This window comes from Cololabis saira, chromosome 18 (genome assembly GCF_033807715.1).
Source record: "Cololabis saira isolate AMF1-May2022 chromosome 18, fColSai1.1, whole genome shotgun sequence".
Lineage (NCBI taxonomy): Eukaryota > Metazoa > Chordata > Actinopteri > Beloniformes > Belonidae > Cololabis > Cololabis saira.
Genome location: NC_084604.1, coordinates 42,321,268 through 42,465,446, shown reverse-complemented (window position 1 = coordinate 42,465,446; position 144,179 = coordinate 42,321,268). Strand labels below are relative to the sequence as shown.

Below are 144,179 nucleotides of genomic sequence, written 5' to 3'. Positions count from 1 at the left end.
CCCTTTAATCCAACAGCTGTTGCCAAAATCACACCAGAGCAAGCTCAGACCTTTTTACAATATTTATTGCCTTAACAGTTCAAAGGGAAGTAGATGATAATCCCAGGGAACTTTATGCTAAAATAATGTTGACAGCAAAAGAGAATTGTGGTCTGGCACGAGATCAGATTGATGGATTTCCTCCAGGGTACATGCAAAATATATATTTGCTAATTGCCCTCAACAAAGGGTAGGGCTGGATAACGCAAAAAAAAGAATCTGAAATGTATGAAAATACTAATGCTTGCCAAAGTGTTTACAGCAGGTTGAGTACAAAGGGGAGGCGCAGCGGAACCAGCCCATTAATTAATTCACACCAATCAACAAAAGGGCCCCACGTCACACGTCTCAAACAAAGAAAATGAGAACTGCTGGTGAGCCCACATAATCTCTCTCCTGCATACGGTAACTTCATCATGTAAGTGCATGGAAATATGTCTATGAGCCAACTATAGTGTCTATAAGCCTGTTCTGAAAACATGTCTAACTAATCTTTAACTAGAGGTGTCAAGTAACAAAGTACAAATACCTCATTACCTTACTTAAGTAGAAATTTTGGTTATGTATACTTCACTGGAGTAATTATTTTTCAGACGGTTTTTTACTTTTTACTCCTTGCATTTTCACGCAATTATCTGTACTTTTTACTCCTTACATTTTAAAAACAGCCTTACTCTATTTCATATCGGCCCTTTAATAAAAACTATCCAGTTAAATTGCTCCATCCGGATAGAGTGAATTTGGTTGTGGTTGGATGAGAAGTATAAACATATTTGGTTTGTACGTGTCTGGTCTCTGAAACACATGTTAATGCTCAATAGTGCACATATATGGTTCTTTAATATATTTGCATTATACTAAGATGCATTCATTTCAATGGCTTTTAGCCTTAATGGTTTTTCCCCCCTTACATTACTTTCACTTTTATACTTTAAGTAGTTTTGAAACCAGTACTTTATACTTTTACTTGAAAAAAAAAATGTTTTGAGTTGATACTTCAACTTCTACAGTAGTATTTTTAAACTCTAATATCTATACTTCTACCTGAGTAATGAATGTGAATACTTTTGACACCTCTGTCTTTAACCCTACTCTTGTTTTCTTCACTGACGGCTCTGCTTATAAAAATGGAATACCATACGCAGGTTATACAATTTGTGATAATTCTTAATTGTTGAAAGCGCTGCCTTGCCCTCCTCCAGCTCCACCCAAGTAGATTAAACTATATACACTGATCAAAAGGTAAAACTGTTACAATCTATACAGATTCCAGATATGCTTTTGGTTGTGTACACAATTTTATATATTGTGGGCGAACCGAGGATTTTTATCATCCTCGGAGACACCCGTTAAACGTGGTAAATTGATTGGTGAACTGTTACAAGCCTGTCAACTACCTTCATCTATTGCTTTGTTAAATGTGAAGCCCACACCCAGTCCAAGGACCCTGTTTCACAAGGCAATGCTTCAGCTGACCATGCAGCAAAAGAAACTGCCAGATTTGGCTTACCTGTCCCTGTAAAGCTCTGCCCTTCTATACCCGCTAACGACCTGGTTTCTCCTAATGATGTAGCCCTCCTACAAGAGACTGCTGATGTGAAGGAGTACAGATTGTGGCTTTCCCATGGTTGTAAAAATGTAAATCATTTGTGGGTCAGCAACGACGGCCGCGTTGTGACACCCACATCCTTGTACCCGTGAATAGCTGATCACAGTTAGCAATCACAGATGAGCAAAGGGGGAATGTGTCAGATAGAGTTGAAAGACTGATAAGCTCCGAGATTTGCATCCTATAAAAATATTGCAAACATTATCAACACTTCCCCCCACCATGACTTTTTTGAAGCTCTGCCAATAGACTTTATTTGTAAACCAAAATGTGAGGGATATGAAAATGTTCTTGTATGAAAATGTTCTTGTATGAAAATGTTCTTGTATGTGTAGAGAATTTTAAACTGGACTTAAATGGACAATGTTGACACCCGTCAACACCCATTAGGAAGCACAAACTCAAGCAATTCAGTTCTATATATGAAGAAGATGGACCTCCATGCCATGGATGAATCCATGACATCATTTTATTCTGCTCTAACCTCTGCCGTTCAGTCAATGACAGAGAAAAAAAATATAAGCTGTCCAGTCTCTTCCTAGTGGCAAACCATGCCACACGGACACTTTGTGTCAGAGAAAACCTCGCTGGTCCAAGGCTCAACACGTCCTGCTCACCACCAACACTGGAGTCAAGTGTGAAGGGCGTCTAACCTGGTTCCACGCATCCCACTGCAAGAAAACAACACCTCCACCATGCACCGGAAACCAGCTGATTCCCTCTTCTTCCTGGGGGTCCTCGTCCTCACCACCGTCGGAGCCAGTGAAAGAAACAACACAGGCTCGGAAAGCCCAGAAGCAGATGCATTGTACATGCCAAAACACTCACATCTGTCACAGGATCAAGACAGATAACTTGTGCTGTGATCAAAACTGAATGTTGTATATTTATACCTGACCAAAATGCCACCATCCAAGAAATAACGGATCACTTGAAAGATATTGCTAAAACGTTACATACACCTGTCACAACTAGTTTGTTTGATTGGTTTAAAGAACAGTTAGGACACGTTGGCTACTTGATATTTGAATTTGCTTTGTTGGCTTGTTGTTATTTGGCTTCTGATCACATGTTTAAGGTTCACTTGCAAAATATGTATCACTACTCCACTGTAACTCAAAAAAATAAATAAATAAATTGTGATTTGATGAAGCATTCCAACAGCACGTGGCCCCTGCAGGGACGACGACGCCTTGCAGGTTGCCCCAGTCTTACCTCCTGCAGGGCTTTGAACTGGACTCAACACCTTTTAAGTAGCTTCAACTTCCTACCCCCATGCAGAAGACGACACCTTGGAAGTTGGTTCAAACAGACAACTGGACTCAACACCTTTGAGGTAGCTTCAACTTCCTATCCAGCTTCCTACCCCCCTGCAGAGACGACACCTTGGAAGTTGCCTCAAACAGACTTGGAACACTAGAACACCCTATGGGGTGATTTGGAACTTAGTGACAGTCATGCCAAATGCCCGATGGGGACATTTGGCCACAGATCACATCCAACTGTAAATTACTTTTCGTCTGTGACCTTTTGTCTCACACAAGTTCCGGCGTCTTGGATCCCTGCCGAGACAGGCACCGTGGAAGTGGATTTGACTTCCAGCCCCTGCCGAGACGAGGACCATATATGGACTTCCTGACTACTCAGGGGTGGTCCCAAAACTGAAAGTTCACACCTGACTATCTCCTGTCTTTGTTGATTGAACCTTTGTATAAAAACCCTGTGGCCAAATCAATCTGGGTCAGCACAGCGACCAAGACACTGCGTCTGTGTAGGTCTGCTCACCGCCGGCTGAATAAAATCTCTCATCCCACAGCGGATTCCTGAACTTGACTTTGTATTATTCCTCAACAACCTTCAGACTGGAACCAGAGAGAAGATCAGAAGAACCAGAGATTCTTCTTCTTTCTGCTCCTTTTCATTCAGAGTTTAGGAACGTTTGTGTTTATATTAAATTGTTGTTTTATTTTATCAATGATTGAAATAAAGAATAAATAAAAAAAATAAAAAATGATTATTGTTTTCACTGTTTCATGTTCCAAATAAAATTTCAATTAAATTAAAAAAAGAACGGAGATAGGAAGTAGAAACCTGAGGATGGAGGACGGAGGCCTGGACCGGATCATCTTATTGATTATTGATTATTATAGTTTTCCGTACCTGAGGACGGAGGACAGCAGCTCGTCCTCCCTCTGTATTGATTATTGATTATAGTTTTCTGTACCTGAGGACGGAGGAGAGCAGCCCGTCCTCCCTCTGTATTGATTATTGATTATAGTTTTACCTGAGGACGGAGGACAGCAGCTCGTCCTCCCTCTGTATTGATTATTGATAATAGTTTTACCTGAGGACAGAGGACAGCAGCCCGTCCTCCCTCTGTATTGATTATTGATTATAGTTTTACCTGAGGACGGAGGACAGCAGCTCGTCCTCCCTCTGTATTGATTATTGATTATACCTGAGGACGGAGGACAGCAGCTCGTCCTCCCTCTGTATTGATTATTGATAATAGTTTTACCTGAGGACGGAGGACAGCAGCTCGTCCTCCCTCTGTATTGATTATTGATTATACCTGAGGACGGAGGACAGCAGCTCGTCCTCCCTCTCGTTCTGGACCTGGATCATCTTGTCCTTCTGCTCCATCAGATTCCTGCCGTCGTCCAGACGTCTCTGCAGACGAGACACTCGTCTCTGCAGGTCCGAGACCCGGAGACACGTCTGCTCCTGCTGGGACATTAATCAATAAATAAACTGAATTTATTAAAGGAATTGCTGGAGAACAACAAGAACATGATGGAGACACGTCTGCTCCTACTGGGACATTTCAGAATTATTAAAGGAATTTTCAGGATTTATTAAAGGAATTTTCAGAATGTATTAAAGAAATGTTAAGAATTTATTAAAGGAATTTTCAGAATTAATTAAAGGAATTTTCAGAATGTATTAAATTAATTTTCTGAATGTATTAAAGGAATTTTCAGAATTTATTAAAGGAGTTTTCAGAATTTATTAAAGACATTTTCAGAATGTAATAAGGAATTTTCAGAATTAATTAAAGGAATTTTCAGAATGTATTAAAGGAATTTTCAGAATGTATTAAAGACATTTTCAGAATTTATTAAAGGAATTTTCAGAATTTATTAAAGAAATTTTCAGAATGTAAATTCTGAAAATTTTTCTCAACATATTGACTTTTTTCTCAACATGGATCGATCAGAGATCAATACTGCAGGACATGGATCGATCAGTGTTTCAGACGTTCACCTGCTTGTTTTCAGGTGTTTACCTGCTTGGTCTGGACCAATCGATCGATTGATCGTGTTCAGACCTGACCTGATCATGGATTGATTGATTGTGTTCAGACCTGACCTGATCATGGATCGATTGATCGTGTTCAGACCTGACCTGATCATGGATCAATCGTTTACCTGTTTGTTCTGGACGTCCACCTGGTCCAGCGTTGGAACCTGAGACAGGTATTTCTCCAGAGTTTCTATTCGCTGCTGCTTCTCTCTGTTCTGGTCGCTTTCTCTCTGGAACTTCTTCTTCAGGCTGGAGATGTAACGATCCCTCGTCTTTATCTGGAAAATAAAACACTAATTAATGAAGTCCAGTAGTTATAACGGTCCCTCGTCTTTATCTGGAAAATAAAATACAAAATAAAATAAAACACTAATTAATGAAGTCCAGGAGTTATAACGATCCCTCGTCTTTATCTGGAAAATAAAATAAAACACTAATTAATGAAGTCCAGTAGTTATAACCATCCCTCGTCTTTATCTGGGAAATAAAATACAAAATAAAATAAAACACTAATTAATGAAGTCCAGGAGTTATAACGATCCCTCGTCCTTATCTGGAAAATAAAATAAAACAGGAGTTATAACGATCCCTCGTTTTTATCTGGAAAACAACAACAAAACACTAACTAGAAAATTTCCTCGCAGAAATTTGGAGAATGCCACGGGGGCCTGCTGCCCAATTGTGTACATTGCTGCATTTTTCAGCAATAAAGGTGAAGGACTCAAAACTAAGTCCGATGACACCACACACAACTCTCTATGTCAAAACCATTCAAAAGTTATAGCATTTACTGATGGTTATTTGCTGTGTGTGTGTGTGTGTGTGTGTGTGTGTGTGTGTGTGTGTGTGTGTGTGTGTGTGTGTGTGTGTGTGTGTGTGTGCGTGCGTAAGGGGGGGTATTTAATATATATAATATATATATATATTATATATATATATTATATATAGATATATATATATATATATATATATATATATATATATATATATATATATATATATATATATATATATATATATATATATATATATATATATATATATATATATATATATATATATATATATATACCATGAACCGGTTCCCAGCAGGACTGGGGATCGGTTAAGGTCAAAAGGTCAGGGGTCAGATTTCTCCATTTTCCAGGTTAAAGTACATGAAGACTTTAGTGACTGAGTCATGTGACCAGTTCTGGCTGAATGACTCAGCAGCTGAGCTCTGGTTGCCCCGGCAACAAGAACCTCGACTTCAGAACCTTCCGGTTTGGCTGTGAGAAAAACCCCTGAAATAACTCTGATTTGTGATCAAACCGTAGCTCGTAGCAGAAAAACAAAGACATCGTGAGAGACACAGAACCCGTCAGATTCTGAAAATCTTAATCTTTTATTCAGATATTCCTTAAAATGAGTCAGTCATTTTATGAATCCCAACACCTATGTCTACATTCTGACCAAAAATGATTTGTCTAGCTTTTACTGTTTGGCCGTGAGCTCGAGTTACAAATAAAAATTCAGGTTATTTTTTTACTTTTTCTCCCACTCTAGCAACTGACACCCGCACTCTAGATTTGACAAAGAAGTGATTTCCAGTCCTCGCTTGAGTGCTCATATCTTGAGAAGTGTACATCTTAGGAAAAAACTGTTTGATGTTTTGGAGAGAAGAGGAGTTTTCCTCCGTTTTGAAGTTTGAATGACATTTCTACGTGCAGGTATGAGAGAGCTAGATGACTCGAAAAAAGGTGAATTTTTGCTTTTTAAAAAACATTTTCCATCCGCTTTGAATTGTTTTTTTTGGCCGGTTTTTTGGGAATAACTTTGGGAAAAATTGGAATTTCAACACCAAAAGTCATAGCACGCTATTCCCGATCAAGCCACACGTTTTGATATATGATTCGCCAGGGTCCTCCGAAATATGTAGGAGGAGTAGCGAACCGGAATTTGGCCGGAAAATGAAAAAAGAAAAATAAACGTGCAGGATAACAATAGTTCCTCTGGCTGTGCCAGAGGAACTATTGTTATCCTGCACTATTGTTAACCTGCACGCCTCCTCCATTGCTATGCCATAGCTATGGAGGAGGAGTGCCTCTTGGCGCAGCCGTGGCACTAATTAATGAAGTCCAGGAGTTATAGCAATCCCTCGTCTTTATCTGGAAACAAAATAAAACACTAATTTATGAAGTCCAGGAGTTCCATCACACAAACAAACTTAGAAACTCTTTGGGATATTCTCTCTCTGTCTCACCTTGTCCTCCAGCTTGCGGACGTCCTCGCTGTATTTCTGGTTGACCTGCTTGAAGAACTTGTTGAGCTGCAGAACCTCCAGTTCTGCCGTCGTTAACCTCCGACTGAGTTCACCAGAACCGGTTCTGAGGGGGTCCAGGTCCAGGTCCCTGTGGGTCTGCAGGACCTGCTGGGTTCTGAGGGGGTCCAGATCCAGGTCCCGGTGGGTCTGCAGGACCTGCTGGGTTCTGAGGGGGTCCAGGTCCAGGTGGGTCTGCAGGACCTGCTGGGTTCTGAGGGGGTCCAGGTCCAGGTCCCTGTGGGTCTGCAGGACCTGCTGGGTTCTGAGGGGGTCCAGGTCCAGGTCCAGGTGGGTCTGCAGGACCTGCTGGGTTCTGAGGGGGTCCAGGTCCAGGTCCCTGTGGGTCTGCAGGACCTGCTGGGTTCTGAGCTCGTTCTCTCTGATCCGGGCCTGGAGCTGCAGGATCTGCTGCTTCTGTCTGAAACACAAACACTAGCTACTTACAAACACGGCTCCATGTTAGCTTTAGTGGCTAATGTTAGCTTCAGAAGAGAAATGTACATGTGAAGACCAGAGAACTATTACCCCTAAAGACGTAGTTGTGTCAAAGACCTGATCACATTAATGAAGGTCTGGTTCAGTGGTCAGGTGGGTTTCCATCGGGGGGTCCAGGATACAACCTGATAGGCTACAACTGGACCAGGACCAGGATACAACCTGAGAGTCTACAACTGGACCAGGACCAGGATACAACCTGAGAGTCTAAAACTGGACCAGGACCTGCTCGCTCCGTCCAGACGTCTCCGTCCAGACGTCTCCATCCAGACGTCTCTGGCCAGACGTCTCTGGCCAGACGTCTCCGTCCAGACGTCTCCATCACACTGTTGGGTTTCACTATCCGCTCAGGGAACGGCCTTCATCAGTGTTGAGGATCATGATTGCCCGGGAGTTTCTTTCTAGGTGCCGGAGGTTTCGGGAGGAACGCAAGTGATTTCTGTCTTTCTATTTGCTCTGTGTGCTCGCCTGGTCACGAGACATATTCCCTAGACATATTCCCTAGACATATTCCCTAGACACATTCCCTAGACATTACCTAGACACATTCCCTAGACACATTCCCTAGACATATTCCCTAGGCATTACCTAGACACATTCCATAGACACATTCCTTAGACATATTCCTTAGACACATTCCCTAGACACATTCCCTAGACACATTCCCTAGACACATTCCCTAGACACATTCCCTAGACATTACCTAGACACATTCCCTAGACACATTCCCTAGACATATTCCCTAGACACATTCCCTAGACATATTCCCTAGACACATTCCCTAGACACATTCCCTAGACATATTCCCCAGACATATTCCCTAGACACATTCCCTAGACACATTCCCTAGACACATTCCCTAGACATATTCCCCAGACATATTCCCTAGACACATTCCCTAGACATATTCCCCAGACATATTCCCTAGACACATTCCCTAGACATATTCCCTAGACATTACCTAGACACATTCCCTAGACATATTCCCTAGACACATTCCATAGACACGTTACCTAGACACATTACCTAGACACATTCCCTAGACACGTTACCTAGACACGTTACCTAGACACATTACCTAGACACATTCCCTAGACATTACCTAGACACATTCCCTAGACATATTCCCTAGACATATTGCCCTAGACATTCCCTAGACACATTCCCTAGACACATTCCCTTGACACGTTACCTAGACACATTACCTAAACACATTCCCTAGACATATTCCCTAGACACGTTACCTAGACACGTTACCTAGAAACGTTACCTAGACACATTCCCTAGACACGTTACCTAGACACATTACCTAGACACATTCCCTAGACATATTCCCTAGACACGTTACCTAGACACGTTACCTAGAAACGTTACCTAGACACGTTCCCTAGACATATTCCCTAGACACATTCCCTAGACATATTCCCTAGACACGTTACCTAGACACATTACCTAGACACGTAACCTAGACACGTTACCTAAAGACACATTCCCTAGACATATTCCCTAGACATATTCCCTAGACACATTACCTAGACACATTCCCTAGACACATTCCCTAGACATATTCCCTAGACACATTCCCTAGACACATTACCTAGACACATTACCTAAACATATTCCCTAGACACATTCCCTAGACATATTCCCTAGACACATTCCCTAGACACATTCCCTAGACACATTCCCTAGACACATTCCCTAGACACGTTCCCTAGACACATTCCCTAGACACATTCCCTAGACATATTACCTAGACATATTCCCTAGACACATTACCTAGACACATTACCTAGACATATTCCCTAGACACATTCCCTAGACATATTCCCTAGACATTACCTAGACACATTCCCTAGACATATTCCCTAGACATTACCTAGACACATTCCCTAGACATATTCCCTAGACACATTCCATAGACACGTTACCTAGACACATTACCTAGACACATTCCCTAGACACGTTACCTAGACACGTTACCTAGACACATTACCTAGACACATTCCCTAGACATTACCTAGACACATTCCCTAGACATATTCCCTAGACATTACCTAGACACATTCCCTAGACATATTGCCCTAGACACATTCCCTAGACACATTACCTAGACACATTCCCTAGACACGTTACCTAGACACATTACCTAGACACATTCCCTAGACATATTCAATTCAATTTTATTTATATAGCGTCTAATACAACAGAGTTGTCTCTAGACGCTTTACAGAGACCCATACCCAGAACATGACCCCCGAGCAGATATTACATAAACAATGGCAGGTAAAAAACTCCCCTAGTGGGAGAAAAACCTTAAGCCAAACAGTGGCAAGGAAAAACTCCCCTTTAGGAGGGAAGAAACCTTGAGCAGGACCAGGCTCATCAGGGGGGACCCTCCTGCCGAGGGCCAGACTGGTGGGTCAGGGACGGCAACAGCACAGCAGGCAGGTGGAAGCAGCAACGGGATGACCGGGGGTGGGGACCGCAGGCCAGCACACAGCTCCCGAAGCTCCGGCCCAATCAGCAAGTCCCAGGTTGGGGTGCAGGGTCAGGAAAAGACTTGTGCTCCGTAATGCAAGCTACAAGCCACCCATGGCCACCTGCAGGACAAAAGAGAGAAAAGGGAGGAGAAGGGGGGGGCAGCAACGGGATGACCAGGGGTGGGGACCGCAGGCCAGCACACAGCTCCCGAAGCTCCGGCCCAATCAGCAAGTCCCAGGTTGGGGTGCAGGGTCAGGGAAAGACTTGTGCTCCGTAATGCAAGCTACAAGCCACCCACGACCACCTGCAGGTTCCGGTGTCCGGCAAAGGATGCTGCAACATGGACAAAAGAGAGAAAAGGGAGGAGAAGGGGGGGCCAGCACAAGAAACTACAGGAGCGACCCTGACACACTAAAGTTTACACTACCTAGAGATTTACCAACACCAGCTAGAGGTTTACTAAACACTAACTATAGGCTTTACTAAACAGAAAGGTTTTAAGTTTAGTTTTAAAGGTGGAGGTGGAGTCAGCCTCCTTAACCCAGATTGGAAGTTGGTTCCAAAGTAATGGTGCCTGATAGCAGAACGCCCGCCCTCCAAATCTACATTTAGATACTCTAGGAACTACGAGTAAACCTGCACTCTGAGAACGGAGAGCTCTGACAGGAACATAAGGCACTATCAGGTCTTGCAAATAATGCGGAGCTAAGCCGTTTTGGGCTTTATACGCAAGTAATAAAATTTTAAATTGGATTCTGAATTTTACGGGTAACCAATGGAGCGACGCTAACACTGGAGAGACGTGGTCTCTCCTGCTAATTCCTGTCAGTACTCGTGCTGCTGCATTTTGGATCAGCTGGAGCCTATTCAGCAAATTACTTGGACATCCTGCTAACAACACATTACAGTAATCTAGTCTAGAAGATACAAACGCATGAACTAGTTTTTCTGCATCACTCTGTGAGAGGATTTTCCTAATCTTTGCAATATTACGGAGATGGAAAAAGGCTATTTTACAAACCTGATTGACATATGGTTTAAACGACAAATCCTGATCGAAAATAACACCAAGATTTCTCACAGTTGCACTGGAAGCCATCGCAACACCATCTAATCCCTTCCTAAGATGCTCTGGACCAAGAATGATAACCTCTGTTTTATCTGAATTTAGAAGCAGGAAATTTCTGGACATCCAGTCCTTGATGTCCCTAAGACATGCCTGAAGTTTAACTAACGGTTCTGTTTCATCCGGCTTCATAGACAAATAGAGCTGCGTATCATCAGCATAACAATGAAAGTGTATGCCGTGATTCTGGATTATACTTCCCAACGGCTGCATGTATAAACTGAACAAGATTGGCCCTAGCACTGAACCCTGCGGAACACCATAACAGACCCTTGACTGTTCTGAAGAAACCTCATGTACATGAACAAACTGGAACCTGTCAGATAGATATGATTTAAACCAACATAGAGCTGTCCCTTTAATCCCAACAACATGCTCTAACCTGTGCAGTAAAATGCCATGATCTATAGTGTCAAAAGCAGCACTGAGGTCCAGTAGAACCAGTATGGACACTAATCCCTTATCTGAGGCCATAAGGAGGTCATTCGTGACTCGAACAAGTGCTGTCTCTGTGCTATGATGCATTCTGAACCCTGACTGAAAGACTTCAAACAGATCATTTCTATACAAATAGTCACATAACTGGCTTGAAACTGCCTTTTCCAGAATTTTAGACACAAATGGAAGGTTGGAAATTGGTCTATAATTAGCTAAGGTGTCTGGGTCAAGAGAAGGTTTTTTAAGTAAAGGTTTAATTACTGCGACTTTGAAAACCTGTGGTACATATCCTAAACTTAGGGATAGGTTAATTTGGTCCAGTATTGTCGTACCAATAAGAGAAAAAACATGTTTGAATAGACGAGTCGGGATGGGGTCTAACATACATGTGGTTGACTTAGCTCTATTAACGAGTGAAGTCAGCTCAGGGAGGTCTATAGGATCAAAACAGTCTAGAGACAAGTCAGAGCCTAGGGAAGTCGCTAAAGCTGAAGAAACACCTACAACCGGCTGGTTGATTTCTTCTCTAATTCTCGCGATTTTACTGTTGAAGAAGCCCATAAAGTCCTCACTACTGAGAGCTGCAGGAATGCACGGCTCAACAGAGTTGTGACTCTTTGTCAGCCTGGCTACAGTGCTGAACAGAAAACGTGGGTTACTTTTGTTATCCTCTATCAGCGTTGAATAATAAGCTGTTCTGGCTTTGCGAATGGCTTTTTTATATACTATTAGAATATCTTTCCATTCACGATGAGAGTCTACAGACCTACAAGAGTACCACTTCCTTTCCATTTTACGCACGTTTTGTTTCAACATGCGGATATCTGAATTATACCAGGGAGTTAAGCTCCTGTGGCTAGAAACCCTCCTTTTCAAAGGAGCAACTTCATCTAAAGCTGAATGCAACAAATCAGCAGTGTTACTAGCAAGGAAATCAACATCTGCAGAGGTAGAACCCAGGTCACTGGCCTCGACTACATCACTATTTCGCACTGTCGTAAGATAAGCAATGGCCTCCCTAAATTTAACAATAACTTCATCAGACAAACATCTGCTAAAATAATACCTCCTATTTTGCACTTCAACATCAACAAAATTAAATTCAAACGTTATTAAGTAATGGTCGGATAAAAGGGAGTTTACAGGTGACACCAACAGACCATCAGTTTCAACACCGTAGGTGAGAACGAGATCGAGAGTATGATTAAAACAGTGCGTCGGTTTATCCACTTTTTGTGAGATACCCATTGATTCTAGAAGAGAATCGAAGGCTAATTTAAGATTATCGCTTTCAACATCCATATGAATGTTAAAATCACCCACTATGATGAATTTATCTGTGCTGATCAATAATCCAGAAAGGAAATCTGAAAATTCAGACAAAAACTCCAGATACGCACCAGCAGGGGGCCGGTACACTACCACTAACACAACTGGCTTCTCTGATTTCCGGCTCGGAAATTTCAGACCAAGCATGAGGCTTTCAAATGTATTATAGTTGCACTTGGGTTCAATTTTTGTTTGGAGACCGGAGTTATAAATTGCTGCGACTCCTCCGCCTCGGCCCGTGCTTCTAGGAATGTGATGATTAAAGTAGCCGGGCGGAGTTGATTCATTCAAACTAACATACTCTTCCTCCTGTAACCATGTTTCTGTTAAGCAGAAAATATCACTCCTGCTCTCTGTAATTATATCATTTACTAACAGAGACTTAGAGCTTAATGATCGTATATTTAGTAGTCCGCATCTAATTTTTCGGTCTGTAATTGGTACCAAATGTGCATTGGTTTTAATTTTTACAAGGTTATCTTGGTTAACGCCTCTATAACGCTGCACCTGGTGAACTTTTGGAGGGCGGGGAACTGCAACCACTTCTATTTTGCTAGGCACCTGGCCAGAGTCGCCAATATCATGTAATCCTACAGTTTTAGAGTCGCTAATTACATAATGCAATCCTACAGTTTTGTTGGCAGGCGTTGGTCCTTGAGAAGCAACAGATGTGTCGCTGAGCCCTTTAAGACTACCCTTCCTCCGAACCGTCACCCAGCTGCCCTGCCTGGCCGGCTGCCGGGGAGCTGCAGGGGAGCGGTTACGCTCAGCTGCTACGGGCCGGTCCGCAGAGGATTCTATCGGACTATGGTCTAGTTGGCCAAACCGGACCTCTAACTGACTAAGCCTCGCCTCCAGCCCTGTTAAACTACAGCTCTGCATCCTGGCCTGGACCCTGCATTGTCAGGGGGAGTGTCTAATAACATTGGCCAGATTTCTAGACATAAGAGCTGCACCATCCCGGGTGGGATGAATGCCGTCCCTTCTAATCAGACCGGGCTTTCCCCAGAATGTCTCCCAGTTGTCAATAAAGTCCACGTCATTTTCTGAACACCACTGAGACAACCAGCGGCGGAGCGAGAGCATGCGACTAAACATGTCATCGCTGGTCAGATTGGGGAGGGGAGGGGGCCAGAAAAACCTACGGAGTCTGACATGGCTTTGGCGAAGTTACACACCGAGACAATATTCATTCTGGTTACTTCCGACTGGCGAAGACGGGAGTCATTAGCTCCGACATTGATGATAACTTTACCATATTTACGATTACCCTTTGCCAGTAGCTTCAAATTTGCTTCTATGTCGCCCGCTCTGGCCCCCGGGATGCACCTAACTAAGGTCTCTGGAGTCGGCTTCACATGTCTGACTATGGAGTCTCCAATCACCAGGGTCGGTTTCTCAACAGATGTGTCGCTAAGTGGGGAAAATCTGTTAGACACATGAAGCGGGTGGTGGTGTTCCGTGAGCCCTTTAAGACTAGTCTTCCTCCGAACCGTCACCCAGCTGCCCTGCCTGGCCGGCTGCTCGGGAGCTGCAGGGGAGCGGTTACGCTCAGCTGCTACGGGCCGGTCCGCCGCTAGCTTAGCCTGGTTAGCTGAGGAGGCTCTCGGACTATGGTTTAGTTGGCCGAACCGGACCTCTAACTGACTGAGCCTCGCCTCCAGCCCTGCAAATAAACTACACTTTAAGCACTTACCGTCTTCACTAAAGGAGGCAGAGGAATAACTAAACATTTCACACACTGAGCAGGAAAGAGGTGAAGCGGTGGGAGCCGGAGCGGCCATGCTAAGATGCTAACGGAGGCTAACGGACAGAAAAATGTATCGGTGATTGGTGACAGTGAAAGTTACGGAAGAGAAAATGAGCGAGTGTTGAAATAAAGACAGTAATGTACCAGATATAGTGCTATTTTACCAGAAAACAGTCTAAGTTTTAGATAAAAAGTCGGGAGAGATCTGAGCCTGCAACGCCGTGAAACGGCAGCAGCACAGACCGCAAACACCAGGAAGTGACGCGATGCGTGACGCAATACGTTACCCAATCAGCAAGCAGCAACAGCCTCCTGCATCCCGATATTCCCTAGACACGTTACCTAGACACGTTACCTAGAAACGTTACCTAGACACGTTCCCTAGACATATTCCCTAGACACATTCCCTAGACATATTCCCTAGACACGTTACCTAGACACATTACCTAGACACGTTACCTAGACACGTTACCTAAAGACATATTCCCTAGACACGTTACCTAGACACGTTACCTAAAGACACATTACCTAGACATATTCCCTAGACACATTTCCTAGACATATTCCCTAGACACATTCCCTAGACATATTCCCTAGACACATTACCTAGACACATTACCTAAACACATTCCCTAGACACATTCCCTAGACACATTCCCTAGACATATTCCCTAGACACATTCCCTAGACACATTACCTAGACACATTCCCTAGACACATTCCCTAGACACGTTCCCTAGACACATTCCCTAGACACATTCCCTAGACACGTTACCTAGACACATTCCCTAGACACATTCCCTAGACATATTACCTAGACACATTCCCTAGACATATTCCCTAGACACATTACCTAGACACATTCCCTAGACACATTCCCTAGACATATTACCTAGACATATTCCCTAGACATATTACCTAGACACATTCCCTAGACACGTTACCTAGACACATTCCCTAGACACGTTACCTAGACATATTACCTAGACACATTCCCTAGACACGTTACCTAGACACGTTACCTAGACACATTACCTAGACACATTCCCTAGACATATGCCCTAGACATTACCTAGACATATTCCCTAGACACATTCCCTAGACACGTTCCCTAGAGACGTTACCTAGACACATTACCTAGACATGTTACCTAGACACATTCCCTAGACACATTCCCTAGACACATTCCCTAGACACATTCCCTAGACACGTTACCTAGACACATTCCCTAGACACATTCCCTAGACATATTACCTAGACACATTCCCTAGACATATTACCTAGACACATTCCCTAGACATATTCCCTAGACACATTACCTAGACACATTCCCTAGACACATTCCCTAGACATATTACCTAGACATATTCCCTAGACATATTACCTAGACACATTCCCTAGACACGTTACCTAGACATATTCCCTAGACATATTCCCTAGGCACATTCCCTAGACACGTTACCTAGACATATTCCCTAGGCACATTCCCTAGGCACATTCCCTAGACACGTTACCTAGACATATTCCCTAGGCACATTCCCTAGACACGTTACCTACCCCCCGTACTCCTACCCGGACCCTCACGGATGGAAACCCATCTCTGTTCGTTAGCATGTGGGTGTTACCTGTTGATCTCCAGCTCTCGTTGTCTCAGCAGCCCTTCCTTCACCTTCACCAGAGCGCTGACAGGAAGTGACATCGATGCCTGGAACACCAATCAATTGATTTGATTAGTTGTTGTTCCAATCAAAACCAACAATAAACAATAAATAAACTGTCTGGTTCTACATGTTTGCTAGCGACAGCTTCTGCACCTGGTGATGCGCCGCGTCCTGTTGCCATGGAGACGGGTCGCTGACCTCCCAGCCGTCGGTCCTGGTCCCGCCGGGTCCCGGTGGACCCGGTGGACCCGCTGGACCCCCCTGGTCCGGTCTGGGCTGGTACTCCATCTGCTCCGTCAGCCACATCTGGGTCCGGACCGCCGGCTGGATGGGGGAGGTTCTGTCGGACCTCTGGACGGGTCTGGACCAGCCCGGACCAGAACCAGGACCCCCGGGGGCCAGCGGGGGTCTACCCTCGGATAGAGGACTGTAGGTCCAGTCCAGACCGGTCTGCCGGACCGGGGAGGAGTGAGCCGAGGACGGGCGGAGGTCCGGTTCCCCCCCGGTGGACCAGAACCCCGGACTGGACCCGGGGGACCGCTGCAGGAAGCAGGAGGTCCGGGTCCCGGAGGGGGTCAGGTCCAGGTACAGGTCCAGGTACAGGTCCAGGTCCGACCCCCCTCTCTTCCTGAACCCGGGCAGCAGACCCCGGTCCAGGGAGCCGGTGGCTCCGGCCCTGGGCTGGTACCTGGAGGTTCTGGCCGGGTTCCTGTCAGGACCGGAGGACAACCGGGTGAAGGACGAGCTCCTGCGGATGGGCTGGGGGTTCAGGTCCCTCAGGTCCCTCAGGTCCTGCAGGTCTGGGGGGGCAGGAGACCAGGCCGGGACCCGGGGGCAGGACCGGCTCCAGGGGGCCGAGGACGGGGTTCTGAGGCGGGTCCCGGGTGAAGAGGACGGGGTTGGCAGGACAGGGACGACGGGGACGCCGGGGACTCCGTCGTCGTCCGGACTGAAGCGGAGAGACGGCAGCGGCCGGAAACTCAGAGGAGTCGACGTGGAACCAGAGTCATCTGTAAAAATACAACAAATAATAATTAAAGCTGCAGCAGCGATGAACGGATGAACGATGAACGGATGAACGATGAACGGATGAACGGGCCCTCACACGTGCAATTTTCACCAATGAAGGTCAAGGACTCAATACTGAGTCCGACGACACCACCCATGAATCTTTATGTCAAACCATTCAAAAGTTATAGCAAAAAATAGGGACTATCAAATATGAACCAATCAGATGAAGGGTGGGCGCGCTTTTTCGCATCTAGCGTCGCCACGGTAACACTTTTGAAAGAGAAAAGTAATGTGCGTAGTCGCAGGATGGAGACGCACATTTTGATGTATAACACACCTGGGTGCACGTTACGGTTCGGGCTGAATTAACTGCCGAAGGAATGGCATAAATTGCGGCAAAATGACACAATTAATTCAAAATGGCCGACTTCCTGTTACACAGGTCAGCTGTTTAACATGTTGCTTAAAATCTAACCAGTTTAAAAGGTTTAAAAATTCTCTGGATACTGGGTCTGTGTCTATGTGCAGATTAAAATCACCAGTTATTAAGATCCTGTTGTAGGAGGTGTGAATAATTGATAAAAGTTCAGAGAATTGGCTGATAAAACAGGTTGAATACTCGGGGGGTCTGTAGACCGTTATGCATAGAATCGGGGGGTTGCTAAAAACAAAAGCATGGTATTCAAATGATGTGTAACTGTTAAAAGGAACTGCATTGGATGACATATACCCCTTTTCCACCAAGCTGGTTCCAGGGCTGGTGCTAGTGCTGGTGCTAGAGCCGGTTCGCGGTTGGTTCTAAGTAAGAACCGTGCTTTTACACAGCTGGTGCTACCCTGCAGCTGGCCAGAGAGCCACGTCATCACGTTACTGTATACGTCACCACCACTCCCCCTCGTTTTCATCCTGATCAGGAAGCTGAGAGCCAAAAGCTGTTTTATTTCAGCTGTAGCGCTGTTAATATGGCACTTTATTAAGTTTTAATATTTTTTTCAGGCTTAAAAGTAACCTTTAAGATCCCCAACCTGGGCTCAGTTTATCCAAATAACGCCTGTTAAGAAATTTGACTGGAGAGCCGCAGCCCCGGGGCACAGCAGCAGCTGTTACCATGGTAACAGCAGCAGCTGTTACCATGGTAACAGCAGCTCCTCAGCCGGCTCAACCTGTGCCGTCTTCCCGGGGGGGAAGACTGCAGCTCTGTGGAGAATTACGCTGGATGAAATGAATCATTTAGGAAGATAAATATTGGTTTAATAGATGAAATCTATCAGTTGTAGCTACGGCTGTTAAGAAATTACGGCGTGCGTCGCCGCGTACATCAACGCAGAGCCTACGGCGTAGGTTACGTAACCTACGCCGTAGGCTCTGCGTTGGTGTAACGCGGAACCAGAACCGCGGGCTGGGAGCAGGATGGGACGCGTCCCCGCGGGCCGGGAACCCGCCGATGCAGCGGCAGCCTCGCGTCCAAGCGTCCCAGGGCTGGAACGCTCCCCCGCGGGCTTGGACGAGGCTGCCGCTCCATCGGCGGCACGGAGCCCGCAGACGTTACTATTGATGGATTGTACCGTAGACCACTGCTGCTTCTGTTTTACATCCATTATTAAATAAATGGATGTAATAATAAAAGAGTCTGCTAACTTAACCGCCGTCTTCCACGCTCCGTTGTTTAAAAACGGCGCTCTTCCGTGTTTATTCTGCTTTGGTTGCTCAGTAACACCGTCCCCAGCCCCGCCCCCAGCCCCCGACGTAAACTGGTCCTTTGAGCTGGCCCAGCAGCTCAAAGGGGCTGGCGTAGCACCCGTTTTGAGAGCCAGGAGCCGGTGGTTAGGCTGTGTAAAACCAAAGAACTGGTGCTAAGTCTGGCTCTAGCCCAGAACCAGCCCTGGAACCAGCTTGGTGTAAAAGGGGTAATAGAGGTTCTTGTTATTGATGGCACCAGTTATTCTGGTGTCCAACAAAACATTCCCTTTTCGGGCAAAAACAAAAGAATTCCAAAAGTTATTTGTATGAAATAAATAACTTAAATATGCCTTTCAATATCTATAGTTTTTAACACATTCCATTTTTATTTTTCCATTTTTGTTGAACCTTCGTTGCTGTCGGAGCAGCAGGTTCCGATGCCGGTGTCTCCGCTGTCCGACACCGAGCTCAGTCTGCGCCGGTCCGACCTCTTGGACCCGGGGCCCGGGACAGTGCCGGTCCAGGTGGACCCGGGTCCAGGGACCCAGACCCTGGAACCAGAACTGGAACCTGTAAGAACCAAGAGAGAAACGGGTGAGAAAGAAAACCAGGACTGACACCAAACATCTTCAGGTCCAGTTATAGTACCAGTGTTACCAGTTAAAACCTGAACTGGGAACTGGAAAGATGCCACCAGAACTTCCTGCTAATAAAACATTACAGTAATCTAGCTTCTTCTTCCGGCTCTCAGTGAAGGCGGACGTTTCTCTGCTCCTCTCCCTCCCTATCTGCCCTGCTACTGCTTTTGTCCTGTCTCGTCTTCAGAGTCTCTCCTTTTCACTCCTCCCAAACTCTACAATCATGGAATTGATTAACTGGTCTCTCAGCACAATCAGAAGTCAGGGGGTAAGGGAGCCCTCCTGCCCCCATGGGACATTTATTGCCGGATACACAATGGATTCCTACAATATTGGAAACCTTTGTGTCTCAAGATTCTGTCCGTTGAGGACGTTGAAGATGCTTCATAATTGGATTTATGATAGCAGGATTTCTCTTGATCGGAGGAGGGGGATTGCTGGTCTACCGACAAACGCGTAAGTGGTCGACAGCTGTTCTGGCTCTTTCAGAGCTGCCGGACGTGGCTGAAGGATCAAGCAAGGTGATCAACGCTCAGACTTTAACGCTGGGGGAGCAAAGCCGTAAGCTGGATGTGATTCTTGAACAGAATCTCAGGCTGGCGGCGTCTTTGAGCTCATTGGTAAGATGGATAAGACCTTGGAGAAGTTGGAAGCTCGGCTTGGCGGGAATTGATCACAAATTCGTCTGATTGGAGTCGCCATTGATGAACCAGAGACTAAAAGGCAGACGGAAAATTACTGGGTCTGTCTGTTTGCAATATAATTGTTGATTCTATAATCTGACCTTGACAGGGCGGTTTGGCCGATCGCTCTGGTCACAATCTCCCTGGTGGAATGTAAACAAGGTGACTCTGCCCCCACTAGCCCTCCCCTCTCAGGAACACCTGTGGACCTGTTTCAGAACTGACCGAGCCGTCTGATAACATCAAGGACATTGGCTGAGAGCAGCTCTGAGTGAAGTTCACGGACTCATCACTACACACACACTTACTGATAACCACTTCCCTCAACTCAACACCTTCCTCTGCCCCCCCCTCTTATCAGCCCCCCCCAATGCAGTCTCCGGGTTTCGAGCGCCACGAAGTCGCGGCGATCACTTGGATGTGCTGTGTCGGGACCCCCCAACCCCCCCACCCCCACATGCAAGTCTTGTGAAGATGTTTGTTGCTTTGTGCTGCTGAGGTGTTTTTGCACCTTGACACTGTGTATTACACTCAGTGTGAAGATGTGCCCCCCCCCCCACCCATCCCAGTGTTACCCTTGGAAAAACAGACGCACAATACCATTGTGTCGCCGCCGGTGTATCCGAAGTCAAAAACAGTTTTCTAAACTGCCTTTTATAAACCTGATTCTGCTTCTGGTTCTGATTCTGATTCTGATCTGGTCCAGAAGTTACAAATGTGTAAAGGAGTTTTCCAGCATCAGTCTGGGAGAGGAAGTAAAAGGTTAGTTTCACCTCCATCCTTGATGTCCCTGAGACGTGTCTGAAGTTTAGCTAACGGTTCTGGTTCATCTTCACAGATAGAGCAGAGTATCATCAGCATAGCAACCAACACTGATGCTGGTTCTGGTTTAAACTGAACAAGACCCTAGAACTGAACCCTGCAGTAGAACCAGTAGAACCAGTATGGACCAGTAGAACCAGTATGGACCAGTAGAACCAGTATGGACCAGTAGAACCAGTATGGACCAGTAGAACCAGTATGGACCAGTAGAACCAGTATGGACCAATAGGACCAGTATGTGACTCTTTGTCAGCCTGGCTACAGTGCTGAACAGAAAACCTGGTTATTTTTATTTTCCTCTATCAACGATGAATAATAATCTGTTCTGGCTTTAGAATGTTTTTTTTTTTATAAACTATTAGACCAGTCTGGGTCCCTGTCCGGGTCCAGGTCCGTTTTAGATACTATTACTGTGGCTTTTTTATAAACTATCTTTCCGTTAGACAGGAGTCTACAGACTAAGACACTTCCTTCCTCTTCCTCTTCCTCTTCCTCTCATCCAGGAAACTCATCACTCACAGAGATCAGAGTAATAATAATAATAAATAAATAATAATAGAATGGATTGAATCATATCTGTTGAATCGATGTCAGTATGTCCGAGTACAGAATCATCAATCAGCTGCCCTCCATCTGTCTACAGGTGTCCCACAAGGATCTATCCTGGGCCCATTGCTATTTACATTATATATCAATGATCTTCCAAATGTATGCCCGGACACCAATATCCAAATGTATGCGGATGACACTGTAATTTATGTACATGGAAGAAGCATGACACAAGTTGCCGATGAACTTACAAACTCCATGGTTAATGTAACGGCATGGTTAAAGCAATGCTGTTTGCAACTAAATGTGTCTAAAACAGTATGTATGTTTTTCTCCAAGACAAACAGTTCTACTGTAGAGCCTGATGTCTTTGTTTCAGGGGAGAAGTTACAGGTCGTATCTGAATATAAGTACCTTGGAGTGCTGATTGATTCCAAACTTTCTTTCAAGGCTCAGGTGAAAAAGGTCTGTAACCGGGTCAAGTTCAATCTTTCAAATTCCAGGTTCATTGGAGATTACATGTCAACAGAGGCAGCTAAGATGTTTATGCATTCTATGGTCATTTCCCTTATCACTTACTGCTTAACAACCTGGTCGCAGGCTAGCACCAGGCTAGCACCAGGCTAGCACCAGGCTAGCACCAGGCTAGCACCAGGCTAGCACCAGGCTAGCACCAGGCTAGCACCAGGCTAGCACCAGGCTAGCACCACTACTCTAAAACCATTACAGTCTTTGTATAAACGAACACTCAAAATCCTTGATAAGAAACCAGTACATTTGCATCATTGCCCAATACTAAAAAAATATATAACTTGTTGAGTTGGGAAAATATGATTAAATATGTAGATGTTTGTCTTATGCACAAGATTATATACGGCCTGACTTCTCCTCCACTCAGACACTTTGTCAATATTAGAACAACTGCTGATCGGTTCACAAGAGCTGCAGCAAGAGGGGATTGTATTATTCCACTCAGAAAAAGTGCTTTCAGTCAGTCTGCATTCTCTGTTAAAGCTGCACACGAATGGAACTCCATCCCTGGAATTATCAGAGAACTGGACACATACAGTTTATTTAGAGCTCATTTAAAGAAATGGTTGATTATTACTCAGCTCTGTCAGCACTAAAACTTAATTTGCACCTTTCTTTATTTCTGTACTTTTGTACTTTTCTGTACTTTCTGTATCTTTTCTGTACTTTTTTGTATTCTTACATCTGTCCAGGGACTACAGATGAAAAATAGCCTCTTGGCTAACTCTGGCACATTTACAGCAATGTTTTTATTGATGTGCATTGTCCCTGTCAAATAAACCAATAAATAAATAAAAAATAAATAAAATAAATAAACCACTGTAGTATAATAATAATAATAATAATAATAATAATAATAATAATAATAATAATAATAATAATAATATAATAATATTGATGATAATAATAATAATAATAATAATAATAATAATAATAATAATAATAATAATAATACTATAATAATAATAATAATAATAATAATAATAATAATAATAATAATAATAATAATAATAATAATAATAACGATGCACCTTCCAATAACCACGTCTACCTCAAACTGAGAGTTGTCATTTGTCTATTTACTGAACAGTGAGCGAAAATAACCGAGTCAAATTCCAATATATAGAGGAGACCCTCCTCAAAGGAGCAACTGCATCGCACTATTAGACATGCGGGTGTTTCTACATGTATTATATATATATATATATATATATATATATACACACACACACATCTAAATGCGTGTTTTTCTACATGCAAATTTCTACATGCGGGTTTCAACACTCAGAGTTTTTCTCCTGCAGTTTCTGCAGCCTCTACGTCACTACCAGCTGATTATTCTCTGATCAACACAGATTTATCCACGGATCAATAAATAGCCTTACTGGTTTGAGGTCCAGGTCCTGGTCCTGGTCCAGGTTTAGGTCCGGATCCTGGTCCAGGTCCAGGTCCAGGTCCAGGTCCGTCCTTAAACCACATCCTTAAAAAACCTCCAGAGGACAAAGAGGAGGAAGAGGATGAAGATGATGAAGATGAAGAGGCTGATCCGACACAGGCTGTGACGTCACGGTTCCCAGACCCTCAGAACCAGATCTTAGTCCCGGTCCTGGTTCTGGTTCTGCAGGTCCCGGTCCAGGTCCCGGTTCTGCTCATGGATCCGAGACTGTTCACGTCAGCAGAGTCCGCAGCTCCCTAAGCCCCGCCCCCTCCTCCGGGGGGCGTATCCGCGGCCTCTCATTGGTCGGAACAAGCCCCGCCCCCAGACATGAAAGGCGGCTCCACTTCCGGGATTTACACGTGAGAGAAAACAGGAAAACAAGAGGAGGGACTTTATTTATTCATATATAACTCCTAAAAGTTGTTTATCTGGGGGAGGGGGGTAGAGAGAGGAAGAAGAGGAGGAGGAAGGTTGGTTTTGGGGGGTTTTGTTTTTTTTTTTTGTTTTTTTTTTTTGTTTTTTGGGGGTTTTTTAGGGGTTTTTTGGGGGGTTTTTATAGGGTTTTTTGGGGGGTGTTTTGGGGTTTTTTGGGGCGTTTTTGTTTTTTTTGGGGGGGTTTTTGGGTTTTTTTGGGTTTTTTTGGGGGGGGGTGTTGGGGTTTTTGGGGGTTTTGGGGTTTTTATAGGGTTTTTTGGGGGGGTTTGGGTTTTTTTCGTTTTTTTTTAGTTTTTTGGGGGGTGTTTTGGGGTTTTTTGGGGCGTTTTTGTTTTTTTGGGGGGGTTTTTGGGTTTTTTTGGGGGTTTTTTGGGGTTTTTTTTATAGGGGTTTTTTGGGGGGGGTTGGGGTTTTTTGTTTTTTTGGGGGTTTTTTTGGGTTTTTTTGGGGGTTTCTTGGGGGGTTTTGGGGTTTTTTGTTTTTTTTGTTTTTTTTGGGGGGGTTTCTTGGGGGGTTTTGGGGGTTTTTTTGGTTTCTTGGGGGGTTTTGGGTTTTTTTGGTGGGTTTTTGGGTTTTTTGGGGGTTTCTTGGGGGTGTTTGGGGTTTTTTGGGTTTCTTGGGGGGTTTTGGGGTTTTTTGGTGGGTTTTTGGTTTTTTTGGGGGTTTCTTGGGGGGTTTTGGGGTTTTTTGGTGGGTTTTTGGGTTTTTTTGGGGGGTTTTGGGGTTTTTTGTTTTTTTTGGGTTTCTTGGGGGGTTTTGGGGTTTTTTGGGTTTTTTGGGTTTCTTGGGGGGTTTTGGGGTTTTTTGTTTTTTTTTTTGGTTTCTTGGGGGTTTTGGGGTTTTTTGGTGGGTTTTTGGGTTTTTTTTGGGGTTTCTTGGGGGGTTTTGGGGTTTTTTGGGGTTTTTTTTTTTTTTTTTGGGGGGGGGGGTTGGGTTTTTTTGGGTTTCTTTGGGTTTTTGGGGTTTTTTTGGGGGGTGTTTTGGGGGGTTTTGTTTTTTTTTGGGGGTTTTTTGTTTTTTTGGGGGGGGTTTTGGGGTTTTTTGGGGGGGGTTGAGTTTTTTTGGGTTTCTTTGGGTTTTTGGGGTTTTTTTGGGGGGTGTTTTGGGGGGTTTTGTTTTTTTTGGGGGGTTTTTGTTTTTTTGGGGGGGGTTTTTGGGGTTTTTTGGGGGGGGTTGAGTTTTTTTGGGTTTCTTGGGGGTTTTTTGGGGTGTTTTGGGGTTTTTTGGGGGGGGTTGAGTTTTTTGGGCTCTTGGTTTCTCTCTCAGACGAGGCTGCTGAGACAGCTCAGCTGTTTAATGAGGAATCACTGCTGTCTTACATTATTAACTTTTAACTAGATAAACCTCCAAGTAACTAAAGGGAAATGCTGTTGTTTTTAATGCCATTCCAACAGGAACCTTGATGTTATTTAGAGTAAACCTATACTTTATTATTTTATTTACACGTGCCTTCACTTGGACGTGTTTCTATCCCCAGTTACATGAACTCTCTCCTCTTTACAACCTGAAATAAACAGGGAAATACCTGCTCTATTCCAAAGAGACATTACTGCTTATTGGAATCAATTTATTACAAATATTACTGGAAGAAAGTGTGGATATTCCCTCATAAATCTTTAATTATAAACAAGGTTAAGGAGATTTCCTTCAAAATTATCCATAACTTTTACCGGCCAGTTATTAAATGCAGAAATAGAAAATAAAAAACATGAATACAAACTGCTCATTTGTGACGTTTATCCAGAAACTGTTTTACATGTTTTGGTATTTGTTCTTACACTAAAACATTTTGGACAGACCTTGGTAGATTTATTAAGATTTTTCTTTGCTTTGGGAAAATGTTGTTTGGTTTCCTGTTTTGTCCCAGAGAAAAAGAAAAATGTAACTTTTTAATAAATCTATTTTTAATTTTGGCAAAAAATGTTATACATAAAAGTAAATTCATGAACAAAAAACCTTCTTTTGTTGAGTTTCAGAAGGAAATGGACATTTATTTTAAATCACGTATTGATTCTTCTAATCAAAAGGCTTTTAAGACTGTGAATATTTGCAGCCGCTACAGAGTTTTATATAATAAACTTCTGTTCTCGGTTCCACCTGGATACTTTTTTTAAAGTACATTTATAAAGAAGAAAACACATTTATACAAACTGCTAGTGGAGGAAATACAATATAAGAAAATAGAACATTTTGGGAGGAATCATGATCAAAAAACAAACTAAAAATAAGGTAGATAAATAAAATTAATAGCAAAAAAAAAACCAAACAGTAAGGCATTTTAAAGCAAATAGCATCGACATTTCAGAAAGAGACTTAAAATAAAAGATACTTTGATATATCGGTCAATAGTTTTTTTGCAGTTATTTGACTTCACATTTTTATAGGGACAAAAACACTTTTGAAATCATTTAAAAAAACATTGGAAAGAGGGTTTAATTTTCCTCCACTTACAACAGGGATCCACCTGGACACTGTTACCTGTTACTTTTTTTTATTTTTTTAAACTTTATTGAAAAGTCAGACGTCACAATTAGTGAAAACACATTCAGGTGTTCCCAAGGCAGGTAGTAATGTACATGTGCAGTTACAACAGTGATAATAAACAATGATTAAACACATGTAGTAGATATAACGGCATGACGTTATTAATAGAAAAGATTATAACAGCTGAGTGAATAATGACGAATAAAACAGCATTATAGTAATATATATATATATATATATATATAAAAATATATATATATATATATATTAGAAATCCAGAAAGAGTAACAAGGGAACAGGAAACTGACCCTAATGTGACATATTCTAAAAAGCTTTAACATAAAGTGCAACAGACTGAATAAAATAAATAATAAACAGACATAATGAAATAAAAGGAACTTATATAAATAAGTAATTAAATTACTGTTACCTGTTACCTGTACGCTGTGATTTTATACTGTGTATTGTGATCTTTGTCAATAAAGATTTATTTTAAAAAAGAGGAAGAGGAGGAGGAAGAGGAGGAAGAGGATGAGCTGTTTACGAAAGAAGAGCGCGCTGCAGAGACGGAGGAGTCTGAAACCTGCTGGTTCCAGGTGAGTCTCCGTATTTATCAACTAAAATCCCGTATTTATCAACTAAAGTTTCGTATTTATCAACTAAAGTCCTGTATTTATCATTAAAGTGTCACACGGAGCAGAAAAGGGACGCACTTTTGAATATCTTGCTCGTTTATATGAAACTTAAGGTAAACCTGTCCCAGTGCTGTTGCTAGGCGACCAATGAGCTGGCAGCTTATTACCACACGAGCATGACGTAGCAGTATCCGCTCTTCCCATTGGTCGAGGTAGAGAGGATACCGGAAGTAAACAAAGCAGCAGCGACTGCTGTTAATGCCGTTCATTGTCAAATTATAATGATTTATCTTTAAAAATGAACGACATCCCAACATTAGAAATCGCTAATATTATTTTTTTACATAGATACAATTGACAAACCAGTGTCTCTTGGTTAATGTCGTTATTTTACTGGATAAATATCATTTACACTGTTAGTGGAGACAAATAAAACATCTTTACAAGGTTTCTTAAATTATTTCAAACGTTTTTTTGTCTCTATTAAAAAAAATAACTGAAATAATTATATTATTATTGGCTGATATATCAAAATATTTTTCATTTTAATCTCTCAAATGCTATTTGGCTTAAAATAAATGCCTGACTGTTTTTGTTATTAATTTAACTTATGTTTACCTTATTGTTTGTGGTTATGTCTCTTACGTCCTTAAATATATTCTATTTTCTTATCTTGTATTTTATTTCCTCCACTAGCAGTTTGTATAAATGTGTGTTCTTGTTTATAAATTGTGTTCAATAATAATAATAATAATAATAATAATAATAATAATAATAATAATAATAATAATAAATGCCGTTAATGTCATGGTTTTTCTGCCTGATTGGATTTAAAAGATACATTTACAATAAAAAATAAGAGATCTAGTTACCAAATATTACCAGTAAAACAACTTCCTCTTAAAAAAGTCATTTTTGTTCATGTCATTGCAAATAAGAGCCGGTTTCTGGTTCCAGTTTAAATGAATTGACTAAAATAAATACAATTAAACAGTAAAACAGTTAATTCAGACCTAAAATAAATAACATTTCTGTTTCTACAGACTTTCTGTTTGCTCTTTCGTTATTGCAGTAAAAATGTTCTGCTTTCTTTCTGTAGTTTATATTAATTTATAAAGTTTTAAGTTCAGCAGGACGGGTTTAGCTGAGCCGTGGTCTCTCAGGTCGTCATGGCGATGAGCACGGAGCAGCAGGCTCTGATTGGCCGGATGTTTGAGTCGTACGTGACGGAGCATCACCATGACGACCTGCTGCAGCTCGCCCTGGAGGACGAGGAGAGAGAGGAGAACTCCCATCAGCCCCTGGTGGTGAACGCCATGACGCTGTTTGAGGCCAATATGGAGGTACACACACTTATACACACTTATATACACACTTATATACACACTTATACACACTTATACACACTTATACACACTTACACACACACACACACACACACACACACACACACACACACACACACACACACACACACACATATACACACACACATGTATCTTCACACATCTCCCGGTGTGTTCATCTGCAGGTGTGACTGTTGTTAGTGTACATGTGTATTCATGTGTGTTCCAGGTGGGGAAGTGTGTACAGGTGTGTTCATGAGTGTGTACATGTGTGTTCATGAGTGTGTACATGTGTGTATGTGTCTGTTCCAGGTGTGTACTTGTGTGTGTACTTGTGTGTCCAGGTGGGAGATTTCTTCAACGCATTCCCCGACCTGGTCCTGGACCTGGTCCTTGTGTGTACTTGTGTGTACATGTGTGTGTACATGTGTTTGTACAGGTGTATTCATGTCTGTTCCAGGTGTGTTCATGAGTGTGTACAGGTGTGTGTACATGTGTTTGTACAGGTGTATTCATGTCTGTTCCAGGTGTGTACTTGTGTGTACTTGTGTACATGAGTGTGTACATGTGTTTGTACAGGTGTATTCATGTCTGTTCCAGGTGTGTTCATGAGTGTGTACAGGTGTGTGTACATGTGTTTGTACATGAGTGTGTACATGAGTGTGTACAGGTGTTTGTACATGTGTTTGTACAGGTGTGTGTACATGTGTGTGTACATGTGTGTATTCATGTCTGTTCCAGGTGTGTACATGTGTGTGTACATGTGTTTGTACAGGTGTATTCATGTCTCTTCCAGATGTGTTCCAGGTGTGTACAGGTGTGTACTTGTGTATTCATGTGTGTTCATCCACAGGTGGGAGATTTCTTCAACGCGTTCCCCGACCTGGTCCTGGAAATATTTGATGAAGTTTTACAGAGAAAATCTGAGGAGATTTCTGGAGGAAACAAGAGGAAACGCTGGCTGCACGCCCGGATCACAGGTCAGAGGTCACGCTGCACACCCGGATCACAGGTGGGGTTAAAGGTCACGCTGCACGCCCGGATCACAGGTCAGAGGTCACGCTGCACGCCCGGATCACAGGTGGGGGTTAAAGGTCACGCTGCACGCCCGGATCACAGGTGGGGTTAAAGGTCACGCTGCACGCCCGGATCACAGGTGGGGTTAAAGGTCACGCTGCACGCCCGGATCACAGGTGGGGTTAAAGGTCACGCTGCACGCCCGGATCACAGGTCAGAGGTCACGCTGCACGCCCGGATCACAGGTGGGGGTTAAAGGTCACGCTGCACGCCCGGATCACAGGTGGGGTTAAAGGTCACGCTGCACGCCCGGATCACAGGTGGGGTTAAAGGTCACGCTGCACGCCCGGATCACAGGTGGGGTTAAAGGTCACGCTGCACGCCCGGATCACAGGTGGGGTTAAAGGTCACGCTGCACGCCCGGATCACAGGTGGGGGGGTTAAAGGTCAGAGGTCACAGGTGGGGGTTAAAGGTCAGAGGTCACAGGTGGAGGGTAAAGGGGGGGGTTAAAGGTCACGTGTGGGGTGGGGTTAGGGTTAAAGGTCACGCTGCACGCCCGGATCACAGGTGGGGGGTAAAGGTGGGGGGGTTAGGGTTAAAGGTCAGAGGTCTCCTCTCATTCTCCATTCTCCTCTGGTTTCCATGGTTACCAGGTCTCCCGGTGTGTCCAGAACTGACCCGTCACACCATCCCCCGCTCCAGGGACGTGGGACACTTCCTGTCCGTCACCGGGACGGTGATCCGGACCAGCGTCGCCAAGGTAACCAGAGACAGCATCAGGGTTCAGACGGGGTGACAGTAGGATAAAGTTCCCCCCCCACGGGCCCAAACCCAGACACAAATTAACTTTTACTATTTTAAAATGACTATTACCGTATCGGCCGGAATATAAGTCTTTTTATATAATCAGTCTGAAAAAGTGTTGGTCGTCTTCCATTCAGGTCTAGATGTTACACCATCTCTCCACTAGAGGGAGCCACATCTGTAAAAGCTGAACTCCCCAGGACAAAGTAAACCCTGAACCCAGAATACAAATAAAAACAGAGAAGAAAATAAGAGAAGAGATGAAGAGAAGATGGAGAAACGTAGTTTCTCCAATGTGTAGAAAAGTGTGTGAAGATCGGCAGGTTAACGGCAGCTGAGGAGAAGTTATGATGAAACTTCAACATGATGGTTTAATGAGGCAAAATAACTGGCTTTTCTCTACAATATGTTGTTATAAACGTTTGTTTCAGACGTACTGTCATTATTTTCTGTATAAACATTGAATTTGGTGTTAAAAACTTTTTCAGACTTCAGTCTTGAAAAAGAGGGTCGTCTTATAATCAGGTCGTCTTATATTTGGGCCAAATCTGGTCCAGGTTCACCTGGTCCCTCCCTCCTCCAGGTCCAGGTCCTGGTTCAGGTCTGATGTGGTCTCTGTCCCCCCCAGGTCCTGGAGTCCCAGCGGGACTACCTGTGCTCCAGGTCCTGGTTTTACCTGGTCTCTGTCCCCCCCAGGTCCTGGAGTCCCAGCGGGACTACCTGTGCTCCAGGTCCTGGTTTTACCTGGTCTCTCTAATTCCAGGTCCTGGAGTCCCAGCGGGACTACCTGTGCTCCAGGTCCTGGTCTCATGTGGTCCCTCTAATTCCAGGTCCTGGAGTCCCAGCGGGACTACCTGTGCTCCAGGTGTGGTCATGTGATCCAGCTGGAGGCGGAGTTTGAGCAGTTCTACACCTTCGTGGCTCCGCCCTCCTGCCCCAATCCTGCAGGATGTAACTCCGTAAAGTTCTCCTGTCTCTCCGGGGGATCAGAACCAGCAACCTGCAGAGACCTGCAGGAGATCAAGATCCAGGAACAGGTGGGTCCAGGTCTGGATCAGAACCAGCAACCTGCAGAGACCTGCAGGAGATCAAGATCCAGGAACAGGTAGGTCCAGGTCCAGATCCAGATTCAGATCCAGGATCAGATCTGGATCAGGTCTTCAGACCGATTCTGCACCCCTGGTTGGATCTAGACCTCAGGGTTCAAAACTGAGGGTGCGCCGAATACGGTAATCAATAGATGTTTGTCCTCCAGGTCCAGAGACCGACCTGGATCTGGGTGTACCAGACCTGGTCCTGGTCCTGGATCAGGTTCTACCAGACCTGGTCCTGGTCCTGGTCCTGGATCTGGGTCTACCAGACCTGGTCCTGGTCCTGGATCAGGTTCTACCAGACCTGGTCCTGGTCCTGGTCCTGGTCCTGGATCAGGTTCTACCAGACCTGGTCCTGGTCCTGGATCAGGTTCTACCAGACCAGATTCTGGTCCTGGTCCTGGTTCTGATGGTTCTTGTCTCCTCCAGGTCCAGAGACTGTCTGTGGGCAGCGTTCCTCGGTCCCTGGTGGTGGTTCTGGAGGACGACCTGGTGGACGTCTGCAAGTCTGGTGAGATGAACCTGAATTATGTTTCTGCGCCGCCAACGCAGAGCCTGCGGCGTTGCCGCGCGACTCCGTTGCCGCGGCGACTCCGTTGCCGCGTGACTCCGTTGCCGCGTGACTCCGTTGCCACCACGGCGTTGCCGTTGCCGCGTGACTCCGTTGCCGCGTGACTCCGTTGCCACCACGGCGTTGCCGGCGTCGCGTGACTCCGTTGCCGGCGTCGCGTGACTCCCTTGCCGCATCACTCCGTTGCCGGGTGACGCCGTTGCCGGGATGCTGTTGCCGCGACACCGTCGTGAACCTTCGGACTTGTCCGTCACTCTATTTCTCCGCGGTGCTAAACCCTCCAGATAAGGACAACTATTGTGCAAAAAACCAAAACAACCAAAAAAATAAAAAATCACCCACTCACACGAAGAAAAGAGGCTGAAAGTTCACGACTGCTTCACCAACCAGAACCAGAAATGTGTTGCTACCACCAGGAACCAATCACAGCTCTCGACGCGTAGCTACCATAGTGGGAGGTGCTAGCAGGCTAACGTGCTAGCAGGCTAACGTGCTAGCAGGTTAACGGCGTGGCTGCCCCGTGGGGAGCTCATCGCGTTGCAGAACCAGAATCTTAAACCTCAGCTTTTCCGTCCCCAGGAGACGACGTCACCGTTATTGATTTATTGATTTCCGTCTGTTTTGGGAGTAAATATCACTTAGGTTCGAGAGCGGTCGGCTGTGCAAAAAATGAATCAGACACACACTCGCTTTTGCTATAATGAATACATTTATTAGCAAGCAGTGCAAACAAAAGACTCACACACAACTGCCTTTTGCTAGGGTAACTCTGTGTCAAGTTATCCCCCGCAAATGACAGGAGACAGACAGGAGAGACAACAGACAATCACACAAGGGGCTAGGCTTAAAACTCTCACCTTAACACAGAAGGACTGGGAGAGCCGGACAGTCCTGGCAGAGTAGCGATAAAAAACCCCGGCTGGGCGTTGTGCACTAGACCCACAGCAGACTCTCCCCGGACTTCCGGCTCTCGCGTCTTTATACCTTTCTCGCGGAGGGGGTTGCCCCTTCAACCCCCGCCTGCCAGTTCTCACGCTAAGGCCTGGCTCTCAGGGGACTGAGCTCCCCGTGTGAACCAAACGCTTCTCTCACGGTTACAATAAACAACAGGTGCAGCTGATATGACTGTTTTGAGAATGACGGACATTTCAGGACAAAACTTATTTTTTCTTCCTTCACCGTCCCCGGGAGACGACGTCACCGTTATTTCATTTCATTTTTATTTATTCCATATCATGGAAATAGTTCACATATGTTCCATTCCATGATAGAAAAGGGGCAAGAAGAAGATTTATTGATTTATTGATCTCCGTCCCCAGGAGACGACGTCACCGTTATTGATTTATTGATCTCCGTCCCCAGGAGACGACGTCACCGTTATTGATTTATTGATCTCCGTCCCCAGGAGACGACGTCACCGTTATTGATTTATTGATCTCCGTCCCCAGGAGACGACGTCACCGTTATTGATTTATTGATCTCCGTCCCCAGGAGACGACGTCACCGTTATTGATATATTGATTTATTGATGTCCGTCCCCAGGTGATGACGTCACCGTTATTGATTTATTGATCTCCGTCCCCAGGAGACGACGTCACCGTTATTGATTGATTGATCTCCGTCCCCAGGAGACGACGTCACCGTTATTGATTTATTGATTTCTGTTCTAGGAGACTACGTCACCGTTATTGATTTATTGATTTCCGTCCCCAGGAGACGACGTCACCGTTATTGATCATTATTGATTTCTGTTCTAGGAGACGACGTCACCGTTATTGATTTATTGATTTCCGTCCCCAGGAGACGACGTCACCGTTATTGATCATTATTGATTTCTGTTCTAGGAGACGACGTCACCGTTATTGATTTATTGATTTCCGTCCCCAGGAGACGACGTCACCGTTATTGATTTCCGTCCCCAGGAGACGACGTCACCGTTATTGATTTATTGATCTCCGTCCCCAGGAGACGACGTCACCGTTATTGATTTATTGATCTCCGTCCCCAGGAGACGACGTCACCGTTATTGATTTATTGATCTCCGTCCCCAGGAGACGACATCACCGTTATTGATTGATTGATCTCCGTCCCCAGGTGATGACGTCACCGTCTACGGCGTGATGCGTCTGCGCTGGAAGCCGCTGTACGACGGCTCTCGCTGCGACGCGGAGCTGGTGCTAAAGGCTAACAACGTTGAAGTCAATAACCAGCAAGCTAACGCTGCTCTGATGAACAAAGACCTGCAGAAGGAGTTCCAGGAGTTCTGGAGGAGCTACGAGCACGACCCGCTGGCCGGTACGAGGTTCCACTTCCTGTTAGAGTTAGGGTTAGCACATAGCACGACCCGCTGGCCGGTAGGAACCAGTGATACTCTGTTAGGGTACCAGAAGATCCACTTCCTGTTAGGGTTAGCCACATACATATACATATACCAGCTAGGTAGTTCTGGAGGAGCTACGAGCACGACCCGCTGGCCGGTAGGAGGTTCCACTTCCTGTTAGGGTACCAGCTAGCATGCTAGGATACCAGCTAGCTCGAGGTTCAGTAACCCGAGGCTCTTTAGCGCCGCCCTAGTGGCTCCTGGAGCTTTTTCAAAATTGTTTGGAAATGGAAATAGACGGGGGAGGGAAATATATTTTTGGTTTTAAAGTGGTTTCTGTTTCAGCATGTCATGCGTGTCCTCTGCAGGCAGGAACCACATTCTGCTGAGCTTCTGTAATTCCATTAAACTCAATTCAATTTTATTTCTATAGCGTCCATTACAACATAGTTGTCTCCAGGATGTTTCCAGATCCAGGACACTGGAGGTAAAAACTCCCATAGTGGGAGAAAAGCCTGGGCCTGGACCTGGGGGGGGGGGGACCGGGACCGCAGGCCAGAACGCAGCTCCTGAAGCTCCGGCCTGCAAACATGCACAACAGGTAGCAGCTAGGTGGCTAACGGCGTCTCCTCTGCAGGCAGGAACCACTTCCTGCTGAGCTTCTGTCCGCAGGTCTATGGGATGTACGTGGTGAAGCTAGCGGTTGCTATGGTGTTAGCCGGAGGAGTCCAGAGGATCGACTCTTCTGGGACCAAGATCAGAGGTACGACCCGGCTCAGCTAGCAATTATTATTATTATCATCATCATCATCATCATCATCATCGTCATCATTATTATTATTATTATTATTATTATTATAATAATATTGCCCTATTGTGTCTGTAGGAATTGTTTTTATTTTTCCTGTTTTTCTTCAGATGAAATGAGGGTCTTTTTTCCCCTAAACGTGCCCAAAAAGTCACCAAATTCTGCACCAATCCAGGCCTAATGAAAAATGTGATATTTAATGGTTTACATTAATGGGCGTGGCCTAACGGCTCAACAGCGCCCCCTAGAAAACTTTGTTCCTCAAGCCCCACGATACGGTTAGACGTACATGCACGAAAATCGCTACACACCTGTATCATGTCACAACTTAAAGAAAAGTCTCTTGGAGCCATGGCCGAAACCCAACAGGAAGTCGGCCATTTTGAATTAATCGTGTCATTTTGGCGAAATTTATGCCATTCCTTCGGCCGTTAATTCAGCCCGAACCGTAACGTGCACCCAGGAGTCTTATACATCAAAATGTGCGTCTACATCCTGCGACACCACGCATTACTTTTCATAATTGGTGCAAATTAGCCCCGCCCCTTCCTCTGATTGGTCCATATTTGATAGTTCCTATTTTCTGCTATAACTTTTGAATAGTTTGACATAGAGAGTCATGGTGGTGTCATCAGACTCAGTTTTGAGTCCTTGACCTTTATTGGTGAAAATTGCACGCGTGAGGGCCCGTTCATCGCTGCTGCAGCTTTAATTATTATTATTATTATTATTATTATTATTATTATTATTATTATTATTATTATTATTATTATTGTTATTATTAGTAGTATTGTTATTATTATTATAATTATTATTATTATTATTATTATTGTTATTGTTATTAGTAGTATTGTTATTATTATCATTATTATTATTATTATTATTGTTATTATTATTATTATTATTATTATTATTATTATTATTATTATTGTTATTGTTATTAGTAGTATTGTTATTATTATCATTATTATTATTATTATTATTATTATTATTATTATTATTATTATTATTATTATTCCAGGAGAGTGCCACATGCTGCTGGTCGGGGATCCTGGAACAGGAAAGTCCCAGTTCCTCAAATACGCCACCAAGGTGGTGAATCGCTCGGTGCTGACGGCTGGAGTCGGGTCCACCAGTGCAGGTAAGAACCAGAACCAGAACCGGGTAGAACCTCAGACCGGTCTATCTAGGTAGTGTTGAAGAATATTATCAAAACCAGTTCAGAGTCCGCTGTGGTGTAGAGAGTTTTAGTCTGTGGTGTAGAGAGTTTTAGTCTGTGGTGTATTTAGTTTTAGTCTGTGGTGTAGAGAGTTTTAGTCTGTGGTGTATTTAGTTTTAGTCTGTGGTGTATTTAGTTTTAGTCTGTGGTGTATTTAGTTTTAGTCTGTGGTGTAGAGAGTTTTAGTCTGTGGTGTAGAGAGTTTTAGTCTGTGGTGTAGAGAGTTTTAGTCTGTGGTGTAGAGAGTTTTAGTCTGTGGTGTAGAGAGTTTTAGTCTGTGGTGTAGAGAGTTTTAGTCTGTGGTGTAGAGAGTTTTAGTCTGTGGTGTAGAGAGTTTTAGTCTGTGGTGTATTTAGTTTTAGTCTGTGGTGTAGAGAGTTTTAGTCTGTGGTGTAGAGAGTTTTAGTCTGTGGTGTAGAGAGTTTTAGTCTGTGGTGTAGAGAGTTTTAGTCTGTGGTGTATTTAGTTTTAGTCTGTGGTGTATTTAGTTTTATTCTGTGGTGTAGAGAGTTTTAGTCTGTGGTGTAGAGAGTTTTAGTCTGTGGTGTAGAGAGTTTTAGTCTGTGGTGTATTTAGTTTTAGTCTGTGGTGTATTTAGTTTAAGTCTGTGGTGTAGAGAGTTTTAGTCTGTGGTGTATTTAGTTTTAGTCTGTGGTGTATTTAGTTTTAGTCTGTGGTGTATTTAGTTTTAGTCTGTGGTGTATTTAGTTTTAGTCTGTGGTGTAGAGAGTTTTAGTCTGTGGTGTATTTAGTTTTAGTCTGTGGTGTATTTAGTTTTAGTCTGTGGTGTAGAGAGTTTTATTCTGTGGTGTAGAGAGTTTTATTCTGTGGTGTAGAGAGTTTTAGTCTGTGGTGTAGAGAGTTTTAGTCTGTGGTGTAGAGAGTTTTAGTCTGTGGTGTAGAGAGTTTTAGTCTGTGGTGTATTTAGTTTTAGTCTGTGGTGTAGAGAGTTTTAGTCTGTGGTGTAGAGAGTTTTAGTCTGTGGTGTAGAGAGTTTTAGTCTGTGGTGTAGAGAGTTTTAGTCTGTGGTGTAGAGAGTTTTAGTCTGTGGTGTAGAGAGTTTTAGTCTGTGGTGTAGAGAGTTTTAGTCTGTGGTGTAGAGAGTTTTAGTCTGTGGTGTAGAGAGTTTTAGTCTGTGGTGTAGAGAGTTTTAGTCTGTGGTGTATTTAGTTTTAGTCTGTGGTGTATTTAGTTTTAGTCTGTGGTGTAGAGAGTTTTAGTCTGTGGTGTATTTAGTTTTAGTCTGTGGTGTAGAGAGTTTTAGTCTGTGGTGTATTTAGTTTTAGTCTGTGGTGTAGAGAGTTTTAGTCTGTGGTGTAGAGAGTTTTAGTCTGTGGTGTAGAGAGTTTTAGTCTGTGGTGTATTTAGTTTTAGTCTGTGGTGTATTTAGTTTTAGTCTGTGGTGTAGAGAGTTTTAGTCTGTGGTGTATTTAGTTTTAGTCTGTGGTGTATTTAGTTTTAGTCTGTGGTGTAGAGAGTTTTAGTCTGTGGTGTAGAGAGTTTTAGTCTGTGGTGTAGAGAGTTTTAGTCTGTGGTGTAGAGAGTTTTAGTCTGTGGTGTAGAGAGTTTTAGTCTGTGGTGTAGAGAGTTTTAGTCTGTGGTGTAGAGAGTTTTAGTCTGTGGTGTAGAGAGTTTTAGTCTGTGGTGTAGAGAGTTTTAGTCTGTGGTGTATTTAGTTTTAGTCTGTGGTGTATTTAGTTTTAGTCTGTGGTGTATTTAGTTTTAGTCTGTGGTGTATTTAGTTTTAGTCTGTGGTGTAGAGAGTTTTAGTCTGTGGTGTATTTAGTTTTAGTCTGTGGTGTAGAGAGTTTTAGTCTGTGGTGTAGAGAGTTTTAGTCTGTGGTGTATTTAGTTTTAGTCTGTGGTGTAGAGAGTTTTAGTCTGTGGTGTATTTAGTTTTAGTCTGTGGTGTATTTAGTTTTAGTCTGTGGTGTAGAGAGTTTTAGTCTGTGGTGTATTTAGTTTTAGTCTGTGGTGTATTTAGTTTTAGTCTGTGGTGTAGAGAGTTTTAGTCTGTGGTGTAGAGAGTTTTAGTCTGTGGTGTATTTAGTTTTAGTCTGTGGTGTAGAGAGTTTTAGTCTGTGGTGTAGAGAGTTTTAGTCTGTGGTGTAGAGAGTTTTAGTCTGTGGTGTAGAGAGTTTTAGTCTGTGGTGTAGAGAGTTTTAGTCTGTGGTGTAGAGAGTTTTAGTCTGTGGTGTAGAGAGTTTTAGTCTGTGGTGTAGAGAGTTTTAGTCTGTGGTGTAGAGAGTTTTAGTCTGTGGTGTAGAGAGTTTTAGTCTGTGGTGTATTTAGTTTTAGTCTGTGGTGTAGAGAGTTTTAGTCTGTGGTGTAGAGAGTTTTAGTCTGTGGTGTATTTAGTTTTAGTCTGTGGTGTAGAGAGTTTTAGTCTGTGGTGTAGAGAGTTTTAGTCTGTGGTGTATTTAGTTTTAGTCTGTGGTGTAGAGAGTTTTAGTCTGTGGTGTAGAGAGTTTTAGTCTGTGGTGTAGAGAGTTTTAGTCTGTGGTGTAGAGAGTTTTAGTCTGTGGTGTAGAGAGTTTTAGTCTGTGGTGTAGAGAGTTTTAGTCTGTGGTGTAGAGAGTTTTAGTCTGTGGTGTAGAGAGTTTTAGTCTGTGGTGTAGAGAGTTTTAGTCTGTGGTGTAGAGAGTTTTAGTCTGTGGTGTAGAGAGTTTTAGTCTGTGGTGTAGAGAGTTTTAGTCTGTGGTGTAGAGAGTTTTAGTCTGTGGTGTAGAGAGTTTTAGTCTGTGGTGTAGAGAGTTTTAGTCTGTGGTGTATTTAGTTTTAGTCTGTGGTGTAGAGAGTTTTAGTCTGTGGTGTAGAGAGTTTTAGTCTGTGGTGTAGAGAGTTTTAGTCTGTGGTGTAGTGAGTTTTAGTCTGTGGTGTAGAGAGTTTTAGTCTGTGGTGTAGAGAGTTTTAGTCTGTGGTGTAGAGAGTTTTAGTCTGTGGTGTAGAGAGTTTTAGTCTGTGGTGTAGAGAGTTTTAGTCTGTGGTGTAGAGAGTTTTAGTCTGTGGTGTAGAGAGTTTTAGTCTGTGGTGTAGAGAGTTTTAGTCTGTGGTGTAGAGAGTTTTAGTCCGCTGTGGTGTAGAGAGTTTTAGTCTGTGGTGTAGAGAGTTTTAGTCTGTGGTGTAGAGAGTTTTAGTCTGTGGTGTAGAGAGTTTTAGTCTGTGGTGTAGAGAGTTTTAGTCTGTGGTGTAGAGAGTTTTAGTCTGTGGTGTAGTGAGTTTTAGTCTGTGGTGTAGAGAGTTTTAGTCTGTGGTGTAGAGAGTTTTAGTCCGCTGTGGTGTAGAGAGTTTTAGTCTGTGGTGTAGAGAGTTTTAGTCTGTGGTGTAGAGAGTTTTAGTCTGTGGTGTAGAGAGTTTTAGTCTGTGGTGTAGAGAGTTTTAGTCTGTGGTGTAGAGAGTTTTAGTCTGTGGTGTAGAGAGTTTTAGTCTGTGGTGTAGAGAGTTTTAGTCTGTGGTGTAGAGAGTTTTAGTCTGTGGTGTATTTAGTTTTAGTCTGTGGTGTAGAGAGTTTTAGTCTGTGGTGTAGAGAGTTTTAGTCTGTGGTGTAGAGAGTTTTAGTCTGTGGTGTAGAGAGTTTTATTCAGTAGCCGGCGGTGAGCAGACCTACAGAGCGTGTCTGGGTTGGTGTGCTGACCCAGAGTGGTTGGAATCATGACTTTTATACAGTAAGTTCAAAGTACAAAAGGCAGGAATAAACAAGCCTAAAAGTTAGAGACAAAAATCAATTTACAGTCAGATGTGTCTGTGGCCAAATTCCTCATCAGTATTAAGGTGCTGGCGTTGCCCAGACCGGTCCTCCCGGGTACTAAAGTCCTGGTCCTGCAGGTCTGACGGTGGCGGCGGTCCGGGACGGTGGCGAGTGGCACCTGGAGGCCGGAGCTCTGGTCCTGGTCCTGGTCCTGGTCCTGACCGGTCTGGTTCTGGTCCTGCAGGTCTGACGGTGGCGGCGGTCCGGGACGGGTCTGAGTGGCACCTGGAGGCCGGAGCGCTGGTCCTGGTCCAGGTCCTAACTGGTCCTGTTCTGGTCCTGCAGGTCTGACGGTGGCGGCGGTCCGGGACGGCGGCGAGTGGCACCTGGAGGCCGGAGCTCTGGTTCTGGCAGACGGAGGTCTTTGCTGCATCGATGAGTTCAGCAGCATCAAAGAGCAGGACCGGATCAGCATCCACGAGGCCATGGAGCAGCAGACGCTCAGCGTGGCCAAGGCCGGGTAAGACCTGGACCTGGACCTGGACCTGGACCCCCTACTAGACCTGGACCCTTAACTAGATCTGGACCTGGACCTGGACCCCCTAGACCTGGACCTGGACCAGGACCAGGACCCCCTACTAGACCTGGACCCTTAACTAGATCTGGACCTAGGGCTGGGCGATTTTCAAATCAAATCAAATCAAATCAAACTTTATTTATATAGCACTTCTCATACAAATAATGCAACACAAAGTGCTTAACATAAAACAAATAAACATAAAACTTATTAACGCCCTGCCCCCCTCCCCCTCCCCCTCCCCGCAGACACAAGCACACTACAATTGACCTAAGTTATACACACAGACACATGGTGCAGACATGGCTAGGCAGGATTTAGGACAAAAATAAAATCCCGATTTTTTTTCTCTGAAAACCTGATTTTTGATTTTTTTGGTAAAACTACAAAAGACAATGGAATAAATTGTTTCAAATATTTTATCTTTATTTTTAAAGAAAAATAGCAAACAAATGTCCCTATTGGGAATGAAGTGCAACTGAAAGATCCTGTAAATCCTCCTTGAGTTTAGTAAAGTGACAACATTTACAATTTTCTTGACCAAACAAAGACGACTAGACGCATGCAGCCAGCTGCAAAAAAGGAACATCCATTTTCAGATTTTCCTTTTTTTAACATCGATTGTGATGAATAAATCCGATTTAGATTTAAAATCGATTAATCGCACAGCCCTACCTGGACCTAGACCTGGACCTGGACCTGGACCCCTAACTAGACCTGGACCCCTAACTAGACCTGGACCCCTAACTAGACCTGGACCTGGACCCCTAACTAGACCTGGACCCCTAACTAGACCTGGACCCCTAACTAGACCTGGACCTGGACCCCTAACTAGACCTGGACCCCTAACTAGACCTGGACCCCTAACTAGACCTGGACCCCTAACTAGACCTGGACCCCTAACTAGACCTGGACCCCTAACTAGACCTGGACCCCTAACTAGACCTGGACCCCTAACTAGACCTGGACCCCTAACTAGACCTGGACCCCTAACTAGACCTGGACCTGGACCCCTAACTAGACCTGGACCCCTAACTAGACCTGGACCCCTAACTAGACCTGGACCCCTAACTAGACCTGGACCCCTAACTAGACCTGGACCCCTAACTAGACCTGGACCTGGACCCCTAACTAGACCTGGACCCCTAACTAGACCTGGACCCCTAACTAGACCTGGACCCCTAACTAGACCTGGACCCCTAACTAGACCTGGACCTGGACCCCTAACTAGACCTGGACCCCTAACTATACCTGGACCCCTAACTAGACCTGGACCCCTAACTAGACCTGGACCCCTAACTATACCTGGACCCCTAACTAGACCTGGACCCCTAACTAGACCTGGACCTAGACCTGGACCCCTAACTAGACCTGGACCTGGACCCCTAACTATACCTGGACCCCTAACTAGACCTGGACCCCTAACTAGACCTGGACCCCTAACTAGACCTGGACCCCTAACTAGACCTGGACCTGGACCCCTAACTAGACCTGGACCCCTAACTAGACCTGGACCCCTGACTAGACCTGGACCCCTAACTAGACCTGGACCCCTAACTAGACCTGGACCCCTAACTAGACCTGGACCCCTAACTAGACCTGGACCTGGACCCCTAACTAGACCTGGACCCCTAACTAGACCTGGACCCCTAACTAGACCTGGACCCCTAACTAGACCTGGACCTAGACCTGGACCCCTAACTAGACCTGGACCTGGACCTGGACCCCTAACTAGACCTGGACCCCTAACTAGACCTGGACCCCTAACTAGACCTGGACCCCTAACTAGACCTGGACCTGGACCCCTAACTAGACCTGGACCCCTAACTATACCTGGACCCCTAACTAGACCTGGACCCCTAACTAGACCTGGACCTAGACCTGGACCCCTAACTAGACCTGGACCTGGACCCCTAACTAGACCTGGACCCCTAACTAGACCTGGACCCCTAACTAGACCTGGACCTAGACCTGGACCCCTAACTAGACCTGGACCTGGACCCCTAACTAGACCTGGACCCCTAACTATACCTGGACCCCTAACTAGACCTGGACCCCTAACTAGACCTGGACCCCTAACTAGACCTGGACCCCTAACTAGACCTGGACCTGGACCCCTAACTAGACCTGGACCCCTAACTAGACCTGGACCCCTAACTAGACCTGGACCCCTAACTAGACCTGGACCTAGACCTGGACCCCTAACTAGACCTGGACCTGGACCTGGACCCCTAACTAGACCTGGACCCCTAACTAGACCTAGACCCCTAACTAGACCTAGACCCCTAACTAGACCTGGACCCCTAACTAGACCTAGACCCCTAACTAGACCTAGACCCCTAACTAGACCTGGACCCCTAACTAGACCTGGACCCCTAACTAGACCTGGACCTGGACCTGGACCCCTAACTAGACCTGGACCTAGACCTGGACCCCTAACTAGACCTGGACCTAGACCTGGACCCCTGACTAGACCTGGACCCCCTTACAGACGCTCAGCGTGGCCAAGGCCGGGTAAGACGGCGTCAAACCGACAACCTCCTGCAGCTGCAGCTGCTTCAGAGCTGAGGATTTCTGGTTGGAAGAAGAAAAGTGATGATGTCCTTTACCCCCATGTCCTCCCTGCCCCCCCTGTCCCCAGGATGGTGTGTAAGCTCAACACCAGGACCTCCATCTTGGCGGCCACCAACCCTAAAGGACGGTACGACTCCAACGAGCCTCTGTCGGTCAACGTGGCCCTGGCTAGTCCTCTGCTCAGCCGGTTTGATCTGGTTCTGGTTCTGATGGACACCAGGAACCCCGAGTGGGACCGGATCATCTCCACCTTCATCCTGGAGGACCGAGGTAACCGACCTGCTACATGGGGGTGTAACGGTGGTGCTGGTACCCTGGAATACATGGAGGTGTAACGGTGGTGCTGGTACCCTGGAATACATGGAGGTGTAACGGTGGTACCCTGAAATACATGGAGGTGTAACGGTGGTACCCTGGAATACATGGGGGTGTAACGGTGGTACCCTGGAATACATGGAGGTGTAACGGTGGTACCCTGGAATACATGGAGGTGTAACGGTGGTACCCTGGAATACATGGAGGTGTAACGGTGGTACCCTGGAATACATGGAGGTGTAACGGTGGTACCCTGGAATACATGGAGGTGTAACGGTGGTACCCTGGAATACATGGAGGTGTAACGGTGGTACCCTGGAATACATGGGGGTGTAACGGTGGTACCCTGGAATACATGGAGGTGTAACGGTGGTACCCTGGAATACATGGAGGTGTAACGGTGGTGCTGGTACCCTGGAATACATGGAGGTGTAACGGTGGTGCTGGTACCCTGGAATACATGGAGGTGTAACGGTGGTACCCTGGAATACATGGAGGTGTAACGGTGGTACCCTGGAATACATGGAGGTGTAACGGTGGTGCTGGTACCCTGGAATACATGGGGGTGTAACGGTGGTACCCTGGAATACATGGGGGTGTAACGGTGGTACCCTGGAATACATGGAGGTGTAACGGTGGTACCCTGGAATACATGGAGGTGTAACGGTGGTACCCTGGAATACATGGAGGTGTAACGGTGGTGCTGGTACCCTGGAATACATGGGGGTGTAACGGTGGTACCCTGGAATACATGGGGGTGTAACGGTGGTACCCTGGAATACATGGGGGTGTAACGGTGGTACCCTGGAATACATGGGGGTGTAACGGTGGTGCTGGTACCCTGGAATACATGGAGGTGTAACGGTGGTACCCTGGAATACATGGAGGTGTAACGGTGGTACCCTGGAATACATGGAGGTGTAACGGTGGTACCCTGGAATACATGGTGGTGTAACGGTGGTACCCTGGAATACATGGAGGTGTAACGGTGGTACCCTGGAATACATGGGGGTGTAACGGTGGTACCCTGGAATACATGGAGGTGTAACGGTGGTACCCTGGAATACATGGAGGTGTAACGGTGGTACCCTGGAATACATGGTGGTGTAACGGTGGTACCCTGGAATACATGGAGGTGTAACGGTGGTACCCTGGAATACATGGAGGTGTAACGGTGGTACCCTGGAATACATGGAGGTGTAACGGTGGTACCCTGGAATACATGGAGGTGTAACGGTGGTACCCTGGAATACATGGGGGTGTAACGGTGGTACCCTGGAATACATGGAGGTGTAACGGTGGTACCCTGGAATACATGGAGGTGTAACGGTGGTGCTGGTACCCTGGAATACATGGAGGTGTAACGGTGGTACCCTGGAATACATGGGGGTGTAACGGTGGTACCCTGGAATACATGGAGGTGTAACGGTGGTACCCTGGAATACATGGGGGTGTAACGGTGGTACCCTGGAATACATGGAGGTGTAACGGTGGTACCCTGGAATACATGGGGGTGTAACGGTGGTACCCTGGAATACATGGGGGTGTAACGGTGGTACCCTGGAATACATGGAGGTGTAACGGTGGTACCCTGGAATACATGGAGGTGTAACGGTGGTACCCTGGAATACATGGAGGTGTAACGGTGGTACCCTGGAATACATGGAGGTGTAACGGTGGTACCCTGGAATACATGGAGGTGTAACGGTGGTACCCTGGAATACATGGGGGTGTAACGGTGGTACCCTGGAATACATGGAGGTGTAACGGTGGTACCCTGGAATACATGGGGGTGTAACGGTGGTACCCTGGAATACATGGGGGTGTAACGGTGGTACCCTGGAATACATGGGGGTGTAACGGTGGTACCCTGGAATACATGGAGGTGTAACGGTGGTACCCTCGAATACATGGAGGTGTAACGGTGGTACCCTGGAATACATGGGGGTGTAACGGTGGTGCTGGTACCCTGGAATACATGGAGGTGTAACGGTGGTACCCTGGAATACATGGAGGTGTAACGGTGGTACCCTGGAATACATGGAGGTGTAACGGTGGTACCCTGGAATACATGGAGGTGTAACGGTGGTACTGGTACCCTGGAATACATGGGGGTGTAACGGTGGTACCCTGGAATACATGGAGGTGTAACGGTGGTACCCTGGAATACATGGAGGTGTAACGGTGGTACCCTGGAATACATGGAGGTGTAACGGTGGTACCCTGTTGTCCTGCAGGTCCTCCAGCCGAGTCCTCGTCTTCGTCCCTGTGGTCCTTGGAGAAGATGAGGTCGTACTTCAGCCTGATCAAGCAGCTGCAGCCGCAGATGTCTGACGATGCTAACGTTATCCTGACGCGCTACTACCAGCTGCAGCGGCAGAGCGACGCCCGCAACGCAGCTAGAACCACCATCCGCATGCTGGAGAGCCTGAGCAGACTGGCCGAAGGTAAGACCCTGGACCTGAACCCCCTAGACCTGAATCTGAACCCCCTAGACCCTGGTCTCCCCTAGACCCCTAGAACCTAAAGATGCTAACTCTTCTTGTTGCTATGCTAACTCTCTCCAGCTCACGCCAGGATCATGCTGAGAACGACCGTCACCATCGAAGATGCCGTCGTTTCCATCTCCGTCATGGAGAGTTCCATGCAGGTGAGGACCACTCTGGGAGGGGTCAGAGGTCAGGGGTTAGGGGTTGGAGGTTAGGGGTCACCATTAGCCCAGTACATGTCGCAGTCTGTAATGCTGTGGTTTAGTGATGCACCGAAACTGAAAATAATAATAAACACTTGGCCGAATACCGAACATGGTTCTTCAGCCGTTTTTCATTTATTTTGCCAATTTTTTCACCATTGCATAAATCAAATACATTTGATTTATTCATGCTTTTAAAAGAAAAATATCTTTTACAAAATTACAAGGTAGAAAATATTTGTTGAACATAAAAAACTGAACATTTTTTAATTTCCCAGCATTTCTTAAATATTCCAGCAGACATTATACCAGCAAAGAACAATAACTTAGCAAAATAAATGTTTTGTCCATCTTTGAGCTTACGTTAGGCTTAACTGACTGAACATTGTAACATAGGCCTTAAAACAATAAAAATGTTTTTTATCATTTCAAATGATAAATCAAACTTGTAGCTGAAAGACTTTGCAGATGTTTCCCCTCTAGATATTTGAGCAGAACATTCATGTCAAACAGCCATTCTTGTTTTATTCTAACACTCTAAAATACTTCCACACTGCTGACATGTTTGCACCACTTCACTCCACGCTCTAACGTTTGATTTCCTCATCTAAACCTGGAATAGATTGATTTATGTTGTTTTGGTTCCACCTGCTGGTGAATGTTGGTAAAATTCTTATGTTGTACTTTTTGGTTGGCCAACGATTTATGTTTGTGGTGCAACCGTTACGGAGCGGCCAGTCTATTTCCTTATTTTACAACGCCGTTATTAATTGTTTGTTTTTTTTTCCCACTTATTCCACCGAACACCCAAAGTGTTTTTTTGCCATTTTCGGCCGAACAATTTCGGTTACCGAACAATCGATGCATCACTACTGTGGTTCCTCCACCAGGGCGGCGCTCTCCTAGGGAACATCAACACCCTGCTGACCTCCTTCCCCTCCGACCCGGTCCAGCAGTACCAGAACCAGGTCCAGGTTCTGCTGGAGGGACTGGACCTGCCGGACCTGCTGCAGCAGGAGATGGACCGACTGGACAGGTAGGAACTTCCTCAGGTAGGAACTCAGGTACAGATGGACCGACTGGACAGGTAGGAACTTCCTCAGGTAGGAACTTCCTCAGGTAGGAACTTCCTCAGGTAGGAACTCAGGTACAGATGGACCGACTGGACAGGTAGGAACTACAGACTGGACAGGTAGGAACTTCCTCAGGTAGGAACTACAGGTAGAGACGGACCGACTGGACCGGTAGGTTCCTAGTACTGAATTAGTACTAGTAGTAGAATCAGAATCAGAAAAAGCTTTATTGCAGGTCAGACATAAATCAGACGAGAGAACTTGACTCCGGTTCACACCGATGGCTCTGTTAATACGGTTATATATACCATTATATATATATATATATATATATATATATATATATATATATATATATATATATATATATATATATATATATATATACGATTAATACGGACGCCATTTTTAGAGGAAGGATGACACTGGGATGGAGGAGGAGACACTGTGTATTAATACCTAGTGTCAAGGTGCAAAAAACACCTCAGCACAGAAAAAAAAAGCAACATACACACAACAAAACAACATCATAACCTATGGGTATGGGGGGTGGGCAAGTCGGGGGGGGGGGGGGGGTCCCGGCACAGTTCACCCAAGGCTGATAAAAGGGGAGCCAGGGAAGGCATTGAAGATGAGGGGGGTGTGGTTATCAGTAAGTGTGTGTGTGTGTGTGAGCGATGAGTCCGTGAACTTCTCCCAGAGCTGCTCTCAGCCAATGTCCTTGATGTTATCAGACGGCTCGGTCAGTTCTGATCCAGGTCCACAGATGTTCCTGAGAGGGGAGGGTTAGTGGGAGCAGAGTCACCTTGTTTACATTCCACCAGGGAGATTGTGACTCCCTTACCCCCTGACTTCTCGTCGCAAAAATGTGGTCAATTGTGCTGAGAGACCAGTTAATCAATTCCATGATTGTAGAGAGTTTGGGAGGAGTGAAAAGGAGAGACTCTGAAGACGAGACAAACAAAAGCAGCAGGGCGGATAGGGAGGGAGAGGAGCAGAAAAACGTCTGCCTTCACCGAGCGCCGGAAGAAGAAGAAGTACTAGTACTTTATTCAGTACTAGTACTGAATAAAGTACTAGTACTGTATTCAGTACTAGTACTTTATTCAGTACTAGTACTGAATAAAGTACTAGTACTTTATTCAGTACTAGTACTTTAGTCTTCAGGTGGAGTTCAGGGGGGAATCCAGTGGAACGTGGGATCTTTAAAGATTGTTTTTTATTCACTAGTTCTCAGGGGTAGAACCACAGGTCTGACAGCAGCCTCAGAAACCGGGTCCTCCAGAACCAGAACCAGTCCAGAACCAGTCCTCCAGAACCAGTCCAGAACCAGTCCAGAACCAGTCCAGAACCAGTCCAGAACCAGTCCAGAACCAGAACCAGTCCAGAACCAGTCCAGAACCAGTCCAGAACCAGTCCAGAACCAGTCCAGAACCAGACATCCAGAACCCACTTTTGAAATGTTGTTACTGTGTGTTGTGATGCGTGTTGAGAGGGAGTGAATGAGTGAGGGAGTGAATGAGTGAGGGAGTGAGTGAGTGAGGGAGTGAATGAGTGAGGGAGTGAATGAGTGAATGAGTGAATGAGTGAGGGAGTGAATGAGTGAGGGAGTGAATGAGTGAGGGAGTATGTGTATGATGTGTGGAGATTGTGGGATTATGTGACTGTTTATTTTGTGATTGTTTTTAAATAGATGTAATTTTATATTTTGTATTATAGGTCCTAGATATTGTTGTATTGTATTTTATTGGTAGAAAAGCCCAACTAGGGACAGGAGTGGCAAATTAGCAATAGCTATAAACTCTATGTGCAGAACATCAGTTACTGTCATTGTACTGAAACTATGTTTAAACTGCATTGTCCCTATCAACTAAACCAATAAATGAAAAAAGAACCACAGGTGTGAAAGCTCCTCCACTAACCTGTTCCTGAGAGGGGAGGGTTAGTGGGGGCAGTCACCTTGTTTACATTCCACCAGGGAGATTGTGACTACATTCCACCAGAGAGATTGTGACTACATTCCACCAGGGAGATTGTGACTTTACATTCCACCAGGGAGATTGTGACTACATTCCACCAGGGAGATTGTGACTACATTCCACCAGGGAGATTGTGACTACATTCCACCAGGGAGATTGTGACTACATTCCACCAGAGAGATTGTGACTTTACATTCCACCAGGGAGATTGTGACTACATTCCACCAGGGAGATTGTGACTTTACATTCCACCAGGGAGATTGTGACTACATTCCACCAGGGAGATTGTGACTACATTCCACCAGGGAGATTGTGACTTTACATTCCACCAGGGAGATTGTGACTTTACATTCCACCAGGGAGATTGTGACTACATTCCACCAGGGAGATTGTGACTTTACATTCCACCAGAGAGATTGTGACTACATTCCACCAGGGAGATTGTGACTACATTCCACCAGAGAGATTGTGACTACATTCCACCAGGGAGATTGTGACTTTACATTCCACCAGGGAGATTGTGACTTTACATTCCACCAGGGAGATTGTGACTTTACATTCCACCAGGGAGATTGTGACTACATTCCACCAGGGAGATTGTGACTTTACATTCCACCAGGGAGATTGTGACTACATTCCACCAGGGAGATTGTGACTTTACATTCCACCAGGGAGATTGTGACTACATTCCACCAGGGAGATTGTGACTTTACATTCCACCAGGGAGATTGTGACTTTACATTCCACCAGGAAGATTGTGACTACATTCCACCAGGGAGATTGTGACTTTACATTCCACCAGGGAGATTGTGACTACATTCCACCAGGGAGATTGTGACTACATTCCACCAGGGAGATTGTGACTTTACATTCCACCAGGGAGATTGTGACTTTACATTCCACCAGGGAGATTGTGACTTTACATTCCTCCAGGGAGATTGTGACTACATTCCACCAGGGAGATTGTGACTTTACATTCCACCAGAGAGATTGTGACTACATTCCACCAGGGAGATTGTGACTACATTCCACCAGGGAGATTGTGACTACATTCCACCAGGGAGATTGTGACTTTACATTCCACCAGGGAGATTGTGACTACATTCCACCAGGGAGATTGTGACTTTACATTCCACCAGGGAGATTGTGACTACATTCCACCAGGGAGATTGTGACTTTACATTCCACCAGAGAGATTGTGACTACATTCCACCAGGGAGATTGTGACTACATTCCACCAGGGAGATTGTGACTTTACATTCCACCAGGGAGATTGTGACTACATTCCACCAGGGAGATTGTGACTTTACATTCCACCAGAGAGATTGTGACTTTACATTCCACCAGGGAGATTGTGACTTTACATTCCACCAGGGAGATTGTGACTTTACATTCCACCAGGGAGATTGTGACTACATTCCACCAGGGAGATTGTGACTTTACATTCCACCAGGGAGATTGTGACTACATTCCACCAGGGAGATTGTGACTACATTCCACCAGGGAGATTGTGACTTTACATTCCACCAGGGAGATTGTGACTACATTCCACCAGGGAGATTGTGACTTTACATTCCACCAGGGAGATTGTGACTACATTCCACCAGGGAGATTGTGACTTTACATTCCACCAGGGAGATTGTGACTTTACATTCCACCAGGAAGATTGTGACTACATTCCACCAGGGAGATTGTGACTTTACATTCCACCAGGGAGATTGTGACTACATTCCACCAGGGAGATTGTGACTACATTCCACCAGGGAGATTGTGACTTTACATTCCACCAGGGAGATTGTGACTTTACATTCCACCAGGGAGATTGTGACTTTACATTCCTCCAGGGAGATTGTGACTACATTCCACCAGGGAGATTGTGACTTTACATTCCACCAGAGAGATTGTGACTACATTCCACCAGGGAGATTGTGACTACATTCCACCAGGGAGATTGTGACTACATTCCACCAGGGAGATTGTGACTTTACATTCCACCAGGGAGATTGTGACTACATTCCACCAGGGAGATTGTGACTTTACATTCCACCAGGGAGATTGTGACTACATTCCACCAGGGAGATTGTGACTTTACATTCCACCAGAGAGATTGTGACTACATTCCACCAGGGAGATTGTGACTACATTCCACCAGGGAGATTGTGACTTTACATTCCACCAGGGAGATTGTGACTACATTCCACCAGGGAGATTGTGACTTTACATTCCACCAGAGAGATTGTGACTACATTCCACCAGGGAGATTGTGACTTTACATTCCACCAGGGAGATTGTGACTACATTCCACCAGGGAGATTGTGACTTTACATTCCACCAGGGAGATTGTGACTACATTCCACCAGGGAGATTGTGACTACATTCCACCAGGGAGATTGTGACCAGAGCTCCTTAACTAATGTGTTGTTTCTCCTTCAGGATGAAGACCAAGACCTGCAGGAACCTTCATGCTGGTCCTGGTTCCTCTGGTCCACCAGAACCTGGTCCTGCAGAACCTGGTTCCCCCCCAGAGACCACCAGAGGGACCAGAATCCTGGACAAGGACCTGGACCGGACCGGTTCTCCAGCAGAAGGAGGTTCCAGCTGGTTCCCCAGAATCACCTCCACCCCGGACCGGTCCGGAACCTCCTGGAACAGGCTGGTACCGGGTCAGAACAGGCTGGTACCGGGTCAGAACAGGCTGGTACCGGGTCAGAACAGGCCGATACCGGGTCAGAACCAGGAACCAGACCGGGACCCACCAGGACCAACCAGACCCGGTTCCTCGGTTCCTTCAGGAGAACCAACGTCTTCAGAACCAGAACCTCCGGTTCATCAGAGAGAGAAGGTTCTGGACGGACCCGGGAACCTGAACCAGAACCTGAGCAGCCGGATCCGGCAGCTGGTCCGGGTCGGTGGTTCCTCTGGTTCTGCTGGTGAACTGGGCCGGACCGATGGTTCTGCTGGTCCACATGGAGAACCGGGTCGGACCGAGACGCCTGAAGAACTGAAGGCCAAGTTCTCCGAGTTCTCCTTCAAACCCAGGAGGACGATACCTGGAACCGGAACCAGAACCCAGCAGACTGACCCGGGTCCCAGGAAGAGGAAACGTGGCCCACCAGAAGGTTCTGGTCCAGAAGGTTCTGGTCCAGAAGGTTCTGGTCCAGAAGGTCCCAGCAGAACCGACCAGCCCGACCCGGTCGGGGTTGAAGGTTCTGCAGGAAGAACCTCCAAGAAGCGGTTCTGGTCCAGAGAGGACGAGGTAGCAGGTCTGGAACCGGTCCGGACCGGTCCGGGTCTGGGACCGGTCCCCCCTCCGGGTCCAGCAGGATCCACTTCAGGCCGGATCAGAACCAGCACGGTGATGGAGAAACTGTCCCGGTTCTCCTTCAGCTGCAGAACCGAACCAGAACCAGAACCAGGACCGAGGCTTCAGGGCAGCGGGGAGTCCGGGAGGCCCGGCCCAGACGGGCCCACGAAGACCAGGGAACCAGAACCAGAACCACAGACCTCCGTCGTCCCTGACAGAGTTCTGGACCGGCCCGAGTCTGGACTCGGACCTGGAGGAGAACCCGGGACAGAACCAGAGACCCGGTCCAGGTGGAACCGGGCTGAGCTGGACCAGGACCAGGGTCCAGACCCGGGTCCAGAACCGGGTCCTGCCGGTCCTGCCGGGCCTCTGAAGAAGAGGAAATGTTTCCAGTTTGGCCGTCCGTCGGGCCGGACCGGATCCCCGGGTCTATTCGGTTCTGCTGAGTTCTGTAACGAAGTTCTGGACACGGACTGGGACCAGGAGGTCTAGCAGAACCTGGACTGGGACCAGGAGGTCTAGCAGAACCTGGACTGGGACCAGGAGGTCTAGCAGAACCTGGACTGGGACCAGGAGGTCTAGCAGAACCTGGACCGGGACCAGGAGGTCTAGCAGAACCTGGACTGGGACCAGGAGGTCTAGCAGAACCTGGACCGGGACCAGGAGGTCTAGCAGAACCTGGACCCGGATTCGGGTCCAGAACTATCAGAACTGTGACACGAAGTGTTGGAGCCACTGAGAACTGAACGGGTTCTGGCCCGGTTGGACTTGGTCGGGTCGGTTCCTGAAACTGATGTTTCTACAGAAACTGAAACTTAGATCAATGATTTAATAATCAATGATTTAATAATCAATGATCTAATAAACTAAACCTGTTAAAATGTCATGTTTGCATCATTAAATCAGCATAAATCATTACCTGTTTAAGATTAAACAGTTTCCCACTAAACTGGTTTATTTACGTCTTTGTTTTGACACAATCTTTTTAATTTTTCTTATAATTAAAAGCGGAGGGAATTATGAAATATATTAGAAGGAAAAAATTGTGTTTACTAGGAAGTGGTGATATTTTCCCGTTCACGATAAACCGTCAAAAAAATTCCTCACGATAAGAATTTGTATCTCACGGTAAAAGTGATAATTTCCTGTTTTTGTGTAAAGCTGATTTATGGTTCTGCGTTAAATCCCCGCACAACGTACGTGAAGGAAGGAAGGAAGGAAGGAAGGAAGGAAGGAAGGAAGGAAGGAAGGAAGGAAGGAAGGAAGGAAGGAAGGAAGGAAGGAAGGAAGGAAGGAAGGAAGGAAGGAAGGAAGGAAGGAAGGAAGGAAGGAAGGAAGGAAGGAAAGAGGAAGGGAAGAAGGAAGGACAGAGCAGGAGGAAAGAAGGAAAGAAGGGAAAAAAGAAGGAAGGAAGGAAGGTAATGTGCCTGAACAGGGGCGGATCTAGGATGTCAGGAGATCCGGGGCTTAGCCCCGAGGGGGGGGTTCCCGGTTTGGCGCCGTTTTCCCACTCCTTTGGACGTACAGTAGCTACAGCTCAGTTTCCAATAGCTCTCTACCACTACCAAAAGTTTTCTACCACTTTTAAACACACCTGGCATGTCCAAATTTTGGGAGATTTCTCTCCACTTTTGTCCCTTTTTATTGAGGTCACGATAGGCCTGCAGTCTTGTATCCCACAACTCCTCACACAGACGCACAGCCAAAATGATTTTTTCTTCCATCTTGATCGTCTCTGATCTACAACCTGCAAGTTTTTTTTCTCCCTCCACCACCTTCTCTCCTATTGGACACCGCCGAGATGTCGTCACAGCGCAGCACGGTGAAATAAAAAAATTTTCAATTTGGGCGCAGGCAAATGTTTTAAGATATTTAGATAATTTTAGATATTTTGCGGTGCAGTATCAGGCCAGCAGAGATTATTTTAGATGCTTCCCGTGCCCTGAATGCATTAAGTGACAGGAGCACTATTTTTTATAGGATGTTACTGCACTATCAAATGATGCTTCCCCTGAAATATTGATTTAAAATGGCTGAATTGAGGTATAAGAATGCTGAGATTCATCCTGCAGTGGTAGTGAGGTGATTAGTATCTTACCTGAATGCATTAAGTGACAGGAGCATTATTTGATAGGACGTTACTGGACTATCAAATTATGCTACCCCTGAAATATTGATTTAAAATGGATAATATGGGACGTTGAGTATTTGATCCTTCAAAATACACGATCCATGACATTAATTGCATTACATTTTGTGAACATTATACGATAAAGAGGAAAAATAAAACAATTCTATCGCTTTATTTGATATTCATTCAGTCATTCTCGTTTATTTAACCAGGCAGGTCATTAAGAACACATTCTTATTTACAATGACGACCTGGCAAGAGACAAGGACCACTTGGGGGGAAAGGAAGTGGTTTAGGGAGTAAAACAGTAAGATTGTTGCTCTGCAAAAGGTAGAAAACCATTAAGGAACTTTTTCTGATAGGGTAGCAAAACTCGACAGATAGACGCTATCGGTTTATGCGGTGGTAGCATTTTTCGACGAAGCAGCAGAACTCGACAGAACAGCGGCTCGGTCTGCGCTTTGCGCCCAGAGCGGACGCTTCCCCACCGAGCTCGGCGGCGCGAGACGGACCTGCCGCAGTGTTTGCGCCCCAATTTAACATTTAGACCAGACGATTTTTTTTTTTTTTTTTTTCAGATCCGGGCACTTGCGCCGTCTCTGCGCCGAGTCTGCGCCCAACCCGGCGGCGTGCGCCCTGTTGCGCGCCGCCGACCTCGGCGGCAGACCCTGCGCTCTTGCGTGGAGGCAGCACATACACAACCGCTGTGCGCCCTCTGTGTGAAAACCGCTTTAGCCAATCAGTGATTGTTGACATGGGGGCTCGCCTGCTCGGCCATCTCCGTGGGCGCTCGGGCCCCGAAGCACCCACGGTTCCGGCGCCTATGGATCCGGGGCTTTTGAAAAAACATTCGGGGCTTGAGCCCAAGTAGCCACCCCCTAGATCCGCCTCTGTGCCAGAAAGAAAGAAAGAAAGAAAGAAAGAAAGAAAGAAAGAAAGAAAGAAAGAAAGAAAGAAAGAAAGAAAGAAAGAAAGAAAGAAAGAAAGAAAGAAAGAAAGAAAGAAAGAAAGAAAGAAAGAAAGAAAGAAAGAAAGAAGATAAATTCCCATTGATGAGATTTTTGTGTAACAAACATCTGAGAGCGAGATAGATTTATAGTTACAAAGATGGAGTTGAATTGGTATTTTTTTTATCGTAATTTGTTATCGTTATCGGGATAAATTCCAGAAATTATCGTGATACATTTTTTAGTCCATACCGCCCGTCCCTAGTGTTGACTTATTTAAGTAAGTAATGGGATGGTTAAAAAAAGTTTGTTCATCTGAGGTTTTATTCTCCTGCCATAAATTGGCGAGCCAGCTAGGAGGTCAAATCTGCCTTTGAACAGATCATTTATTTTTGTTTGTACACAAGAAATAACAGGATTTAACTTTACTGAAACATCTGAAATCTGCAGTTTCTGAAGTTGAAAGAGTCACTGCTTCGAACATGAACATCACACTCCTTGTTTGTCAGTTTGAACATTAATAAAGTCTTTGAATCGTCAGAAACACTGAACTCAATAACTCAAGTCACATTAATGAGCTTCTTATTAAACATTTCTCCATTTCTCTCAAAGTTATTCCTTAAAACATTCAGATACAACTGCTTCAGATTTCTAAAAGCTTTGTGATGTTCCTGCTTTTTCTTCAGTTTCTCTTCTGTGGTTTCAATGAGAACGTTTGAGTTCCGAGACCAAATCTAAACACTAGTTTTTGTTGTTTTCACTCCTATTTTTGATGATTTTGTCGGTCTGTCATCAGCAGAAATGTGAATTAATTCTGATTAATCATGCAGCATGTCATCCTGAAGGTTGTGGATTTATTTCTAGACGTCACCCGACGAAGCTTCGGCAATGTTTTCCTCAACATGATCTTTACTAAATAAATAAAATATGTCAGATTTCAGGTTGTCAGAGTTTTTTAGCTCAAGTTTAGCCACATAAACGCAGAGCAACCGGTCGCGACTGCAGCCGCAGCTAACGTTAGCAGCAACAATGTTAGCTCTTTATCGAGCCACAGCAACGTCCGACGGAGAGAATCTGCCACAATAATGTCATGAATTCAAAGACATCAAATTGATGACTTTTTCCCAGCAATTTTTAGGTGAGATTAAAAAAGAGATTAATTAATTACAGATCTTAATTAAACTCAGTTTTTTTAATGGCTTGACAGCACTAGTTCTAGTGACGTGTTTTATGTAATCATAATACCATTACCTGCATCATCATGGTATTTACCTGTTGATTAAGATTAAGCAGTTTCCCACTGAACTGGTGTATTTACGTCTTTGTTTTGACGATTTTTTTTTTTAATTTTTCTTATAATTAAAAGCAGAGGGAATTATGAAATGCCCACATGCTTAATTTTCTTTTTTGAGTTATTTTTCTTTTAAGTAAGTAATGGGATGGTTAAAAAAGGTTTGTTCATTTGAGGTTGTTTCTCCTGGGATAACTTGGCGAGCCAGCTAGGAGGTCAAATCTGCCTTTGACCAGATAATTTATTTTTGTTGCCGTTATGTTTGTAGCTGTCTGAGACCAGAGTTTATGGATAAACCGGGTAATGAAGATGAAGAATGTTTTAGATGAAAGTGAAGAGAGACAGAGAGTTTTAACCAAGTCTGTATTTCAGCTATTAGCTTTGACACACAAAAAACATCTTTACACAGAATAAGAAGTCCACATTGGAGACCAGAAAGCAGCAAAAACATGGGAGGAAGTGATGTCACAAAGACAAGAACAAACATTTATTTACATGAAGAAAACCGATGGCGTTCAGAGCTACGAACAAACCTGAGCTAACCACGGTTTTATGTATCAGGATGTTAAAGAGACCTGATCTGAACCAGGTAAAGACCTTCCTGATCCATAAAACCAGAATTCCACATGACTCTAAATGGAATTTAGCTGATATCAAACTAAAAGACGTCATTTTACTCAAAAAAGCTCCAGTTGTTGTCACCATGAAGATGTTTCTGAGCCTCAGATCAGCTCGTTAGCAGCTCCGTCTACAAGGATGGGTCTCCCTCCCACCCAGGTGCATGCTGGGTAATTTACAGCTCCATCTACGAGGACGGGTCTCCCTCCCACCCAGGTGCATGCTGGGTAATTTACAGCTCCATGGTTCAGCTACTGCAGACAGAAATACACCACGAGCTCCTGGTGGAGCTCTGACTTACCAAAGTCCTTCCTCCCGTAACTGGAGGAACCTAAACATGTTCTCTGGATCCTGATGATCAGACACGACATTAAAACCTGCTGAATATTCAGACTGAACGTTCCTCCAGGAACCAGAACGGCTTTTATTTGAAATAAATATCACCAAGTGAAATCTTTTTCATGTGTGTGTGTATATATATATATGTGTGTGTGTGTGTGTGTGTGTGTGTGTGTATGTATGTATGTATGTATGTATGTGTATATATATATATATATATATATATATATATATATATATATATATATATATATATATATATACACACACATATATACATATATATAAATATATATACACATATATACATATTTATACATATATATACACACATATACATATTTATACATGTATATACATATATACACACATATATACACATATATACATATTTATATACATATATATACACATCATGAGTCTGACTTCAGATCTGGACTATCATCTTTACACCGTCACATTTGCTTTGAGCCGCTAACAAGCTGGTGTTGGTACCAGCTCGGTTCTGGTGAAGGTTCTCAGGTGTTTGGTTCTGGAGCTGTGATTGTTTGTTTGATTGATTGATTGATTGGTTTTATGTCTTGACTGATCGCTGCTCTGCCAGACTGTGATAATCTCTCTAGACTGATAATCTCTCTAAAGGGGCTTGATTAGACATTCAGAGGCCGGTGAGACACGATGAGGTCCGTTTATCTCCTCCACATGAGCTACCAGTACCAACAACTGAAACATGATCTACTCACTAAGTACAGAGTCATCAGTATAAAACAGTCCAGGATCAATGAACCGGGTCAGACGTGTTCTCAGGGATCAATGAACCGATCATAGGTGTTCTCAGGGATCAATGAACCGATCATAGGTGGACGTGTTCTCAGCTCCTCCTGGCCGTCGGCTGCAAACGTGGCCGTCCAACCTCTGATCTGAAGTCCTGAAGAGTCTAAAGAGTAACTTCTGATGTCCTGAAGAGTCTAGAGAGGAACTTCCCTCCTGGAACCTGATCAGCTCCTGAATCTGTAAACTCTGGTCACTGGATGATCTTCAGATGTATCTTCCCTTCCAGAGTCTCCGAGTCCTGCTGCCGAGTCCAGTCCAACCTGCAGGGACAAACACGAGATTAAAGCAGCGTCTAGACACTTCAAATGTCAAATATTGGACTGGTTCCTCCCAGGGGCGTCAATTGAGTATGGCAAGGTTGGCGAAATTTAAGGAATGATAACTGGTGAATTTAAGAACTGCTAAATTAAAGAACAATTGCTGAATTTAATGACAACTGCTAAATTTAATGAAAAAAAAGAATGACAGAGGCTGGAATAGGAATTAAAGAGGAAATATATAGAAAGTGGGTTTAGAAAGGGTTTGAGGCCCATAGAGGAAGATTAAGGGTTAAATCCCAGGATGTCGGGGTTAGAGGCTCTTTTGAGGTGACAGGGTTTTTGAAGAACCCTGTTACCGTAGGCATTCTAAAGTCAGAGTCTGGCGACTCCAACCGTGTGTCGACGGGTGCACGGATTTTGCTGGGTTTGAGGCCCCGGGACTTGAGACACCCCGAAATTACTGTGTTGAGCCTAAGAGCTGCCAGAGAAACATACATGTTGATGGTATGCATTTTAGGATAGGAATAGGATTTTGGAAAACTGTAGTTGAAGGTCAGGGACCTTCGGGGGTCTGGGACACCCCCTTTTTAGCTAGAGATTTAAATTGCCACAGAAACTTGAATGTTGATGGCGTGGCTTCGTGAAGATACTATAAGATCTATGTTGACATGAGCCTGAAAAACAGAAACAGAGATGGTGAGATTGTGAAATATATATAAAATTCAGCAGTAACTACTGGCGCTTTCTATTGTATGTGTGTAAGGCACCTGCGTTTCTGTGGTGTGTGTGTGTGTGTGTGTGTGTGTGTGTGTGTGTGTATGTGAGAGAGAGAAATACTGTGTCTGTGTATTATGTTATGTTCATGAGACTTTGTGAACAGCTGAAAGTAGATATATTCTGTCATTTTAAGAGAAAGAGAAATATGATTGTATTGACCTCATAGTTGTGCGTTAAAATGGGAAATTGGATAAAGACAGAAAAGGAGGAGAGATACATAGAAGTTGCAGGGTCAAAGGCCATGGTCGTAAAAGTCCTCAGTCAGATCCTGATCTGCTTTTATGGTGCTTGGAGATGCAGAGAAGCAGAGACCACTCCTCTCCTCCTCTGTTTCCCAACAGGAAGGGGAGGGGCTGGTTGGGTCTTTTGGCAGCAACAAAGGCCAGTAAGGCTTTAAAGCTGGAGATTATTCACATATTAATATTATTTAGGGGTTGAATAGATGGAACATTTTAGAATATATTTGAATATTATAAGATAATATGTTAAGAAGTAAAAAGTTTAAATTCATATGAGCCTCTCTGTTGACATTTTTTAAGATAATATGAAAAATGAGCTTCTTTAAATGATGCATTCTGTGTGTATAAAGGAGACTTTTTTATTTGTTAAAACATACATGACCTTCAAGAGAGGACTTTTTTGTAGATGTGCACAAGTTGGCCTTTCACTGTTTAAGCATACCCCTGTTTGTCAGGAGGGGGATAATAATATTAACGTCTTAAATCTATAGAAGTGTTGATGAATACAGATTTTGGAACCTGTGATAATAATAATAATAATAATAATAATAATAATAATAATAATAATAATAATAATAATAATAATAATAATAATAATAATAATAATACATTTTATTTATATAGCGCTTTTCTGGGCACTCAAAGACGCTTTACATTAAAACAAAACACATAATACAAATTACAATTACACAGGACAGTACAAAAGGACACAACATGAGACAGGACATTAATCACACATTAAAAGCAGTTCTGTAAAGGTGAGTTTTGAGATGGGATTTGAATGCTGGGAGGTCTGTACAGTCACGGATGTTTTTGGGGAGGGAGTTCCAGAGGGTGGAGCAGCGATGGAGAAGGCCCTGTCGCCCCAGGTCCGGTGCTTGGTTCTGACTGGAAGGGACAGGAGGTTGGTAGTACCAGTTATAGTACCAGGTCCGGTGCTAGGTTCTGACAGGAAGGGACAGGAGGTTGGCGTCAGAGGAGCGGAGGCTGCGGGAGGGAGTGTAGCGGTGGAGCAGGTCAGTGAGGTAGCAGGGGGCCTGGTTGTGGAGGGCTTTGTGGGTGAGGAGAAGGATTTTGAAGTGGATCCGTTGAGGGATGGGGAGCCAGTGGAGCTTCTGGAGGACTGGGGTGATGTGGTCTCTGGAGGACTGGGGTGATGTGGTCTCTGGAGGACTGGGGTGATGTGGTCTCTGGAGGACTGGGGTGATGTGGTCTCTGGAGCGGGTGTGGGTGAGCAGGCGGGCGGCAGAGTTTTGAATATATTGGAGTTTATTGAGGACCTTGGAAGTTGAACCGTAGAGGATGCTATTGCAGTAGTCGAGTCTTGAGGTGATGAAGGCGTGGATCAAGGTTTCAGCGGTAGAGAAGGAGAGTGATGGACGGAGACGGGCAATATTTTTCAGGTGGAAGAAAGCAGTCCTTGTGATGTGGTTGACATGGTGTTGGAAGGAGAGGTTACTGTCCAGGATAACTCCGAGGTTGCGGATGTGAGTGGAGGGAGACAGAATGGAGTTGTCCATGGTGAGGGTGAAGTTGTGAGCGGTTTTGGTGAGGGATTTTGGGCCGATGATGAGCATGTCCGATTTGTTGTAGTTGAGTTGGAGGAAGTTCGAGTGCATCCATGACTTGATTTCAGCGAGGCAGTTGGTCAGGGTAGAGTGGGTTGCAGAGGTGAGGGATTTGGTGGAGATGTACAGTTGGACGTCGTCGGCGTAGCAGTGGAAGTGGAGGCGGTGGCGGCGGATGATGTTGCCAAGGGGGAGCATGTAGAGGATGAAGAGTAGAGGACCAAGCACCGAACCCTGGGGGACGCCTTGTGACAGAGGGGCAGTGGAGGAGGAGCAGTTGTTGATGCTGATGAATTGATGTCTGTTGGTGAGATAGGATTTTAACCAGGAGAGGGCGGATCCGGTGATGTAGAGAGATGATTCCAGGCGGGAAAGGAGGATGGTGTGGCTGATGGTGTCGAAGGCTGCTGTGAGGTCCAGGAGAAGGAGAATGCTGAGGTTGCCGGAGTCGGAGGAGAGAAGGAGGTCGTTGGTGACTTTGATGAGGGCTGTTTCTGTGCTGTGACGTGAGCGGAAACCAGATTGAAATGTTTCAAACAGATCATTGGAGGTGAGGTGGGTCTTGAGCTGAGTGGCGACGGCGCGTTCCAGAATTTTTGACAGGAAAGGGAGGTTGGAAATGGGCCGGAAGTTGTTCATGGTGTCAGGGTTGAGTCCAGGTTTTTTGAGGGTGGGGGTGACAGCTGCCAGTTTGAGAGTGTCCGGGACTGATCCAGAGCTGAAGGAGGAGTTGACGATGTTGATGATGAGTGGGGAAATGGCTGGGAGACAGTTTTTTATAAATGTGGATGGGATGGGGTCCAGAGCACAGGAAGAGGTTTTCATGCCCATCATGACAGTGGAAAGAGACGCTGAAGACATGGGAGAGAAGTGAGACAGGGGCTGAGTGGTGGAGGGGGGGTAAACAGGTGGGGAGGTGGAGGGGGTGGAGGAGGTGGTCAGGTTACTGTAGATGGTCTGGATTTTGGATTGAAAAAATGAGAGGAAGTCGTTGCACTTAGAGACTGTGAAGGAGTTGGAGATGTTGTCACTAGGTTTGAGAAGTTTGTTGATTGTGGAGAAGAGAGCCTTTGGGTTGGAGGAGTCGGAATGGATGATGTTGGAGAAGTAGGTGGAGCGAGCTGAGTTGAGGGCATCCTTGTATTGGTGGAGATGATCAGTGTAGGCGAGTTGATGAACAGTTAATCCAGATTTCTTGCAGAGTCGCTCGAGTTGACGTTTACGGGATTTCAGTTTGCGGAGTTCAGGGGTGTACCAGGGTGCTGAGCGTGCAAAAGAGACTGTTTTGGTTTTGATGGGAGCCAGTTGATCAAGACAGGAGGAGAGTGTATGATTGTAGTAATCCACGAGGTCCGAGGGGTTGTCGGGTGACGGGGGAGGGAAGGTGGACATCTGAGTGGCGAGAGAGGCTGAGAGGGCAGAGGGGGAGATGGATCTGATGTTGCGGAAGGATATTTTGCGTGCTTCTTTGGGAGTGGGGATGGGGATGTTGATGTCCATGATGATTGCCAGGTGATCAGACACGTGGAGGTTGAGGCTGGAGAGCTGATTTATTGTGAGGCCGGTGGAGCAGACGAGATCGAGGGTGTGGCCGCGGGCGTGAGTGGGGAAGTCGACGTGTTGAGTGAAGTTGAGGCAGTGTAGCAGGTCCAGGAATTCAGCAGCAGGTTTACAGTTAGGATCGTTGATGTGGAAGTTGAAATCACCCAGGAGGAGAACAGAGGGAGAGATGGAGCAGAGCTGGGTCAGAAGATCCGAGAGATCCGAGAGAAAGGAGGGGTTTGGTTTGGGGGGGCGATAAATGACGGCGGTGACAAGAGGAGTGGGGCCAGGTAGTTTGAAGGCAGTGTGTTCGAATGAAGGAATGACAGGAATGGGGATGGAGGTTGCTTTAATGTCCTTTCTGTATATTGCTGCAACACCGCCCCCCCGCCCCTCAGCACGAGCTTGTTCCATGTAGGTGAAGTTGGGGGGAGTGGCCTGATTTAGTGAGAAATAGTCCAGGGGTTTGTGCCAGGTTTCTGTTAGACAGAGGAAATCCAGATTATTGTCCGTTATAAATTCATTCAGCAGCAGGCTTTTGTTGTTGAGTGAGCGGGTGTTGAACAGAGCCAGTTTCAGGTGGTGTTGCTTGGTGATTGGCTGAGAGGACTGAGGAAGTGGACGGAGATTGGACAGATTCTGTTTGTTGTGATGACGTAACGAAGTTGCAGGACGGCAGGAAGACCAGAAGGAAGGAATGGAGTTTGGCGACGTGAAGTTGTAGGAAAACATGCGTCCTGAGCGGCTGTGTGGAGGATGGTTTTGCCAGAGTGGACCAGGTGTCGGGCGCGGGTGGTGGGCCGCGGCGGAGTGGAGCGGCGGCATGGTCCCGGTCGAGAGCGGTAGCTGGAAGCTAACGAGAGCTAGCGTCGAGGAGCCGAGGGTCCGGGTGTAGAGGAGCGACGAGAACCCCAGGAATATCCACAGGATTAGCCACAGCATGCTACATCCAGCAGGTAAGCTTGTTGAGGTGGAGATGGTGGTGGCTGAGGACGGAAAACAGCGGTGACCAGTAACGAGTAATGGCAGAGTAGCGAGCAGCTAGCTAGTTGCTTTAGCCGGTGGTTCAGAGCAAAACTTACTCGCGAGGGCTCCAAGAGGAGCCCGCAGCGGAGAGAAGACAGTTGCGGTGTACACGGGAGAAGTAAAAGTTGTATCAAAACTTACCGGCAGAGGCCCAAATACTGGGCCTGCTGCGTTGGAAAGCGGGTGCCAGGGATAGACAGACCACGGTTCTGCTGCGGTGTCAGGAGGACCAGAGGTTCTGCTGCGGTGTCCAACGGTATGCTGCCCTGATGCACAGAAGAAAATACGACGTCCCATAATAGGGATGTTGGTCTGTAATTTGTATAGTTGAGGTTACTCCCATTTTTGTGAAGTGGGAATGCTTTTGCAATTTTCATTTTATTTAGGAAAAGGACCAGATTGCCGAGAAAAAATATGAGTATGGGTTCTTTATAATATTTTGCTTCATGTTCTGATTCACACCATTATCCTTGGTAAATTAGGTTATTCAGGATATCCCAAGTTCCTTTTATATTATGTTTATTTTCATGTAATAACTTTTTATAATATAGCTTTTATTAGGTCTTATTATATCTCTTAGTATATTTTTGTAGACTTTATATCTTTGTTTGGCTTCTTTGGTCTTTACCTCAAGGAAACATTTATTAAGATTATTTTCTTTTTACAAGCATTTGTTATTCCTCCATTAGTGAACCAAGGACTTTTTAAATGAATTCTGATTAATTTGAACGAGAAAGAAGCCTAAGGACGCGAAAAAAGGATATTAGGGAATTTAAGGGAGTGAAAGCTGAAAAGCCACCTGGATTCAGAATATAAGACGAGGGGGTTGACAAGATAACAGAAGAATGTAAAGGTCATGTGAGTGGGCAAAGTTTGCAGAAAGCAGAATTCCACTGTGGAAGGTACTGGCGAACACGGTCATAAAAAATCAGGTACTCCCTTTCTCCACTCGAAGGATATGTTGGTGAAGACGTAAACCCGGTCGTAAACATGTCGGGTGAAACAGGAACAAAGAAAAAAAAGAGGAACTTTGGAGTGCAGTTGCTGAGGCCAGGCGCAGGGGTCAATGGGCTGGGGTCAGGCTAAAGGTACTGTTAGTAAATTAGGCATTACATACACATGAATTGTATTAACCACCTTTGCCACCTAACCCCCACATACAATTTGGCACACAGAGGGATGGGTGGACGAAGGGGTGGCCCGGGGGTGGACGAGGGGGTTGCCCCAGGAGGCCCAGGAGTGACACGCCCCACAAAGAGACACTGAAAGGGACTGGCTTGTTTGGAGAAAAAACAGACTCTACCATTCACACGCCCCCTCAGGATGAGGGTGGGACGGCAAACCCTGAGACATTTTTTCTCGTATCACCCCAAGCTCCCTGTAACCTGATGGGAAGAGAGTTACTAATCAGGTTGAGGATGATGATCCACTGTGGATCCGATTGTTTGACATACCTTACTGGACAGAGGTACACGGAGTGGTTCAACCATCCAGGGCACAATGCATGTTATCTCCTCAGCCAGGTCCGGCCGCAGATATATGTTGGACTTTGTTTGAACCAGAAACACCGGCTACTCCTGGCCTGTCATACGGTCTGTCAACAGTGGCGCCCCTGAATCGACACCTTGGGTCCTTTCGCTCCTTCCCCCAATCCCTTACATCTCACATTATTTTATGACATGACACCCAATGGTACCATGAGGCCTTCCAAGACAAAAAGGGGGGCCATTGGAGTATTGCGTGCACACACATGTATGTTCCAGCGGTAGGCGTAGCCGCCTCCGCTGCACTCACGACTGCACGACTAAGGTGGTATGAAATGGCGGATGAGGCCTACCCTCATGTGTCATTGGATTTGCGCCCAGGCCATCAGGCAAAGGATTTAACGCCTCCAAAGCAAAATTACAATATGCTAGAAGACAGATTTAATTCCTGGGGAGATTGGTATCTCAAAAGGGGGTGCACATTTCTCCAGAACGCTGTTCCTCCATCCTCCACCACCCCACACCTTTGATTGTGGGGGACATGTTGTCCTTTTTACGACGTAATACCTGACTGCACCTTCACCACTCAATAGTTGCACGACATGGTGAAACAACTAGGCGTTAGGAACCAAACGGCACAATTAGATTGGGCCGAGGCCGCAGAAAAAGCGTTTATTCTGCTGACACAATTGCTATCGTCGGCAGCAGTCCTCTCCACTCTTGATTACTCGTCTCTGTTTTATTTAGATCTTTCTGTAACAGGATCATCAACAAGTGAAGTCCTGTTTCAGAAAAGGGGGAGTAATGTAGGTAATCATGTATGACATGGAAACACGACACCCTACATGCACACAGCATGTAGCAGCTACGGCAAAATTAATAAAAAAAAATATTTCGTACACACACGAAGGATATCACAGGGGGAAAACCACACTAGTGCATGCAAAGAATCGTTCGAGACAACAAAGTCAGGGAAGACTTAGCGGCAACACCATTTGACAGCGATTAATTTGTTTGTAGACGGATACTGTTTTAAACACTGGAACGAAGGGTTACAATTAGCATATGCGATAGTAAACAAGGTAGACAAAACATGGGAAACGGTAGAAGCTAGAAGGATTGAAGGCATCCAAACGGAATTAGAATTAGAATCAGAATCAGATTTATTAGCCAAGTTTGAACATTGAACAAGGAATTTGACTCTGGTTATGTCGCTTATCACTCAGATTTAAAAGTAGCAACATTAAATAACAAATGTACGGTAGATAAACAATATTGCACGTATTAAAATATATACGATTAAAAAGTGAAAGGTGCAGCAGTATTGAGGTAGACATTGTAATGATAGCTCTTAATAAGAAACATACATTTTTTGAAAAGGGAGCAATTGCCCAGAGAATAGAAGTATTGGCAATAATAGTGGCCTTGAGATGGGAAACAGAGATTGGATGAGTTGAGTTAAACCTGAGACCACCTGATATATTGTACAAGCATTATGGGAGTAGTTATATTCTTTAAGGTAAAGAATACCAGAATGGCAAACAGATGGCGATTAAGTGAATTAAATTCAGTCCAGGAGATGGCACGAGTAATTTTTCTTTTTTTGTAAAAGGTCACATTTTTTAGATAGCTGGGATAAGTATTACAGTAAATAATAGTCCAGGAATTTAGATGTTGTCCAAACAAAGGTTTATAAAGAATAAGAAGAGCAGAGCGTGGGAGCAGGCGTCTCGGTTTGAAAAGCAGACCGACATTTTTAGATATTTAGATATTTAGTTTTGCAAAAGTGATCTATATGACGATTAGAGTTTAGACAGTCATTAATGAGGACCCCAAGGAATTTTGTAGAATTTACTTTCTTTATCATTTATTTTGATCTGAAATGCCAGATTTTCCATATTCTTTCGTTCTTTATTGAAACTAAATTATATATAATTTGTTTTCTTAATATTAAGAGAGATTTTGTTCATTTTGATCCAAATGTGCACCTTAGAAAGCTCATTGTTAAGGAGATTTTGAATTTCATGGAATGCTGTTATGTGATACAAGAAAGGTTGTTTCACTTGGTATTCCCAGAAAACATGTCAGTGTTTAGCCCCTGAGGCAGATCATTTTCAACTTTATTCTGTACGAAGATATGTCTTTATGTAACATTCAACAGTGAACTACGAAAGAGCTTAACAAGAAGGAATATGTTTTTCATTTATTGATTAATTAATTTGATCATCGACCAGTATTTTGGGGCAAATATGCCGTAGTTTCGTGTGAGCTAATGATTTTTACTTGTCGTTGCCTAGAAATGCCATTTTTCCACAAAGGAAATGTTAATCGAGTGGACAATCCTAAGTACCCCCTGACCGCATAAAGGATTTACCAGAGTAATTTGCATGTCTGGATTCTTTAAGTGGGTGTACATACAGTGCCCAAAGGGAAAGAAAGCAGTAATGTTCGTAAATAAACAATTATTGCTCCACACCTATCTGTGTGAAATTGTAGGATAATGTATTGAATCATCTGGAGTTGAGTATTGTGTAGTAGGTGAGATCATGAAGGCGTTTGGGAAACGCTGGATGGGACATGCAATTATGAAAACTAAATTGACCAAAATGACATGGGTGAACGCGGGCCACGGACTGACCCGTACGGACTACGGACTGGACGACTTTTTCTAGGGCCGCAGAATGCGCCCTACTTGAAGGAGACTGACGAATACCAATTTGGTCAGAAAGCTCACTTCTCCGAACTGCAAAGTTTGGTCTCTGCTTACTCCAAACAGGTCGGGGACGGACGGACGGATGAACACGGACCCCACAGACAGAGGGGGTTCTCCTGGGAATCATCTAGAGACAGTGTTCGGAGCCGAGGTGGACAGGACCCAGAACGGACCTCCCACGTCATCAGACTCCACAGGAAAAGTGACACGTGGTGTCACTAGTCGCAGTGGGCAACACCGGACCCCCACGAAGATCAGTACCCCGGATCCGGCTGGATCTGGCACAGCAGCGTTCATAAGACCTTAAGCTCTCAACATAGGGGAAGAATAATCCCCTGGGCGGGTCCACAGGGTGATCAGGGTAGGCTACCCCTGACACCTGAAGAAAGAAGAAAGAAAGAAGAAAGAAGATGCAAGGGGTGATCTCTGAGGAGAGATCAAAAGGGGAATTGTTGAATAAAATAATTCAAAACCAAGCTGAATATGTAAACTGCATGTGCTGTTTACATATTCAGCGTAAGCAGGAATACTGTACCAGGTACAGATAAGGGGGGCCAACCAGCAATACAATTTGGGCCACCCCTCTCCCCTTTTCTTTAAGAGTAATAAAACTTGTTCTCAGACGCAGAGCTGGCAGATCTGTTAGGATGGCTGCGGAGCCTGTCCTGCTGGTCTCCCTCTGCAGAGGTAAAATCTTTATTTGTATCCCAGTCTTGTGTCTTTATTTAACTTTTCCAGCTCAATCAACAAACCCGGGGTGATCAATTCGATCACAACAAAGTACAGAACCTTTATGGCATTTCCAGGCGCCGTCAGATCCAGCGTTGGTTCTTAAAGGGCCAGTTGGGCGAAACTCGAGTCGCCTTTGTTTCTGCAAAAGAAAACAACAAACTGAATGAGATTCCACCTAAAACTGATCAATAGAGCTGATCAATACAGCTGATCAATACAGCTGATCGGATCTTTACTGTATAGAAAATAAAACATACTTCTACAGCGTCTGCACTCCTGCATTGTTTTAACTACTGACTTTATCGGTTATCACGGTTACCGTGGGTACCGGTCTCTCCGGTGTCTCACCTGCAGACGGCTCCCCGTCCCGGCTCCACCTCACACTCCCCTCGTCCCCGGCAGACGTCCGGCTGCAGCTCGCAGACGCTGCGACAGGGACGCCCGTCCACCGACAGGAAACCCGGCCGGCACCGACACTCGGCCTCCTTCGTCCAGCTGTTCACGCTGCAGCGGGAAAACTCGTCACACGCCTGGAACTTGCAGGGGTCGGCCTGGTCGCCTGGGGGACGAGAGACGGGAGGAAGTTAGAGACGGGAGGACGAGAGAGACGGGAGGACGTTAGAGACGGGAGGACGTTAGAGACAGGAGGACGAGAGAGACGGCAGGACGTTAGAGACAGGAGGACGAGAGAGACGGGAGGACGTTAGAGAGGACGGGAGAGAGTTCAGTTTATTTTCGGTCATGATATCACAAAAAAATACAAATATAATTAAAGCTGCAGCAATGATGAACGGATGAACGGATGAACGGGCCCTCGCGCGTGCAATTTACACCAATAAAGGTCAAGGACTCAAAACCGAGTCCGATGACTCCACCATGGCTCTTTATGTCAAACCATTCAAAAGTTATGGCAGAGAAAAGGAACTATCAAATATCAACCAAACAGCTACTAGTATCACTTCCTGTTTAGCGTTGAAGTTTGACGCAGCGCCACGGCCACGGACACGCCATTTCATGAAAACTCACCATTTTGATAACTTTTCATGGTTAACGTCTTTTGTGTTTCCTGAGCGAGTTTTATGTGGAACGGACGATTCGTTAAAGTACGACACGTGAAAATGGCATAAATTGCACCAAAATGACACGATTAATTCAAAATGGCCGACTTCCTGTTGGGTTTGGGCCATGGCTTCAAGAGACTTTTCTTTAAGTTGTGACATGATACAGGTGTGTACCGATTTTCGTGCATGTACGTCAAACCGTATTGTGGGGCTTGAGGCACAAAGTTTTCTAGGGGGCGCTGTTGAGCCGTTAGGCCACGCCCATTAATGCAAACCATTAAATATCACATTTATCACCAGGCCTGGCTTGGTGCAGAATTTGGTGACTTTTGGGGCACGTTTAGGCGGAAAAAACGGCCTCCTTTCGTTCGGTCTGAAAAACGAGAACAACAATTCCTACAGATACAATAGGGCCCAAGCTCTGTCAGTGCTAGGGCCCTATTGTATCTGTAGGAATTGTAATGAAATTTAAAAAATGAATAGAAGTATAAGAAACCTCCTTATTGGTATTTGAAGATTTTGAAACCTTTCAAGACGAGGCAAGTTTATTTGTGTTGAACAATTCAACACAAGGTTTACATCAACATACACTTTCAAAATGTTTAATGTAATTAAAACCTAAATAAAAATAAATAAAATAAAATATAAAAAATAAAATATTAAAAATAAAAGTAAAAATAAAAATAAATAAAAATAAATAAAATAGAATAAAATAAAATAAAAATATATAAAAAAAAAATTATAATAATAATATTTCCGTACCTGGCTCCACGTCCAGGGACCGGGTGTCGATCTGGATCTGCATGTTCCGGGCCGCCGACTGGCAGAACTCCTCCAGAACGCAGTGGACGGCCTCAGTGACGTTGTACGGAACCACCGTGGAGAACTTCATCTTGCTGTTGACGACCACGCTGCCGGCCCGGAAGTTCAGGATCTCCAGCTTCTGGAAGCCCGTCAGGTTGGCCTGCAGGAACGGCAGCAGCTGGAACCAGAACCAGAACCAGAGAAACAGGAGTTAGAACCAGAGGAACCAGAACCAGAACCAGAGAAACCAGAACCAGAACCAGAGGAACCAGAGTTAGAACCAGAGAAACCACAACCAGAACCAGAGAAACAGGAGTTAGAACCAGAGGAACCAGAACCAGAACCAGAGAAACCAGAACCAGAACCAGAACCAGAACCAGAACCAGAGAAACCAGAACCAGAACCAGAACCAGAACCAGAACCAGAGAAACCAGAACCAGAACCAGAACCAGAACCAGAGAAACAAGAACCAGAACCAGAACCAGAACCAGAACCAGAACCAGAACCAGAGAAACAAGAATTAGAACCAGAGAAACCAGAACCAGAACCAGAACCAGAACCAGAACCAGAGAAACCAGAACCAGAACCAGAACCAGAACCAGAACCAGAGAAACAAGAACCAGAACCAGAACCAGAACCAGAACCAGAGAAACAAGAACCAGAACCAGAACCAGAACCAGAACCAGAACCAGAACCAGAGAAACAAGAACCAGAACCAGAACCAGAACCAGAACCAGAGAAACCAGAACCAGAACCAGAACCAGAACCAGAACCAGAACCAGAGAAACAAGAACCAGAACCAGAACCAGAACCAGAACCAGAACCAGAACCAGAACCAGAACCAGAGAAACAAGAACCAGAACCAGAACCAGAACCAGAACCAGAGAAACCAGAACCAGAACCAGAACCAGAACCAGAACCAGAGAAACAAGAACCAGAACCAGAACCAGAACCAGAACCAGAACCAGAACCAGAGAAACAAGAACCAGAACCAGAACCAGAACCAGAACCAGAACCAGAACCAGAACCAGAACCAGAACCAGAGAAACAAGAACCAGAACCAGAACCAGAACCAGAACCAGAACCAGAGAAACCAGAACCAGAACCAGAACCAGAACCAGAACCAGAGAAACAAGAACCAGAACCAGAACCAGAACCAGAACCAGAACCAGAACCAGAGAAACAAGAATTAGAACCAGAACCAGAACCAGAACCAGAACCAGAACCAGAACCAGAGAAACAAGAACCAGAACCAGAACCAGAACCAGAACCAGAACCAGAACCAGAGAAACAAGAACCAGAACCAGAACCAGAACCAGAACCAGAACCAGAGAAACCAGAACCAGAGAAACAAGAACCAGAACCAGAACCAGAACCAGAACCAGAACCAGAACCAGAGAAACAAGAACCAGAACCAGAACCAGAACCAGAACCAGAACCAGAACCAGAACCAGAACCAGAACCAGAGAAACAAGAACCAGAACCAGAACCAGAACCAGAACCAGAACCAGAGAAACCAGAACCAGAGAAACAAGAACCAGAACCAGAACCAGAACCAGAACCAGAACCAGAACCAGAGAAACAAGAACCAGAACCAGAACCAGAACCAGAACCAGAACCAGAGAAACCAGAGTTAGAACCAGAGAAACAAGAACCAGAACCAGAACCAGAACCAGAACCAGAACCAGAGAAACAAGAACAAGAACCAGAACCAGAACCAGAACCAGAGAAACCAGAACCAGAACCAGAACCAGAACCAGAGAAACAAGAACAAGAACCAGAACCAGAACCAGAACCAGAACCAGAGAAACCAGAGTTAGAACCAGAGAAACAAGAACCAGAACCAGAACCAGAACCAGAACCAGAACCAGAGAAACAAGAACAAGAACCAGAACCAGAACCAGAACCAGAACCAGAACCAGAACCAGAGAAACCAGAACCAGAACCAGAACCAGAACCAGAGAAACAAGAACAAGAACCAGAACCAGAACCAGAACCAGAACCAGAACCAGAACCAGAACCAGAACCAGAACCAGAGAAACAAGAACAAGAACCAGAACCAGAACCAGAACCAGAACCAGAACCAGAGAAACCAGAACCAGAACCAGAACCAGAACCAGAGAAACAAGAACAAGAACCAGAACCAGAACCAGAACCAGAGAAACCAGAACCAGAACCAGAACCAGAGAAACAAGAACAAGAACCAGAACCAGAACCAGAACCAGAGAAACCAGAACCAGAACCAGAACCAGAACCAGAGAAACCAGAGTTAGAACCAGAACCAGAACCAGAACCAGAACCAGAACCAGAGAAACAAGAACCAGAACCAGAACCAGAACCAGAACCAGAGAAACAAGAACAAGAACCAGAACCAGAACCAGAACCAGAACCAGAACCAGAGAAACCAGAACCAGAACCAGAACCAGAACCAGAACCAGAGAAACCAGAGTTAGAACCAGAGAAACAAGAACCAGAACCAGAACCAGAACCAGAACCAGAGAAACAAGAATTAGAATCAGAGAAACCAGAACCAGAACCAGAGAAACCAGAACCAGAACCAAATAAACAAGAATTAGAACCAGAGGAACCAGAACCAGAACCAGAGAAACCAGAACCAGAACCAGAGAAACCACAACCAGAACCAAATAAACAAGAATTAGAACCAGAGGAACCAGAACCAGAGAAATGAGAGTTAGAACCAGAGAAACAGGGATTAGAACCAGAACCAGAACCAGAGAAACAGGGATTAGATCTGGTCCGGGGGGAATAAAGCAGCACCGACCCAACAAGTTCAATCATCAGAGACACAACTTCCCTCCAGCTATGAATGAGAAACATATTTCTGCTTTAGAACTACTTTTATTGATAAAAGACATTCCAACATTTGACATTTGCTGCTCAAAGGAAGCGTCTGACCCGTGAACCGGTTCCTTCTGAGATAGAAATGGACGAAAACGGGTTCTGGGTTCGTTCGCTGATTTTATACTGACTCCTTCCCAAGTTTGGTTCGTTAACGTAGTTGGAAAAGCTCATTCCTAAAAAAAACAACACCTGAACTAAACAAACCAACAACATTAAGCTGCTGAGAGAACTCATAGTAAAGTTACAGAAGACTAACAGAGCCATTAACTTTAACTTTAACTCTGTAGTCATTTCTGTAGACTTGCATGTGAAACCTTTAGTGAGTTTAAATAGCGTGTTCTTACTAGACGTCTGGGACGAGGTTTATTGGCATGTTTGGCTTTCCCTAGATATCTGGGACGAGGAATGTACCTGGGAAGGTTTAACGGTTCAACCCAGATGTCTAGGTAGAGGAACGTACCCGGGTAGGTTTATGTTCTTTTAGACGTCTAAGACCAGGAACACACCCCGAGGTTCAATGCATGTTCTTACTAGACGTCTAAGACCAGGAGGGTACCAACGCAGGAACAACGGTGTGTTCTCACCATTGCACCTGCCCAAAATCGAATTGTTGCCTTAATCCGACCGATATGGAAGTTTTAAAAGCTGTGTTTCCACCTCAGCTGGGCTGTAGTGCGACCCAACTGAAGCGTTTTAGATCAAGCTTTTAGAGCCAGATAATGTGTCCTAATCTGAGTTATTCCGGCAGGTATACGCAACGCACGCTTAGCCGAGCTAGCGACTGCCCAGGAATACACCCAGAGAGTGGTCACTAGACGTCTGGGATCAGGAAGGTCTGGTGTTTTCATGAGTGGTCTGGGATAAGGAATACACCCAGGCAGGTTCAATGGTGTGTTTTCACTAGACCAGCGGTCGGCAACCCAAAATGTTTTAGATCCATATTGGACCAAAAACACAAAAAACAAATATGTCTGGAGCCGCAAAAAATGAAAAGTTTTGTATCAGAATTAGAATGAAGAAACACAAGCTGTCGAGAAAAAAGTCGAAATGTTGAGATTAAAAAGGAAAGGAAAAAGGAAGAATAAATAGAAAAAAAGGAAAAAAAGAAGAAAAAAAGAGAAAAAAAGGAAAAAAAAGGAAAAAAAGAAGAAAAAAAGAAAGAAAAAAGAGAAAAAAAGGAAAAAAGAAGAAAACATGGAAAAGAAGGTCAAAATTTTTGAAAAAGCTCCAGGAGCCACTAGGGTGGCGCTAAACAGCTGCATGCGGCTCTAGAGCCGCGGGTTGCTGAGCCCCGCACTAGACGTATTGGACGAGGAACACACCACGGTAGAATTAAAGTGTGTTCTATCTAGACATTTCGGACGAAGAAGGTACCAAGGAAGGTTTAATGGTATGTTCTCACTAGATGTCTGGGACCAGGAAGGTCTAGTGTTTTCATGAGTGGTCTGGGACAAGGAAAGAACCCAGGCAAGTTTAATGGTGTGTTTTCACTAAGACGTCTGGGGCGAAGAAGGTACCAAGGAAGGTTTAATGCGTGTTCTCACTAGATGTCTGGGACAAGGAAGGTCTAATGTTTTCATGAGTGGTCTGGGATGAGGAGAGAACCCAGGCAAGTTCAATGGCGTGTTCTCACTAGACGTATTGGACGAGGAACACACCAAGGAAGGTTTAAGGCGTGTTCTATCTAGACATTTCGGACGAGGAAGGTACCAAGGAAGGTTTAATGGTATGTTCTCCCTAGATGTCTGGGACCAGGAAGGTCTAGTGTTTTCATGAGTGGTCTGGGACCAGGAACACGCCCAGGAAGGTCTAATGGTTTAATGGTTCTCCACCCAGACGTCTGAGCCAAGGAACATTCCTGGGTAGGTTTGAGACTATATGTTGGATTTTGTATTTTATCGTCTGGACCCCAGGAAAGACTAGCTTTTGTTTTGGTGTCAGCCAATGGGGATCCTTTAAAATAGACAAATAAACAAGTTCCTGGTTGGGTTTGTGTTTCAGAACTTTGAGTGACTCAGTTCTCACTGAGGTTTGTGTTTCAGAACTGTGAGTGGTTCAGTTCTCACTGAGGTTTGTGTTTCAGAACTGTGAGTTCTCACTGAGGTTTGTGTTTAGAACTGTGAGTGTTTCGGTTCTCACTGAGGTTTGTGTTTCAGAACTGTGAGTTCTCACTGAGGTTTGTGTTTCAGAACTGTGAGTGGTTCAGTTCTCACTGAGGTTTGTGTTTCAGAACTGTGAGTTCTCACTGAGGTTTGTGTTTAGAACTGTGAGTGTTTCGGTTCTCACTGAGGTTTGTGTTTCAGAACTGTGAGTTCTCACTGAGGTTTGTGTTTAGAACTGTGAGTGTTTCGGTTCTCACTGAGGTTTGTGTTTCAGAACTGTGAGTTCTCACTGAGGTTTGTGTTTCAGAACTGTGAGTGTTTCGGTTCTCACTGAGGTTTGTGTTTCAGAACTGTGAGTGACTCAGTTCTCACTGAGGTTTGTGTTTCAGAACTGTGAGTGGTTCAGTTCTCACTGAGGTTTGTGTTTCAGAACTGTGAGTGTTTCGGTTCTCACCACGTCCAGGAAGGTGTTCTCCAGGGACCGGTACTCGGACGACGTCCTGTTGAAGAGATCTTCAGAGAAGTTCATGTTGGTGACTCTCAGGCTGAAGAAGACGACCAGCTCCTGGCCGTGACCCGCCGCCGTCATGGTGGGCGTGGTCAGGTACGGAGGGGGCGGGGCATCTGTGAAGCTAACGGTGCTACGTTCTGGTTCCTCTGTTGGTGCTACGCTAGTCTGGTCCAGGTCACCAGGAACCTCCAACACAATAACTTCCTCCTCTGGTTCTGGTGTCCTGGTGCTGCTTTCAGGTTCCTCCTCTGGTTCTTCCTCCTCCATCGGCTCCTCTTGCTCGGTTCCGTCCTCCACCGGAGAACCATCAGAAGCTGGATTTATGGATTCCTGTTCTATCTCCAGGAGTCCAGAATCTCCAGTTGGGTTGACTGAAACATCAGCCGAGGAGAGACCAGCCGTTGGGAGTGTTGGGTCGGCGTTGACGATGTTTTCTGTCTCTTCATCGACTTCAGTTCCCTCTGAAATATCCTGCTCGTCTGCAGTCGTCACTTCTTTAAAAAAAAAGGCAGAATTAAGTTGTGAGTGCATAAACAACAAACAACATACACAATCATGCAAAAGTTAGTAAGCCACATTTTCATCTTGTTTTTCTTTGGGAAAAAGCGGTCTAGGCCTGTTAGCATCAGGCCCTTCTTCTTCCGGCTCTCAGCGAAGGCAGACACTTTTTCTGCTCCTCTCCCTTATCAACCTTCCCTGCTACTGCTTTGTCTGTCTCGTCTTCAGAGTCTCTTCTTTTTCACTCCTCCGAAAACTCTACAACATGGAACTGATTAACTGGTCTCTCAGCATAATTGACCATATTTTTGCGACAAGAAGACAGGGGGTAAGGGAGCCCTCTTGCCCCCGATGGGACATTCTTTTCTGGATACACAATGGATTCTTACAAGAATACGAAGACTTTGTGTCTCAAAATTCTGTCTTTTAAGGACGTTGAAGACGCTTCATAATTGGATTTATGATAGCAGGATTTCTCCTGATCATCCTCCTGGTAGGAGGTGGGGGTTTCCTGATGTATCGACAAACGCGTAATACGTCGACAGCTGTTTTGGCTCTTTCAGAGCTGCCGGACGTGGCTGAAGGGATAAGCAAGGCGACCAATGCACAGACTCCGATGCTGGTAGAGCAGGGCCGTAAGCTGGATGCGATTCTCGAACAGATTCGCAGGTTAGCGGCGGTGTTTGAGCTCATTGGCAAGATTGACAACACCTTGGAGAAGTTGGTAGCTCGGCTTGGCGGGAATTGATCACAAATTTGTCTGATTGGAGTCGCCATTGATGAACCAGAGACTAAAAGGCAGACGGAAAATTACTGAGGCTGCCTGTTTTCAAAATAATTGCTGATTCTATAATTTGCCCTTGACAATCTCCCTGGTGGAATGTAAACAAGGTGACTCTGCCCCCACTAACCCTCCCCTCCCACGAACACCTCCGGACCCTGTTTTCAGAACTGTACGAGCCGTCTGATAACACCAAGGACATTTGGCTGAGAGCAGCTCTGGGCGAAGGTTCACGGATTTACCGCTTACACACACACAATGATAAATACACCTTCCTTTATAGTCAACGCCTTCCCTGGCTCCCCTCTTATCAGCCCCCCTGACACGGAGACTTCGAGTTCGAGCGCCAGCTGCCGCGGCCCTCACTTGGGTGAACTGTGCCGGGATCCCCCCCCCCCCGACTTGCCCACCCCCCATTCCCAACAAGTTATGATGTTGTTTTGTTGTGTGCATGTTGCTTTTCTTTGCTGAGGTGTTTTTTTGCACCTTGACACTAGCTATTAATACACCGTGTGAAGATCCTTTTTTACCCTCCTCCTCCATCCCAGTGTCATCCTTCCTCTAAAAATGGCGTCCGTATTAATGGTGCCATCGGTGTGAACCGGAGTCAAGTTCTCTCGTCTGATTTATGTCTGACCTGGCAATAAAGCTTTTTCTGATTCTGATTCTGATTCTAAGTGACCACTGGTTGAGCAGGTTTACTGGTCTGGGCCCGTTAGCATCAGGCTAAGTGACCACGAGTCCTAGCAGAGTTCAGCTAGTCCTCGTTTTACTTCTGGCAGCACTTGTTTCTTATGATGTGTTGGTAGCAACACTTGAAATAAAGATATTTAACGGATTAAATCTGAATAAATCTAACCGAAAATGAGCTACTATCAAAGATGAGCTTAAGTTTAGATATCATATGAAGCTTAGATAGCTTGATATGCTAAGAAAGAGAATTACAGGACAGTTCAACCTGATCTCACAAAAATCTGTGAAATGCCCACGACCTCTCACCACTATTTTCCGTGGTACCAACACGGAAATGGTATAATTCCGTGTGAGCACCACGGATATTGTACCATGCAAAGTCAATGGGATCCGTGGTCGTGATATATACACGGATTATGACATTATTATTATTTATATATTATTCTTTGTTATAGTGGCTAAATTATGCGTTTTTGTCGTGCAAGGTACTGTTTGTTACTGTCAGTTTGTAATAGCACGTTTTTAACGCTGTTTTAGCAGTGTTTTAATGAGGTTTTAATGGGAGTACCACTTTCCGTGTTGGTACCACAGAAAACAGTGGTAAGAGGTCGTGGGCATTTCACGGATTTTTGTGAGATCAGGTTGGGACAGTTTATCTTCATCAAGCTAAAATAGCTTGACATGTGGTACATATTTCATGGTTTTCACCACATTCTCACCTGGGTCAGATGTTTCCAGGGGAAGATCAGCTGGGTCAGATGTTTCCAGGGGAAGATCAGCTGGGTCAGATGTTTCCAGGTGAAGATCAGCCTGGTCAGATGTTTCCAGGTGATCATCACTCTCGGTTGTGTCGGTTGCCGTGACGACAGCAGCAGTTCTCTCCTCCAGGACGTCAGTGATGGAGTTCTGGTCCTCAGGTGAGTTTTCAGTTTCCCCTCCAGAGTTCAGATCTTCAGAGTCCAGATCTTCCCAGTCCAGATCTCCAGAGTCCAGATATCCATAGTCCATATTTTCTTCCCTTCCAGAGTCCAGATCTTCAGAGTCCAGATCTTCAGAGTCCAGATCTTCAGAGTCCAGATCTTTAGAGTCCAGATCTTCAGAGTCCAGATCTTTAGAGTCCAGATCTTCAGAGTCCAGATCTTCAGAGTCCAGACCTTCATCCAGGTCTTGAAGGACATCGATTGATTCAGCCGGTGGAACTGTAAGATCCTTCTCCGGTTCAAGTTCTAACCTCTCAACGGTCTCCTCTTCTGGAAGAGTTTCTAAGAAATGAACGATAGAGACCTCAGGGACCTCAGTTTCCTCAGAGACCTCAGTTTCCTCAGGGACCTCAGTTTCTTCAGAGACCTCAGTTTCCTCAGAGACCTCAGTTTCCTCAGAGACCTCAATTTCCTCAGAGACCTCAGTTTCCTCAGAGACCTCAGTTTCTTCAGAGACCTCAGTTTCCTCAGGGACCTCAGTTTCTTCAGAGACCTCAGTTTCCTCAGAGACCTCAGGGACCTCAAGTACTGTTCCTTCAGAGAGCTCAGGTACCGTTTCCTCAGAGACCTCAGTTATAGTTTCTTCAGAGACCTCAGGGACCTCAGGTAGTGTTTCCTCAGAGACCTCAGGTACCGTTTCCTCAGAGACCTCAGTTTCCTCAGAGACCTCAGAGACCTCAGTTATCGTTTCCTCAGAGACCTCAGGTACCGTTTCCTCAGATACCTCAGTTTCCTCAGAGACCTCAGTTATCGTTTCCTCAGAGACCTCAGTTTCCTCAGAGACCTCAGTTATCGTTTCCTCAGAGACCTCAGTTTCTTCAGAGACCTCAGTTTCTTCAGAGACCTCAGTTTCTTCAGAGACCTCAGTTTCCTCAGAGACCTCAGGTACCGCTTCTTCAGAGACCTCAGTTTCCTCAGAGACCTCAGTTTCCTCAGAGAACTCAGGTACCGTTTCTTCAGAGACCTCAGTTTCTTCAGAGACCTCAGTTTCTTCAGAGACCTCAGTTTCCTCAGAGACCTCAGTTTCTTCAGAGACCTCAGTTTCCTCAGAGACCTCAGTTTCTTCAGAGACCTCAGTTTCTTCAGGGACCTCAGTTTCCTCAGAGACCTCAGTTTCCTCAGAGACCTCAGTTTCCTCAGAGACCTCAGTTTCCTCAGAGACCTCAGTTTCCTCAGAGACCTCAGTTTCTTCAGAGACCTCAGTTTCTTCAGAGACCTCAGTTTCCTCAGAGACCTCAGTTTCCTCAGGGACCTCAGTTTCCTCGGAGACCTCAGTTTCTTCAGAGACCTCAGTTTCCTCAGAGACCTCAGTTTCCTCAGGGACCTCAGTTTCCTCGGAGACCTCAGTTTCTTCAGAGACCTCAATTTCCTCAGAGACCTCAGTTTCCTCAGAGACCTCAGTTTCTTCAGAGACCTCAGTTTCCTCAGAGACCTCAGTTTCTTCAGAGACCTCAGTTTCCTCAGGGACCTCAGTTTCCTCAGAGACCTCAGTTTCTTCAGAGACCTCAGTTTCCTCAGAGACCTCCGTTTCCTCAGAGACCTCAGTTTCTTCAGAGACCTCAGTTTCCTCAGAGACCTCAGTTTCCTCAGAGACCTCAGTTTCTTCAGAGACCTCAGTTTCTTCAGAGACCTCAGTTTCCTCAGGGACCTCAGTTTCCTCAGGGACCTCAGTTTCCTCAGAGACCTCAGTTTCTTCAGAGACCTCAGTTTCTTCAGAGACCTCAGTTTCCTCAGGGACCTCAGTTTCCTCAGGGACCTCAATTTCCTCAGAGACCTCAGTTTCTTCAGAGACCTCAGTTTCTTCAGGGACCTCAGTTTCCTCAGAGACCTCAGTTTCCTCAGAGACCTCAGTTTCTTCAGAGACCTCAGTTATCGTTTCTTCAGAGACCTCAGTTATTGTTTCTTCAGAGACCTCAGTTTCCTCAGAGACCTCAGTTTCTTCAGAGACCTCAGTTTCCTCAGAGACCTCAGTTATTGTATCTTCAGAGACCTCAGTTTCCTCAGAGACCTCGGTTTCTTCAGAGACCTCAGTTTCTTCAGGGACCTCAGTTTCCTCAGAGACCTCAGTTTCTTCAGAGACCTCATTTTCCTCAGAGACCTCAGTTATTGTTTCTTCAGAGACCTCAGTTTCCTCAGAGACCTCCGTTTCATCAGAGACCTCAGTTTCCTCAGAGACCTCAGTTATTGTTTCTTCAGAGACCTCAGTTTCCTCAGAGACCTCCGTTTCATCAGAGACCTCAGTTTCCTCAGAGACCTCAGTTATTGTTTCTTCAGAGACCTCAGTTTCCTCAGAGACCTCAGTTTCCTCAGGGACCTCATTTTCTTCAGAGACCTCAGGTACCGTTTCTTCAGATACCTCAGTTTCTTCAGAGACCTCAGGTAGAGTTTCCTCAGAGACCTCAGTTTCCTCAGAGACCTCAGTTTCTTCAGATACCTCGGTTTCCTCAGAGACCTCAGGTACCGTTTCCTCAGAGACCTCAGTTTCCTCAGAGACCTCAGATTCATCAGAGACCTCAGTTTCCTCAGAGACCTCAGTTTCCTCAGAGACCTCAGTTTCCTCAGAGACCTCAGTTTCCTCAGAGACCTCAGTTTCCTCAGAGACCTCAGTTTCCTCAGAGACCTCAGTTTCCTCAGAGACCTCAGTTTCCTCAGAGACCTCAGGTACCGTTTCTTCAGAAACCTCAGTTTCCTCAGAGACCTCAGTTATTGTTTCTTCAGAGACCTCAGTTTCCTCAGAGACCTCAATTTCCTCAGAGACCTCAGTTTCTTCAGAGACCTCAGTTATTGTTTCTTCAGTTTCCTCAGAGACCTCAGTTTCCTCAGAGACCTCCGTTTCCTCAGAGACCTCAGTTTCCTCAGAGACCTCAGTTTCCTCAGAGACCTCATTTTCTTCAGATACCCCAGTTTCCTCAGAGACCTCAGTTATTGTCTCTTCAGAGACCTCAGTTTCCTCAGAGACCTCAATTTCCTCAGAGACCTCAGTTTCCTCAGAGACCTCAGTTTCCTCAGAGACCTCATTTTCTTCAGAGACCTCAGGTACCGTTTCTTCAGAGACCTCAGTTTCCTCAGAGACCTCAATTTCCTCAGAGACCTCAGTTTCCTCAGAGACCTCAGTTTCCTCAGAGACCTCAGTTTCTTCAGAGACCTCAATTTCCTCAGAGACCTCAGTTTCTTCAGAAACCTCAATTTCCTCGGAGACCTCAGTTTCCTCAGAGACCTCAGTTTCCTCAGAGACCTCAGTTTCTTCAGAGACCTCAGTTTCTTCAGATACCTCAGTTATTGTTTCTTCAGAGACCTCAGTTTCCTCAGAGACCTCAATTTCCTCAGAGACCTCAGTTTCTTCAGAAACCTCAATTTCCTCGGAGACCTCAGTTTCCTCAGAGACCTCAGTTTCCTCAGAGACCTCAGTTTCTTCAGAGACCTCAGTTTCTTCAGAGACCTCAGTTATTGTTTCTTCAGAGACCTCAGTTTCCTCAGAGACCTCAGTTTCCTCAGAGACCTCAGTTTCTTCAGAGACCTCAGTTTCTTCAGAGACCTCAGTTTCTTCAGAGACCTCAGTTTCCTCAGAGACCTCAGTTTCTTCAGAGACCTCAGTTTCTTCAGAGACCTCAGTTTCTTCAGAGACCTCAGTTTCTTCAGAGACCTCAGAGACCTCAGTTTCCTCAGAGACCTCAGTTTCTTCAGAGACCTCAGTTTCTTCAGAGACCTCAGTTATTGTTTCTTCAGAGACCTCAGTTTCTTCAGAGACCTCAGTTTCCTCAGAGACCTCAGTTTCTTCAGAGACCTCATTTTCCTTAGAGACCTCAGTTTCCTCAGGGACCTCACTTTCATCAGAGACCTCAGTTTCCTCAGAGACCTCAGTTTCATCAGAGACCTCAGTTTCCTCAGAGACCTCAATTTCCTCAGAGACCTCAGTTTCCTCAGAGACCTCAGTTTCATCAGAGACCTCAGTTTCCTCAGATACCTCAGTTATCGTTTCCTCAGAGACCTCAGTTTCTTCAGATACCTCAGTTTCCTCAGAGACCTCAGTTTCTTCAGAGACCTCAATTTCCTCAGAGACCTCAGTTATTGTTTCTTCAGAGACCTCAGTTTCCTCAGAGACCTCAGTTTCTTCAGAGACCTCAGTTATTGTTTCCTCAGAGACCTCAGTTTCTTCAGAGACCTCAGTTTCCTCAGAGACCTCAGTTATTGTTTCTTCAGAGACCTCAGTTTCCTCAGAGACCTCAGTTATTGTTTCTTCAGAGACCTCAGTTTCCTCAGAGACCTCAGTTTCCTCAGAGACCTCAGTTTCCTCAGAGACCTCAGTTTCCTCAGAGACCTCAGGTTGTGTTTCCTCGGTTATTGTTTCGTCAGAAACTTCAGATATTCCTTCGTCTGGATTTGATAATTCAACAACTTCTTTTTCTGTCTCTGAAGGTTCTGATGAGTCGTTTGTTTCTGAAACTTCTAGATCTTTCTCGTGGTTTCCTGAATCTGCAGGAACTTCTTCAGCCGACTGTGGAAATTCCTCAACATCTTCATCTGGATCTAAGAGCGTAACTATTTTTACTTCTGGTTCTAAGATCGTAACTGTTCCTACTTCTGGTTCTAAGATCTCAACGGTTTCTTCTTCTGGTTCTAAGATCTCAACGGTTCCTACTTCTGGTTCTAAGATCTCAACGGTTCCTTCATCTGGTTCTAAGATCTCAACGGTTCCTTCATCTGGTTCTAAGATCTCAACGGTTCCTTCATCAACGGTTCCTTCATCTGGTTCTAAGATCTCAACGGTTCCTACTTCTGGCTCTAATATCTCAACGGTTCCTTCATCTGGTTCCGTTATCTCTGTGTTTTCTTCCACTGGTTCAGAAACGTCGACCTCTTCAGGTTCCGGTTGCAAAGCTTCCAGAAACTTGTCGTCTTCAGGTTCGTGAGGTTGGAGAACGTCCAGGTCTGAGTTCTCTTCATCTGGAAGAGCGTTGTGGTCCTGGTCCTGCTGAAGTTCTGCCGGCTCCATGGTTGGAGTAACAGGAATCAGATCAATACCGGGATGTTCCCTCTGCTCATCGACGGGAGTCAGGTCTTCTTCTGGCAGCAGGTTGGGAGACAGAGTCGTATCCGAGGAAACCGTCTCCAGAACCACCGTAGGCGTCGGTACGTAGTCCCGCACCAGCTCTCCGGTTTCATCCACGTGAATGGTCTCAATTTCGTGTGTGATAATGATCGGTTCCTCTTCTTCCTGCTCTGGATTGGATTCTTTGGACTCATCGTTAACGTCTAGAGGCGGTAGATCATCACCGCTGGGTGTCGCCCCATTCGTCCCCCCTGGATTCCCGTCAGGGACCGGCGTGGAGTCACTTGTCTCCCCTGGATTCCCGTCAGGGACCGGTGTGGAGTCCGTCTCCTGGTCAGGGACCGGTGTGGAGTCCGTCTCCTGGTCAGGGACCGGCGTGGAGTCCGTCTCCTCGCCAGCGACCGGTGTGGAGTCCAGCAGAGTCACCAGCGAGTTCTCCTTCTCCGGGGGGGGAAGAGGAACCGACGGCTGAGATTCATCCATCTCTGCTTCTTTGATCAAAACTTCAAACTCGTTGTGGGAATCCGGCTCGCTGGACTGTGGAGAGACGAAGACATCGCGGTTGAAATCAGAACTGACATGTTGACTGTGGTACTATTCTCATACTAGAACATTGTTAATACAGAGCTCAGAAAAAGTATGTGAATCCCTGGAAGCAGCTCCTTTTCTACATGAATTTGTCTCCCTGGTATAATTCAGATATCTGCATTTTGAAACAAAAAGTGTGTAAAACGGAAAGGAAGTGGTTCTCTTGTAGGTCTGTAAACTCCTATCGTGCATGGAAAGAGTCTAATAGTTTATAAAAAAGCCATTTGCAAAGCCAGAACAGCTTATTATTCATCGTTGATAGAGGATAATAAAAATAACCCACGTTTTCTGTTCAGTGCTGTAGCCAGGCTGACAAAGAGTCACAACTCATAAACGATATTGGCTGATATCTTGTATTCATATCAGATCAATGCTGTTAGAACCTCTAGGATACACGATGCAGGTTATGTTAAGTTAAATCAGTTATTAAAGTGTAATTTTCTATAATAATCTAATTTCTTACCTCTGGCACTACTTCTACTGAGGAGGTTGTCAGCACTGGCAGGACGATGACTTCTGGTGAAAGAAGAAAGAGTTTTTAGATCAGACGGATCAGGGGTGTTCAGGTCCAGGTCTAGATGGCCTTATCTGACTCTATGCAGATGACAGTACTTTATTCCCTAAGACTCTATGCAGATGACAGTACTTTATTCCCTAAGACTCTATACAGATGACAGTACTTTATTCCCTAAGACTCTATACAGATGACAGTACTTTATTCCCTAAGACTCTATGCAGATGACGGTACTTTATTCCCTCAGTCTGACTCTATGCAGATGAAGGGAGAAAAAATATGTTTTATGTCCTGAAATGCCCTGAATTCCCAAAACACAGTCTGCACCTGCTGTTTAGTATTATTGTAACTGTGAGAGAGGCGCTTGTTCACACGGGAGAGCTCCATGTGAACCAAGACTTGAGAGCTTGAGAAGCGTGAGAGTTTGCGGGCGAGGGTTGAAGGGGCCCTTTCAACCCCCCTCCGCGAGATGTCGTATAAAGACGGAGGGAGCCGGAAGTTCGGGTCAGAGTCAGCTGCGGGTCTAGTGCACGACGCCCAGTGGGTTTTTCGCTACTCTGCCTGGACTGTCCGGCTCTCCAGTCCTTCTGTGTTGAGGTAAGAGTTATCAAGGCCTAGCCCCTGTGTAATTGTCTGTTGCTTTGCCATTTGTGGGGGATAACTTGACACAGAGTTATCCTAGCGAAAGGGCAATTGTGTGTGAGTCTTTATGTGTGCACTGCTTGGTAATAAATGTATTCATTATAGCAAAAGCGAGTGTGCGTGTGTGTGATTCATTTTTGCACAGCCAACCACTCTCGAATCCTAAGAGAGATTCTCCCAAAACAGCAGATGACAGTACTTTATTCCCTCAGTCTGACTCTATACAGATGACAGTACTTTATAGATCAAATTCCTGACATCAGAAGAGGCTGATTTGTAACGATGACTAAGAACGTATTTGTTGTCATCACCTTAACATCATATATCTTATTGAGTGAGATCAATACATCAAATTATACATGATTTGTATGATATTTTTCTTTTTCTAAATGTATGTTATGAATTGAGATTGGATTTAGTATTTTATTGTCTTGACACCAGGAAGACTAGCTTTCGCTGTGGCGTCAGCTAATGGGGATCCTTTTAAATAAACACATAAATCTGGTGATGAATTCTTTTGAAACCTTAAAGGTGGAACTGTCTGTTAGCCACACGACTGCAGTAGAAGTCAGAATAAATACCATGTAAAGTCTGAACCGTGGAGAAGAACAGCGTCTACCTGGCTGATAGTTCAGGGAGTAACAACGTCTACCTGGCTGGAAGTTCAGGGAGTCCAGATCCAGCGGCAGAGACGTCTCCTCATGAAGAGCTTCGGCCACCAGTTCCTGGAGTCTGGAGTTAGCGGACGAACGGTTAGCGCTGGTCTCCGGGTTAGCGCTGGTCTCCGGGTTGGCGCTGGTCTCCGGGTTGGATCGGGGGTGATGATTCTCAAACACCAGAGAGAAGTGGACGGAGATTCCCTCAGACCTGGAAAAGCAGAAAAACCATCAGATTCAGAAACTCTGCAGGGAAAATCCACTAAAAGAGGTCCTAATATTTGCTTCCAAAGGGTAAGATTATTAGACGACATGCCATTAATGTCCATCTCTATGCTGATGATACTCAGCTGTATCTGTCATTAATGTCTCTATGCTGATGATACTCAGCTGTATCTGTCATTAATGTCTATACTGATGATACTCAGCTGTATCTGTTATTAATGTCTCTATGCTGATGATACTCAGCTGTATCTGTCATTAATGTCTATACTGATGATACTCAGCTGTATCTGTCATTAATGTCTCTATGCTGATGATACTCAGCTGTATCTGTCATTAATGTCCATCTCTATGTTGATGATACTCAGCTGTATCTGTCATTAATGTCTCTATGCTGATGATACTCAGCTGTATCTGTCATTAATGTCTCCATGTTGATGATACTCAGCTGTATCTGTCATTAATGTCTCTATGTTGATGATACTCAGCTGTATCTGTCATTAATGTCTCTATGCTGATGATACTCAGCTGTATCTTTCATTAATATCTCTATGTTGATGATACTCAGCTGTATCTGTCATTAATGTCTCTATGCTGATGATACTCAGCTGTATCTGTCATTAATGTCTCCATGTTGATGATACTCAGCTGTATCTGTCATTAATATCTCTATGTTGATGATACTCAGCTGTATCTGTCATTAATGTCTCTATGCTGATGATACTCAGCTGTATCTGTCATTAATGTCTCTATGCTGATGATACTCAGCTGTATCTTTCATTAATATCTCTATGTTGATGATACTCAGCTGTATCTGTCATTAATGTCTCTATGCTGATGATACTCAGCTGTATCTGTCATTAATATCTATGCTGATGATACTCAGCTGTATCTGTCATTAATGTCTATGCTGATGATACTCAGCTGTATCTGTCATTAATGTCTCTATGCTGATGATACTCAGCTGTATCTGTCATTAATGTCTCTATGTTGATGATACTCAGCTGTATCTGTCATTAATTTCTCTATGTTGATGATACTCAGCTGTATCTGTCATTAATATCCATCTCTATGCTGATGATACTCAGCTGTATCTGTCATTAATGTCTATGCTGATGATACTGAGCTGTATCTGTCATTAATGTCTCTATGCTGATGATACTCAGCTGTATCTGTCATTAATGTCTATGCTGATGATACTCAGCTGTATCTGTCATTAATATCCATCTCTATGTTGATGATACTCAGCTGTATCTGTCATTAATGTCTCTATGTTGATGATACTCAGCTGTATCTGTCATTAATGTCTCTATGCTGATGATACTCAGCTGTATCTGTCATTAATGTCTCTATACTGATGATACTCAGCTGTATCTGTCATTAATGTCTCCATGTTGATGATACTCAGCTGTATCTGTCATTAATGTCTCTATGCTGATGATACTCAGCTGTATCTGTCATTAATGTCTCTATACTGATGATACTCAGCTGTATCTGTCATTAATGTCTCCATGTTGATGATACTCAGCTGTATCTGTCATTAATGTCTATGCTGATGATACTCAGCTGTATCTGTCATTAATGTCTCTATGTTGATGATACTCAGCTGTATCTGTCATTAATGTCTCCATGTTGATGATACTCAGCTGTATCTGTCATTAATGTCTCTATGTTGATGATACTCAGCTGTATCTGTCATTAATGTCTCTATGTTGATGATACTCAGCTGTATCTGTCATTAATGTCTCTATGCTGATGATACTCAGCTGTATCTGTCATTAATGTCTCTATGTTGATGATACTCAGCTGTATCTGTCATTAATGTCTCTATGTTGATGATACTCAGCTGTATCTGTCATTAATGTCTCTATGCTGATGATACTCAGCTGTATCTGTCATTAATGTCTCTATGCTGATGATACTCAGCTGTATCTGTCATTAATGTCCATCTCTATGTTGATGATACTCAGCTGTATCTGTCATTAATGTCCATCTCTATGTTGATGATACTCAGCTGTATCTGTCATTAATGTCTTTATGTTGATGATACTCAGCTGTATCTGTCATTAATGTCTCTATGCTGATGATACTCAGCTGTATCTGTCATTAATGTCTCTATGCTGATGATACTCAGCTGTATCTGTCATTAATGTCTCTATGATGATGATACTCAGCTGTATCTGTCATTAATGTCTATGCTGATGATACTCAGCTGTATCTGTCATTAATGTCTCTATGATGATGATACTCAGCTGTATCTGTCATTAATGTCTCTATGATGATGATACTCAGCTGTATCTGTCATTAATGTTTATGTTGATGATACTCAGCTGTATCTGTCATTAATGTCTCTATGCTGATGATACTCAGCTGTATCTGTCATTAATGTCTATCCTGATGATACTCAGCTGTATCTGTCATTAATGTCTCTATACTGATGATACTCAGCTGCATCTGTCATTAATGTCCATCTCTATACTGATGATACTCAGCTGTATCTGTCATTAATGTCTCTATGCTGATGATACTCAGCTGTATCTGTCATTAATGTCTCTATACTGATGATACTCAGCTGTATCTGTCATTAATGTCTCTATGCTGATGATACTCAGCTGTGTCTGTCATTAATGTCCATCTCTATACTGATGATACTCAGCTGTATCTGTCATTAATGTCTCTATACTGATGATACTCAGCTGTATCTGTCATTAATGTCTCTATGCTGATTATACTCAGCTGTATCTGTCATTAATGTCCATCTCTATACTGATGATACTCAGCTGTATCTGTCATTAATGTCTCTATGCTGATGATACTCAGCTGTATCTGTCATTAATGTCTCTATACTGATGATACTCAGCTGTATCTGTCATTAATGTCTCTATGCTGATGATACTCAGCTGTGTCTGTCATTAATGTCTCTATGTTGATGATACTCAGCTGTATCTGTCATTAATGTCTCTATGTTGATGATACTCAGCTGTATCTGTCATTAATGTCTCTATGCTGATGATACTCAGCTGTATCTGTCATTAATGTCTCTATGTTGATGATACTCAGCTGTATCTGTCATTAATGTCTCTATGTTGATGATACTCAGCTGTATCTGTCATTAATGTCTCTATGCTGATGATACTCAGCTGTATCTGTCATTAATGTCTCTATGTTGATGATACTCAGCTGTATCTGTCATTAATGTATCTATGCTGATGATACTCAGCTGTATCTGTCATTAATGTCTCTATACTGATGATACTCAGCTGTATCTGTCATTAATGTCTCTATGCTGATGATACTCAGCTGTGTCTGTCATTAATGTCTCTATGTTGATGATACTCAGCTGTATCTGTCATTAATGTCTCTATGTTGATGATACTCAGCTGTATCTGTCATTAATGTCTCTATGTTGATGATACTCAGCTGTATCTGTCATTAATGTCCATCTCTATGCTGATGATACTCAGCTGTATCTGTCATTAATGTCTCTATGCTGATGATACTCAGCTGTATCTGTCATTAATGTCTCTATGCTGATGATACTCAGCTGTATCTGTCATTAATGTCTCTATGCTGATGATACTCAGTTGTATCTGTCATTAATGTCTCTATGTTGATGATACTCAGCTGTATCTGTCATTAATGTCTCTATGCTGATGATACTCAGCTGTATCTTTCATTAATGTCCATCTCTATGCTGATGATACTCAGCTGTATCTGTCATTAATGTCTATTCAATTCAATTCAATTCAATTTTATTTATATAGCGTCTAATACAACAGAGTTGTCTCTAGACGCTTTACAGAGACCCATACCCAGAACATGACCCCCGAGCAGATATTACATAAACAATGGCAGGTAAAAACTCCCATAGTGGGAGAAAAACCTTAAGCCAAACAGTGGCAAGGAAAAACTCCCCTTTAGGAGGGAAGAAACCTTGAGCAGGACCAGGCTCATCAGGGGGGACCCTCCTGCCGAGGGCCAGACTGGTGGGTCAGGGACGGCAACAGCACAGCAGGCAGGTGGAAGCAGCAACGGGATGACCGGGGGTGGGGACCGCAGGCCAGCACACAGCTCCTGAAGCTCCGGCCCAATCAGCAAGTCCCAGGTTGGGGTGCAGGGTCAGGAAAAGACTTGTGCTCCATAATGCAAGCTACAAGCCACCCACGGCCACCTGCAGGACAAAAGAGAGAAAAGGGAGGAGAAGGGGGGGGCAGCAACGGGATGACCAGGGGTGGGGACCGCAGGCCAGCACACAGCTCCCGAAGCTCCGGCCCAATCAGCAAGTCCCAGGTTGGGGTGCAGGGTCAGGGAAAGACTTGTGCTCCGTAATGCAAGCTACAAGCCACCCACGACCACCTGCAGGTTCCGGTGTCCGGCAAAGGATGCTGCAACATGGACAAAAGAGAGAAAAGGGAGGAGAAGGGGGGGCCAGCACAAGAAACTACAGGAGTGACTCTGACACACTAAAGTTTACACTACCTAGAGATTTACCAACACCAGCTAGAGGTTTACTAAACACTAACTATAGGCTTTACTAAACAGAAAGGTTTTAAGTTTAGTTTTAAAGGTGGAGGTGGAGTCAGCCTCCTTAACCCAGATTGGAAGTTGGTTCCAAAGTAATGGTGCCTGATAGCAGAACGCCCGCCCTCCAAATCTACATTTAGATACTCTAGGAACTACGAGTAAACCTGCACTCTGAGAACGGAGAGCTCTGACAGGAACATAAGGCACTATCAGGTCTTGCAAATAATGCGGAGCTAAGCCGTTTTGGGCTTTATACGCAAGTAATAAAATTTTAAATTGGATTCTGAATTTTACGGGTAACCAATGGAGCGACGCTAACACTGGAGAGACGTGGTCTCTCCTGCTAATTCCTGTCAGTACTCGTGCTGCTGCATTTTGGATCAGCTGGAGCCTATTCAGCAAATTACTTGGACATCCTGCTAACAACACATTACAGTAATCTAGTCTAGAAGATACAAACGCATGAACTAGTTTTTCTGCATCACTCTGTGAGAGGATTTTCCTAATCTTTGCAATATTACGGAGATGGAAAAAGGCTATTTTACAAACCTGATTGACATATGGTTTAAACGACAAATCCTGATCGAAAATAACACCAAGATTTCTCACAGTTGCACTGGAAGCCATCGCAACACCATCTAATCCCTTCCTAAGATGCTCTGGACCAAGAATGATAACCTCTGTTTTATCTGAATTTAGAAGCAGGAAATTTCTGGACATCCAGTCCTTGATGTCCCTAAGACATGCCTGAAGTTTAACTAACGGTTCTGTTTCATCCGGCTTCATAGACAAATAGAGCTGCGTATCATCAGCATAACAATGAAAGTGTATGCCGTGATTCTGGATTATACTTCCCAACGGCTGCATGTATAAACTGAACAAGATTGGCCCTAGCACTGAACCCTGCGGAACACCATAACAGACCCTTGACTGTTCTGAAGAAACCTCATGTACATGAACAAACTGGAACCTGTCAGATAGATATGATTTAAACCAACATAGAGCTGTCCCTTTAATCCCAACAACATGCTCTAACCTGTGCAGTAAAATGCCATGATCTATAGTGTCAAAAGCAGCACTGAGGTCCAGTAGAACCAGTATGGACACTAATCCCTTATCTGAGGCCATAAGAAGGTCATTCGTGACTCGAACAAGTGCTGTCTCTGTGCTATGATGCATTCTGAACCCTGACTGAAAGACTTCAAACAGATCATTTCTATACAAATAGTCACATAACTGGCTTGAAACTGCCTTTTCCAGAATTTTAGACACAAATGGAAGGTTGGAAATTGGTCTATAATTAGCTAAGGTGTCTGGGTCAAGAGAAGGTTTTTTAAGTAAAGGTTTAATTACTGCGACTTTGAAAACCTGTGGTACATATCCTAAACTTAGGGATAGGTTAATTTGGTCCAGTATTGTCGTACCAATAAGAGAAAAAACATGTTTGAATAGACGAGTCGGGATGGGGTCTAACATACATGTGGTTGACTTAGCTCTATTAACGAGTGAAGTCAGCTCAGGGAGGTCTATAGGATCAAAACAGTCTAGAGACAAGTCAGAGCCTAGGGAAGTCGCTAAAGCTGAAGAAACACCTACAACCGGCTGGTTGATTTCTTCTCTAATTCTCGCGATTTTACTGTTGAAGAAGCCCATAAAGTCCTCACTACTGAGAGCTGCAGGAATGCACGGCTCAACAGAGTTGTGACTCTTTGTCAGCCTGGCTACAGTGCTGAACAGAAAACGTGGGTTACTTTTGTTATCCTCTATCAGCGTTGAATAATAAGCTGTTCTGGCTTTGCGAATGGCTTTTTTATATACTATTAGAATATCTTTCCATTCACGATGAGAGTCTACAGACCTACAAGAGTACCACTTCCTTTCCATTTTACGCACGTTTTGTTTCAACATGCGGATATCTGAATTGTACCAGGGAGTTAAGCTCCTGTGGCTAGAAACCCTCCTTTTCAAAGGAGCAACTTCATCTAAAGCTGAATGCAACAAATCAGCAGTGTTACTAGCAAGGAAATCAACATCTGCAGAGGTAGAACCCAGGTCACTGGCCTCGACTACATCACTATTTCGCACTGTCGTAAGATAAGCAATGGCCTCCCTAAATTTAACAATAACTTCATCAGACAAACATCTGCTAAAATAATACCTCCTATTTTGCACTTCAACATCAACAAAATTAAATTCAAACGTTATTAAGTAATGGTCGGATAAAAGGGAGTTTACAGGTGACACCAACAGACCATCAGTTTCAACACCGTAGGTGAGAACGAGATCGAGAGTATGATTAAAACAGTGCGTCGGTTTATCCACTTTTTGTGAGATACCCATTGATTCTAGAAGAGAATCGAAGGCTAATTTAAGATTATCGCTTTCAACATCCATATGAATGTTAAAATCACCCACTATGATGAATTTATCTGTGCTGATCAATAATCCAGAAAGGAAATCTGAAAATTCAGACAAAAACTCCAGATACGCACCAGCAGGGGGCCGGTACACTACCACTAACACAACTGGCTTCTCTGATTTCCGGCTCGGAAATTTCAGACCAAGCATGAGGCTTTCAAATGTATTATAGTTGCACTTGGGTTCAATTTTTGTTTGGAGACCGGAGTTATAAATTGCTGCGACTCCTCCGCCTCGGCCCGTGCTTCTAGGAATGTGATGATTAAAGTAGCCGGGCGGAGTTGATTCATTCAAACTAACATACTCTTCCTCCTGTAACCATGTTTCTGTTAAGCAGAAAATATCACTCCTGCTCTCTGTAATTATATCATTTACTAACAGAGACTTAGAGCTTAATGATCGTATATTTAGTAGTCCGCATCTAATTTTTCGGTCTGTAATTGGTACCAAATGTGCATTGGTTTTAATTTTTTCAAGGTTATCTTGGTTAACGCCTCTATAACGCTGCACCTGGTGAACTTTTGGAGGGCGGGGAACTGCAACCACTTCTATTTTGCTAGGCACCTGGCCAGAGTCGCCAATATCATGTAATCCTACAGTTTTAGAGTCGCTAATTACATAATGCAATCCTACAGTTTTGTTGGCAGGCGTTGGTCCTTGAGAAGCAACAGATGTGTCGCTGAGCCCTTTAAGACTACCCTTCCTCCGAACCGTCACCCAGCTGCCCTGCCTGGCCGGCTGCCGGGGAGCTGCAGGGGAGCGGTTACGCTCAGCTGCTACGGGCCGGTCCGCAGAGGATTCTATCGGACTATGGTCTAGTTGGCCAAACCGGACCTCTAACTGACTAAGCCTCGCCTCCAGCCCTGTTAAACTACAGCTCTGCATCCTGGCCTGGACCCTGCATTGTCAGGGGGAGTGTCTAATAACATTGGCCAGATTTCTAGACATAAGAGCTGCACCATCCCGGGTGGGATGAATGCCGTCCCTTCTAATCAGACCGGGCTTTCCCCAGAATGTCTCCCAGTTGTCAATAAAGTCCACGTCGTTTTCTGAACACCACTGAGACAACCAGCGGCGGAGCGAGAGCATGCGACTAAACATGTCATCGCTGGTCAGATTGGGGAGGGGGCCAGAAAAACCTACGGAGTCTGACATGGTTTTGGCGAAGTTACACACCGAGACAATATTCATTCTGGTTACTTCCGACTGGCGAAGACGGGAGTCATTAGCTCCGACATTGATGATAACTTTACCATATTTACGATTACCCTTTGCCAGTAGCTTCAAATTTGCTTCTATGTCGCCCGCTCTGGCCCCCGGGATGCACCTAACTAAGGTCTCTGGAGTCGGCTTCACATGTCTGACTATGGAGTCTCCAATCACCAGGGTCGGTTTCTCAACAGATGTGTCGCTAAGTGGGGAAAATCTGTTAGACACATGAAGCGGGTGGTGGTGTTCCGTGAGCCCTTTAAGACTAGTCTTCCTCCGAACCGTCACCCAGCTGCCCTGCCTGGCCGGCTGCTCGGGAGCTGCAGGGGAGCGGTTACGCTCAGCTGCTACGGGCCGGTCCGCCGCTAGCTTAGCCTGGTTAGCTGAGGAGGCTCTCGGACTATGGTTTAGTTGGCCGAACCGGACCTCTAACTGACTGAGCCTCGCCTCCAGCCCTGCAAATAAACTACACTTTAAGCACTTACCGTCTTCACTAAAGGAGGCAGAGGAATAACTAAACATTTCACACACTGAGCAGGAAAGAGGTGAAGCGGTGGGAGCTGGAGCGGCCATGCTAAGATGCTAACGGAGGCTAACGGACAGAAAATGTATCGGTGATTGGTGACAGTGAAAGTTACGGAAGAGAAAATGAGCGAGTGTTGAAATAAAGACAGTAATGTACCAGATATAGTGCTATTTTACCAGAAAACAGTCTAAGTTTTAGATAAAAAGTCGGGAGAGATCTGAGCCTGCAACGCCGTGAGACGGCAGCAGCACAGACCGCAAACACCAGGAAGTGACGCGATGCGTGACGCAATACGTTACCCAATCAGCAAGCAAGACTGTCGTTCCGTTTCAGACTCAACACATCATCTATGCTGATGATACTCAGCTGTATTTGTCATTAATGTCTCTATACTGATGATACTCAGCTGTATCTGTCATTAATGTCTCTATGCTGATGATACTCAGCTGTATCTGTCATTAATGTCTCTATACTGATGATACTCAGCTGTATCTGTCATTAATGTCTCTATGCTGATGATACTCAGCTGTGTCTGTCATTAATGTCTCTATGCTGATGATACTCAGCTGTGTCTGTCATTAATGTCTCTATGCTGATGATACTCAGCTGTATCTGTCATTAATGTCTCTATGTTGATGATACTCAGCTGTATCTGTCATTAATGTCTATGCTGATGATACTCAGCTGTATCTGTCATTAATGTCTCTATGTTGATGATACTCAGCTGTATCTGTCATTAATGTCTCTATGCTGATGATACTCAGCTCTATCTGTCATTAATGTCTCTATGCTGATGATACTCAGCTTTATCTGTCATTAATGTCTCTATACTGATGATACTCAGCTGTATCTGTCATTAATGTCTCTATGCTGATGATACTCAGCTGTATCTGTCATTAATGTCTCTATGCTGATGATACTCAGCTGTATCTGTCATTAATGTCTCTATGCTGATGATACTGAGCTGTATCTGTCATTAATGTCTATGTTGATGATACTCAGCTGTATCTGTCATTAATGTCTCTATGTTGATGATACTCAGCTGTATCTGTCATTAATGTCTCTATGCTGATGATACTCAGCTGTATCTGTCATTAATGTCCATCTCTATGTTGATGATACTCAGCTGTATCTGTCATTAATGTCTCTATGCTGATGATACTCAGCTGTATCTGTCATTAATGTCTATGTTGATGATACTCAGCTGTATCTGTCATTAATGTCTCTATGTTGATGATACTCAGCTGTATCTGTCATTAATGTCTCTATGTTGATGATACTCAGCTGTATCTGTCATTAATGTCTCTATGCTGATGATACTCAGCTGTATATGTCATTAATGTCTCTATGTTGATGATACTCAGCTGTATCTGTCATTAATGTCTCTATGCTGATGATACTCAGCTGTATCTGTCATTAATGTCCATCTCTATGTTGATGATACTCAGCTGTATCTGTCATTAATGTCTCTATGCTGATGATACTCAGCTGTATCTGTCATTAATGTCTATGTTGATGATACTCAGCTGTATCTGTCATTAATGTCTCTATGTTGATGATACTCAGCTGTATCTGTCATTAATGTCTATGCTGATGATACTCAGCTGTATCTGTCATTAATGTCTCTATGATGATGATACTCAGCTGTATCTGTCATTAATGTCTCTATACTGATGATACTCAGCTGTATCTGTCATTAATGTCTCTATGCTGATGATACTCAGCTGTATCTGTCATTAATGTCTCTATACTGATGATACTCAGCTGTATCTGTCATTAATGTCTATGCTGATGATACTCAGCTGTATCTGTCATTAATGTCTATGTTGATGATACTCAGCTGTATCTGTCATTAATGTCTCTATACTGATGATACTCAGCTGTATCTGTCATTAATGTCTCTATGCTGATGATACTCAGCTGTATCTGTCATTAATGTCTCTATACTGATGATACTCAGCTGTATCTGTCATTAATGTCTCTATGCTGATGATACTCAGCTGTGTCTGTCATTAATGTCTCTATGCTGATGATACTCAGCTGTGTCTGTCATTAATGTCTCTATGTTGATGATACTCAGCTGTATCTGTCATTAATGTCTATGCTGATGATACTCAGCTGTATCTGTCATTAATGTCTCTATGTTGATGATACTCAGCTGTATCTGTCATTAATGTCTCTATGCTGTCTATGCAGTTTCAAGCCAGTTATGTGACTATTTGTATAGAAATGATCTGTTTGAAGTCTTTCAGTCAGGGTTCAGAATGCATCATAGCACAGAGACAGCACTTGTTCGAGTCACGAATGACCTCCTTATGGCCTCAGATAAGGGATTAGTGTCCATACTGGTTCTACTGGACCTCAGTGCTGCTTTTGACACTATAGATCATGGCATTTTACTGCACAGGTTAGAGCATGTTGTTGGGATTAAAGGGACAGCTCTATGTTGGTTTAAATCATATCTATCTGACAGGTTCCAGTTTGTTCATGTACATGAGGTTTCTTCAGAACAGTCAAGGGTCTGTTATGGTGTTCCGCAGGGTTCAGTGCTAGGGCCAATCTTGTTCAGTTTATACATGCAGCCGTTGGGAAGTATAATCCAGAATCACGGCATACACTTTCATTGTTATGCTGATGATACGCAGCTCTATTTGTCTATGAAGCCGGATGAAACAGAACCGTTAGTTAAACTTCAGGCATGTCTTAGGGACATCAAGGACTGGATGTCCAGAAATTTCCTGCTTCTAAATTCAGATAAAACAGAGGTTATCATTCTTGGTCCAGAGCATCTTAGGAAGGGATTAGATGGTGTTGCGATGGCTTCCAGTGCAACTGTGAGAAATCTTGGTGTTATTTTCGATCAGGATTTGTCGTTTAAACCATATGTCAATCAGGTTTGTAAAATAGCCTTTTTCCATCTCCGTAATATTGCAAAGATTAGGAAAATCCTCTCACAGAGTGATGCAGAAAAACTAGTTCATGCGTTTGTATCTTCTAGACTAGATTACTGTAATGTGTTGTTAGCAGGATGTCCAAGTAATTTGCTGAATAGGCTCCAGCTGATCCAAAATGCAGCAGCACGAGTACTGACAGGAATTAGCAGGAGAGACCACGTCTCTCCAGTGTTAGCGTCGCTCCATTGGTTACCCGTAAAATTCAGAATCCAATTTAAAATTTTATTACTTGCGTATAAAGCCCAAAACGGCTTAGCTCCGCATTATTTGCAAGACCTGATAGTGCCTTATGTTCCTGTCAGAGCTCTCCGTTCTCAGAGTGCAGGTTTACTCGTAGTTCCTAGAGTATCTAAATGTAGATTTGGAGGGCGGGCGTTCTGCTATCAGGCACCATTACTTTGGAACCAACTTCCAATCTGGGTTAAGGAGGCTGACTCCACCTCCACCTTTAAAACTAAACTTAAAACCTTTCTGTTTAGTAAAGCCTATAGTTAGTGTTTAGTAAACCTCTAGCTGGTGTTGGTAAATCTCTAGGTAGTGTAAACTTTAGTGTGTCAGAGTCGCTCCTGTAGTTTCTTGTGCTGGCCCCCCCTTCTCCTCCCTTTTCTCTCTTTTGTCCATGTTGCAGCATCCTTTGCCGGACACCGGAACCTGCAGGTGGTCGTGGGTGGCTTGTAGCTTGCATTACGGAGCACAAGTCTTTCCCTGACCCTGCACCCCAACCTGGGACTTGCTGATTGGGCCGGAGCTTCGGGAGCTGTGTGCTGGCCTGCGGTCCCCACCCCTGGTCATCCCGTTGCTGCCCCCCCCTTCTCCTCCCTTTTCTCTCTTTTGTCCTGCAGGTGGCCGTGGGTGGCTTGTAGCTTGCATTACGGAGCACAAGTCTTTTCCTGACCCTGCACCCCAACCTGGGACTTGCTGATTGGGCCGGAGCTTCGGGAGCTGTGTGCTGGCCTGCGGTCCCCACCCCCGGTCATCCCGTTGCTGCTTCCACCTGCCTGCTGTGCTGTTGCCGTCCCTGACCCACCAGTCTGGCCCTCGGCAGGAGGGTCCCCCCTGATGAGCCTGGTCCTGCTCAAGGTTTCTTCCCTCCTAAAGGGGAGTTTTTCCTTGCCACTGTTTGGCTTAAGGTTTTTCTCCCACTAGGGGAGTTTTTTACCTGCCATTGTTTATGTAATATCTGCTCGGGGGTCATGTTCTGGGTATGGGTCTCTGTAAAGCGTCTAGAGACAACTCTGTTGTATTAGACGCTATATAAATAAAATTGAATTGAATTGAATTGAATGCTGATGATACTCAGCTCTATCTGTCATTAATGTCTCTATGCTGATGATACTCAGCTGTATCTGTCATTAATGTCTCTATACTGATGATACTCAGCTGTATCTGTCATTAATGTCTCTATGCTGATGATACTCAGCTGTATCTGTCATTAATGTCTCTATGTTGATGATACTGAGCTGTATCTGTCATTAATGTCTATCTTGATGATACTCAGCTGTATCTGTCATTAATGTCTCTATGTTGATGATACTCAGCTGTATCTGTCATTAATGTCTCTATGCTGATGATACTCAGCTGTATCTGTCATTAATGTCCATCTCTATGTTGATGATACTCAGCTGTATCTGTCATTAATGTCTCTATGCTGATGATACTCAGCTGTATCTGTCATTAATGTCTATGTTGATGATACTCAGCTGTATCTGTCATTAATGTCTCTATGTTGATGATACTCAGCTGTATCTGTCATTAATGTCTCTATGTTGATGATACTCAGCTGTATCTGTCATTAATGTCTCTATGCTGATGATACTCAGCTGTATCTGTCATTAATGTCTCTATGCTGATGATACTCAGCTGTATATGTCATTAATGTCTCTATGTTGATGATACTCAGCTGTATCTGTCATTAATGTCTCTATGCTGATGATACTCAGCTGTATCTGTCATTAATGTCCATCTCTATGTTGATGATACTCAGCTGTATCTGTCATTAATGTCTCTATGCTGATGATACTCAGCTGTATCTGTCATTAATGTCTATGTTGATGATACTCAGCTGTATCTGTCATTAATGTCTCTATGCTGATGATACTCAGCTGTATCTGTCATTAATGTCTCTATGTTGATGATACTCAGCTGTATCTGTCATTAATGTCTCTATGCTGATGATACTCAGCTGTATCTGTCATTAATGTCCATCTCTATGCTGATGATACTCAGCTGTATCTGTCATTAATGTCCATCTCTATGCTGATGATACTCAGCTGTATCTGTCATTAATGTCCATCTCTATGCTGATGATACTCAGCTGTATCTGTCATTAATGTCCATCTCTATGTTGATGATACTCAGCTGTATCTGTCATTAATGTCTCTATGCTGATGATACTCAGCTGTATCTGTCATTAATGTCTCTATGCTGATGATACTCAGCTGTATCTGTCATTAATGTCTCTATGCTGATGATACTCAGCTGTATCTGTCATTAATGTCCATCTCTATGCTGATGATACTCAGCTGTATCTGTCATTAATGTCCATCTCTATGTTGATGATACTCAGCTGTATCTGTCATTAATGTCTCTATGTTGATGATACTCAGCTGTATCTGTCATTAATGTCTCTATGCTGATGATACTCAGCTGTATCTGTCATTAATGTCTCTATGTTGATGATACTCAGCTGTATCTGTCATTAATGTCTCTATACTGATGATACTCAGCTGTATCTGTCATTAATGTCTCTATGCTGATGATACTCAGCTGTATCTGTCATTAATGTCTCTATACTGATGATACTAGGCTGTATCTGTCATTAATGTCTCTATGTTGATGATACTCAGCTGTATCTGTCATTAATGTCTCTATACTGATGATACTCAGCTGTATCTGTCATTAATGTCTCTATGCTGATGATACTCAGCTGTATCTGTCATTAATGTCTCTATGTTGATGATACTCAGCTGTATCTGTCATTAATGTCTCTATGTTGATGATACTCAGCTGTATGTGTCATTAATGTCCATCTCTATGCTGATTATACTCAGCTGTATCTGTCATTAATGTCTATGCTGATGATACTCAGCTGTATCTGTCATTAATGTCTCTATGCTGATGATACTCAGCTGTATCTGTCATTAATGTCTCTATGTTGATGATACTCAGCTGTATCTGTCATTAATGTCTCTATGCTGATGATACTCAGCTGTATCTGTCATTAATGTCTCTATGTTGATGATACTCAGCTGTATCTGTCATTAATGTCTCTATGCTGATGATACTCAGCTGTATCTGTCATTAATGTCTCTATGCTGATGATACTCAGCTGTATCTGTCATTAATGTCTCTATGTTGATGATACTCAGCTGTATCTGTCATTAATGTCTATGTTGATGATACTCAGCTGTATCTGTCATTAATGTCTCTATGCTGATGATACTCAGCTGAATCTGTCATTAATGTCTCTATGCTGATGATACTCAGCTGTATCTGTCATTAATGTCTATGCTGATGATACTCAGCTGTATCTGTCATTAATGTCTCTATGCTGATGATACTCAGCTGTATCTGTCATTAATGTCTCTATGCTGATGATACTCAGCTGTATCTGTCATTAATGTCTCTATGTTGATGATACTCAGCTGTATCTGTCATTAATGTCTCTATGTTGATGATACTCAGCTGTATCTGTCATTAATGTCTCTATGTTGATGATACTCAGCTGTATCTGTCATTAATGTCTCTATGCTGATGATACTCAGCTGTATCTGTATTTAATGTCTCTATGCTGATGATACTCAGCTGTATCTGTCATTAATGTCCATCTCTATGCTGATGATACTCAGCTGTATCTGTCATTAATGTCTCTATGTTGATGATACTCAGCTGTATCTGTCATTAATGTCCATCTCTATGCTGATGATACTCAGCTGTATCTGTCATTAATGTCTCTATGTTGATGATACTCAGCTGTATCTGTCATTAATGTCTCTATGCTGATGATACTCAGCTCTATCTGTCATTAATGTCCATCTCTATGGTGATGATACTCAGTTATTCCTGTCCATGAAACCAGGGGAGACCAACCCGTTGGACAGACTACAACCATGCTCCCTTTGACCAAGTTAAAAACAAAGGTCTGTGATTTGTTTTTAACTTGAAGTATTTGGATTTTTGCGGCCGTAACCACGTTAATCCTGTAAAGATAAAACTCCAGATGTAGTTTCCTGTCACTCACCCTCCAGCATCCTGCCTCTCGCTGGCATGGAGGAGAAAAGAGGAAGGTGTTAAAGTACGAGACGAGGACAGATGACACCATGATGATGAGAGGAATGATGGGACAGGAATCAATGACACATTTACATTGAGTATCATATTATTTCTGTCTGGTAATCTACAATCTATGGTATTTGACACCATAACAATACTGTGCATCGCGATGGAATGAGAGAAAGATATACAGTCAGTTTTTCTTGATTTAAGGACAAAACATTACACAATTCAATTAAAATAATAAAAATGATAAATAAATAAATGAAAATTATTAAGTAATTTAATAATTAAGTATTAAAGCTACACAGTATAAATTAAAAAAAATAGATGAAGAAAAAGAAGAAAAAAAAACAACAAAAAAAGCAACCCCCCTCCCCCCAAAACCCCAAAGAAAAAGTAAACAAATAAATAAAAAGGAAGAAAAAAGAGGAGATGAAATGCCCCCCATGTCCTGGTGTTGCATCCCAGACCTACCTGATCCCCAGAACACTGATGGATTTAAATCCTGGAAGTTTGTCAAAAACATGCAGCATCTGCAAAAAACAACAAACATTTTAGAATGGGAAAGTTAAGCATCCTCGTCATCCTCATCATCCTCATCATCCTCTTCATCCTCGTCATCCTCATCATCCCATCCTGACCCATCCCTAACCCTAACCCTTGAGTCTGAGCTGACGAGCTCTGACAGCAGATACAGCCCCCCCCGTGTAAGACCAATAGATACAAGCACCTTCATTCCACAATCAGTCAAACTTATCAATGAGCTCCCCGAGTGGTTAGAGAGGAAGAGGAGGCTGAGATCAGCCGGACACGTGGATTGTTTAACAACTGCTGCTGCATCGTGTACAGGAAGGTTAACAATACTGATGATACCAGCATCAGTTTTAACAATTTGCACAAATTTATTGTTTTGCAATTGTGTCTGCACAAGCCTCCGTTAAAGTTGATGTGTTTAATGTGCCGTCTGTGTCTGTCTGAACTGCAGCATTGTGGCTTTTACACCGAGACCAATTTCTCCCGCGGGAGAAAACCTAACCTATCCTCGTCATCCTCTTCATCGGGAACGGGAATTAGCCACGCTGTCCAACGGCATCAGCTTAATTAACTTTGGTTGGAGCGAGAGAAGCCCTCATGGATGGAACCTTCACTCATGTCTATCTTTAACCTTCACTAATGTCTATCTTTAACCGAGTTAAGCAGCTGTTTGCTCTGGTGACATAACGCTCTTAGAGAGTCGGCTACTTCCTGCTGGGAATCACGTGCAGCTAGGAACCAGGCGTTAGCCGCTAACGGTTCTAAATGGCTCTGGCCCACCCACATCACTCACTGGTCCTCCCGGCCAACTTTGATCAAAATACATGTTTCACATAAACATATTCTAAAAAATTACACGAGAAAAGGTATAAATATAAACGTGATTTGTTGTTGACTTGTGTTCAGCCTTTATTTTATTTTTTATTCTGATTAAAACGGAACCTTTGACCCGGGTGGGATCCTGACGGACCAGACGGTGGTGTCGGTTCGGACCAGACCTTTGGCTTACTGACACTAACCTCCTAAACATCTACTTCTATCTGCACACCGTCCCGATGATGGTGTTTCAGAGGATTAAGAACGTACTACTACCTTTTGCAGATTACTTTATGCTGTTCTAGTTTTTAGCGAGAGGTATGAATAGGTTCAAAAGATATCCATTAAAACTCGGTATGTAGTCAGGTAGAAGGAGTCCCACCTGGTCCTGCAGGTGCTGGGCCAGGTCCACGTACTGGGGCGAGTCCGGGTCGTCCAGCAGCTCCCGGTAGCTCGGATCCACCAGGTCGATGCTGAACTCCACCACATGCACCATCAGGCTCTCCGGCACCGCGTTGGGCAGCTCTCCGTCCCGGAGGACGGAGACGTTGAGGAGCTCCGAGTCCTGGAGGATGAGAACCACAGGTAAAGCTAGCAGCCTAACCCAACCCTAACCTTAACCCTAACCCAACCCTAACCTTAACCTTAACCCTAACCCTAACCTTAACCCTAACCCTAACCTTAACCCTAACCCTAACCCTAACCCCCTAACCCTAACCCAACCCTAACCTTAACCTTAACCCTAACCTTAACCCTAACCCTAACCCTAACCTTAACCCTAACCCTAACCCCAACCCTAACCCTAACCCTAACCCTAACCCTAACGTAAACCCCAAATCCTAACCTGAACCCTAACCCAAACCTTAACCTATACCCCAAATTCTAACCCTTTTGACGAAAAACCCCTCACCTTAATCTCTCCTCTCTGAACTATCACCCCCCCCCTTCTAAAACTCACAACTCTCCTCTCAAAGTGCACCCACTAGCCACATACGAAGACACCGGATCCTCCATAATCCGACTGCACACATAAGGGGTACCCAGTGACCTTGATACACCATACAGCACATCTCAGAAAGAAACTCTGAAACTCACTCAGAGGTCCCGCACCATACGCCACTGACAAAGTACTTTAGTGCATACGGATCTCTACTGGATGTACGAGTGAGAGTGCAACACTACCTTCTGCAATCTCTGGAACCGCTAACGAGCGTTAGGAGGCAGTAGCGTATTGGTTCCCCTCAGGGGGCCATAATCACAAACCTAACCCTAAACCCTAACCCTAACCCTAACCCTAACCCTCAGGGGGCCGTAATCACTAACCTAACCCTAACCTAAACCCTTATCCTAACCCTAGCCCGGGGCAGCTGTGGTGCTAACAACCACCACCTGCACCAGCAGGCTCTCCGGCACCGCGTTGGGGAGCTCCGCGTCCTGAAGGACGAGAACCACAGAACCACAGTCAGCAGGAAGCTAAAGCTAGCAGCCCGGGGTAGCTGTGGAGCTAAGGGGCCTCATCCTGAATGCATTTGCCAGGTCCGGCCACAAGACTGACAGGTTGCCTTTGTTTTCTCTGGCCTCCTGAATCAACTGTGTCACCACACCAGTGTGTTCCAGACATCCTGGCCTTTCTGGACAGATGTGTCAATAGAGGTGTTGTTTGTCAGGTAGGTGCACAGCCGCCTGGAAACAGCACTGAAGAAAATCTTCACCTCAACACACAGCAAGGAGATGATACGGAACTGGTCTAGCTGAGAGGAGAATCCAAACCCCTTCAGCCACTCTCCACTGCCCCTCCCCTTCTCCAGAAGACTCGCAGGATTTTAACCAGACGCAGCAGGAGTTCAGGACAGTTCTCGTACACTTTGTAAGAAGTGCCACTTGGTCCTGGAGCAGAGCTTGCCCTAGCTTTGCGGACAACCTCCCTGATTTCCTTAAGCTGCAGCTCCGACATGTCGACCTGCAGCTCTGGTTCAGGGGGTCAATGAGGTGGTTGCACTTTCCCAGCTCCTGCTCTCTGGCGGGGTCGCTGTACGTCTCTTTCAGATGTTGGTCTATTTCTTCCTGCGAGGAGACCAGTGTAATGGGAAATTTTGGTATAACATACGTTTTGTCTTGTATGCTTTAAGACTAAAGCACTATCCGGTTTTCAAGTGAACCTTCCTAATGCTGACAATTTATGTGGCCTTATCAGGGGCAGGAAGAAATATCCACACAGAGCAGGCCCGAGGTCAAGCTCCTTTCACACAGTGTTTGTGGAAAGTGGAGCCAGGCATGATGTCAGGGTGCCATATTTTGTCTTTTGTTTTAATCTTGCTGAAACTATAAGATAGCGTGTCTCTAAACATCTTCAGCTCACTCAGGACTGACTGCTCGTCTGATCGGTTGTACTGTCTGACTCCATTCATGAATGCTTTTATTAAAACTCAAGAAAGACAGCTGACGTGTCTAGACATTCTTCTTTGAACACTTTATTGAACGAACAACAATTTTTGCCACCACACCAGTTTGCCACTGCGTTTCTGCCACAGTAAGTCCTTAGTGAATTGAACGGGTTGACGGTTTGCCTGCCCTTTCACGCCGCCTCCTGCAATGCCACTCAGCCTGACAGAGAACTCTGATGTTTTTTGGGAGGATGAACATTAGCCGGGCTAGGCCAGTGCGTTCCTCTGGTCATGCCGCCTCGTACTGAGACTTCAGTGATTTCATCTCCTGCCTGATGTTGTGGATTCTTACAGCTCTCCGGTTCCTTAAGTAAGATGTTAATTAAGCTTTTCTTCTCCTCCTCCTCGCCGAACCGTTCAGCTGCAATATTATTACGGAATACATTTCACCAGCGGGCGGCGCATTTAAAATACTGGACGAGATGACAACTTCACACTATATTACCCACAATGCTGTGCACACTCTATCCTACCACAGGGCACCGTCTCCGTCAGATCCCTAACCCTAGACCTGTACAGGTTCCTATGGTTGTAAGTTTACCTGTACAGGTTCCTATGGTTGTAAGTTTACCTGTACATGTTACTATGGTTGTAAGTTTACCTGTACAGGTTCCTGGGGGGTTCCCGGGGGGGCGGGGCTAGCAATGATGTCAGAGTTAGCCGGAGCAGTCGTTAGCTCGGCAGCTGGACCTTCAACGAGAGGATTTCAGTCAGAGTTAATCCCAAAAAACTTCCAGATGGAAACCCCTTCATAGATGTTCAAATGAAGAAAACTTTCAAATGAAGAACATTCGTACCTGCGACCTCCGGGAGCTTCTGAGCCGGAACCGGAGTCACCACGACTCTGGGGAGGAACAAACATCACATTTATGGTTAATATCTAACAGTTCTCAGGACAAACATCATGAAGGTCCAGCAGCTCCTCTAGCAGGGCTGTTTCTAGGTTTGTATGTTCAGTTAAACTCTGTTAAACTGAAGTCTAAACTGAAGACATTCATCTGCTGACTTTGAGCAAGAAAATGGACGGATTTGAGGATCTGAAGTTCAAATTCAAGAAGGACTAATAAACCTGCTTTACTGCAACCTGACATGTTAGGACTATTTAAGGAGCCTCTACAAAGATCTACATTGCTGATTTCATGAGCTTTGACTTCCAAGTATGGACAGAAGCACAATTACTTACATGTTGCCTGGGAAACAAAAGCAACCTAGAGAACCCTGCAGAGCAATCAGAAAGATCCAGAAGGCCATTGTTCAGATCTGCTGTTTTAAACTGGTTAGGGTTATTTGAACTTCAGATCCACAAAACTGCCCATTTATTTCTTCTTAAAGTTAAATGAACACCAGGGATCATCTAAAATCTAAAACGGTCCTTACCAGGGGTTTTAGAGTCTTACCGAGATGGAGGTTGTCGGTCCTTGATCCGGTTTATCCTCTGGAAAGACAAAACAAACCGTCATCCCAGCGTTAGAATGGAAACACATTCATACATGACATCAGTTCCACCTCCGTCGTTGAGTCAGACTGATGCTGATCTTCTGGAGGAATCAGAACCTTCTTTATCTCTCTAGTTTCCTCCTGGACCCCCTGGTGTCGGCACCAGTGGTGTATCTCCTACACAACCTTCATCATCTGATCCCAACACACTTCTGGTCCCAACACACTTCTGGTCCCAACACACTTCTGGTATCAACACACTTCTGGTCCCAACACACTTCTGGTCCCAACACACTTCTGGTATCAACACACTTCTGGTATCAACACACTTCTGGTCCCAACACACTTCTGGTATCAACACACTTCTGGTCCCAACACACTTCTGGTCCCAACACACTTCTGGTATCAACACACCTCTGGTATCAACACACTTCTGGCATCAACACACTTCTGGTATCAACACACTTCTGGTCCCAACACACTTCTGGTATCAACACACTTCTGGTCCCAACACACTTCTGGTCCCAACACACTTCTGGTATCAACACACTTCTGGTATCAACACACTTCTGGTCCCAACACACTTCTGGTATCAACACACTTCTGGTATGAACACACTTCTGGTATCAACACACTTCTGGTATCAACACACTTCTGGTATCAACACACTTCTGGTTCCAACACACTTCTGGTATCAACACACTTCTGGTATCAACACACTTCTGGTATCAACACACTTCTGGTCCCAACACACTTCTGGTATCAACACACTTCTGGTATCAACACACTTCTGGTCCCAACACACTTCTGGTCCCAACACACTTCTGGTATCAACACACTTCTGGTATCAACACACTTCTGGTCCCAACACACTTCTGGTCCCAACACACTTCTGGTATCAACACACTTCTGGTCCCAACACACTTCTGGTCCCAACACACTTCTGGTATCAACACACTTCTGGTATCAACACACTTCTGGTCCCAACACACTTCTGGTCCCAACACACTTCTGGTCCCAACACACTTCTGGTCCCAACACACTTCTGGTCCCAACACACTTCTGGTCCCAACACACTTCTGGTATCAACACACTTCTGGTCCCAACACACTTCTGGTCCCAACACACTTCTGGTATCAACACACTTCTGGTATCAACACACTTCTGGTCCCAACACACTTCTGGTATCAACACACTTCTGGTATCAACACACTTCTGGTCCCAACACACTTCTGGTCCCAACACACTTCTGGTATCAACACACTTCTGGTATCAACACACTTCTGGTATGAACACACTTCTGGTCCCAACACACTTCTGGTATCAACACACTTCTGGTATCAACACACTTCTGGTATCAACACACTTCTGGTATCAACACACTTCTGGTATCAACACACTTCTGGTATCAACACACTTCTGGTCCCAACACACTTCTGGTATCAACACACTTCTGGTCCCAACACACTTCCCTCCCAACACACTTCTGGTATCAACACACTTCTGGTATGAACACACTTCTGGTCCCAACACACTTCTGGTCCCTACACACTTCTGGTATCAACACACTTCTGGTATCAACACACTTCTGGTATCAACACACTTCTGGTCCCATCACACTTCTGGTCCCAACACACTTCTGGTATCAACACACTTCTGGTCCCAACACACTTCTGGTCCCAACACACTTCTGGTCCCAACACACTTCTGGTCCCAACACACTTCTGGTCCCAACACACTTCTGGTATCAACACACTTCCCTCCCAACACACTTCTGGTCCCAACACACTTCTGGTATCAACACACTTCTGGTATCAACACACTTCTGGTATCAACACACTTCTGGTCCCAACACACTTCTGGTATCAACACACTTCTGGTCCCAACACACTTCTGGTATCAACACACTTCTGGTCCCAACACACTTCTGGTATCAACACACTTCTGGTCCCAACACACTTCTGGTATCAACACACTTCTGGTCCCAACACACTTCTGGTCCCAACACACTTCTGGTATCAACACACTTCTGGTATCAACAAACTTCTGGTCCCAACACACTTCTGGTCCCAACACACTTCTGGTCCCAACAAACTTCTGGTATCAACACACTTCTGGTCCCAACAAACTTCTGGTATCAACACACTTCTGGTCCCAACAAACTTCTGGTATCAACACACTTCTGGTATCAACACACTTCTGGTATCAACAAACTTCTGGTATCAACACACTTCTGGTCCCAACACACTTCTGGTCCCAACACACTTCTGGTATCAACACACTTCTGGTATCAACAAACTTCTGGTATCAACACACTTCTGGTCCCAACACACTTCTGGTCCCAACACACTTCTGGTCCCAACACACTTCTGGTCCCAACACACTTCTGGTCCCAACAAACTTCTGGTATCAACACACTTCTGGTCCCAACACACTTCTGGTCCCAACACACTTCTGGTATCAACAAACTTCTGGTATCAACACACTTCTGGTCCCAACACACTTCTGGTATCAACACACTTCTGGTATCAACACACTTCTGGTATCAACACACTTCTGGTATCAACACACTTCTGGTCCCAACACACTTCTGGTCCCAACACACTTCTGGTCCCAACAAACTTCTGGTATCAACACACTTCTGGTCCCAACACACTTCTGGTCCCAACAAACTTCTGGTATCAACACACTTCTGGTCCCAACACACTTCTGGTCCCAACACACTTCTGGTATCAACACACTTCTGGTATCAACACACTTCTGGTCCCAACACACTTCTGGTATCAACACACTTCTGGTATCAACACACTTCTGGTCCCAACACACTTCTGGTCCCAACACACTTCTGGTATCAACACACTTCTGGTCCCAACAAACTTCTGGTATCAACACACTTCTGGTATCAACACACTTCTGGTCCCAACACACTTCTGGTCCCAACACACTTCTGGTCCCAACACACTTCTGGTCCCAACACACTTCTGGTCCCACCCCGGTCAGGGGTTCGACTCCTGATGGTTTAACTGCTCCTGCAAACATCTCATGTAGCCATCCTGCTAGCTTCTCCCTCACTCCCCCAGTCGGCAGCGAGCTGTCAGGGTTTGACATTTCCTGTTTTATTTTGAAGCCCATGACCTTGTGTTTCAGTTCGGTCTTGAGCTTCCTGTTTCCCATCAGTCCTGACCGTCGTCACCTGTGTCTCGTTAACCCTTGTGTATATCTAGTCTGGTCGTTCCTGCTCCTGGCTGCTCCAGACTGTTTCTACCTCCATGTTCTCCTCGTCAGGTTTTCATAGGTTTTTGATTCTTGTTTTAAGTTCTGTTTTTTTTTAAATCCTGCTCAGCAACGCTTTTGGTTTTGTTTTTGTGAATAAATCACAGTTTTTTGAGAACTCCTGCGTCTGGGTCCTCACTAAAACCATGACAATTTCTTTGAAAAGTGCCCTCAGTTTGTTGTGAATTGGTGTTTGTTATGGTTACGGTTTGTTAATTTAAAGGTACAAACGGTTTGTTTCCGTTCAGATGATCAGAACTCCAGCGGACCTCTCCACTTCCTTCCTGGAGTTTAGAGAATGTTCCCCACTGAGTGAGGTTTGTGATGGTTCCTCACCCTGGTTATCAGACTCAGGTTTTCCTGTCCTGGAGTTTAGAGTTTAGAGGTAGAAAGGTTCCTCAGGGAGCTTTTTTGATCATGACGGTTCCTCACCCTGGTTAATAAACTCAGATGTTCCTCGGAGCTGCTGAAGTTCCTAGCCTGGAGTTTAGAGGTAGAAATGTGATGTTTCTCACCCTGGTTATCAGACTCAGATGTTCCTGTCCTGGAGTTTGGTGTTTAGAAGTATAAATGTGATGGTTCTCACCCTGGTTATCAGACTCAGATGTTCCTCAGAGGCACTAAAGTTCCTCGCCTGGAGTTTAGAGGTAGAAATGTTACTCCCTGAGGGAAGTTTGATCGTGTTACTGTCACAGTTTCACAGTGTAGGATAGGTTTTTTTTACTGTTTAACTCACTCCCCTGTTTTTCCAGATCCTGCCACCCTAATCAGCCAGAGATCCACTCATTCCCTTCACCTGTGCTTCCCCACCCAGCTCCACACCTGGTTTCCCTCATCAGCAGTTCCCCTCATATACCGGCCCATTTCCTCATACCAGTTGCCAGATTGTCGTGTGTTTTTGCCTCGCTTTCCAGCCTTCATATCCTGTTCTGTTTCTGCCTGCCTGTCTTTGACCCTGCCTGATTCCGGTTTATGGATTTTTGCCTGCCCGTTTTGGTTTTGTTTGCCTGATCTGCCTGACTACCCGGTTTGACCCCTGCCTGCCTTTTGACAAGGATTAAAGCCTCTTGGACTCTGATCCTGCCTGGTGTTGTGCATTTGGGTTCTCTGTCCTGTCTGAGCCGTGACAGTTACGGTTCCTCACCCTGGTAATTAAACTCAGATGTTCCTCAGAGCTGCTGAAGTTCCTAGCTAGGAGTTTAGAGGTATAAATGTTACGGTTCCTCACCCTGGTTATCAGACTCATATGTTCCTCGGAGCTGCTGAAGTTCCTGGCCAGGAGTTTAGAGGTATAAATGTGATGTTTCTTACCCTGGTTATCAGACTCAGATGTTCCTCGGAGCTGCTGAAGTTCCTGGCCAGGTCGGAGATGCACAGCGACTCCTGCTGACACACATGGACCCATCTCTGGTACTCCGACGTCCCCGGGATCCGGTCCAGGAAGATCCTGAAGGCTTCCCAGACGGCCTCCTGGCACACTGGAAACACACACACACACACACACACACACACACACACACACACACACACACACACACACACACACACACACACACACACACACACACACACACACACACACACACACACACACACACACACACACTCAATAATTAACACACTGGAAACACACACCGTAATTAACCGTTTGTACTGTAATAGATGCTTTACAGAAGCCTTAACCTCTGGAGCCACTAGGAAATCCACAACAACTCCTTAGTGGCCTTGTGGGCCTAAAGAACTGGCAAGAGGACATCTAGTTTTTGAAGTGAAACAGGAACAGGAAATGCAGTTCCCCTACTGACCAGCAGGGTCTGGATTCACGGACCCTAACCCTCCATGTTAAAATGGCAAAAGTATGTACACTGTTACCTTTAAAGTCGGAATAATTAACACACCAGTCCTTACTGGCTGCAAAACCAGCTTGTCCCAAGGCGGCTAATCAAATGTTCATCGTTTTGGGCAACAGCGTATAACTAGGGGTGTGGTCTTGTGATTGACAGCTGGCTGTGGCCAGTGAGCAGCTTCACGAGTGGTGGGTCAAGTCCCAGCTTTCCCTACAAACCGTCCATGCACTGGAACCCCAATAGGGCTTGGTCGCCAAGTTGCATTCTGGGATGCGGCGGCCATGTTGGCAGCCTCGTGAGTGTGAACAAACAGCAGTGTAGTAGCAGTGTGGTACTTTACTGTCATACACATAAATGTCATTTATAAGTCATGTATATACACATTACTGAAGGGTGAAGGTTAATGTTGTTAACCAACTGCCGTTAACGACATTAACAGAACACTAACTGAAACGTCATCACAACGATTACAAGTAAGACACAACGAAGAGGGAGCACGTCTGTAAACGGCTAAGCTAGCTTCCAACATGGTGGCTCCGCCCAATGATGATGTCAAGACGGCCGAGTCCTATAGCCCCCCACCCCCCCCCCCCCCAACACTCCCTTGCAGTCCCCGGGCTTTAGCCCCCCCCCATGTGGGAAGAGCTAGTCCTAACCCTAACCCTAACCTCCACATCTACTGTTCCTCAACTGTCTGGTGAAATTGGACCTTGGAGACACGTCCACCAAGCCCCTTGGCCTCTACACCCCCCACTCGTCCTCCCTTTCCTTTGGTAAGCCATATTGGGTATTTTGAAAGGGGCTAAATGAAACCAAGTAATTTTCTTACCATGATCTGAAAGTAGATGTACCTTTTTCACCGGTTAGATAGCTAGGTGGTTAAAAGTACCATATTGACCCGAATATAAGACGACCCTGATTTTTCAAGACTCAAATTTGAAAAAAGACTTTTTTTTAACACCAAATTAAATTTTTATACAGAAAATGATTACAGTACATCTGAAACAAATGATTATAACAATATATTTGAGAGAAAAAGCATGTTATTTTGCCTCATTCAAATCATGATCTTGAAGTTTGTATCATAACTTCTTCGACCCACTTTTCTCCAGATTGTCGCTACGTTTCTCCATTTTCTGTTATCTCTTCTCTTATTTTCTTCTCTTTTCTTTCTAACCGCTATTTTTATTTTTCTTCTTCGTGACAGGGATTTGCTTTTGCCTCGGGAGTTAAGTTCAGCATTCGCTTTAAATATATCTGGTGCCATCTAGCGGTGTGAATGGGTATAACGTCTAGACCCCGAATGTAAGACGACCCCCACTTTTTCAGTCTTATTTCAATGCAAAAAACACTGTCTTATATTCGGGCCAATAGGGTACCTTGTAGCTGGTAGTAGGGGGTTAAAAGTACCTCAAAGCTGGTAGTACAGGGTTAAAAGTACCTCATAGCTGGTAGTACAGGGTTAAAAGTACCTCATAGCTGGTAGTAGGGGGTTAAAAGTACCTCGTAGCTGGTAGTACAGGGTTAAAAGCACCTCATAGCTGGTAGTAGGGGGTTAAAAGTACCTTGTAGCTGGTAGTAGGGGGTTTAAAGTACCTTGTAGCTGGTAGTAGAAGGTTAAAAGTACCTCATAGCTGGTAGTAGAAGGTTAAAAGTACCTCATAGCTGGTAGTAGAGGGTTAAAAGTACCTCATAGCTGGTAGTAGAGGGTTAAAAGTACCTCGTAGCTGGTAGTAGGGGGTTTAAAGTACCTTGTAGCTGGTAGTAGAAGGTTAAAAGTACCTCATAGCTGGTAGTAGGGGGTTAAAAGTACCTCGTAGCTGGTAGTAGGGGGTTTATAGTACCTTGTAGCTGGTAGTAGGGGGTTTATAGTACCTTGTAGCTGGTAGTAGGGGGTTTATAGTACCTTGTAGCTGGTAGTAGAAGGTTAAAAGTACCTCATAGCTGGAAGTAGAGGGTTAAAAGTACCTCGTAGCTGGTAGTAGTTCTGGTGGCTGGCCAGCACCTCCTCCAGACTCTCCTGGGGGCAGATCCTCACTCCGGACTGGAGAAACACCGACCTCCTGGATCGACCGGAGCTGGACGCTAACGCTGACCTTCTGCTGCTGCCGGACGCTAAAGATGAGCTTCTGCTGCTGCCGGACGCCTTCAGCAGATCCATCAGGGAGCTGGAGGTCTCCGGTACGAGTCCCGGGTCCGTTCTGAGTCCCGGGTCCGTTCTGATGCTGCCGCCTGGAAGAAGATCAGAAGACTTAATTTCTTTATTCTGTGTGAATTGTACATTGAATGTGTGTTTCTGAACTATGCACAACGCTGAAATAATTTGGGCTAACCCTTGAAAAATAGAGAAACCTCTGTTGTTTTGATTGTTTTTACTTTCTTGTTTTGTTTGGGGTTTTATTTATTTATTATTTTTTCTTTCTTTCTTTTTTCTCTTTCCATTTCTCATATAAAACTAAACTGAGTGTTGCTTTATGATAATCTCATAAATACCTGACTTGTAAGGAAATATGATTCGAATGCTGGACAATGATTCAGCTACTCTTGATGTTTCCTCATTGGAAGGATTTTGAAAACCAAATAAAGATAATGTTAAAAAGAAAACAAAACTGTACATGTTAGAGGTTTCAGTTGGGTTAACATTAGAATCCTCTTTTTTAAGGTTGTTTTATACATAACATCATAAAAATCATCTGATTATATGCAAACATGACTCCTAGCTGGCTCGACAAGTGTCTGAAGGCAAATGCAACATACATTTTCCAAGGTGCGTCACTGTTTAAGTGACAAAAAACGGAACAAAAAGAAAAATATCTTTGTAGTTCAGTGTTTTACAGTAAAAACGATTATTCACAAGTGGAAAACAGACAGACAGTTGTGAATGTTCCCAAACGGTAATATCCCTGCAGGTTTACCCCGAGTTCAGACTGGAATAACAATCCTGCAAACACACCTGCTCACCCACCTACACACTCACTAACCCTAACCCTAAACCCTAACACACTCACTAACCCTAACCCTAACCCACCTACACACTCACTAACCCTAACCCTAACCTACACACTCACTAACCCTAACCCTAACCCTAACCCACCTACACACTCACTAACCCTAAACCTAACCCTAACCCACCTACACACTCACTAACCCTAACCCTAACCTACACACTCACTAACCCTAACCCACCTACACACTCACTAACACTAACCCTAACCCACCTACACACTCACTAACCCTAACCCTAACCTACACACTCACTAACCCTAACCCTAACCCACCTACACACTCACTAACACTAACCCTAACCCACCTACACACCCACTAACCCTAACCCTAACCCACCTACACACCCACTAACCCTAACCCTAACCCTAACACACTCACTAACCCTAACCCTAACCCTAACCCACCTACACACTCACTAACCCTAACCCTAACCCTAACCCACCTACACACTCACTAACCCTAACCCTAACCCTAACACACTCACTAACCCTAACCCTAACCCTAACCCACCTACACACTCACTAACCCTAACCCACCTACACACTCACTAACCCTAACCCTAACCCTAACCCACCTACACACTCACTAACCCTAACCCTAACCCTAACCCACCTACACACTAACTAACCCTAACCCTAACCCACCTACACACTCACTAACCCTAACCCTAACCCACCTACACACTCACTAACCCTAACCCTAACCCTAACCCACCTACACACTAACTAACCCTAACCCTAACCCACCTACACACTCACTAACCCTAACCCTAACCCTAACCCTAACCCTAACCCACCTACACACTCACTAACCCTAACCCTCACTTGATATACACAGTTTAAGCTTTTAAAAACTAGAAAATTCTTTAAAAAAAGGATTTTCTAACCACAAAACAAGAAAACAAAACTAATCAAGATGTTTATTCTGAAGCTTTTGATATACCAGCTTTGCCCCAAATCATCCATCCATCCATTATCTATACCCGCTTTATCCCTTGCGGGGTCACGGGGGTCTGCTGGAGCCTATCCCAGCTCATTTTAGGTGAGAGGCCGGGGTTCCACCCTGGACAGGTCACCAGTCCATCACATCACATGTACAGAAAAACAACCAGACACACTCACACTCACACCTAGGGGCAATTTAGAATGATCAATTAACCTAGCATGCATGTTTTTGGACTGTGGGAGGAAACTGGAGTACCCTGAGGAAACCCACGCAAGCACGGGGAGAACATGCAAACTCCACACAGAAAGGTCCTGCTGGCATGGGCGTCAGTTTGATTTCAGAAGTGCTGGGGACATTTACCATAAACCCGAGTAAGGTTTGAAAAGTGCTGGGTACGAGCTAGGCCCATTACTTCCGAATTGAGGTTTCATGATAAATAATAGGCATTGCATTAGATGATGCGTATTGACGCGATATTGTCCCCATATTAAAAGCCATCTGCGCGGTCTTATTTAGGTCGTCAGAAACATCATCATGGGTTGGGACAATTCGTCATGGGTATAGGGTTGCCACCTTTCAGAAATAGAAATAAAGGACACCCCAATTTCAGCAGCGCAGGAGCCAAAAAAAAGCCCCAAAACTTCTAAACTGCATAAAAATGTGTTTATTTTATATGAAAAACTGTGTTTCTTTAATAGCATTGAACTTGCATGACTGTACAGACAGCCAACCATATAGCAGCTGAAATAGCCTCCTATGCTACGTATGTCCACATCAGCCAAGGTGTAGAATATTGCTTCAGGTGAAGAATATGGTGTAAAAGTTAACTTATTTCAATAATTCAACTAGAATATGGTGTAAAAGTTAACTTATTTCAATAATTCAACTAGAATTTGGTGTAAAAGTTAACTTATTTCAATAATTCAACTAGAATATGGTGTAAAAGTTAATCTATTTCAATAATTCAACTAGAATTTGGTGTAAAAGTTAATCTATTTCAATAATTCAACTTAAAAGGTGAAACTAATATATTACCTAGTCTTATTACATGCAAAGCATGATATGTTGAACCTTTATTTGTTATAATTTTGATGATGGAATTGTTTATTGATTTCATAAAATATTCTCTAATTTATTTTTTATTTGCGGTTTTCATAAACTGTGAGCCATAATCAGAGACGGCGTCTCGCTGCTGCAGGAAACTGCTGCACGGAGATGAGTGACGGACACTGGCTGATTTATGGTCCCGCGTTGCACCAACGCAGAGCTTACGGCGTATAATACGCGGGGACGCGAACGTACGGTGCGCGTCGCACGCGTACCCATCGCCGTAGCCATGGCGTCGATTTAACGCGGAACCATAAATCAGGCTTAACGCGGGCGCATTGTCAGTTTTCTTTTCGTCTTTTCAACTGAGCACGCAAACACAAACTGAGGGTGCAATGCTGATGCTTATGCACCCTCGTAGAACCGGGCCTGGGATAATATGTGTCCGTATTGGTTCAATACGGAACTTTTAATTCCCAATTCCCAACTCTTACCTGGAGGTGAAGCCCGAGTCCTCCCCGTCTGGCACATAGAAAGATCTGGGCACAGACGCAGCAGGTCCTGTTGTCGCGCCACTAAGATTTTGCTGCCTGGCCTTAATGTTTCCTGTGTTTTATTTTGTTATTATTGATCAATTTAGTGTTGATGTGTGTGTGTGTGACAGACGTGTGTATGGGGCGTTAATGAAAATACGAATCTTCACCTGCAACACCAGCAACTTCTTTCATCGCTCGTTACACTGTAACAGACTGCAGACCGCAAGCGCAGTGTGTGGGAGCGGAGCGGATTCAACATAGTTGCTAACAGCAATGGGGGCTGAGGGCGTTCTTGAGCAGCTTCTGAACCAAAATTCAGCTTCTGCACCAAAAGCGGCGTTTGCACTTTCTCTACTTAATTTCTTTTTTTTTTTAAGTGGTGGGGACAAATCTGCTCGTCAGACAAAGTGGTAGGGACGCGTCCCCACCGTCCCCGACGGAAATGCCGCGCCTGCCTGCTGGATCTGGGAGTCGAACCGGGGACCTTCTTGCTGTGAGGCAACAGTGCTATCCACTAAGCCACCGTGCTGCAAAAAAAAAGGTTCAGTTCACACCTCACAGCTGAAGACCCAAATCAGTGTAAAATAGTCAGTTTTTAATTTCTTTTTGATTTTTTTAATTATTAATTAATACGTTTTTTTATTTACATTTTTTATTTACATTTTTTTTATTTTGCATTTTTTTTTATAAAAAATTCCATCCATCCATCCATTGTCCACCGCATTATCCGAGTCCGGGTCGCGGGGGCAGCAGTCGGAGCAGGGATCCCCAGACTTCCCTCTCCCCGGACACTTCCTCCAGCTCTTCCTCCAGCTCTTCCTCCAGCTCTTCCGGGGGGACTCCAAGGCGTTCCCAGGCCAGCCGAGCGACGTAGTCACTCCAGCGTGTCCTGGGTCTTCCTCGGGGTCTCCTCCCGGTGGGACATGCCCGGAACACCTCACGAGGGAGGCGTCCAGGGGGCATCCTATACAGGTGCCCGAGCCACCTCAGCTGGCTCCTCTCGATGTGGAGGAGCAGCGGCTCTACTCCGAGCTCCTCCCGGGTGACAGAGCTCCTCACCCTATCTCTAAGGGAGCGCCCCGCCACCCTGCGGAGGAAACTCATTTCGGCCGCTTGTATCCGGGATCCCGTTCTTTCGGTCATGACCCAGAGTTCATGACCATAGGTGAGGGTGGGAACGTAGATCGACCGGTAAACTGAGAGCTTTGCCTTTCGGCTCAGCTCCCTCTTCACCACGACGGACCGATACAATGACCGCATTACTGCGGCCGCCGCACCGATCCGCCTGTCGATCTCGCGCTCCGTTCTCCCCTCACTCGTGAACAAGACCCCAAGATACTTAAACTCCTCCACCTGAGGCAGGAACTCTCCCCCGACCTGGAGGGTGCAAGCCTAAAAAATTACTTTATTTATTTTATTATTATTATTGATTGTTTTTTTCATGGTAATAGATACCCCAACTTCTCTGAAACGTAAGCGTACATCACGTGAGACAGGTTTGTTATATCAACACCTGCAGTTTAGTGTTAGTGTGTAAGTGACAGGTTGCAGCTTCACCTGTGCTTGTTGTTGAAGTTGTTTATTTCTAGTAGGATAAGCCCCTTGAGTTGTAACAACTCGTTTACGAGGGGGGTCCTACACAAAAAACATCAAGACATAACACAACTCAGCACAATACAGTGAAAGGAGACAAGACAATACAATACAATACAGACAGGGAAACAAAACAAAAACAAACAATCAAACCAAAAAAAAACAAACAAGACAGACATATACAAAAATCACTTCGACAAGATTGCAACCAGAGTTTGAACAAATATTAGATAAGAAAAAATAAAAAATATAAAAAAAATATTTAAAAAAAAATATGGAAAAAAAAATATGGTGACAGAGTTAATGAAAGCAGGAGCAGGGTGTTTCAAGGTAGGTGGATAGGACTTGATAAAACAGATTAATGATTGCGATGATCTGATAACTACAGGTAGATGGTTCCAGTCGTTTGGGCCTTTGAACTTGAATGCTTTTGTACCCACTGATTTCCTATTGTGAGGCACTGCAAAGTAAGGATAAATAGATTGCCTGGTTTGATAATTAGATGTAAGTTGTAAAAAATACTGTTTTAAATAAGGCGGGTAATCATAATAAATACATTTAAATATAAATTGAAACCAGTGTGTCTGTCGTCGAGTATGAAGAGAGGGGAAGTGAAGAGACTGGTACATTGAACAATGGTGCGTATGATAAGGACAGTCCAGTATAAATCTGCAGATTCTATTGTACACTTTGTTAAGAGGAGCTAAAACACATTTAGAAGAGGAAAAGTAAACAACATCACAATAATCAAATATCGGAAGGATCAGTTGCACAACCAGTCTCTTTCTAACACGATTTGTGAAACATTTTCTGGATCTATGTAACATGTTCATCCGACAATTCACTTTCCGTACAATACTTTCAATATGTGATTTAAATAACAAGGTGGGATCCATCCATACACCAAGATATTTAAATTTATCGACCTTCTGCAGAAATGTGCCATCTTTACAGAATATAGACAGTGAACTTGATATAGATTTCAATTTCAAGTTGGAACCAAAGATCATAGTGACAGATTTATTTTTGTTAAGAAGTAATTTGTTGCACGAGAGCCAGTCTTCAAGTCTATTAAAGTCAGATTGAAGAATGGCCTGCACTTCCAGTGGGTCAGATTTTGATGTATAGATGACCGTGTCATCAGCATACAGTTGTACGGAAGAATTATTGAAGATGGATGGTAAATCATTAACATATATAGTGTATATGTGCATTTGTAACAACAGGAGTTTAGAAATCTCCTTCAGCCGTCCCTCTAGTGACATTCATTATTTCACTAGTAGAACGTTTGGCTCAGACCTCTTCATGCCAGATACCAAAGCATCCTCAAAACCAGCTGACATAGTCCCTGGTCCCGGTCCAGGGTACCAGGGTCTCCTGGTCCCGGTCCAGGGTACCAGGGTTTCCTGGTCCCGGTCCAGGGTACCAGGGTCTCCTGGTCCCGGTCCAGGGTACCAGGGTCTCCTGGTCCCGGTCCAGGGTACCAGGGTCTCCTGGTCCCGGTCCAGGGTACCAGGGTCTCCCTGGTCCCGGTCCAAGGTACCAGGGTCTCCTGGTCCCGGTCCAGGGTACCAGGGTCTCCCTGGTCCCGATCCAGGGTACCAGGGTCTCCTGGTCCCGGTCCAGGGTACCAGGGTCTCCCTGGTCCCGCTGGCCTCTCCTCAGAGGAGATGAATAACACCATAGTTATGAATGTAACTGGTGAGAGGATACAGGAGCTCTTTAATTAAGAACGTAACCGGAGAAGCACTCCCTTCAGATGTGTTTAGTTATAAACCCCAGATCCAGCCAGATCCAGTCAGATAAGCTCAGCCACGTGGAGGAACGACATGAACAGTGATGGATGTTCCCAGAGCTGTTGCTTAAGCCCCGTGAGCAGTCGCTAGACAAGTGTTAGTAATCGCTGCACCTCCGTTAGCAGTCGCTAGACAAGTGTTAGTAATCGCTGCACCTCCGTTAGCAGTCGCTAGACGAGTGTTAGTAATCGCTGCACCTCCGTTAGCAGTCGCTAGACGAGTGTTAGTAATCTCTGGACCTCCGTGAGCAGTCGCTAGACAAGTGTTAGTAATCGCTGCACCTCCATTAGCAGTCGCTAGACGAGTGTTAGTAATCTCTGGACCTCCGTGAGCAGTCGCTAGACAAGTGTTAGTAATCGCTGCACCTCCATTAGCAGTCGCTAGACGAGTGTTAGTAATCTCTGGACCTCCGTGAGCAGTCGCTAGACGAGTGTTAGTAATCTCTGGACCTCCGTGAGCAGTCGCTAGACAAGTGTTAGTAATCGCTGCACCTCCGTTAGCAGTCGCTAGACAAGTGTTAGTAATCGCTGCACCTCCATTAGCAGTCGCTAGACGAGTGTTAGTAATCTCTGGACCTCCGTGAGCAGTCGCTAGACGAGTGTTAGTAATCTCTGGACCTCCGTGAGCAGTCGCTAGACAAGTGTTAGTAATCGCTGGACCTCCGTGAGCAGTCGCTAGACGAGTGTTAGTAATCTCTGGACCTCCGTGAGCAGTCGCTAGACGAGTGTTAGTAATCTCTGGACCTCCGCGAGCAGTCGCTAGACGAGTGTTAGTAATCTCTGGACCTCCGTGAGCAGTCGCTAGACGAGTGTTAGTAATCACTGGACCTCCGTGAGCAGTCGCTAGACGAGTGTTAGTAATCTCTGGACCTCCGTGAGCGAGTAGTTAAGCCCCGTGAGCAGTTGGCAGATCTCTGTCAGCAGTCACGGGACTTCTGTAAAGGGTTCCACCCAACCCAGGGCTGGCTTGAGAATGAGCAAGTGATCCACAAGTCACAGCTGGAGCCAGAAATTACAACAGATTAATGCTCCAATGTCCCGATCACTAACAGTCACGTGCAGCAGTGTGATAAACGGCACAAGCAATTATGACCAGCAGAGAGCAAGAGAGGGGATCCAGGAGTTAGCTGCTTATCCCGTCTGAGCCGAGAGAAACAGCCCAAACACGACGACTGACACATCCCCAGATTTACCACCTGGGATGAAACTCAAGTGCTGCCTCCCTAACCCTAACCCAGGTGAAGAGGGAGGAAAGGGGGGCCGGACATAAAGTTACATACAGTCTTCTTTCTCAACATCAGTCAGGTTTTAGAAAGAGACATTGCACAATAACTGCTGCTAAAGTTGTGAATGATATTATTGAGACACTGGATTGCAAAAAATACTGCGCAGCTCTCTGTAGCGGAGCAAGAGGGGGTTAGGGGGGCCGGTGGCCCCGGGGCCCACAAGCTCATAGGGCCCAATGATAGGGCCCCGTTTTGTGTGATACGTTCATATATAACCGCAAATTGTAGGTTATAATAACGATCAAATGTGCATTGTGCGGCCAGTGAAGGCTAATTCTTACTTTACAACTGTCCTGAACGCATCAGGGCTGTGAGCCAACCAGGGCCGGATTTAGCGAGGCCCACTAAGGTGGGCAGACTGAAATGTAGGGTGGGCGATGCTGCCCGTGCCGCAATGCGGGCGGGTCAAACCCCCAAAATGCATAGAAAACTATGCTATCATCATATCAGTTCATCTATCTTCTCCACAGTATGCTAACCCTTCCTGACACTACCCTCTGAATTTACCCGGGCTTGGGATCGGTGTTCTGCCAATCCTTGCTACCTGCCCAGAAATGCTACTTTGTGGTTCTGCGCATGCGCACAGTTGATTTTCAAAGTTTGATTGCCACAACCATCATTTCTTGCACGATGTAAAATTGATAATATGGGATGTTGAGTATTTGATCCATCAAAATACACTACCCATGACATGAATTGCATTACACATTTTGAACATTATACGATACGAGTCATTGGCCTTTATTTAACCAGGCAGGTCATTAAGAACATTCTTATTTACAATAACGGCCTGGAATGAGACAAGGACCACTTGGAGGAAAGCAAGTGGGCTAGGGAGTTAAACACAGAAAAAAACAAAACACAAAAATTGTAGCTCTGCAAAGGTAGAAAACCACTAGCATTTTTGGCAAAGCAGCAAAAAATGGCAGAACACCGGCACAAATAGGACACTGGCTTGTGCCCTGTTGAGGCTGCATTTATTTTATGTTTTTTGCTTTTCTTTTTTTATCAATCAATCGTACCCTACGGCATAGGCTCTGCGTTGATGTAAAAGGTCCCGCGGCAGGCTGGTGGCTCCAGAGCCTGCACAGTACCGCAGCACCGCCACCTGCACCGGCGCTCTGCGGTGCTGTGCAGGCTCTGGAGCCACCAGCCTGCCGCGGGACCTTTTACATCAACGCAGAGCCTACGCCATAGGGTACGGCATAGCCTACGGCGTAGCCTACGGCGTAGGGTACGTGGCGACGCGCACCATTCTGCATTGGTTTAACGCGGAACCATAAATCCGCCTTCAGTGTCTGCTGTTCTGAACTTCTCTGTTGTCGCATTTTGCTGGGACGTCGGGTCCCTCCGCAGAGACACAACTTTTGCGGTATGCGTTCATTGTTGTGTCTAAAAATGATGCGAGAGCCCACCCAATCAGAAACGGTACAGATATTCTGTGATGTTTTTTTTATATTTATAAAAAAATAAAATTATAGAAAAATAAATGATCCCCATAACTTTGATTGGGTGGGCAGGACGTACGTTTGGGTGGGCACAGCTAACCCCTGCCCCCCCCTAGAACCGGCCTCGGAAGCCAACGCTGATTGGCTGTAAAGCCGGATTTATGGTTCCGCGTTACACCAACGCAGAACCTACGGCGTAGGCTACGGCGTAGGTTACGGCGTAGGGTACACGGCGATGCGCAACGTACGTGTGCATCGCCGCGTACCCTACGCCGTAGGATCTGCGTTGGTGTAACGCGGAACCATAAATCAGCCTTTACAGTTACAGCCAATTTGCCGACTCGGCAAATTTGCGGCCATGAAGGAGATGAGCGCTAAACTTTAAAAGAGGACTAAGCATGTACAAAGTTTTGAATGTTACCCCGTTTTCCTCGTTAACTGGATTATTTTGGGTTATGGAAGAGTCGACTGCCGTTGGTGAGTCAGTGTAACCTTCATAAATAATGTATTTATCAGAATGTTGTGTAGCCTTGACCTCCTCAGTCTATTCTCTGTTATAGAATCAGAAATTATGTTACAGACCGCTGTGTCTATCTATCTAAATAGATTGTGTAATTTTAGACCAGTTATGTTTTTTTGTATTTAAGCTGAATCAAAGATGGAACTGAGTCAGTCCGTGAATATCTGAGTTTTCAGCGCCGTGTGATTGACAGCTGTCAGGCGTGTGTGTGTGTGTGTGTGTGTGTGTGTGTGTGTGTGTGTGTGTGTGTGTGTGTGACTTTACTCTGCTTTCTGCAGCATAGGCCTATAGGCTTGGCTCAATAAAAGTGAGAATAAATGTAGTTTGATGGGCAGGATGATGTTGTTGAACGTTAAAATAACTATTCTACTATGTATGTGCAATACTCCCATCCTTTCAAGGGCAATATTATTCTACCATTCATTTAAGTGCAATATCCCCCCACCCATCCATGTACATTTTTTTATCCTCCCATTCACTCTTGTTTATAGTGTGTGTACATATATATACATTTATGCTTCCTTGCTTACATAGTCTTTGCATGTGTGCACTTTGACGGAGCTGCTGCCTAATTCCACTGTACATGTACATTGATAATAAAGGCTTTCTATTCTATTCTATTTTCTATTCTATCATAAGGGCCATGGAGAATGCTCCGCCCCCTCTGGACTGAGACCCGCGCTCGCCGGACTATAAAGAGCAGCTCGCTCTCTTTCTCCATAGATCTCTTCTCCCTCAGACCTGTCGTGGGTCTCAGCACCTTAACGACGTCCAGCACCTTAACGACGTCCAGCACCTTAACGACGGCCAGCACCTTAACGACGTCCAGCACCTTAACGACGTCCAGCACCTTAACGACGGCCAGGCTGCTGCTTATGTAACCGTAATAGGCTTTGCACTCCATTGTGACCAAACTTAGCACAAGTATATTTAGTTGTAATCATCAAATCCTTTCACCGAACATCTTTCTTCAACAAAGTAAAAGAAAACTTAGTAAATAGAAACAGCTTTGAGACTTTGTTCCGTCCTGACTGAGCGGTTGCTCCTGAAACGACGTTATCCCGTCATGATTCTGTCATGATTCTGTTATTCTGTCATGATTCTGTTATTCTGTCATGATTCTGTTATTCTGTCATGATTCTGTTATTCTGTCATGATTCTGTTATTCTGTCATGATTCTGTTATTCTGTCATGATTCTGTTATTCTGTCATGATTCTGTTATTCTGTCATGATTCTGTTATTCATGATTCTGTTATTCTGTCATGATTCTGTTATTCATGATTCTGTTATTCTGTCATGATTCGGTTATTCTGCCTATGAATCTCACTCACCTCTGATTCCAGCTGCCGTTGAGGCGGCGGCTAGCAGCAGCACCAGGCCGGCGGTTCCCAGCATCGTCTACGACGGTTTAAGGACCCGAACGTAAATCCAGGGGGGGGGGTCTCAGGTGGACCTCATGGGACCTCCAGGTCCTGAGGGACCACCGCGGCCCTGGTACCCTTCGGGGGCTGAGAGGAGCCCTGGTACCCTGGTTCAGATGGCCCTGGTACCCTTCGGGGGCTGAACGGAGCCCTGGTACCCTGGTTCAGGTGGCCCTGGTACCCTTCAGGGGCTGAGAGGAGCCAACAGAGGCCGAAATCCTGCACACGGACCAGCGGGGCCCTGGTACCGTTCAGGAAGGAGCCCGACGGACCACTGCGGCTCTGGTACCCTGGTTCAGGTGATCCTGGTATCCTTCAGGGGCTGGGAGGAGCCTGACGGAGGTAGAAAGTCCTGCACACGGATCACCGCAGCCCTGGTACCCTGATTCAGGGAGCTCCAGATGACGGACTACCCGAGGCCCTGGTACCCCGGTTCAGGGGCTGAACGGAGGCCGACGGAGGCGGCAGAAGTCCTGGATGCGGCAGAAGTCCTGCACCCGGCAGAAGTCGTGCACCCGGAGCTGGAGGTGTGGCAAGAGTGACGAGGTTAAAAAAGTGGCCACTTGTTTCAGGAATAATCTGTTTATCTGCTGCTCAGACTTAATCCTTCTTTACCCCGTGGCCCTGGCAGCGAACACGTCATCCTGTTAGTGGCTTTCTGGGGGCATCTGTCACCGGGGAGGCGGTTTGGTCTGGACTCTGTCAGCCGGGGCGGCGGTTTGGTCTGGACTCTGAGGCTGGAAACTCTCACCCGCCTGATAGTGTGGGGAGACGCCTACCTGAAACAACCGCTCCAACGGTTGGCAGCCCCTCTATACTGGACATTAAGCCTGTGTTGAAAAAAAACGATTTTCCGATTCCGATTAAATTGATTCTCATATTAATTCCTAAAAGTCGATTTGTATGTCTAAAGATAGATTTATTATTATTTTATTTATTTATTTATTTTTTTTTATTTATTTTTTTATTATTTTTTTTCATCATTACATTTTCAACTTTTGGTATTTTTTGTTTATGCCCAAAAAAGGAATGTTTTGTTGGACACCAGAATAACTGGTGCCATGTTTTTTACTTTAAATATGTTTAAAGGTATGAAAACATTGAAGTATTCAGTTATAATTGCATAAATTGTCTATATTTAATTACTTTATATACTGTCTAGGGGTTACATTTGCATAAATGTTAAAAACCAAATTCTCAAAAATTGAAAACCGTAATAAACCAAAAATGTGTTAAAAACTAAAAGTGATTTCCTGCGTCTCTGTTTCCTCCCTGGATGTGTTTGGTAATTCTACATGATGTTTCTGAAAGCATTCTGGAGCTGATTGGTCCTTCCATTCTGGAGCTGATTGGTCCTTCCATTCTGGAGCTGATTGATTGGTCCTTCCATTCTGGAGCTGATTGGTCCTTCCATTCTGGAGCTGATTGGTCCTTCCATTCTGGAGCTGATTGATTGGTCCTTCCATTCTGGAGCTGATTGGTCCTTCCATTCTGGAGCTGATTGATTGGTCCTTCCATTCTGGAGCTGATTGATTGGTCCTTCCATTCTGGAGCTGATTGATTGGTCCTTCCATTCTGGAGCTGATTGGTCCTTCCATTCTGGAGCTGATTGGTCCTTCCATTCTGGAGCTGATTGATTGGTCCTTCCATTCTGGGAGCTGATTGGTCCTTCCATTCTGGAGCTGATTGGTCCTTACAGCATCATTAGTTGCCAATACTTGCTGTTGAATCTCAATATAATACTAGTATTTTTTGTGTTCAAATGTTTTTATTTATATTTCATTTTTTTAATTACAAATGGTGGCATCCTCAATGATGTCAAACAAACATTATACACATATTTTCATCCCCTTCCAAACCCACCCCTTGGACCTAAGTACACGATGAAAACCATTAATAATTAATAATAAGGAAAACAGAAAAAAAGATAATACAAAAATAAACAACAAACAAAAAAATGACAAAATAAAACAATGGCAAAATATCAAAAATTGGACAAGGATAGCTGCAACAATGTAGTCTATATCAATTTTAAATACATCTTTCAAGTATATAATACTAATATTAATATGTTGCAGAACTACAGTCATATCATTCATGCAACAACTGAAACAACAGTTTTAATAACAGTAACACAAATCAATATCGGAATTGGATCGGATCAAATCTTGATAATCGATTCTGAATCTTAAGAATCGGAATCGAATCGATTCTTGACATTTTAATGGATCCCCAGCCCTGGTGACTGGTCTGACTGGTGTGGTGGCAAAAATTGTTGTTCGTTCGATAAAGTGTTCAAAAATGAATGTGAGGACACACTCAGCTGTCTTTCTGGAGTTTTAATAAAAAGAGAAAAACATTCAATGAATGGAGGATCACACGGTGCCGATCTGATCAGACGCTCAGTCAGCCAGAAATGCCCTAGCAATGTTTAAGCACACGCTATCTTATAATGGCCAGGCTGGGAACAACTAGACAAAATATCACCCTGGCAACCGTGCTAGACTCTGTGTCAAAGGAGATTTGATTTTTTTTTTCCCCCAAAATCTTTATTTCCTAGTTTAAGGGATGTCTCCCGTCGACTAAGAGTCTTTTAGAAATTATTTTAGGAATAAGTTTCAGCTTAGCCTTTTGTCTGCTATTTTAGCCATCTTAAGTTTCTTTCAGCTCATGAGTTTTCCTTTTTGACAGTTTGGTTTTAGCGTTGATCTTGAGTGAACAATCGAAACTTTACTTCACAATGTTGGAAAACCGCAACATTGTCAATAAACAGTTTCAGTCATGAACATTAGACAAAAACATTAGACAAGACAACCATTAGACAAAACAGACAGACAAAACCCCATTCCCTAGATCTATGGAGAGGAGTGTCTCTTACGTCAGCTGCCCCTCCTGGCTCGGGGAAACCCGTCACCGGGCCTCGGATCGGCGCAGGACCACGGCCTTGTCGCTGAAATCAGCACGGCTGCTTGATCCTACGTTGTGCCGACGCCACACGAGTGAACATGTAACATTTTACCATCAAAACAAAAGCAAACCAAGATTGACTGTCAGGATGCACTGGAACGCTGAGAAAAAATGTTGGAAAGATCAACAACTGAAAACCACCTACTCTCTGCTGGAACCTGAAACAGAATAGTATGTGGATTCAGGTTGAATCTTTTTCACTTCTGGTCCATTTATATCACTTTATCTTATTTGTACCTCATTTTTAATTAACCGTGAATGAAGCGTTCCAGTCTGGCATGTGATGCAAGAGTTTACCTGCTGCAGAATAAAACAAAAAGTATAAATCAGCCCCCGCAACAATGTTCTAACAGCCAAAAGTATTATAATGAAGCCTTTAACTCACTAACAGCTCGGCATGAGTAAAATTACTGACACTTATTTAATTTTACAATTGTGTTCACGTAACTGGAAGTTCTTTATTCATTAATAATCCTGTCTGAGAGGATACTGATCACGGGCAAGCAGCTACAACAGCAGCATTGGGGTGTGTACCCACACGTCATGAATAATCTCTCCTGACACAAATAGTTTTTTAATAAATTACTTTATTTTTTTTTTTTTTATTTAACCTTTGTTTAACCAGGAAGTCCCTATATAATTTATAATCTTATACAGATGAGTGTGCTGATTTCCGTCCCTTTGGACATTGTGTGTACACACACCTAAACAATCCAGACCTGCAAGTTGCTGTTAAATCTTTGAGGCGGTCAAGGGGTACTTAGGATTGTCTGCTTGATTAACATTTCCTTTGTGGAAAAAAAAATAAAATGGCGTTTTTAAAAAAGTAACAAAAAGTAAACAAAAAGTAGCTAGCAACAAAGCAACAAAAAGTAAAAATTATTAGCTCCCACGAAACTACGGTATAGTTGCCCAAAATACTGTTCGATGATCAGATTAATTATTACAATAAATGAAAACAAGGTTCTTGTGTGTATGTGTATTTGTGTATTTGGGTGCTCTTACGTGTCTGCAGCCTCAGCCGGCCTCGCGTCTCCCCTGGACCCCCACCGGCTCTACCCCACCCCTAGTCAGTCCTCCATTCCGGCGCCCCCCTCTGCGTCCCGGCCTCTCATTCGCCTTCCCCTCGGCCTCGTCTGTTGACCGGAGTCTCTTTCAGCCGTTGCAGGAATGCAGCAACAGTCTCACCCTTTTCCTGGTGAACGCAGGTTTTCTGCCAGTCAATAACAACGGGAAAAGCAGCTTGTATCGACGTTGACAAAACTGATGTTATTGGCGTTATCCGACAAAGTGATAACGCTGTCCGGAGGGAGGGGTTGGGGGCAGTGGTGGGTAAAGGGGCACAACTGGTTGAGGTCCGGCCGCTGGTGCTTCTGCTTCAGGTCTGGGCGCTAGTCGGCGGGTGGGGCAAATTCCAAGTCCGGGTCCAGCTTCACACACTGGGGCGCGGTCTGTTTGGGTTTCTGCCTCACTCAGCCACATCCCAAAGGCTTTCCAATCTATCTCAATTCGTTTTTTATTTTTATTTTTAGTGAGTGCTAACTGGTGGAATGGTGGAATCCCACCGTTGCCTCCAAATGTAAAATGTTTATTGATAAAAATGTTAGTAATGGCGTCCGCCAGGGGGGGCTACTTTCTCCAGCCCTTTTTAACATCTACATGGATGATCTTTCTCACCAACTGGGAGCGTGTAGAACAGGATGTGTAATTGGAAACACTATTTTAAACCATCTTATGTATGCTGATGATTTGGCAATTTTTTCCCCCAGCAGTGCCGGGTTGCAACAGTTATTTAATATATGTACTGAGTATGGGATTAACCATGATATACTGTATAATGCAAAGAAGAGTATGGTTATGCTGTGTCGTACTAAAGAAGACAGACACCTCACCTTTCCAATTTTTTATCTTACAGGACAAAAGGTGAATATCTGTACTAAAATGAAATACCTTGGTCATTTCATCACAGGCCAATTAAGTGATGACGAAGATATTAATAGACAGTGCTGAGTCCTTTATGCTCAGGCAAACATGCTACGAAGAAAATGTAACATGTGTTCTGAACATGTGAAGATCTGTATCTTTAGGGCAAACTGTACCCCGCTCTATACTGCTCCTTTATGGAGTACATTTAAGAAGGCAAGCATTCATAGGTTGCAGGTTGCTTACAATAATTGCATGAGGATACTATTAAAACAGCCCAGATGGTGAAGTGCAAGTGAGCTGTTCTGTAAAGTGAGAGTCAACTCATTTCAGGCCTTGCTTAGACATCTCATGTATAGTTTTATCTGTAGACTGAATGTATCTCAGAATGACATCATTGCTCAGCTGGTTAGCCCTCGTGTTTGTGGCGTGAGATATTAATCAGCTCTGTGGAAGCACCGGTATAAATGTCTTGTGTAGCACTGTTTTATATATGCTCTTTCTCTCTCTATCTCTTTTAATTTTGTGTTCTTATGTATTGAGTGTTGTATGTTTTTATTATGGACCTCGAGTCTGACTAATAAACGATGAATAATAGAGTCTCGATTTATGTGCAGGAACAACTTCTCCTTGCCGATGTCTTTGCTGCATCTTTTCAATCCTACAGACCCAGTTAAGGTAGTACTTAAGATTACCCGTTTGACTAGTTTTGTTTTTGTCTCAGTCATCTGAAGTCTCACCTGCAAAGCTCCAGCTGTTTAACGCTCAGGCTTCCTGTTTCTTGGGGAATTTAGGTTGTCTGACCCACAGATCCAACTGAGATATGGATTCTTTTCCATAGTTAACTATCATATATCTCACATTTGGGGCTGACAAATCTGGTCCTTCGGAAGGATTACTCTCAGAGGGTTCGGTTTAATCTTGCTCCCATTGTTGATTCTCTCAGACATTTGCAAGTTTAATTTTCACAAAAGGAAAACAGTGGCCACTCAAGGTTTACCCTTATCAGGGTCTGTGATGTCACAGAAACCTGAACGCCTGAGCAGCTCGCTATTAAATTGAGATTTTCTTAAAATGTTTAAAAACAATAAATTTAGACCTGATTTTAGAGTAACCGCAATTTGGATTATCTGTAAAAAAGAAAATAAAAGAGGAGCACTGCTAAATTTTAATTTTAATTTACCCTCTAACTTTAACCAGATTCCAGACGCAGCTAGAGGGAAAAAAACGAGATTCCAACTTTAATTATTTTTCAAAATTTATTTTTTGTTCTCCAGACAGTCAAAATTGTTATGCCAGACATTGACAGACAAAACACAAATGTCTCCTTACTCCACCTGTCTTAGTATTTATGGCCCTAACCCTAACCCAGACCCGGTCTGGTTTACTTTAGATTCCCGGAACCTAAAGCCCAAGTTCCAAACTTGGAGTAAGTTTACCACTCTCTGACACAAAGCCCCCGGCGCCCGTAGGGAAGCCGCCGGCACGTCTGCCGACTCTACTGTCGATTCAGTAGGTAGTGAGGAGACTTTTGCGCAATTTTCAGCCGTTTCTTTCCTCAAAACTCACCCGAAAGAACAGCGAGGTGTTTCTGTAGCCACCGAGTTTGCTAGACCCCAATCAGTGAGGGGACTCGTCTCAAATCCTCCGGACGTCAGGCCCTCTCTCCACCTTCCTTGATGGGCATGGGCGTCAGTTTGATTTCAGAAGTGCTGGGGACATTTACCATAAACCTGAGTAAGGTTTGAAAAGTGCTGGGTACGAGCTAGGCCCATTACTTCCGAATTGAGGTTTCATGATAAATAATAGGCATTGCATTAGATGATGCGTATTGACGCGATATTGTCCCCATATTAAAAGCCATCTGCGCGGTCTTATTTAGGTCGTCAGAAACATCATATACATATTGCAAGCCTTTTATTATTTTAATATTCTTGATCATTGTTTACAGTTTAAGAAAACTCAAATATCCTATCTCCAAATATTAGAATATTCTGGGAATCTTAATCTTAAACTGTAAACCATAATCAGCAATATTAAAATAATAAAAGGCTTGTAATATTTCAGTTGATTTGTAATGAATCCAGAATGGATGACATTTTTGGACTCCAGGAAAAATAAAGGACTTTATCACAATATTCTAATTTTCTGAGACAGTCCTGTAAACTTGTTTGTGTCGTTGTGCTGAACCACTTGGGAATATCCACGGTTACTTTGTGTTAACGGAGCAGCAGAGAGCAGCGTCTTGCTGCTGCAGGAAACTGCGCGCTGGAAGCAGATCAGTGACGGACACTGGCTGATTTATGGTTCCGCGTTGCACCAACGCAAAGCGTACGGCGTAGGATACGCAGGGATGCGAACGTACGGTACGCGACGCTGCGTAACCTACGCCGTATCGATTTAACGCGGAACCATAAATCAGCCAGTGTCCGTCACCATAAATCAGGCTTGACGCGCGCGCATTTGTCAGTTTTTTCAGACTTTTCGTCTTTTCAACTGAGCATGAAGACACATAAAATGAGGGTGCAATGCATGCTGATGCACCCTCGTAGAACCAGGCCTGCGGAACGCAACTTTTAATTCCCAATTCCCAACTCCTACCTGGAGGTGAAGCTCAGTCCTCCCCGCAGCGCTGTCTGTCACACACATACAGATCTGCGCACAGACGCAGCAGGTCCTGTTGTCGCGCCACTAAGATTTTGCTGGCCTTAATGTTTCCTGTGTTTTATTTTGTTCATTATTGATACATTTAGTGTTGATGTGTGTGTGACAGACGTGTGTATGGGGCGTTAATGAAAATACGGGACAAATCGCGTCTTAGCCTACTTAATTTTTTATTTTTATTTTTTTTAAGTGGTGGGGACAAATCTGCTCGTCAGACAAAGTGGTGGGGACGCGTCCCCACCGTCCCCGGCGGAAATGACGCGCCTGTTGATGGGGGAGTACGAGGTTGTTGCTGCACTTTAATCACCTTCGGTCCAGAGGAAAAAAGAAAATCCGCTCACAGATGGGGTCCCTTCGTGGTCGCCAGAGTGTGGTGGCAAAAATTGTTGTTTGTTCAATAAAGTGTTCAAAAAAGAATGTCAGGACACGTCAGCTCTTTCTGGAGTTTTAATAAAAGGCATTCATGAATGGAGTCACACAATACAACTGATTACGAGTGAGTTCAGTGAGTGAGTGAGCTCAAGATGTTTTTAGACATCCTGTCTTATATTTCAGCCAGGCTGGGAACAAAAGACAAAATATATATATCCCCCTGATGCTCAGCCTGCTCCACCCCCTGATAGTGAGAAATTCCACTGCTCTGTGTCAGAGAGCTCGACCTCGGACCTCGGCCATAGCAATGTTCACTTTAAAACAGGATTTGTGCTTTAGTCAGTCTTAAAGCATACGAGACAAAATATATATGTTATACCAAAATGTCCCATTACAACGTTGTTGTGGTGGAACCAGCGGGTAAACGGGAGGATTAACGGCCGTCAGACTCTCCCACCTGGACGTTGTTGGTTTCAGGTGAACTGGGGGAAAGTTGAAGCTCAGAATCTCCAGTTTGACCGTTTCTGCAGATCCAGGAAGATTAGGAATGTGCTTTTAATCCGGCGGGTGTTTGAGCGTCAGCTCTGCTGCCGGGAAGAGCAGATCTAGTAGTAGTAGTGAGATTAGATCCTGGATTAGAGCCGTTAGCTTTTAACAGCAGCAGTCGGAAGGTTTAGTAAAGAAAGATCAGCTGCTGATCATCAATCACCTAATCAATGATGTATCCAGGTATGAATACATACCTGGAATAGCCTAAACAATGAATTAAAGTTAGCAAGAAATGTAACTGTTTTCAAACATGAGTTAAAGACGCTGTTATTGAAGGAATATCAAACCTAGGTACAGGAAGGCAATGTCTGGCTATGTGTACGAAACAATGGCAATGTGGGAAAATCAGCACTGGAGCACCTGGCATGGAAACAAAACATGGATGCAAAAAGAGACTTGGACATAAAAATAACTGAACAGTGGACACAGTAGTAAATCACAGGAACGGTGATCAGGATGAGTGGACTGGACACGTGTACAAACATACATGCTATCTGGACTGTGAAGGATGAAATTAGACAAATTGCTATGTGGTAAACTATGTATCTTACTGAATTCTGTTGTTGATGTGATCATGAATCTTACATAGAACGGGGCGGGACTTTGATAAGCGTCAGCTTCTCCCGTACCCTTTTCGTCATGTGCTGAGTATGCAATGTATAATGTTCTGGAGATGAAATGTGTCTATATAAACATGCCGAAATAAACGAAATAATAATAACGACAGGTTGAGGATGATAAATCCATCACTGGGAGGAACTTTGGTTTGAAAAGTGAAAGAGAGTTTGGATTCCTTACCAGATAAAAAGTTATGATTAGGATATAAATTAGGATAATAGTGACACAAATTCAACAAAATAATTGGGCTGGACATATTCATAGTCCGTTGTAGTTAGTTGGTTTATTCTGAAATTTTTTGTTTATTCTGAAATTCTATATTTTAGTTATTTAAGCGTACTCTTAAATTAAATACTTATGATTTTTGAAAACCGCGCAAAGTTATGGATCAGCCCTGAATGCAGACATTTTGACATAGCATTGTCAAATTGATTTAATTCACCGTAGGAATAGTTACAGATTACTTTAGTAATCCTGTATTTGACCCGGTCTTTGTACGTTTTGACCGTATAGAAATGTAATTATTACCGTTGTAAGAATGAGAAGAACCTGCTGGATCTACTGCCCTTACCGACTAACAACTGCTGCTTTTATTATTTCACGGATGGATAAAGACCGGCTGAAACCGGGTCATGAGACACGAAGAGACCACGTGACTCTCAGGTATTTGTACAACTTTAGTTTAAAATGAGTGAAACGTCTCAGGTTTTTCTCCTGATGGGAATCCAGACGGAACAGATAATCCAGTTAATTCAGTCCGTCTGATATCTGTGTTTAACCTTTCACCGCTAAAAACAATCCCTGCAGACAAACCACCTGTTAGCCGTTTGTTAGCCGTCTGCTCCACAACAACAACAACAACAACAACAACAACAACACCTCCGTCCTCTGATCCACGCGTGCCCGGGGATCGGACTCTAGAACCGCTTCTATATGCGGTGTGTTAGCCGTGTTAGCCGTTAGCCGTGTTAGCCGTTAGCCACAGGACTTATGCCCATGAACACAAAACAAAGTCAGATTAAAGCTGCAGCAGCGATGAACGGATGAACGGATGAACGGGCCCTCGCACGTGAAATTTACACCAATAAAAGTCAAGGAATCTAAACCGAGTCCGATGACACCACCATGAGTTTTTATGTCAAACTATTCAAAAGTTATGGTAGAAAGTAGGAACTATCAAATATGGAGCAATCAGATGAAGGGGGGGCGCGCTTTTTGGTGTCTAGCGTCGCCACGGTAACACTTTTGAAAGAGAAAAGTAATGCGTGTAGTCGCAGGATGGAGACGCACATTTTGATGTATAACACACCTGGGTGCACGTTACGGTTCGGGCTGAATTAATTGCCGAAGGAATGGCATAAATCGCGCCAAAATTACACTATTCATTCAAAATGGCCGACTTCCTGTTGGGTTTGGGCCATGGCGCCAAGAGACTTTTCTTTTAGTTGTTAAGTTTTCTAGGGGGCGCTGTTGAGCCGTTAGGCCACGCCCATTAATGCAAACCATTAAATATCACATTTATCACCAGGACTGGCTTGGTGCAACATTTGGTGACTTTTGGGGCACGTTTAGGGGAAAAAAGGACCTCATTTAGGTGGAATAAAAACAAGAACAATTCCTGCAGATACATTAGGGCCCTAACACTGTCAGTGGTTGGGCCCTAATGAAGCTCCGTTAGCTTACCGGCTAAGGAAGCGCCGTTAGCTTACCGGCTAATAAAGCTCCGTTAGCTTACCGGATGTAACTCGTACTAACCTGTGATGCTAACTGATGTATTACTGGACATGGTGTCATTTCTACCAACGTTACATAAAAACATCTGGAACCAGGAGCAGTAGAAACCAGGACTAGTATCTGGAACCAGGACGACAGATTGGTATTGCGAGCAAGAGGAGAGAAACAGTCAAGAACCAGAACCTGGTACCGGATCAGCTTTATTTAACAGCTAAACAATGACAGGAGAGACAGGTGATGCTGCACTTTTACAGTAAAACAAGACGTTTATTTGTGTCCGTAACTAACAAACAGTTCTATGGACCTGGAACTGGTCCTGGTTCTGTCCCTGGAGTTCTGGAGCAGGTTCTGGTGCAGGTTCTGGAGGAGGTTCTGGTGGAGGTTCTGGTGGAGGTTCTGGTGCAGGTTCTGGTGGAGGTTCTGGTGGAGGTTCTGGTGCAGGTTCTGGTGGAGGTTCTGGTGGAGGTTCTGGTGGAGGTTCTGGTGGAGGTTCTGGTGCAGGTTCTGGTGGAGGTTCTGGTGGAGGTTCTGGTGCAGGTTCTGGTGGAGGTTCTGGTGGAGGTTCTGGTGGAGGTTCTGGTGGAGGTTCTGGTGGAGGTTCTGGTGGAGGTTCTGGTGCAGGTTCTGGTGGAGGTTCTGGTGCAGGTTCTGGTGGAGGTTCTGGTGGAGGTTCTGGTGGAGGTTCTGGTGCAGGTTCTGGTGGAGGTTCTGGTGGAGGTTCTGGTGCAGGTTCTGGTGCAGGTTCTGGTGCAGGTTCTGGTGGAGGTTCTGGTGGAGGTTCTGGTGGAGGTTCAGATCTAGAGACCGGTCTGGTTCCAGGTTCTGTTTTTTCATCTCCATGGAAACAGTTCAATAAGAACAAAAAGGTCAATAAATACACGGGAGTCAAGAGGTGGAGGAAGATGAAGGTGGAGGAGGAAGAACCGGGAGGTGGAGCTTCACCTGGAACCTGGTCCGGGTGGGGGCGGGGCCTCGGCCAGGGGGCGGGGCCTCAGCCCAGGGGGCGGGGCCTCAGGGTGGGCGGGGCTACACCTGTCCCAGCTCCGTCTCAGGTGCAGGGCTGAGCTCACACAGGTAGAACAGAGTCTCCTGGGCGGCCTGGGCCTCCGTCAGCGGCTCCAGCCGGACCAGGGAGCTGCGGGGGGGGGAGGGGGTCTGGGGGGTCCAGGTCCAGGGGGGGGTCCGGGGGCCCCGAGGCCTCCACCAGGGCCCCGGGGTCCAGGTCCAGGTCTGGAGCAGGACTGCAGCCGTCCAGGAAGGCCAGCAGGGGGCAGCAGGTGTACTGGACCAGCTGCTTCTCTGGGGAGGAAGAAGAAACAGAGAGGAACAGAACTATTAGTCCTACTAGATAATACCTAACCCTAACCCTAGTACTACCTAAGACCAACCTTAGTACTGGGGGAGGGAGGAACGATCACAGAACTACAGAGAACTACTAGATAATACCTAACCCTAGTACTACCTAATACCAACCTTAGTACTGGGGGAGGGAGGAACGACCACAGAACTACAGAGAACTACTAGATAATACCTAACCCTAACCCTAGTACTACCTAATACCAACCTTAGTACTGGGGGAGGAACGATCACAGAACTACAGAGAACTACTAGATAATACCTAACCCTAACCCTAGTACTACCTAATACCAACCTTAGTACTGGGGGAGGAACGATCACAGAACTACAGAGAACTACTAGATAATACCTAACCCTAACCCTAGTACTACCTAATACCAACCTTAGTACTGGGGGAGGAACGATCACAGAAATACAGAACTACTAGATAATACCTAACCCTAACCCTAGTACTACCTAATACCAACCTTAGTACTGGGGGAGGGAGGAACCATCACAGAACTACAGAGTTCTACCACCTACTACCTAAAAACTATTACTACTAGTAGTAGTAAAAACTACCTACTACTACCACCTAGTAGTAATACCAACCATGAGCACTGGGGGAGGGAGGGAACCAACCAACCAACGAACGGACGCACGAAGGAACGGACGGACCAACAAACGAACTAAAGAACAAACCAACGAACAAACGAACCAACGAACGGACGGACGAACGGACGGACGAACGAACGAACGGACGGACGGACGGACGAACGGACGGACGGACGGACGAATGAACGAACGAACGAACGGACGAACGAACGAACGGACGAATGAACGAACGGACGCACGAAGGAACGGACGGACGAACGGACGGACAAACGGACGGACGAACGGACAAATGAACGAACGGACGGATGAACAAACGGACGAATGAACGGACGGACGGACGGACGGACGGACGGACGGACGGACGAACGGACGAACGGACGGACGAACGAACGAACGGACGGACGAACGAACGAACGAACGGACGGACGAACGAACGAACAGACGCACGAAGGAACGGACGGACGAACGGACGGATGAACGAACAAATGAACGAACGAACGGACGGACAAAAGGGACGGACCGACGGATAACAAACGGACGACGAACTAACGAACAAATGAACGGACCGATGGACTAACGGACAAATGAACGGACCGATGGACTAACGGACGAACGAACGGACCGATGGACTAACGGACAAATGAACGGACCGATGGACTAACGGACGAACGAACGGACCGATGGACTAATGGACAAATGAACGGACCGATGGACTAACGAACAAATGAACGGACCGATGGACTAACGGACAAATGAACGGACCGATGGACTAACGGACAAATGAACGGACCGATGGACTAACGGACAAATGAACGGACCGATGGACTAACGGACAAATGAACGGACCGATGGACTAACGGACAAATGAACGGACCGATGGACTAACGGACAAATGAACGGACCGATGGACTAACGGACAAATGAACGGACCGATGGACTAACGGACAAATGAACGGACCGATGGACTAACGGACAAATGAACGGACCGATGGACTAACGGACAAATGAACGGACCCATGGACTAACGGACCAATGAACGGACCGATGGACTAACGGACAAATGAACGGACCGATGGACTAACGGACAAATGAACGGACCGATGGACTAACGGACAAATGAACGGACCCATGGACTAACGGACAAATGAACGGACCGATGGACTAACGGACAAATGAACGGACCGATGGACTAACGGACAAATGAACGGACCCATGGACTAACGGACAAATGAACGGACCCATGGACTAACGGGCCGATGGACTAACGGACAAATGAACGGACCGATGGACTAACGGACAAATGAACGGACCGATGGACTAACGGACAAATGAACGGACCGATGGAGTAACGGACAAATGAACGGACCGATGGACTAACGGACAAATGAGGGGTCAGTCTCTACCTGTGTTGGGGTCAGGGTCAGGGTTAGGGGTCAGGGGTCAGGGGTCAGTCTCTACCTGTGTTGGGGTCAGGGTTAGGGGTCAGGGGTCAGAGGTCAGTCTCTACCTGTGTTGGGGTCAGGGTTAGGGTTAGGGGTCAGAGGTCAGTCTCTACCTGTGTTGGGGTCAGGGTCAGGGGTCAGAGGTCAGGGGTCAGTCTCTACCTGTGTTGGGGTCAGAGGTCAGGGGTCAAAGGTCAGGGGTCAGTCCCTACCTGTGTTGGGGTCAGGGTTAGGGTTGGGGGTCAGTCTCTACCTGTGTTAGGGTCAGGGTTAGGGTTAGGGTTGGGGGTCAGGGGTCAGAGGTCAAAGGTCAGGGGTCAGTCCCTACCTGTGTTAGGGTCTGGGTTAGGGTTAGGGTTGGGGGTCAGGGGTCAGAGGTCAAAGGTCAGGGGTCAGTTTCTACCTGTGTTATCGTCTTCTCTTCCTCTACTGGGCTGTGCTGGGTTTTCTCTGCTGGACACGTTCTCCTGGAAACAGAAACCAGTTCAGAGGAACCTCCAGGAACCAGGTCCTGGTTCTGGTCCAGGTCCAGGTCCTGGTTCTGGTTCTGGTCCTTCAGGTTCACCAGAGTCCTGGTGGTGCTGGTCCTGGTGCTGGTCCTGGTCCTGGTCCAGGTCCTGGTCCAGGTCCAGGTTCTGGTCCAGGTTTTACCTCCAGAGCGTGGAAGTCGATCCCGAACTGCTTCTCGTACATCATGGCCTGGAAATCCTCCAGACTGCAGTCGATGCTGTCCAGGTAGTCCATCAGTTCTACCCTGGAGAACAGAGGTCACACAGAGGTCAGGGGTCACACAGAGGTCACAGAGAGAAGGTTAGGGTCAGGTAGTCCATCAGCTCCACCCTGGAGAACAGAGAGGTCAGAGGTCACACAGAGGTCAGACAGAGGTCAGAGAGAGGTCAGGTAGTCCATGAGCTCCACCCTGAAGAACAGAGGTCACACAGAGGTCACAGAGAGGTCAGGGGTCACACAGAGGTCAGAGAGAGGTCAGAGGTCACACAGAGGTCAGAGAGAGGTCAGAGGTCACACAGAGGTCAGGTAGTCCATCATCCCACCCTGAAGGTCATAGAGAGGTCACAGAGAGGTCAGAGTTCATAGAGAGGTCAGGTAGTCCATCATCTCCACCCTGGGGTAAAACTAGACCACTCCTCCTTCCATGAAGGTGAACTCTTCATCCAATTCACTAAATGTAAAGTGTTTATCAGTTAAAACTGGCATGATCTTATTAGGGGATGATAGTGTGTGGTTGGATGATAGTAGGATGATGGTTGGATGATGATGGATGATGGTTGGATGCATGGCTCCACCTACTTGCCCAGCAGGCTGATGTTGTGGCAGATGTTTCCAGGGTCGTTAATGATGGAGTCCATCATCTTTACTGGATCCTCCACACTCAGACTGGAGCTCCGGTTCAGCTGCATGGAGGTGGAGGTGGAGGTGGAGGTGGTGGAGGTGCTGGAGCCCCCGGAGCTCCTCCCGACCCCTAACCCCCCCGGACCCCCCGGGGGCCCCGAGGGCTCCGGCTGCAGGGCCTCACCTGGGCAGGTGGAGCTCAGCTCCTCCAGCTCCACCTGCTCCACCTCCACGTCCCTGAGGAGGAATCACAATCACAATCAGAATCAGGTTTATTATTACTATTGGCAGTTTAGAAAAACAATGTATGTGACTGCAGATACACCGGCTGATACAGATGTTTATAATGTTTATAATGTTTATTATGCTCCAGTTTTCCAAGGGTAACACTGGGACAGGGGAGGAGGAAAAGGATCTTCACTGTGTAGAAATACACAGTGTCAGTTCTGATCCAGGTTCACAGGAGTCCTGGGAAGGGGAGGGCTAGTGGGGGGAGAGCGTCTTGTTTTTATTCCTCCAGGGAAGGTTAGGGGTTAGGGTTAGGAGTTAGGGTTAGGGAGGGCTAGTGGGGGGAGAGCGTCTTGTTTGTATTTATTCCTCCAGCGAGGGTTAGGGTTAGGGGTTAGGGAGTGTGTAGGTTAGGGTTAGGGGTTAGGGAGGGCTAGTGGGGGGAGAGCGTCTTGTTTTTATTCCTCCAGGGAGGGTTAGGGGTTAGGGGTTAGGGGTTAGGGAGTGTGTAGGTTAGGGTTAGGGGTTGGGGAGTGTGTAGGTTAGGGTTAGGGGTTGGGGTTAGGGTTAGGGGTTAGGGTTAGGGGTTGGGGTTAGGGGTTGGGGTTAGGGGTTGGGGTTAGGGTTATGGGTTAGGGTTAGGGGTTAGGGTTAGGGGTTAGGGTTAGGGGTTGGGGTTAGGGTTAGGGGTTAGGGGTTGGGGTTAGGGTTATGGGTTAGGGTTAGGGGTTAGGGTTAGGGGTTAGGGGTTAGGGTTAGGGGTTGGGGTTAGGGGTTGGGGTTAGGGTTAGGGGTTAGGGTTAGGGGTTGGGGTTAGGGGTTGGGGTTAGGGTTATGGGTTAGGGTTAGGGGTTAGGGTTAGGGGTTAGGGTTAGGGGTTGGGGTTAGGGTTAGGGGTTAGGGGTTGGGGTTAGGGTTATGGGTTAGGGTTAGGGGTTAGGGTTAGGGGTTAGGGTTAGGGGTTGGGGTTAGGGGTTGGGGTTAGGGTTAGGGGTTAGGGTTAGGGGGAGCCAGGGAGATTGTGACTGGAGCTTCCTGCCAGGCTGCTCTGTCAAGGCCAGATTATGTTTGGGAGGATGTTAAAAAAGAGAGGCTCTAAAAAGACAAGACAGGACAAAAGGGAGAAGGAGGAAGGAGGAAGGGAAGGAGGAGAACATGGTTTAGATATTTACAATCTTACACTTCAGACCTGGAACACGATCTCACCAGAACAGGAGGATCAAAGAGGAAAACTGGAGCTC

General features: G+C 45.0%; 5 protein-coding genes and 1 pseudogene across 7 annotated transcripts in view; 1 reads left to right on the top strand and 5 right to left on the bottom strand.

Moving 5' to 3' along the window:
* The window catches only part of cep85l (centrosomal protein 85, like), a 29,017-nt gene extending 4,910 nt beyond the window's left edge, over positions 1-24,107 (bottom strand). The window contains exons 1-7 of one of the 2 annotated variants that reach the window (XM_061706877.1): positions 23,836-24,107; positions 19,636-19,797; positions 16,690-17,546; positions 16,501-16,580; positions 7,194-7,671; positions 5,077-5,229; positions 4,221-4,375 (exon numbers count right to left, since the gene is read on the bottom strand). In XM_061706877.1, the coding sequence (XP_061562861.1) occupies positions 4,221-4,375; positions 5,077-5,229; positions 7,194-7,671; positions 16,501-16,580; positions 16,690-17,546; positions 19,636-19,797; positions 23,836-23,929 (1,979 nt within the window). In that variant the 5' untranslated portion in view covers positions 23,930-24,107. The remainder of the gene's footprint in view (positions 1-4,220; positions 4,376-5,076; positions 5,230-7,193; positions 7,672-16,500; positions 16,581-16,689; positions 17,547-19,635; positions 19,798-23,835) is intronic. The other variant, XM_061706878.1, reaches the window with a different exon arrangement.
* On the bottom strand, positions 12,832-14,938 carry LOC133418309 (uncharacterized; annotated as a pseudogene).
* Positions 24,108-27,336: 3,229 nt separating the features above from the next.
* On the top strand, positions 27,337-53,760 carry mcm9 (minichromosome maintenance 9 homologous recombination repair factor). Of its 2 annotated transcripts, none has more exons than XM_061747137.1 (15): positions 27,337-27,403; positions 28,573-28,785; positions 29,642-29,768; positions 30,478-30,566; positions 31,441-31,647; positions 32,131-32,212; positions 34,367-34,567; positions 35,230-35,355; positions 36,422-36,541; positions 40,653-40,827; positions 43,526-43,728; positions 46,011-46,220; positions 46,341-46,423; positions 47,356-47,501; positions 51,951-53,760. In XM_061747137.1, exons 2-15 carry the CDS (start codon positions 28,612-28,614, stop codon positions 53,311-53,313), a joined length of 3,306 nt encoding a protein of 1,101 aa, XP_061603121.1. In that variant the 5' UTR covers positions 27,337-27,403; positions 28,573-28,611; the 3' UTR covers positions 53,314-53,760. The 2 variants fall into 2 exon arrangements, with proteins under 2 accessions (XP_061603121.1, XP_061603120.1); XM_061747136.1 differs by having other exon boundaries at positions 30,460-30,566.
* Positions 53,761-69,666: 15,906 nt separating this feature from the next.
* Positions 69,667-127,680, bottom strand: LOC133464847 (interphotoreceptor matrix proteoglycan 2-like). The gene is made up of 18 exons (XM_061747034.1): positions 127,052-127,680; positions 115,512-115,775; positions 113,008-113,174; positions 108,384-108,421; positions 107,784-107,830; positions 107,588-107,676; positions 104,925-105,107; positions 103,667-103,725; positions 103,158-103,178; positions 87,061-87,275; positions 85,716-85,768; positions 83,285-85,201; positions 82,742-83,104; positions 81,563-82,099; positions 79,354-80,731; positions 76,606-77,156; positions 71,146-71,365; positions 69,667-69,881 (listed from the first exon to the last, which is right to left on the bottom strand). The coding sequence occupies exons 1-18, from the start codon at positions 127,113-127,115 to the stop codon at positions 69,667-69,669; spliced, it is 6,381 nt and encodes a 2,126-aa protein (XP_061603018.1). The 5' UTR covers positions 127,116-127,680.
* Positions 94,692-96,010, bottom strand: LOC133418310 (uncharacterized). The gene has a single exon (XM_061706884.1). It carries the CDS (start codon positions 96,008-96,010, stop codon positions 95,135-95,137), a length of 876 nt encoding a protein of 291 aa, XP_061562868.1. The 3' UTR covers positions 94,692-95,134.
* Positions 127,681-138,994: 11,314 nt separating the features above from the next.
* Positions 138,995-144,179, bottom strand: part of LOC133418313 (heat shock factor protein 2-like) — a 32,628-nt gene continuing 27,443 nt past the window's right edge. The window contains 5 exon segments of the mRNA XM_061706888.1: positions 138,995-139,133; positions 139,135-139,267; positions 141,764-141,827; positions 142,012-142,114; positions 142,669-142,947. Of these exon segments, the coding sequence (XP_061562872.1) occupies positions 138,995-139,133; positions 139,135-139,267; positions 141,764-141,827; positions 142,012-142,114; positions 142,669-142,947 (718 nt within the window).

Coding starts and splice junctions, on each gene's coding strand:
- LOC133418310 (XM_061706884.1), bottom strand. CDS start 96,010: ATGGCCGCTCCAGCTCCCACCGCTTCACCTCTTTCCTGCTCAGTGTGT.
- LOC133464847 (XM_061747034.1), bottom strand. CDS start 127,115: ATGCTGGGAACCGCCGGCCTGGTGCTGCTGCTAGCCGCCGCCTCAACG. Junction 87,276..103,157: donor GAGAGGCAGGATGCTGGAGG/GTGAGTGACAGG, acceptor CTGCTTTTCCAG/GTCTGAGGGAATCTCCGTCC. Junction 69,882..71,145: donor GTCCCTGGACGTGGAGCCAG/GTACGGAAATAT, acceptor CTCGTCCCCCAG/GCGACCAGGCCGACCCCTGC.
- mcm9 (XM_061747136.1), top strand. CDS start 28,612: ATGGCGATGAGCACGGAGCAGCAGGCTCTGATTGGCCGGATGTTTGAG. Junction 31,648..32,130: donor AGATCAAGATCCAGGAACAG/GTGGGTCCAGGT, acceptor TGTCTCCTCCAG/GTCCAGAGACTGTCTGTGGG. Junction 46,221..46,340: donor CCTGAGCAGACTGGCCGAAG/GTAAGACCCTGG, acceptor AACTCTCTCCAG/CTCACGCCAGGATCATGCTG.